The sequence below is a fragment of the Dasypus novemcinctus genome, chromosome 2, assembly GCF_030445035.2.
Source record: "Dasypus novemcinctus isolate mDasNov1 chromosome 2, mDasNov1.1.hap2, whole genome shotgun sequence".
NCBI lineage: Eukaryota > Metazoa > Chordata > Mammalia > Cingulata > Dasypodidae > Dasypus > Dasypus novemcinctus.
The window spans coordinates 167,782,460-167,926,638 of record NC_080674.1 but is presented as its reverse complement, the minus strand read 5'-3'; the positions used below and the strand labels follow the sequence as shown (position 1 = coordinate 167,926,638).

The 144,179-nt window shown below is 38.7% G+C and overlaps 1 protein-coding gene across 6 annotated transcripts; it reads left to right on the top strand.

Annotated features, from left to right (window-relative positions):
* Positions 1–51,717: 51,717 nt before the first annotated feature.
* CLINT1 (clathrin interactor 1) lies at positions 51,718–117,549 on the top strand. Of its 6 annotated transcripts, none has more exons than XM_058281498.2 (13): positions 51,730–51,951; positions 86,165–86,269; positions 86,686–86,782; positions 88,657–88,765; positions 89,709–89,873; positions 92,490–92,667; positions 95,574–95,820; positions 98,154–98,223; positions 109,075–109,149; positions 112,343–112,420; positions 112,523–112,620; positions 114,211–114,361; positions 115,806–117,549. In XM_058281498.2, the coding sequence occupies exons 1-13, from the start codon at positions 51,911–51,913 to the stop codon at positions 116,144–116,146; spliced, it is 1,755 nt and encodes a 584-aa protein (XP_058137481.1). In that variant the 5' UTR covers positions 51,730–51,910; the 3' UTR covers positions 116,147–117,549. The 6 variants fall into 6 exon arrangements, with proteins under 6 accessions (XP_058137470.1, XP_058137466.1, XP_058137481.1 ...); XM_058281491.2 differs by having other exon boundaries at positions 114,157–114,361; XM_058281487.2 differs by having other exon boundaries at positions 51,718–51,951; positions 112,343–112,620.
* The last annotated feature ends 26,630 nt before the right edge of the window (positions 117,550–144,179 follow it).

Below are 144,179 nucleotides of genomic sequence, written 5' to 3'. Positions count from 1 at the left end.
TCATAAAAATAATAATAATATAGCCTAGCCAACAGTACACATGGTGGTGGCCCAGTTCCAACAGAGAGAGCAGGGGCCATTCCAGGCCTCTTGAGGCCTAGGCTTAGAATCGAAACACAATGTGACTCCCACCTAACACATTAAGCCAAAGCAAGTTACAGGTCAGTCCAGATGCAAAGGGTGGGGGAAAAGACTCCATTCTTTGATGGGAGAAGCTGCACAATCTTTTCACAAAGCATATGGATATAAAGTGACAGAAGATTTGGGCCATTAAAAAAAATCTTTCACGGAGGGGGAGCAGTGGCCAGAAGTAAACCTGTAAGCTAGACAGACCCAAACCATAAAATGTCTGGTTTGCCGAGCTTAGGAGTCTGGAGAGGGAATGGAGAGCCACAGAAGAGTCTTAATGAGAAGAGCAGCTTGTTCAGCTGTGAACTCCAGGAAGGTGTTGCTTTAACCAAGGTGATAGTTAGATGAAGTGGTTAGATTCAAGAGATATCTATGGAGATACTACCTGTTGAGGGGATGAAGTAGAGGGAAGCACTTAAGGTTACAGAACTGGTAAACAGCAGGGCTGAGATTAACCTTGAAGACATCATGTTGTGTGAAATAAGCCAGACACAAAAGGACAAATATTGTATGGTCTCACTGATTTGAAACAATTAAAATAAGCAAATTCATAGGGTCAGAATCTAGAATACAGGTTACCAGGGGACAGGGTAGGGATAGGGAATGGGAAATTAAGGCTTAGAATAGACACGGTTCCTAACTGGAACAATGGAAATGTTTAAGTAATAGATAGCAGTGATACTATCCCAGCATTGTGAAAGCAATTAACAGCACTGAAATATATATACCTAAATACAATAAAAATAGGATATGTTAGATTGTATATATGATTACAGGAATAATTTTTTTTAATCCATGTAATGACAGTATGCAAACAGGGTAAACCATGGGTAGGAAAAACTAGCCCCATGCCAGTTTTTTTTGGCATATGAGTTGGTACTTGCCAAGCCTTTTAATATAACAATGAATTAAAGCCTGTATGAAAGCTACTTTGGGTATAAATTATACCTAGGTGCTATCACCAATTGTAACCAATGTTCCACACCAACACCAGGTGTTGGTGGTGAGGTGGTATATGGAAATCCTGTATTTTATGCATGATTGTCTTATAAACCACAACTTCTCTAATTAAAAAAAAATAAGCAAAATAAAAATAAAAAAGCAAGTTCTTCTACATCCCAATCTGACATTATTGCCATTACATCTCAGGGCAAAGTATTTAAGATCAGGGAGTTTTTCTATCCCTCTTGTACCATTGGCAGTGTTTCCTGGGCAGCGTTCTGAATCCTAAGACCATCGTAAGAAGTAAGATGACATCACTGTGATATAAAGAACAGCTTGTCACAGCTAAGTGTCAGAGATCAAAAGTTCTTAATAGATATGAAGAACTAGCCACTATGGAGTGGCTTGGGAGAACCATGAACCATTGTTAGATGAACAAATCGCAGTTGTTACTCATCCAGGAGTATGCTTCTCAGAGTCACTCATGTGAGGAACAGCTTGATTGCAAATCAACCCTGCCATGAGAATTATCTACCCTTTGACTTTCAATTTGGGACTCATACTTGAGACCAGTTTGTTTTCTGTGCCCAAAGCATCTTAATTCTTGGGCACACTTCTCCAAGCCAGCAGTCCATGGGCCTCTGTTCAGTTTCAACTGGTCTAGAGAATGACTTCCCCAGAGCCCTCACAATGAATTATCTCAAATAACCCATTACTATATTTTTTTCTGATCTTTGCAAAGTCACTGTCCAACTCTGATTAAATCTATCTAATTGATTTTGCAAGTTGTGGTGACAAATGCAAACTACTTCTATTTGTTAATACTGGATACATGTACCTTACACGTTGACCGTGTACTTCACTTTTCTGCAACAGGGCGCCAAACACTTTGCAAATGTTATTTCACTTACTATTACACCTTTGGAGAGAGGGACGTGTCACCTCTCATCACTCTTTTTGATTGAGATCCAGTGTAGTAGTCAATCTGCAAAGATGGTTGCAATAACTGCTCCCATATCTTGTATGCTCTCCCCTTTGCAGCCTTTCCCACCAAGAGGTGGAATCTGTTTCCCTTTGAATGTGGTCTGACCTTATCACTTGCTTTAACCAATAGAATGAGGCATAAGTGACCTTGGCCTACTCCCAAGCCGAGCTGCTATGGCTCTTTTGGATGATGCTGCCATGTTAATGAGTGTCTGCCAGACAAAAGTGACAGCCTGCCCAAGCCAGGTTGCTGGGAGAATTAAACAAGTACATGTTCCCAGCACATAGTAGGTGTTAGAGTAGGTATTGGTTTCTTGCCTCACTTTCTACAGCAGTCACTTTCTACCTAGGTAAGGTGTGAATTAAATAGTAATTTTTATGCCTTTTTTTAAGAGCAAGAGAAAAGGAAAATTTCCTCAGAAGAGTTTTTCCCTCTTCCTTGCTCAGAAATGTATTTGGAACACGGCGTGATGATGGCCAGTTGAAATGTATCACATATGATTACTGTCTGAAGGACATCAGCGGGGTTCTTCAAAAAACCCCTGCCCCTTACTGTGAGAAACGGTTCACTTTGGAATACATTTACAAGCAGAGAGCACAAGAGAGTACTTTGAGTTCTGAATACTAAGTATAGTTCAAAACTCATTGAAAAGCAGAAAGAAAAATCATAGGTTTTACAACAAAGTCACTTTTCAGGTTCTCAGAATCACTTAAAAGAGCTATTTTACTGTTAGCCTGCCAAACGGGAGTTTTTGTGCTGTGACTATTAACCACGTAGGTCTCTGTGGGTCACCAGGGCCTCCCGAGCAGGGAACTTGGCTGCTATAGCAGGAAAAACCAGTCCAACTAGGGGAGGGCAGTGTAGCAGGTGGCAACTTGCTCCTTCCTTGGAGTCCTTGGAGGATTACAAGGAGATAGGGGTGTGGAAGGTAGATGTGGACTGTGGAGAGGGCGGTGTGATGGTCTCCTGCCAAAAGTTGTATGAAGGTGCCAGCAGCATGGGTGATAACAGTCTAAAATCCAGTTAGCCATTGATGCATAAAGATCTGGTGCTGGCTAACATGTCCTGACCACCATCTGAAAACACAATAAACCTGGGTTGGCAGCTTTTCAAAAGCACCCATCCGAGACACTGACGCATGCTCTTCCAAGGCATGAGACTGTATCAGTATATAGAGTACTGTGGGTGCCGGGGTATCAGGATCTGAGGGTAGAGAAGAAAGGATGTGAGAAGGGCAATAGCTCTCACAGTTGTTTTAGCAGGGATTTAGGGTAGGGAAGATTAGCCCCATGCCAGTTTTCTTGGGCATATGAATTGGTGCTTACCAGTATGTGCAATACAACCAATGGAGTGAGGATATATTATATGTAGGAGCAATGTCACATGTTTTCATTTTCTAAATCACATAAAACCCACCTTCCAGCTCCATGCACTCTGAGGTCAGGGAGAGGCCTAATAGCTATCATTTCTGTGATTTTCTCCCTCTCCCTTGGTTTGTGTCAGAACACGGGTGCTGATGCAGGAGGAATGGAGGTGAGGGATTTGGTCAGCAGTGCCTCGTGGTCACTCTCACCACCACTGCTCCTTTCAGTATGTGCACCACGGTTGAGAACCACCCCCTCCGTTTGTTGGTCATGGCTACTCAGCGTTCTCCTTCAGCTTCTTCCCCTAAGTCCCTGGACCACGGGGCCGAGCCACCCCTTCCAAGATCACAGCTTCCACTCAACCACCCTCCACAACCACTCTCTAGCCAAAGTCCTGTGATATTTGAAGCACTTAGCACAAGAGGCAGCCTAGGTGTCAGACCCTGTACACAGAAGTCCCCAATTCCTTCCCGGTCCCTACAAAGGAACCTAAAAACAGCCTTCCTCCTCACATCTGGAAAACAAAAATGTTGTCAATGCCCCTCTAGAGCAGGGAAACCCAAAACTCAAGAAGACAAAAGCCAAGCAGGCTGCCTGTCCTTCCTTGAATATGAATGGAAATTCTACCTTATTCATTATTTGGCTCTGAATCTACCACAAGAAATAAAATAATTGTTAATGACAGCCTGCCAGACCTAACCCTGATCATTTCTCCCTCCTCCCCCTTTTGGTAAATAATAATAAATCTTTGTTGATAGGCATAGAGATGCAAAAACACTTATACAGTTGTTCGTGCTTTCTTCATCCAAGCAAATGTTGCCTCTGAGACAGTGAATTCCCAGGCAGTCATCACCACATGTTCATTAATTGTACAATATAATGCTCAGCTAGACAGTAATTTTATGATATCTTCTACTAGTACTATTATTACTATTATTATCATATTACCATTTATTGAGAGCTTATTGTGTGGTTGGCATGATGTCAAGAGCTGTACAGGCTTTACTTTATTTTATTCTTACAAAAACCCATAGAAGTAAGCATTATTAGCCCCATTTTCCAGTTGTGGAAATCAAAGCTCAGAGGGATTAAGTTGCCCAGGATCACCTATACTAATACAGATGACAGAACTGAGCTCAAGCACACATTGTCCAACTCCGAAGTCCAAGTGTGAATCTCTATGATATAGAGTCTTTCTACTATATTCAGGATATATGTCCAAGTGTGGCTTACAAGAGTCCCCATGATCCAGCCCCTGCCCACCTCTGTAGACTTATGGACTGCCACTTTACAGACCTATCAAAGAACTTACGACTTTCTGAACACTCTAGGCTGTTTCATATTTCTGAGCTTTAGTTCATAGAGGTCCCTCTGCCAGGACCACCTGCTTCTCTCCCCTTTTGCTTTCGTAACCCATTCCTCTCACACAAATAAGCTTATACATGAGCCCTGGGAGAACTTTCCCAACCCTTTCCCCAGGTTGGGTTCATGCCCTCACTCTGTGGTCCCCTAACATCCAAGGCATTCTTCTATCATTGTCCTTATGACATGGTATTATATTTCCTGTTGATTTATCTGTCCTACTAGACTTTGGTCCCCTTCAAAAACAGGGATTATATTATATATATTACTAATATATTATTAGTATTGGTATATACCATTAATAATAATACATTATTACTAATATAACATATATAAATCTCTAGCCCTTAGTTCATTTGGTCACATATTAGATATTTAATAAATACTTTCTAATTTTTCTGCCAAAAATGTTAAGTGGCTTTCCAATGCTCGTCTGAAAATATTACCTACAGCTTTGGAATAATGGATAAAAAGTGATCACCATTTAAACAAATATTTATCAGAAAGTCAAGAAAGGACCTCAGAGAAGATTTAGTTCAGGATAGGCATACAGATGAAAGATTCTGGACGGGGAAGCAAAGGAACTGAGCTTAAGTCCCCTTAGCTACTTTCCAGCCAGGCAAACCATCTGACCCCTCCGTGTTTTGATTGACTCATCTGTGGAATGGAGTCGATGACATCTTATCTACCACAAATGGTTGGCCTGAGTGTCAGACACGATAAGGTTTATGGAAACTTTGCATCCTGGAAATATTATTTAATTAAGTGCTTTTGTTTGGTTTTTACTTTTAACAATGCTGTTTAAAAGTAACTGTTCACTTGCCATTAAAATGAATTAATGGTTAAGTGCTCCATTTCTTGATTGAGATATCAGAGGTCAGAATAAATAACTTGCCTAAGGTTCCTCCTAGGCCTTAAGGTCCTTGAGGGCAAAAGCTTTTTTCTTACCCCCATGTCTAACACAGTGCCTGGCCCATGGTAGGTGCTACAAGAATGCTAGTGGAAGAAAGAAAGGGAGGGAGGGAAGGAGAAGTATCATACATCTGGAGTGATCAAGAGACCCAGGCTGCTGATTCCCTGGTTGTGGGTCATTGGTTCTCAAAGTGTGGTCCCAAACCAGCAGCATCTGCATCATTTCAGAACTTGATAGAGGTATAAATTCTCAGGTCCTACCACAGACCTACTGACTCAGAGTCCTTTCGGAGGACTAAACTAAACTTTAAAGACATACCAACTATTGACGTAAATGTTTGAGAATCCTTAGATGCTAAAGCTGGAAGGACTTTCATGTTCAACTTATCTCAGATGCTAAAGCTGGAAGGACTTTCATGTTCAACTTATCTCACTCTGGTATTTCTCAGATAAGAAAATGAAGTACCACGGCATCTGCTGTGCATTTCCCAGCCTACATGGATTCAAAGGCAACCAGAGTTGGGCACCGGGCACAAGGAGAGAGAAAGCTCCAGTAGAAGCCCTCCAGTTCTGATTTCAGGAGAGGGAAGGGGGACTCCTAATGCTAATGGAGAATGGGGGAAAATCCTTCTTTTTCTTTTCTCTGTTCTCTCGTGCTCCAGCCCCAGGCAATGCCATAGTGGCAGCATTCGAAATGACAGTGGCAGTAACAGCAGTGAAGGGCACAGGTGCCTAACATCCTGAGGAGGAAACTTCCTCTCTGGTCAGAAGAGTTGTGCTCCCAAAAAGGTGAGGCAAACAGCCATGCCTTTTTTTTTTTAAGATTTATTTATTTATTTATTTTTATTTCTTTCCCTTCCCCCCCATTTGTCTTTTCTCTGTGTCTATTTGCTGCATGTTCTTCTTTGTCTGCTTCTGTTGTTGTCATCAGCGGCATGGGAATCTGTGTTTCTTTTTGTTGCGTCATCTTGTTGTGTCATTTCTCCATGTGTGCGGTGCCATTCCTGGGCAGGCTGCACTTTCTTTTGCGCTGGGCAGCTCTCCTTACGGGGTGTACTCCTTGCACGTGGGGCTTCCCTATGCAGGGGCACCCCTGTGTGACAGGGCACTCCTTGCGAGCATCAGCACTGCAGATCAGCACTGCGCATGGACCAGCTCCACACGGGTCAAGGAGGCCCCAGGTTTGAACCGCAGACCTCCCATGTGGTAGACGGACGCCCTAACCACTGGGCCAAGTCCCAGCCATGCCTTTTTATTCTCTGCCTGTCCTCTAAGCCTTAGTCCCCAACAAAGGCATAGCAGAGTGAGGTAATTAAATACCTGAGGACTTGATTTGGAAAATACCCAGAGATCACAAAGAGGGGGGAGCTGGAAAAGCCACCCCATAAAGTTGTTTCTGATGGACCATGGTTTGTTTACCATTATTACATAAAAAACTAATATGTAGAGAAAAAGAACAAGAAAAATGGGCAAGAGATACAAACACAGTTCACAAAAAAATAAATCCTACACTCAAATATCTATCCCAAAGACAGCTTGCAAAATTATGAAAAGTTGTGTGCATAAGGGTATAAGTTGAAATAGGAAAAGACTGGAAGCAACCTAATGTTCATCAGTAGGGGACTGGCTGAATATGTAATAAGACATGCACACAGTGGAGTTCTCTAGAAGCATAAAAATGTTATCAAGTGATTCTGCTGGTGTGCAGCCTGCTGGGTGGGGTGGCAGCCGGGAGGCGAGTGGAGTGTGTCCGCAGGTCTCAGGAGCGCTGTGGGGTGGTTCCATGAGTGACGCCGTGGGGCCAGTGGTACCAGACCCTGGAGGAGGTGTTCATTGAAGTTCACATTCCTCCCTGCAGAGCCAATGAGTGGCGCTGGCCGTGGGTGGCCGCAAGATCCTCGAGGGTAAACTCTTGCTTTATACAATGGCTGAGGAGGGAACGTGAACTTTAGAGGACAGAAAAATGGTCCGTGCTGTTCTTAGGAAAACAAAGAGAGATGGAGCTAATTGTTGCACCTCTTCTAGAATCTGAATATACAGCTGACCCTTGCAAGATCAAATGCAGAAATTCCTGGTTTTGACTTCAGTGAAGCAGAAATCTCAGGAAGTTACATTAAAGATGAACCAGATTTCTCAAATCTTGAGAAACAACTAACTGTTTTGTTTTCCTTTTCTCTGTATTCCGTGGATCCTAGAAGATTTTTTTTCTTTTTTTTAATTAAAGTAAATAGATGACAAGAAATGTTACATTAAAAAACATAAAAAAGGCGGCAGACTTGGCCCAGTGGTTAGGGCATTGGTCTACCACATGGGAGGTCTGCGGTTCAAACCCCGGGCCTCTTTGACCCGTGTGGAGCTGGCCCATGCGCAGTGCTGATGCGCACAAGGAGTGCCGTGCCATGCAGGGGTGTCCCCCGCATAGGGGAGCCCCACGCGCAAGGAGTGCACCCCATAAGGAGAGCCACCCAGGGCAAAAGAAAGTGCAGCCTGCCCAGGAATGGTGCTGCACACACGCGGAGAGCTGATACAACAAGATGATGCAACAAAAAGAAACACAGATTCCCGTGCCGCTGACAACAACAGAAGTGGACAAAGAAGACGCAGCAAATAGACATAGAGAACAGACAACCGGGGTGAGGGGGGGGAGGGGAGAGAAATAAATAAATCTTAAAAAAAAAACAGGAAACATAAGAGGTTCCCATATATCCCACTCCCCACCCCCACCACATCATTTTTGTGAATTGTATTTTCTTGAAAATATATACGTCACACAAAAAAATGTTACACTAAAAAATATAAGAGCTTCCTGTATACCCCCCACCTCCCAGTTCCACTCCTCCCACACCAACAACCTCCCTCATCATTCTGGCACACTCTTTGCATGCGGTGAACATATTTTGGGGCACAGCTGCACTACACAGATAATAGTTTACCCTGTAGTTCACACTCTCCCCCAGTACATTCAGTGGGTTATGGCAGAATATATAATGTCCAGCATCTTACCCTGCAGTATCATTAAGGACAATTCAAAATTCCAAAAATGCCCCTACATCACATCTCTCCTACCCTCTCCCTGCCCTCAGCAACTACTGTGGCCACCTTGATGCTAAATTTTTTTTCTATTACTCGTCACAATAGTTTTATAGTAGAATATCAGTAAGTTCACTCTAGTCCATATTTTATTACTCCATCCTGTGGACCCTGGGATGGTGATGTCCACTCCACCTTTAGATCAAGAGGGGGCTTAGATTCCACACGGATGATGGATGCAATTCCTCTGCTTACAGTTGTAGGCACCTAGAAGATATTGGCAACCCAAATCAAAGGAACAGATTATGTGATGGAAGAAAAATGTGGATGTCTACAGTTAATGAATTGCAAAATATAGTTAAATATGATTTTAAAAATTGTATTCATATAAAATTCACATAGGAAGCATTTTAAATTCTGTGGGAACTATTCTGTGGATATGTGATAGCCTATTGTGGACTTATTTTTGCTCAGCATGAAGTTTTATATGTTACATTTTACTAATTTCATATTTAATCTGTATTTTGAACACAAAACACATTTAGAGTGTAGATCTTGTGAGATAATAGGATGCCTTCAGGGAAAATAAGGTTTTTCTTTCCATAGTGTGATGCGGGAATAATGTTGAATAAACGTTTCTAAATAGGGGGAAAATATGTTATTAAGTGATCAACAAAGTATGACAATGAGCAGGAAAACAAGCAAAGCAGAGAAAAGTTATATTAGTAAGCTACTGTTTAAACACATTTATGTTTATATGCACATTATATGTATATTATACATATATGCTGTGATATGGTATGTGTCATATACGTATATACATATTTAAAATAAAATGCTGCCTTTTAGGGAGGTGGGGGAACAGGATAGAGGGGATAAGGCAAGAAATTTGACTTCCAAATATAATTTTTGTAAATTTGACTTTCAACCATATAGTTGTTTAAATAATTATCTAACAAAAATATAAATAAAAGCACTCCTTAAGAACCAAAAACAAAACAAAACAAAAAATCTAACAGTATCTTGAAAGGAATTATTTCAACTTAACTTTAAAACATAGTAATTTGACTGTATAGTCCTAGTGGAATACACTCTAAGTACAACAAAAGAACTGCAAATACAATCTTAAACAATTTTCAGTAATCATATTTTTAGTAATAATATTGGTATATTATCTGAAACTATTATACTCATCACAGGATAAAGCAAACAAGTAATTGTTAATGTTGTTAGGAACCAAGACTTTCAGAATATGAGAAAAGAAATATAAATACAAAAATCAAGATTAAGTAATACCCTCTAATAATAAATTTTGAATCATTATGAACTCTTTCTTTAAAATAAAAGAACAATTGCCAAGCACTTTCCACTGAAAAGTCATATATATATATATCTTATATATATATATCTTCATACATATATACACATATATATAGTAATGAGCATTGCTAATACTTAAATACTGACCTCTAAATACCATTTCCTTGGAGAAATGGTTGACTCTAGATTGGGGCACAAAATGTAGATGACCGTGGATTTCTTGTCACAATAAAAAGCAAGGAAGCAATTAACAAAGACTGAGGTGGTGTCCAAAGGACTGAGGAGCCATGATGAAAAGGTTCCCACCAGCCAAAGTTGGGATAATTTCAACATCAAAAACAATTATAACTGTAATTGATTGAAACAGGTCAAATACATTAAACCCCATGAGCTGATTTTTCAAAAACAAACAAGACAATAAACCTGCTCACTTGAGAAAAATGCTAGGGAACCAACTCATTCTGAACACTGGCAAATAAAGAGGGAGGATCAAGCGTTTATCCTTGTTCACGGAGTACCCAAATAGTTGATGAGGGAAAATTTCTCTTTATATAAGAATTTCAGTTAGAAGAAATGAATAAGGAATAACAGAATTAGAATGTGATAATTTTGCAAACCCCAAATGAAATAATGGATCCAGCAGTAATCACTAATGGCTGCTAACCTTGCCATAGCGAGAGACAACCCGACACAGTGTGAATCCTGATAGACATTCCCAACACCACCCATCAATCATCTTGCCGAAGAATAGAATCTGAATCAGATCAAGCCTCCAGATTAAAAGGCAGATTAGAGGGAATACAGCAAGGAGAGAACCATGTGAAACAATACATCTCAAATGCAGTCAGCAAACTCCAGGATTTGGGAAACTCTTCCAGACAATTGACCAGTTCTGTTCTAAACAAATTAAAAAAGACAAAAGAAAGAGGGAGGGTGAACATGTAGAATCTCTTAAAATACATTTAAGAGATATATGAGCCAAAATGCCGTGGGTGGACCTTGTTTAAATCTCAATTAAAGCACATAAAAAATTTTAAGATACTTTTATGTTGGGGGCGATGGTGGTGAGAGACATAACATTGTGAATATAATTAACATCACTGAATGATATAGTTGAAAGTGGATAAAATGGGAAATTTTAGGTTGTATACATGTTTCCAGAATAATTTTTTTAAAAAAACATAGAACTGTACAACATAGAGTGAACCCCAATGTAAGTTATGAACTATAGTTAATAGCTTAATTATAATAATATTGTTTCATCAATGTAACAAATGTATCACACTAATGCAAAATGTTAATAATAGGAAAACCTGGGGAAGAGGGTATATGGGAACTACTATCTGTGTGGTTTTTCTATAAACCTAGAACTGTTCTAATTTTTTTTTTCAAAAGACATTTAGGGAAGCAGTTGTGGCTCAACTGATAGAGCATCCACCTACCATGTAGGAGTCCAGGATTCGGTACCCAAGGGCTTCCTGACCCATGTGTAATGCTGACGTGTTCAAGGAGGGCCATGCCACGCAGGGGTGTCCCCCATGTAGGGGTGCCCCACCGCAAGGAGTATACCCCGCAAGGGAGAGCCGCCCCACGTGAAAAAAAAGTGCAGCCCGCCCAGGAGTGGCCCTGCACACAAGGAGAGCTGACACAGCAAGATGATGTAACAAAAAAAGAGACAGTTTCCCGGTGCCACATGACAAGAATGCAAGCAGACACAGAAGAACACACAGCGAATGGACACAGAGAGCAGACAACAGTGGAGGGAAGGGGAGAGAAATAATTTTTTTTAAAAAAAGACATTTATGAAATACTTGAGAATTTTGAACATTGATTCTGATTTTTTTGTAATGCTAAAGAACTATTGTTATTTTTAGGTGTGATAATGGCATTACGGTTATGTTTTTAAAAGCAGTCCTTGTCTTTGGGAGATTCATTTGAAATATTTATAGATGAATGAATGATGTCAGGGATTTCCTTCAAAATAATCTAGTGGGGAAGGAGGCAAAGCCAGAATAGATGAAATAAGAGTGGTAATGAGTTAATGATGGCATCTGAGTGATGTGTGTATTGGGGTTTATTATACTATTCCCTCTATGTCGTTTTTGTTTGAAGTTTTCCATAATAAACATATTTTAAATAAATAAAGAATGGTCTTGCCATGCATTGCACTGAGTTAGACAAAAGTACTGAGACAAGAACAGAGACAATTAATGTAGAAGGAACACAACAGGAAATAAAACATGGCTAACAAATAATTGTGGCTATCTTTCATGGAGTACTGCCTAGATTCCAGAACAGGCACTAGGCAACATTATCCATTTATATTTATAGTCACAAACTTCTACTTCATTTCATCTTTACAATATCCCCAGACTAGAGGAGTAATGGGTCATCCACATTTTACAAATAGGGAAACCAAGATTCAAAAATGTCTGTTGGGGATTGAATCATGTCCCCCACTAAAGATATGTTCAAATCAATTTGTAAATAGGACCTTTTGAGAACTTTATTAGTTCACATACAGTCAAACTGAATCAGAGTGACTCTTAATCCACATACCTGGAGGCCTTTCAAAGAGGAAATTTCGACTGTGAATCAGAAAGAGCCAGAAGAAGTCAGATGGCCATGTGACAGAGGGCTGCCTTCTCAGAATGTGACCTCTCTCGGAGAAAACATGGCCTTGCTGACATCTTTTTTTTTTTTTCCCAATTCAAACACAATATTTAATTATTTTATTTTTCACAACCCAAGGAAATGGAATTATTCAGAACTCCTATACTAAAGAAATATTTATTTGTAAAATACTAAAATAAAAATTATAGTAATATCAAAGTTCAATAAGAACATCAGTTAAATGACAGTAGTAAAATTAAAATGAGATCCATCAAAATTACTTTTAAAGAACAAAAATCCAGGCAGAAGTCTTGCTATGTTGAGGATGGGCCTTGATGACATCTTGAGGTTGGAATTCTAGCCTTTAAAACTATGAGATAGTAAATGTTTGCTGGTTAAGCCAATCCAGTGTGCAGTATTAGCCGTAGCAGCTCTGGCAAACTAAGACAAATGGGCAAACTGTTAAGCCCAAGAGACAGATGGGTACCCAGGACTTTAACATACAGTTTTTATGGCCTTTCCATCTGCTACTGGGGTTCAGTAGGAAGTGAAATAAAGGCAGTAACCTTAATATGGTCTGTGCATAAATTTAAACTTATTCTATATCCAAGTATGCCTAGTTCCTGGGAAATATAAGCTTTACAGTCTTTGGATACTCAGGGAGGAGGCAAACTACATGTGTTAATTCAAGCTTACCTGGAATGTGGGGGGTATGTGTTAATTCAAGCTTACCTTGAAGATATGTGTTAATTCAAGCTTACTGGGAAGCAGATGTGGCCCAATGGACAGGGCATCTGCCTACCACACAGGAGGTTCAAGGTTCAAATGCAGGACCTCCTGACCCATGTGATGAGCTGGCCCACGTGCAGTGCTAATGTGCACAAGGAGTGCCGTGCCACTCAGGTGTGTCCCCGCATAGGAGAGCCCCACGTGCAAGGAGTGCGCCCCATGTGAAAAAAGTGCAGCCTGCCCAGGAATGGCACCACACACACAGAGAGCTGATGCAGCAAGATGACGCAACAAAAAGAGACACAGATTCCAGGTGCCGCTGACAAGAATATAAGCAGACACAGAAGAACACACAGTGAATGGACACAGAGAACAGACAACTTGAAGGGGGGTGGGACATGGAAGGGGAGAGTAATAAATAAAAAATAAATCTTAAAAAAAAGTCAAGCTTACCTGGAATGTGGGAGGTATGTGCTAATTCAAGCTTACCTGAAATGTGGGTGATATGTGTTAATGCAAGACCTATCTGGTACTCAGATAAAACACTTGAAACTCTAAGAAACTAACAAAAAAAGATCCTTTTGCATATAAGCACTGTTTCACTCCCCACTCCTATATCCTCTGTATAAAAGAGACCCAAAAATCCTATTCAGGGATCAGTTTTTTATTAGGACAGAAGTCCGCTGAGCCTGGCCAGCTGTTAATAAATCTTTCTTCTCAGCTTTTTGGGTCCTGGTCTTAAATACCACCTACACCCGACTTCTCTCTGCTACAACACCTCTGGGGGCTCATCTGGGATACACTGAGAAGGCCAGAGGGAGAACAGTTGACTGCACCTTCCAGACATCTCCAAGAAGGCCAGGAGAGCCCAGAGAACCCCAGCCCTGGGCACACCTGGACTCCCCTTCATCCAGAAAGAGGTTGTGGACTCTCCCAGAGCCCTTCCAGAGAAACCAGAGGCACCAGAGGGTTCAAAAGAGACCCTGAGAATGAAGCAAGGAGCTCCACATGCCAGACAGGTAAGACCCCTGGGGCATAGCGCAGGAAAAGCCTAATTCTGAAAAACAAGGAGAGGAGCCTGATCAACTCCTGAAGAAGACCCCAGTACTCCTGAGAAGGGAGGAAGCTGTCTTCTCTAGGTCCGAGAAAGGAAAAATGGTGGTTGTGTGCACATGTTGTGGAGACTGAGTGAGACACAGAGACACACTTCTGCAGTGTGAATGTGGAGTCCCAATCCACAGGTCCATGGTGACTTCATCTGGTCAAGGGCAGTCTGGAGGGCCTCCCTGCAAAGGAACTGTCTTCCAAGTCAGGGGCTTGTACCAACCTGCTAAGGCTAAGAGGTGCCATAAGTTCCTGTGAGGGATGTGGCCGGAAACAGATGAAGCAAAAGGCTGAGTAAGTGTTCTGCAGCATTGGCACAGAGTGGAAACATGGGAAACACACAAAGTAGGACCCCATTAGGTCATATGCTGAAAAACTCTCCCTGAGTGTACCATGGAGATGTATACAGCATAAAGTTCCAGCCAGGAAAGCTTGAATGCTTTGTGAATTAGAATGGCCAATTTTCAGTTTGGGCTGCCCCCAGGAGGACACCTTTGACCCCCAGATCATCCATAAAGTCCATGATATAGTAACTGGAAAACCGGGGCATCCTGACCAGTTCCCCTACATTGATGCCTGGCAGGATGCTGTGAGTCAAAGTCAGTCCTGGTTAGGGAAACGTATAACTAGAGAAGCCAGAATTTGTCTAATACAAAAGCCCAGAAGAGCTGTCCCAGGAACCAGGCCAAACAAGCACCATTCAAAGAGGAAGTGAGCCCACCATTCCAGTGCCAACCCACCCATTCTAGAAGGGCCAGATGAAAATGACCTCCCTCTGCCTCATGCAATTGCTCTTACTGCACCAGTGCTGAGGAGTGGGGATGAGCCAATTTCCCTTAGTAATGCATCCCTGCAGCCTCCACAGCTGTCTTTGCCACCATCTCCACTGGGAAGTATGTCCCCACAGCCTTTTGCCCCTGGCAGTGTAGTGCTAACCATCAATCAGGAAGGAGTCCCTGAAAGACAACAACTCAGACCACAGGGAACCCCAGAGACAAGTGGAGCAGGGGGAAGAGCCACCCTACAGTTACCGCTCCGTGAAGTCCAAGCTCCAATTTATTACAATCCTGATGGCCAGATTCAAGGAGATGAAACGTATGTATACCAGCCCTTCACTACCACTGACCTCTTTAACAGGAAAAGCCACACCCCACCATACTCAGAGAAGCCTCAGGCCATGACCGGCCTCTTCCAGTCCATCATACAGACCCACAAACCCACGTGGGCTGATTGTAAACAACTCATGATCTTACCCAACTTTGAGGGGAGAATGTGAGTCACACAAGGGGTTCTAACCTAGCTCAAAGAGCACCCACCTGAGGAAACCCTGGACAGTGACCAATATGCACACACCATTCCCAGACAAGGACCACCAATGGGATCCCAATGACATGACAGACAGGGCTCAACCAACCAGAAACTTTCCATAGGGCCTTAGTTGAAGGGTTCAGAGCTTGGCGCCAAAAGCAGTAAACATGGCAAAAACCACCCAAGTCCTACAGACTCTCGATTAATGTCTGGCTCAATTCTATGAGATTGTGCAAGGCATTTCGTGTATACACGCTCTTTAACCCAGATGCTCCTGAAAACCAAACAATGATCAACGCAGCATTCATTGCCCAATCACAGAATGACATCTGAAGAAAACTACAGAAGTTGGATGGATCGCTGGTACGAATATTTCCCAGTTCATGGAGGTAGCCACCAAGGTTTACCTCAACTGCAATGTAGAAACTAGGAGGGAGGAAAACCAGAAAATGAAAAAGAAAGCAGACCTTCTCGCAGCAGCAATAGTTGAAAGAAGCAATCCTGTGTCAAGAAAAGTAAACTGGGAAACTCCTGCCCCAAGGAGGGGGAGGGACCCACCCCTAGGGCAAGGAGGAGGGGCACTGGAAACAAGAGTGCCCCAACAGCCCACTCGACCCCATCACTCCCCAAAAAAGCAGCCAAAACATTAGCCAGGAGAGCACTCAGAGCATCACAAACTAAACCCTGGGTTCACAAAAATTCAGAAGGAAAACCTACAAATCAGCTCATCAGACTTGCGGGAATAGAGGACTCTGATGGAGATTATTAGAACAGACTATATTCCTGTTCTCTCAGCCCCATAGAGCTTATGGTTGGAGTCCAAATTGGGGGCCACACCATACATATGATGGTCGACACTGGGGCTCAACACTCTGTAATGATCAAGCCAGTTGGGCCATTATCAAAAAGACAAGCCACTATAGTAGGAACAACTGGTAAAAGTACCCAGCGGCCATTCTTGCAAGCCAGGACCTGTAACATTGGGGGTAAAGAAGTCACTCATGAGTTCCTGTACCTCCCAGAATGCCCAGTCCCCCTCCTAGGTCGGGATCTGGTATCTAAACTACAGACTCAAATTACCTTTAATGCCACGGGGCAGTCCACATTTACACTGGGACCACCAAACCCTCCAAAAATACCACTAACCCTTCCTCTGTAGGAGGAATGGAGACTGTTCTACCTCAGCGAAGTCGTCCAATCCATGGCCACACAGCTCCCCTTCAAAGATGTGCCCAAAGTACGGGCAGAGGGTAACCCAACGGGGATGGCACATGACCGTCCTCCAATTATTGTTGAAATAAAGCCCACAGCCAGTCCAGTAAGCATAAAGCAATATCCAGTTCCATGTGAAGTGCAAGAAAAAGTCCAGCTACATATTCAGAGATTGCTGAATGAAGGCATACTAAAGCCGTGCCAGTCTCCATGGAATACCCAACTCTTCCCAGTTAAAAAGGCTGATGGGGATTACCACCCAGTCCAGGACTTGCAAGCAGTAAACTCAGCGATGATGACCCTACACCTGGCAGTCCCCAATCCTTACAGTCTCAGCTTAATAGCCTCATCAGCAATTACTTTTCATGCCTGGATCTTAAAGACACCTTCTTCTGCATTCCGATAGCATCCTGGAAATCAACAAATTTTCACCTTTACATGGGACAATCTGGGCTCTGGTGAAAAGCAACAGCTAACCTGGACACGGCTCCCTCAGAGATTTAAAAATGCACCCACTATTTTTGGACAAGCCCTGGGCAGTGATCTCAAATCCTTTAAACCAGAAAACCATAATTGTGTTTCTCCTCCAATATGTAGATAACCTCACCCTTGGAAGTCCCACCTACCAAGACTGTGCTAGCAGAACCCATGCCCTCCTAAAGCATCTGCAACAAAAGAGGTATCAGGTGTCCAAGAAAAAAGCCTATCTGCCTATCTCAGGTCAAATATTTAGGTTATAAAATAGCACAGGGGCTCCACGGATTGGGACTTGAAAGAAAGGAGGCAATCTGTAGCCTCCCTGAACCCAATACCTGCCAAAAGCTGTGAAAATTCTGCAGAGCAGCTGGATTCTGCCACATTGGATCCCCAATTTTGGGGTCCTCATGTGCCCTTTGTATGAAGCCACAAAGGGGGAAGATCATGATCCCCTGCTCTGAGAAAGCCCACAGAAAAATGTTTTCACCACGCTCAAGCAGGCTCTGATGGAAGCACCGAGCCTCAGGCTTCCAGATCTCAGTATACTGGTCTACCTGCATGTCCATATTTGCCAAGGCATCGCAGTAGGAGTACTCGCTCAATACCTCGGTTCCTGGCAAAGACCTGTAGCTTATCTATCCAAACAAATGGACAATGTAGCCCAGGAATGGCCCTCATGCCTGCAAACTGTAGCAGCTGCAGCAATGCTAACACTAGAAGCCATGAAATTAACTCTTGGGCAGCCTATAATTGTTTGGGTTCTGTATGCAGTAATTGCAATCTTAGAAGCCAAAAGAACACACTGGCTTACTAACAGCTGTGTGGTTAAATATCAAACCCTATTATGTGAAAATCCATCCATCAGACTGGAACTCATAAAAACCCTAAATCCTGCTACCCTGCTACCCATCGAGCTGGGAATTTCAACCCATCACTGCCTGGAAACATTGCAAGAGGTGTATTCCAGCAGGCTGGACTTCCAAGACTAGCCACTACCAAATCCCGACATGGAATTCTTCATGGATGGGAGTAGCTTTATTCAGGGCATGACCAGCGAGCAGGATACACTGTAGTAACCTCCAAAACCACAGTGGAGGCCCAGTGCCTCCTGGATAACACATCAGCACAAAAAGCCAAACTTATGGCCCTCACCCAAGCCCTATACCTTGTGGCTGGGGTCAAGGTTAACACCTACACAGACTCTAAACATGCTTTCCTTACTCTGCACTGCATGAAGCCTTATACAAACAAAAAGGACAAAAAGGAAAGAGCATTAAATACGGCACACAGATTCTGGAACTACTAGAAGCAGTTTGGGAGCCCATCAAAGTAGCCGTGATGCACTGCAAGGGACACCAGACAAACCACAGCTCCGTCCCTCAAGGAAATCAGAGGGCAGACACTGAAGCAAAAAGGGTGGCATGGGAAGGATCCATATCTGAAAACCTGGCTTTTGTCCTCATTCCTCAACCTCTTAATTATCAGAAACTCCAGTATGCACTGCCTGCTCTTGTCCCGCAGCCTCTGAATCACCGGGAACCGAAATATACTCAAGGCAAGAGAGAATGGATGCTCTCTGAGAGTGGGACACAAGGAGCAAACAGGGGGTGGACATTGCCCAATCACAGAACAGTCATGCCTCGAATATTAGCCACAACCATAGTTCAAGACTACCATGAAAACATACACTTGGGGAAAACCCATCTTAAAGAAGTGTTAGAAAGGTACTTCTACATCCCAAGTCTAGCTGCTATCACACATACCATAAGCCACTGGTGCATGACATGTGCAAAGAATAAGACTTGCCAGCGACCCACAGGAGCCCCAGGAGTCCAAAGAATTGGCAGTATGCCTCTCGAAGATCTAGTAGTTGATTTCACCGAAATGCCACGATCAAGAAGCTACAAATACCTCCTAGTCCTCATTTGCACCTCTTCCAGTTGGGTGAAAGCCTTCCCTACTTGACCAAAAAGGCTGAAAAAGTGGCCAAAGTTCCCCTCAGGGAAATCATTCCTCAATATGGGCTACCCTCTCAATTGGCTCCAACAACAGACCCACGTTCATCTCTGAAACCACTCAAAAATTGCCAAAGCACTGCACATCTGATGGAAACTGCACACCGCTTACCATCCTCAAAGCTCAGGAAAAGTAGATTGAATGAGCTGTACAATAAAAATTTATATTGCCAAGATTTGCCAAGAAACTGGCTAAGATGGGTGCAAGTACTCCCGAGTGCTCTCCTCCAAGTTCGGGCTGGCCCAAGCCAAAAGCAAAGCCTAACCCCTTATAAAATCCTCTTTAGGAGCCCCCCACCTTAATCCAAAATATGAAAGGGGATCTTATCAATAGCGCAGCAAATGATCAGCTTAGGGAAAACCCTATAAAACCTGCATCACTGGGTCCAAGAAAGGGTCCCCATTAGCTTAAACAGCTCCATATACCTGTACAAGCTGGAAGATGCAGTCTGGGTCAAAGACTGGAAATCAGCTCCACTAATCCCTTGATGGTGAGGACCCCATCTTGTCATTTTATCCACCCCCATGCAGTTAAAGTAGCTGAAATCACCTCATGGATACACCATAGCTGGGTCAAGCAAGCTACCCCAGAGTCCTGGACCTGTATTCCAGATACCCACGACTCAACCAAACTCATCTTACAAAAGAACAAAATACCAAGCCCTGCTCCAGTTACACCTCAGAAGCTGACTGGTCCACTCATGGCTGAAGGCTGAGGACAGAAGACTGAGCACTGCTCCATTCACATCCCAGAAGCTGATTGGTCTACACTTAGCTGAAGAGTAGGAATCAGGTTTAATCCCAGTTACAATGCCCCTTTGGTTATTTTCCCTACTCCTAGCCCTAACCCTCCCCTGGTCCCAGGTTGGCACCACAGAGTGTAAGTGTTGTATCCAAGAAGTGCAAACGGGGACCATGTCAATACCACATTAATATATCATGGCCATTACACCTGCAAGGGCCATATAACCACCTGCCAGTTTCAGGGAATCTCCTATAGTGTCTGTAACATATCTGGCCAAATAACCTGCTATGACCCCAAGCCCCCAGTAGTCTCACATAAATGGGAAATAAGAGCATTTAATCAAAATAGGGAGCTACTTAACTCCTCCCCAGTCACTAGCTGGAACCAACAAGATGTCTCTCCTATTTGACACTTGTCAAGTTGTGGACTCCAGGGTACCATGGAACACCAAATGTGGAAGGCTCATAACAATAAGTGTATGTGTGCTCCAGAAATAAAAAGTGCAGCCTGGGGGGGAGGGGGGTTCTGGTACAAGTACATAGGTGCATACTACTGCCCCTACTGGTTCTGTGTCACCTGGGCCACCTGGAACACAGACACAACTAAACAAACAGCCGTCCTCACCAAAGGAATGGCCCCGGTTAACTGTCCATGTGCTCATTGTAACCCTTAAACCTCACCATCCTTAACCCTGAATCCTGGCAGACTCAGGGAGTCCAAATAGGCCTCCACATTGATGGTAGAGGAATAGACCCAGGACCTACATCTGGGTTGGGTACTGGGAATACCCACTCACAAGTAAAACCCACTCTGTGTTCAAATCCTTCTTTGAAGAAATGGAAGAGCCCTTTTCCATTCTGCAAGCAGCAAAAAAACTCTTTATAAACCTAGCTGAAGTAGTAGGGGCAGCCTTAAATGTCTCCTTGTGCTATGTATGTGGAGGTACTAATATGGAAGACCAATGGCCCTGGGAAATAGAGAATACAATTACAGCCAACCATATAACAAAACTGGCCTCCCGGCTGTCCCCTGAGATAGTATGTAACCCTTGCAAACTTCTGTCATAGGAAAATATTGTGCTTCAAGGGCCTGCCTAAACTCCTCTATATCTGTTGGAAACCTGACATGTACGGAGGGATAATTCCAAAATTACACCATCAATACAATGGAGGCTTGGGGAACATGGAATGAATCTGACCTCATTCTCAAAAACCATACTTTCCCCAAATTAATCACAGTGTGCAGCTCTACTGCAAAGGGCCCCTTAACTGCCCCAAAAGGTCTGTACTGGATTTGTGGAAAAGTAGCATTCCGAGAACTTCCCCGAAACTGGTATGGTACTTGTATGCTCAGTACAATAAAACCCTCCTTCTTCCTCATTCCATTAGCAGAAGGGAAAGAGCTAAGCAAACCAGTATATTAAGACAGAAGAGGAAAAAGGGCTGTCATTGCCTGGGGAGGTGAAGAATGGCCCCCTGAGCATATAATCCAGTACTATGGGCCTGCAACTTGGGTAGAGGATGGCATGTGGGGCTATCGAACCCCTACCTATATGCTAAACCAATTCATCCGCTTACAAGTCATGGTAGAAATAATAATTAATGAAACCACCCATGCTCTAAACTTACTAGCCCAACAGCAAACTAAATTCAGAAATGCTATATATCAAAACCATCCCACCCTAGACTATCTCCAGGCAGCTGACGGGGGAGTTTGTGAAAAATTCAATCTCTCTAATTTGCTGCCTTGAACTAGACAGCCCTGGAAAGGTTATCAATGAAATTGCAAGCAAAATGGTAAAAATTGCTCATGTTCCAGTGTAGACCTGGAATGGCTGGAATTTAAGTAATCCCTTTGGAAACTGGCAGTCAAAGCAGACAATTTCAAGCTTCTAGTGAGAATAATTGCCTTCCTCATAGGAGGATGCACCGTACTTTCTTGCCTCCTCCCTTTCATTGTAAACAGGATACATGCCCTAATAAATGATATGGTAAAAACGCAGACAACTGCCCATCTCATGGCTCTATATACATACCAGTCAGTCCAGAGAGACTCTGACAATAGTGATGCTGAAGCTTAATAACCTTAAGCAGGCATCGAAGCGGGGGAAGTAGTATGACCTGTGCATAAATTCAAACTTATTCTATATCCAATTATGCCTAGTTCCCGGAAAGCCAATTGAGAGGTACAAGCTCTATAGGCTTTGGATATTCAGGGAGGATGCAAACTATATGTGTTAATTCAAGTTTACCAGGAATGTGGGAAGAACTGTTAATTCAAGCTTACCTGGAATGTGGAGGATATGTGTTAATGCAAGACCTATCTGGTACTCAGATAAAACACTTGAAACTATAAGAACCTAACAAAAAAATTTCCTTTTGCATATAAGCACTATTTGACTCCTCACTCCTACATCTTCTGTATAAAAGGGACACAAAAATCCTATTCAGGGCTTGGTTTTTTAATTAGGACAGGTGTCCGCTGAGCCTGACAGGCTGTTAATAAATCTTCCTTCTCAGCTTCTCGTGTTTTGGCTTTCAATACTGTGTACACCCAACTTCTCCCTGCTACAATCTTAAGTCAAGAGAGGATGGCCTCAATCTGGAAATAACCCTTTTGGGTTTTCTTTTTTTTTTTTTTTTTTTAAGGAAACTTGTTTTAAGCACTTACCATGTTTTATTAGTGCTCTTCTAGTGGTCTTTACTGTTTTTAGAAAAAGTTTAAAATGGTCTATATCCAACAAAACAAAAGTGCTTGTAGTCAAATTTCTTCTACAGATTCATTCTCTTTTTTAAAAATTAATGGATACACATATATTTTTAAAATTTTATTGTGGTAAAATATGTATAACACAAATATGCCATTTAACCATGTTTAAGACATCAACTACATTCACGATGTGCAACCATCACCACTCTCTGTTTCTAAAGCTTTTTCATCACCTCAAACAGACACAGTGTACCCATTAAGCAATAACCCCCAGTTCTCCCTCTCCCAGACCTTGGCAACCTCTAATCTACTTTCTTTCTCTATGAATTTGACTATTTAGTTATTTCATATAAGTGGAATCGTGCAACCCTTGTCCTTTTGTACATAGGTTCTCTTTTGCTGTAATAAATACTGGACCTTCTCTTTAGTCCTGTGATGATATATGTTGAGTTATGACATGGTCATGAAAATGTATAGGAAACAGGACAGTGTGGAAAAATATGTGTGCAATCTTTATCTCCTGCTGTGAGTTTCAGGATATTCCTCCAAGACAAAATGAAACCTTTCAGACATAATTCACATGCAAATAGTATCACGAATAAAATAACATCTATCTTTTTCATTTGGAGAGTATTTAATGGTCCTGGTTTTTTATTTTCACTGTGCTCTTTTTAATACGGTAGAGGAATTGACTCCATTTTAGAAAGATTTCCATCAAAATAGATTAAAATAACAGTTTTAGCCCCTGAAGGCTAGAACTCTACCTGTCTGCAATGTCCCACAACCAGGCCTTACTCAAGCTACTTGTGTCAGATTTTCCCTCCCCTGTGCTCCCTCTCCCCCACCTCGGAGGGTCACTTCCCTCATGAATATTAGGAGAGAGTGGGGGTTGGTGTGGGCATTAACAATTTGGCCCTTCTTTCTCCTTCAAGCTGCTTATTCTCTGGCCATCCCTCCCTCTGCAAAGGAGGTGTGCTGGGGTCTTGGGACTGAGGTCCCTACAGTAAACCTGACTCTTCCCTTTTGATCCATCCTCAGGCCAAAGGGACTGGGGGTAGAGAAGTACAAAAGGGCCTTGGGTCTGACTTCATACTCGAGAAAGAACTAAAATCTGCCTTTAAAGTTATTTCCAAGTGAGGTTATAAATAAAAATAAGAAGATAAGCTGACAGAACTGGAGGATGTTGATGTTCATTTTTCACCTTTAGGCTTGTTTCCTATCCCTGCACTGCAGTGTCTGCAGTACCCAGTTTGTATAGTAATTACCAAGTGGAGAGCACAGTTCTATCACTTATATTTTTGTGTATGTTGTAGACTATTAATTTGCTATATGTAAATATTTCAAGCACACCATAATATTTTGCAATCTTTTTCGGTAATTCCCTTATTTTTTAATATGCCATTAGCCTCAAAAAATGGAAGGGACTGTGGCCTCTTTCAATGTCTGAGAGGCCTCAGACCTGAGCAAGAGGAAGTGTGATAACAACAGAATAACAATGATTAACATATCCTGAGCACTTTTACGTGCCTGGCACTGGCTTGTGTCCAAATTTAACATGCATTAATTAGCACATTTAATATGTACTAACTCCTTTAATTCTTTCCACAACCCTATGAGTAGGTGTTATCTTCATTTTACACAAAAAGAAACTGAGGCACAGCTGGTAAGTAATTGTGTATCACCCTTTACTGAGGGATTGGAAGAAACAAAAGGAAATTACAGAGTATATGAGAAATAATTTAAAACTATATACCAAGTATAACTTTTTGTGATTAAAGGGATAAGTACCCATGAGGTTAAACCTTTCATAAAAGGGGTTCCCTTCCTGGAAACCCCCCAGATCTCATACTCTCCTCTTGTCTATGAGGATACCTCCCTCCTCCCTACATTCTCTGGAAAATTCCAGTTTTTCTCACAAGAGCTGTTCTTGCCCCAGGGCCACCCCTCTACCCCCACCAGCTGGTATGTGTTCCCCAGAGGTAAGACATGTCAAAGTCTGCCTTAGTCTAGAATAACACTGAGAAAATTGGTAAGGAGTGGGGTGGTAATTGGTACTCCAAGGTCCCCTTCTGTGTCTGTCTAACATGGCAAGTGACAATTAGAGATCTTTATTCTATCATGGCCTGTCAATAACTGTTGGATCATAACTTATATTTCCCAAAGATTAACATTAGCTGTCGGAGGCAGTTGAGTCTAAACCAGCCCATAAGGATGTACCCCATTTTGCAAATGTATCCTCCTCAACAATGAAATTAGTATTTTGAAATATTACGGTTAGTTCATTTGGTTCATTAACCCCCTCAAAATGGGTCCCTTTGGGCAATTCATCTTCTTCCGCATAACTTTCTGGGGATGGGAGATTATGTGGGTGAAGGTGAGAAGGCTTAGCTGGTTTAGCACCACCAAAATGTAAACAAGGGCATCTGAGTTTTTTTTAAAAAACACTTCCTCTAACTCAAAGAGATCCATAAAATACTGTGGTTGATATTTTTTGGTATCATTCTGCCCTGGTACTACTGAAAGTGCCCTGATAGCCTGGTTGTTATTAAACACTAAGTAACTACTTTCTTTGAGCCAAGTACCAGGCCCTGGCTCTTACTCAGCTAGGTGGTGAGAAATCTCATGTTAATGTTTTACGTAGTAAACATTACTTGAAGGCACAATAAACAATTAAAAGGCAACTTTTAGAATGAAAGCAAGCAATTCTCTATGAATTGTTCCTAATGCCCAAAATAGCAAGCTAACTTTTCCAAAGCACTTTTACAGACACTAAGTGCTTTCACTCTCACAATAACCCAGAAAGGTTGTTAGACTTGGCATCATTATCCACATTCAATAGACGAGGAAATGGAGACTTGAGAGTTTAAGTGATTGGGCAAGGTCACCCAGCTAATTAATCATAGAACAAAGTTTGCTTTCTGACATGTTAGTCCAACTCCTGCCAAAGCTTTGAAATTTGCCCTCTTTTTATGTGTAAAGCATCTCACAGTTATCCCCACTAATGCATAGTTCTACAGGCATCTCTCTAAACTCCCTTAATCTTCATAAGCACTGTATGTGTAAGCACTCTTATTATCTCCATTTAATAGATAAGGAAGGTTTGCCAAGTAATTCACCCATACGTCCTTAAATAATCAAAGTGGCGTGCCCTTCTAGCACTTTAGTGGGTTCGGTGTTGTGTTCATCAATAATATAAGTTTGTACCATACTAATGAAAGAAGTTGTTGATGTGGGAGGGGTGGGGTGTGGGGGTAGAGGAGTATATGGGAACCTCTTATTTTTTTTAAAGTAACATTTTGTGTGATCTATGTATCTTTTTAAATTAAAAATATACTTAAAAAAAAAAAAAGAATGTAAGTTTGATCTCCTGGAATGATCTCTGAAACCAAAGTAGTCAAGGGGTAAGACACACAGGTTCTAGATGTAAATTAGGAGTCAGCAATAATTTTAGTCATTATTACTCACATTATGGATTAGTTCCAACATTTATGATCAATTCATTTAATAAGATTGTTAAAACAATTCAATGGGGGAAAGAATAATCTTTTAAATAAATGATGCTGGGACAACTGGATAGCCACATGCAAAAAATGAAATTAGACTCCTGCCACACATCATATGTAAAAATGAAGTAAACTCAAATTAAAAGAGCTAAGAGTTAAAACAATAGCACTTTTAAAAGAATATACTGGGGTAAATCATCATGACCTTGGATTAAGAATGGTTTTATAGATAAACCAATAAAAGCACAAAAACCAAGAAAAAAACAGATGAATTGGACTTAATCAACATTAAAAACTTTTGCACTTTAAAAAGACTATCAAGAAAGTGAGAAGACAATGCACAATATGGTAGAAAATATTTGCAGATCACAAATCAACAATAAAAAGAAACATAACCCAATTTTAAAATGGACAAAAAATTTAAATAGCAATTTCTTCAATAAAGAGCTACAAATGGCCAATAAGTTCATTAAAAATGCTCACTAGGGAAACGGACTTTGGCCCAGTGGTTAGGGCATCCGTCTACCATATGGGAGGTCCGCGGTTCAAACCCTGGGCCTCCTTGACCCGTGTGGAGCTGGCCCATGCGCAGCGCTGATGCACGCAAGGAGTGCCGTGCCACGCGAGGGTGTCCCCCGCGTGAGGGAGCCCCACGCACAAGGAGTGCGCCCGTGAGGAAAGCCGCCCAGCGTGAAAAGAAAGTGCAGCCTGCCCAGGAATGGCGCCGCCCACACTTCCCGTGCCGCTGACGACAACAGAAGCGGACAAAGAAACAAGACGCAGCAAATAGACACAGAGAACAGACAACCAGGGGAGGGGGGGAAATTAAATAAATAAATAAATCTTTAAAAAAAAAAAAATGCTCACTATAATTAGCCACTGAAGAAACACAAATCAAAATCACAATGCGTTACCACTTCACAGCCATTAGGATGGCTTTAATAAAAAAGATATCCAATGATAAGTGTTGATGGGTATGTGCTGGTAAGAATGTAAAATGATGCAGCCACTTGAAAATTGTTTGGCAGTTCCTCAAAAAGTTAAACGTAGGGGAGCAGATTTGGCCCAACAGATAGGGCATCTGCCTGTCATATGGGAGGTCCAAGGTTCAAACCCAGGTCCCTCTGACCCGTGTGATGAGCTGGCCCACGCGCAGTGCTGATGCACGCAAGGAGTGCCATGTCATGTGGGGTGTCCCCTGTGTAGGGGAGCCCCACGCTCAAGGAGGGCACCCCATAAGGAGAGCCGCCAAGCACAAAAAAAAAGTGCAGCCTGCCCAGGAGTGGTGCCACACACACAAAGAGCTGACACAGCAAGATGATGCAACAAAAAAGAGACACAGTTTCCCAGATAATATAAGCAGATGCAGAAGAACATACAGTGAATGGACACAGAGAGCAGATATCGGGGGTGGGGCATAGGGGACAGAAATAAATAAAACCTTAAAAAAAAAATGTATAGTTAGGGAAGCAGATGTGGCTCAAGCAGTTGAGTGCCTGCTTCCAACATGGGAGGTCCTGGGTTTGGTCCCTGGTGCCTTCCTAAAAACAAAAACAAACAACAAGCAAACAAATAAAAAAACAAACTCAGGGGAGCTGATGTGGCTCAGTGGTTGAGCACTGGCTTCCTGTATATGAGGTCCTGGGTTCAATCCCCAGTTCCAATAGCTCAAGAAAAATAAAAGAAAACGTACAGTTTAAAAACATGAATTTTATGGCATGTGAATTGTATCTTTTATTTTTAACAAATCAATTTTATTTATACATATCAATAAAGCATACAATTCATCTGAAGTGTATAATCCATGGTATTTGGTATAATTACATAGTTGTACATTTATCACTTCAATTATTATTAAAGCATTTTCATTATTTCAATAATAACAAACAGAAGACAGAAAAACAATCAAGGAAATTCTTTTCTTCTCAGTCTCTCCATATTTCCCCTGCTGTACATAGCTGCTATTTCTGACTATATTCTTGAACAATTATTTCTTTATTTATTAAGCAGTTCTATTGAGCTATATTCATACCATATGACCGCTCTAAAGTGTATAATCAATGGCTTTTAGTATAATCACAATGTTGTGCTCTCATCATCACAAAAAATTTGAGTTATTTCATTACTCCAAAAAGGAAAACTTCACACCCCTTAGCATGCCTTCCCTAACCCTACAAAACTATTAATCAAATTTCATCTTTATAAATTGATTATGTTTACATCTTACATAAATGGAATCATACAATATGTTACACAATATACTCAGTTCATAATAATACAATCATACAATAGTTGTCCTTTTGTGTCTGGCTTGCTTCACGCAACATAATGTCCTCCAGGTTTATCCATGTTGTCATATGCTTTACAACTGCATTTCTTCTTGCAGCTGCATAATATTCCACTGTGTGAATAAACCAGTTTGTTTATCCATTCATCAGCTGATGGACCCCTGGGTTGTTTCCACTTTTTGGCAATCGTGAATAACGTTGCTATTAACACGGGTTTGCTGATGTTTATTCATGTCACTGCTCTCAGTTCTTCTTGGTATATGCCCAGTAGTGGTATTGCAGGGTCACATGGCAAATCTTTATTCAACTTCTTTAGGAACTGCCAAACACTGTAGTTTTGATTTTCATTTCCTTAATCATTAGTGGTATTGAACATTTTTTTCATGTGTTTTTTTTTCCAGCCATATTTCTTCTTTGGACAAATGTCTATTCAAGTCTTTTGTCCATTTTTTAATCAGGTAGTCTGTCTTTTTATTGTTCGGTTGTAACATTTCCTTATATATCATGGATATTAAACCCTTATCAGACATGTGATTTCCAAATATTTTCTCCCATTGAGTAAGCTACCTTTTCACCCTTTTGACAAAGTCTTGTGAGATACAAAAGTGTTTGATTTTGAGGACATCCCATTTATCTTTTTTTTCTTTTGTTGCTCCTGCTTTGGGTGTAAGGTCCAAGAAACCACCACCTACCATAAGGCCTTTAAGATGTTTTCCTACACTTTCTTCCAGTAGTTTTAAGGTCCTGGATTTTCCATTTAGGTCATTTGTCCATTTTAAGTTTTTTTTTTTTTTTAAGATTTATTTATTTCTCTCCCCCTCCCCCTCCCTCCTCCCTCCTCCCCCCTCCCCACCCTGGTTGTCTGTTCTCAGTGTCTGTTTGCTGCGTCTTCTTCTTTGTCCACTTCTGTTGTTGTCAGCGGCACAAGAATCTGTGTTTCTTTTTGCTGCGTCATCTTGTTGTGTCAGCTCTCCATGTGAGGGGCACAATTCCTGGGCAGGCTGCACTTTCTTTCGTGCTGGGTGGCTCTCCTTACGGGGCGCACTCCTTGCACATGGGGGTCCCCTATGCGGGGGACACCCCTGCATGGCAGGGCACTCCTTGTATGCATCAGCACTGTGCATGGCCCAGCTCCACACGGGTCAAGGAGGCCCGGGGTTTGAACCGCAGACCTCCCATGTGGTAGACGGATGCCCTAACCACTGGGCCAAGTTCACCACCTTAAGTTGATTCTTGTACAGGGAGTGAGATAGAGGTCCTCTTTCATTCTTTTGGTTATAGATATCCAGTTTTCCCAGCACCATTTGTTGAAAAGACCGTTTTGTCCCATTACATGGACTTGTTGGGTTTGTCAAAAACCAGTTAACCACAGAGGTGAGGGAGAATTGTATCTTAATAAAAAATAGAATAGCTTCCAGCTTTTCATAGGTGCTTTATTAAGGGGAACAACCCAATAAATAAATCACCCATGTCATCACCTAATTTAGGATACCTAAGTCCATCATCAGAAATCCAAGCTCAGCTAAGAGACCGGGCTGCTCAATCTGAGTCTAAACATGTTCTAGTAGCACTACATGCCAGCCTCTAGGGAGTTTGCATTCAATGACTAGTTCCAGAGTGAAACTGTGGCTGAAATCTAGGCTCAAAACTAAGCAGATCTCATTCCCATTAACTTCCATTCTACCATCTTTCGGGCATTTCATCTGCAGCATCAAAAAGAAGGAAAGTCAAACCTGTGGCTCATTCCCAAAGAATTGAACTCAATTCAATCCAACACATTTTATTGAGCTAGACACCAGGGAGTTGGCTGTGATCAGGATAGACATAATCTTCCTTTCATGAAACTTATATTCTATTACGAGAGACAGAATTTTTAAAAATACACAATTCTTCTCCAACAGCTTGTCCCTCTTTTTCCACTCTACGGCCTTTGCTGACGTGCTCTGTGTCCTAGAGAATTGAGGTCAGCAACTCTAAACTGTGTCACCCAGGCTCTCTTGTACCAGCAGGAGAGCAGACAGCAGGAAGAGAGAAGTCAGGGTATTGTTTTCGTTTCCCCTCCCTACTTTGGCACCACAGTTCTGGCGGTAGCTGTTAAACCCAACAACTCTTACAGAATAGCCCCTCATCCACAGCTCCAGCTCTCTGTGGTAATTCTGTGTCCTCCTTTTGTCTTTTCATACCTAGAAGTGTGTGGCAGATTATCTGCAAAGATGGCCACCCTCAGAGCATTCCACCCTTATATGAACGCGCTGCTTTTCCTCCTTCAAAGGCACCGTCAATTTCTCCTCCTCCAGAATCTGGAATTGTTTTGTGACTTGCTTTGACCAAAAGAATGTGGCAAATATGATGCTGTTTCAATTCTGGGGTTAGTCTTTAAGAGACCCAGAAGCTTCTACGTCGACTCTCTTGGGATCCAGCCATCTATTAAGAACTTAGCCTAAACTGTTAAATAATGAGAGCCTATGTGAAGAGAAAGAGAAGAGCCTAGCCAGTCCCTAGTCATCCCAGCCACCCCAACAGAGACACCAGACATGTGAGTGAACCCATCATGGACCCTCCAACTCCAGTCGAGTTGCGCCCAACCAACTCCATGAAGTGCAGAGTCAAGATCAGCCATTTCTGAGAAGCAGATGTGACTAAAGCGACTGGGCTCCCTTCTACCATAGAGTAGATCAGGGTTTGATTCCTGAAACCTCCTGGTGAAGGCAAGCTGGCCCAAGTGGAGTGCTGGCCTGCATAGGAGTGCTGGAGCATGCAGGAGTGCTGGTGCAGCAAGATGATGCAACACATGCACACAGAGAGCTGGTGCAGCAAGATGATGCAACAAAAAGAGATACAGAGGAGAGACAATAAGAGACTCAGCAGACCAAGGAGCTAAGGTGACACAAGAGACTGAGCGCCTCTCTCCCACTCTGCAAGGTCCCAGGATCCATTCCCAGTGCTTCCTAAAGAGAAGACAAGCAAACACAGAAGAACACATAGTGAATGGACACAGAGAGCAGATAGCAAGCACAAAACAATAGGAGGTGAGGGGAGAAATAAATAAATTAATAAAAAAAAAAGATGAGCCATTTCTATCAAACCCTGCTTACAGTGAAGAATTGTGAGCAAATAGATGGTGGTTGCTTCTGTTAGCCATTGAGTTTGGGGGCAATACGTTATGCAGCATAGATAACCAAGATGGGTGGTGGTGGCTTCTCACTGCTGTGAATCCCAGGTGCCTCAGCATCCCTTGTTAAATACCCTTAAACTTGACCTTGTCTCCCAAAGTGGTCTCTTCACTTCATTTTCTTTAATTAAACCCTTTAGTGTTCTGTTTCTTGCTGTGACCCTGTCTCATGCACCAAGTACATAAACATATAAGCAAAACAATCACATATCCTTATTGGTACCATACCATGAAGAAAATAAAAAGGTTGCTGGGATAGGGAATGATAGAGAGAACCAACCTCAGAGAGGGTGGTCAGGGAAGACCCTTCAGACTAACCCCACCTACTCCAGGTTGTAGCAGCAGCAAAGAGGCCGATGCTAGAAGAAGCAAGGGGATAGCAAACTGAGCTGAAGAATCCATTTCAGAGATAAATCACTCTTTTCAAGTCTCTCTGCTATGGACCACAGATCTAGAGCTTGAAATTGCTTTTGTATCGCTGGGTAAATATCCTCATTTCAATTTATTAGGTTCAATTTTAGAAGTAGAAAGAAAACAAACATTGGAATGGCTCCTTCCCTGCCAGTTCCTACCCTCCATCTCCCCAAATACCTGAAGGTGCAATTTTGAGGGGTCTGAGTCGTAATGACCATGATGAAGCAGAACTGAAAAAATGGGAGAGGCGTTAAAAGGGACTTTCAAGTCAGGTATGACATTTCAAAAGTACTTTGAAATTAAGGCAATATAGTTTCATCAATTCAATTGGCAAAAATTCATAAAAGTAATAATGTCTAGAGCATGTGAGCATATGACAAAATGAACTCTTTAATATATCGTTTGGAATGAAAATGCTATAACATCCTTGGTATAAAAATCTCTAGTATCCTTCCCTGTACTCACTTTTGGGAATCTACATTGTATTGCAACAATGTTTACAGTGGCAGAAACAAAGAGTAGAAATAGCTTGACTCTCCATCAATATGAGAATTAAGGCATATCCACACTAAGGAATTATTTTTTTGAAATGTGTTACATCTAGATGTAGTGAGCTGGAGGGATATCCATGGTATATTACACAGTAGTCATAAAATGCAAGTTGTTGCAGCTAATATGTAAAGCATGATTCCAAGACAAAAACTACATGTGTGCACATTTGTTTGTTATTTGTATGCACATGGAGAGAGTGTAGAAAAATACATCTAGAGCTTTTCTTTGTTTTAGGTACTGAGTCCAGGGACTGAAGTTAAGGCCCTGTATGTGGGAAGCTGGCACTCAGCAGCTTGAGCCACATCCACTCCCCCATAGAGCCCTTTTAACAGGATTACTGTAGAGGGTGACAATTAATGGAGAGGGTCAAATTTTACTTGATGCTTTTATTGTTTCATTTGTTAAAATGAGTGCATACCACTTTTATATTTAATCCTCCTAACTTCAGCCCCTACCTTACCCCAGGCAACCGCTGGTTTAATTTTTTCATCTTCCATTAGCATTGCATGTTCTAGAGCTTCATATAAATGGGGTCATAAAGTATGTATTTTTGTGTGTCCAGCTCCTTTAGTTCAGTATTTTGTCTGTGATATTAACCCATGTTGTTGCATATGCTAGTAGTTCTTTCCTTGTTATTATTGGGTAGTATTCCACTATAATGATATACCACAATTTATTTATCCATTTCCTCTTGATTGACATTTTGATTGTTTCCATTTTTTTACTATTATGAATAAAGTCGTTATGAAAATTCTTTTTTGAGTCTTCTTTTGGACAAGGATTTTCATTTCTCTAAGAATTAAATTGTTAGGTCAAACAGTAGATGCATGAGGATGTGAGTCTATTATACATTCATTTTACAATAAAAATATAAATTAAAAGATTTTAAAGACAATTTTGAGGAAAGAAAATACTACTATATTTTAAAATTATAATAACAACACTGGCTATGTTTTTTCTCCGCCCACTCTTCTCTTGATGGGCTTTTGGGTCTGTCAGATCTTAGGTTTCACAGGCCAGGTCAGTGATCCACCATTTGAGTGATTCATCAAAGATGGGGAATTTCTAATGCTAAACCTGTCTAACCAGAACTAGGTTCAGATACCACCCACAGGAAACCACAAGACCAAAGGCATAAATCAAGAAATCAGCTAGCACAGAGGAATAGCAGCTTCCACCAGCCTAAAACCACTTGCAAACAAAATTAACAAAACTGATGATGCTTGTACTCTATAATAACAGGGTGTCATCAAAATAGAGGCTTAGCATTAAAAGAAGAAGAGTGTGTTCTGAAACTAGTCAAATCAAGAAATTAAGAATGAGAGTAGGGAAGCGGACTTGGCCCAATGGATAGGGCGTCTGCCTACCACATGGGAGGTCCACGGTTCAAACCCCGGCCTCCTTGACCCATGTGCAGCTGGCCCACGCTCAGTGCTGATGCATGCAAGGAGTGCCGTGCCACGCAGGGGTGTCCCCCGCGTAGGGGAGTCCCACGCGCAAAGACTGGGCCCCGTAAGGAGAGCTGCCCAGCGGGAAAGAAAGTGCAGCCTGCCCAGGAATGGTGCCGCACACACGGAGAGCTGGCACAACAAAAAGAAACACAGATCCCCGAGCCGTGGATTTCAACAGAAGCAGACAAAGAAGACGCAGCAAATAGACACAGAGAACAGACAGGAAAACGGATTTGGCCCAGTGGTTAGGGCGTCCGTCTACCACATGGGAGGTCCACGGTTCAAACCCCAGGCCTCCTTGACCCGTGTGGAGCTGGCCCATGTGCAGCCCTGATGCGCGCAAGGAGTGCCCTGCCACGCAGGGGTGTCCCCGCGTAGGGGAGCCCCACGCGCAAGGAATGCACCCGGAAGGAGAGAGCTGCCCAGCGCGAAAGAAAGTGCAGCCTGCCCAGGAATGGCGCCGCACACACTTCCCATGCCGCTGACGACAACAGAAGCGGACAAAGAAACAAGATGTAGCAAAAAGACACAGAGAACAGACAACTGGGGGAGGGGAGGGGAATTAAATAAATAAATAAATCTTTAAAAAAAGAGAGAGAGAACAGACAACCGGGGTGGGGGGGAAGGGGAGAGAAATAAATAAATAAATCTTTTTTTAAAAAATAAAAAAATTTTAAAAATTTCTGGTGCAGCTGATAAGGACAGAAGCAATCACAGAAGAGCACACAGCAAATGGACACAGAGAGCAGACAATGGGGGGGGGCTGAGGGGAGGGAGAGAAATTAAAAAAAAAAAAAATGAGAGTAGCAGAAGTAACCTTACCTCAGGGAGAGTTTATGAGAAAACTGGGAACCAAACCTTGTAACTCCCAAATCTAAACTGAAAGCCCAAGATGCTACAAAAGTCCAAACAATACCATCAGGACCTATTCTTAGGAAAGATTGGCTGGAATATAAATGTGACATAAAAGAAAAATGTACTGCCAGGCTGTCAATGACAGATTTCGGGGGTACCTGCTGAACCCTTGACTCACCACCCCTCCTTTTTCTGAGAATTGGCCTTGAGTCCTAATCCATAGGAGGGTTATAGTATCACTCTTTCCTCCTGGTTACAGCTGATTAAACCAGGGATGACACCTGGTCGATCAAGTTTGGGTTCCAAGTGCCATGGTAAGCCAGTGAAGGATATCACACAGGTAATAACAGGAATGATTTATGAGTCTAAAAAATCTTGGAGCAAGTAATTAGGAGGCATTTGCAATAATTTAGTTGATAAATGATTATGGTTCAGCAATAGAGAGGGAGAGGAGTGGATGCAATTCAATATGTTTAGGAAGTAGAACTGGCTAGGCTGGGTGATGGATTGGATCTGGGGAGTAAGGAGAGGAAACAAGAAACAAACACCTCCAGGTTTCTGGCATGGGTAATTGGTGATACCATTTACTGAGGGGAGGAAGTTGGAAAGAGGGACAGATTGGGGGGAAAAGTAAGAGATGAGTTTTGGCACATTTACGTTTAAGATGCCTATCAGATATTCGAGTGGAGATACTGAGTAAACAACTGGATAACAGACTGAATCTCAGAGGAAAGAGCTGGACAAAATATAAATTTGGGAGTCATCGGCATGTAGGTAGTGTTTAAAATCTTGAATCGAATGAAATGACACAGAGAGGGTAGAGACAGAAAAGAAGGGAGGTCAAGCGTTTCCCTCCTCATCTAGAAGCCAGAGAGAGAAACGAGCCTGAAATATAGAAAGAACCTGATGGCTGTAGAGTCATGAAGGCTAAAAGAGCAGAGAGCATTGAGAAGGAAATGACCAACTGTGGCTTGAGAAGTCAATGAGAAGTTATGAAAAGGAGCTTGTTTGTGAAGAAGACAACTTTCCGTTAAGGGGAGCAGTGAAATGGGGCTGAAATTGGAAGGAGATTAAGTGACAAGAGACTATAGCATGTTTGTAGCTTTTCACTCTCCTTAAGATTAAATCCAAATGCCATGTCCTTAACTTGATATACCTCCAAGTTGTGAACGCCTTCTATCAGTCAGGGTCCCAGCAGAAAACACCGAAGAGAGTGTAATGATGGGAAAATTCACAGCAGTGCAGGCAGGATAAGGGGAATAGTAGCATTTGGGGAGATACCTGATTAAAGATATTGCCACCCCAAGGCCTGAGAGGCAAGAGAAGTAACTCAGAGAGAGCTAGAGCCAAGGAAGGGGGAAAAGGGCGGCTCAGCTACCGCCAGACCACAGTAGAAAGTAGGGAGAAGGGAAGAAGGAATACCACACCTTTCTCTCCTCCACTTCTATCTGCCAGTATTGTACAAAATTGACTGAACCCGAACGGAAACTGGAAGGCACAAGAATGCAGGTAATGAGTTCATAGAGGTCATAGAGCATGGAGCAGGGCAGAGAAGAATGGAGAACAGAGGGGGCAGGCAAACAACTAGCACACCCTTGCTCGCCTCCCAGGCTCATTTCTGAGCATGCTCGTCCTCTCCGTCAGGCCACACTGTGCCTTCTTTCAGGTCCTGGAACAGGCAGAGCTCCATCCTACTTCAGGCCTTGGCACAGGCTGTTCTCTTTCTCTGGAATGCTCCTCCCCTCTCCCTTCCCCTTGTGAATACACAAGCAGCCTTCTGCCCTCACCCTAAATGTCACTTTCCCAGAGGGGCCTTTCCTGACCCTTTCCTCTTTCGTATGTCACTGTTATAGTCTCTCATAGCACTCATTCTTTTCTATCTTAGCATCCACAAACATTTGCAAAAATAAGTTTATCATAGAATTATTTGTTTAAAGTCTATCTCCTCTACCAGTCCGCAAACTTCGTGACAACAGGAATCGTGCCTGCTTTTCACATACTATTCTTGTCAAGGAGTAAGTGCCCAAATACGTATTTCTAGAAAGACTTAATGAACCTGCTGTACCCCTCTCCTTCCACATGCTCCTGTGACCTCTGGATACTAACAGTTTGGCAATGATAATGGATCCTATTTAGCGAGTCCTCATTACATGCCAGGTACCATGCTGGATGTTTAACCTCTGTTAGCACATTTCATCCTCACAGCAACCCTCTGAGACAGGGACTCTTGCTGGCTCCGTTTTTTCAATAAGGGAGCTGAGGCCTGAGAGGCCAAGCCATTTAGCTAAGGTCACACAGCAAGTATGTGGTGGGGCCTGTGTGGGAAACAAGGTCCTGCCATACCATAGTTGGGGCTCTTAAACCTCTCCCATCTCACCATCCCCCCACTGCACTGGCTCCCTAAACATCTCTCGGTGGCTTTTGTTTGTTTTGTTCTTGTGCCTGACTTCCATGTTAGACTATAAGCTTCTTGGAGTACGGACAAGTTTTCAATCATTTACTTAATGCCACTGCACACTGTAGGTGCTCCATAAATGTTGACTCTTTCTCACCAGAAAAGCATGCTTTGCGCTGATTGACCTTCCAAGGCTTTAGCCACAATCATTCTGATTATTAAAGAGCAGGAGCTGTTTATTGGACTCTTTTGAACCTCACTGCAGTGGGTTTTTTCTCTGCAGTCCAGTTCTTTCTCTGGTAGAGTTCAGGGACTGGCAGAGCCTCAGGGTGAGCTCTGGACACACGGGGGCTTTCCCAGGACACATGACCCAATCCAGAAAGATGCTGCCTCAGAAGCCAACCTGCCCCATCCTTTCTGACATCCACCCCATTCACCCCTGAGTCTGACTTGAGTGTGTAGTTTCGGTTCCCACAGTCACAAGCTGTGCAGTTGCTTCGCTAAAGGCAATGGGCTTCCTGGGGATAGAGTTTTCAGAGGCCTAGACACTAGGAGAGCACGTCCACTCTCATCTCACCCGTGGTCAGGAGACAGGAGAGAGAGGGTCAGGGGATGCAGGGAAACGACTCTACAGCACTGCTTCCTCCATCTCTCCCCCTGCCAGTGCCTGCACATTCTCACAGAAGAATTGCCACTTTAGAGCACCTACCAGGCTTACTGAATAGACTCACCTGAGCCCTGCTGCCAGCCCTGAAAGGAGATTGAATTTCAGCCAAGAAGGGACTGACAGTCTGTTGACAGAAGAGTTAGCAGGAGCTGACCCTGTGGGCGATTTACCTGCTGCCCAGGGCGGGCAGCGCACAGCAGCCGGAGATCATGTCACTCCTTTCTCCTTCATGGCTTCGTTTTCTTTTGTATTAATTCCTTCATGGTTTCATCCTTCTCTCTCTCCTTTCCTCCCTCTCTCCCTCCCTTCCTGTCTATACAGTATAAGAGTCAGAAAGGATCTCACGTCATGTAGCTCAAAGTATTGCAAACCCTGGCAAATCATTTCAGAAGTTTTAAAAAATACAGACTCCTGGACTGCACCTTGGACCGACATTCTTAAGCAACCGTTGCTTTCATCTGCCAGTGCACGCTTTCTTTAGAGAACGGACTTCCCCGACTCCATGTGGTTCTACCTGGGCAACCAATTCTACCTCCCTAAAGGTGATTGGCCCAGAGATAGACACATGATCTAAACTAGGCAATCAGAGTCATTCCCTGAAATATTAGACTCAGCCCTTGGAAAACAAAAGTCTCTCTTCCCTCTTGTAAGCAAATTGAAAAGGTGGTAGCCCTATTCCCTTTTCAGCACTAAGGGAAGATGAGAATTGGAGAGATAGTTCTGACAATATTTGCTAATTCTCTGACGCAATTCTCTGAAGTCCCTTGTCTCCTATCACTGAACTCCCCAATCTACTGTGTAAATAAATTCCCTCATTTCCCTTAAGGTAGTTTTAAATGACTTTCTGTCACTTGCAACCAAAAATATAGAGCCTAATACATCTACTGAAGCAGGAACTCAAGGAATCTGACTTTAATGATGTCCAAGAATTTCTGATGCATGGTTAGGTTTAGGATACTCTGATAAACCAACCCCTCAGCTTATAAGAAAGAAAAAAAAAGAGATCAAGAAGTTAAGAGATTTGATAATAATAATGAGGTAGAATTTAGTTAGCATTTACTACACGTAGGATACAATGTAAAGTGATTCACACATACTATTTCATTGGATCCTCAGCACACCTTTGAGTTTACTATGTTTACAATGTTTGCTTGTTTATTATGTCTGTTTTATTGACAACTATATCTAGGACAGCACCTATAACACAGTAGGAGCTTACAAAACATTTGTTGCATAGTGAATAAATGTTACAGAGTAATACAAATACTATTACTACTACTAGTAGTATTGCTAACACTTATTGTTTATTTTGTACTAGGTAATATTCTAAGTTCTTTTAAAGTATTATCTCATTTATTTCTCTGAAAAGGTCTATAAGGTAGGCTTCTATTATCCTCCAATACAGATGTGGAAACATGCACAGAGATGACAAGTACTTTACCCAAGTTGACACAGCCATTAAGTATTAAAACTAGAATTCAAAGCCAGTGGCTCCAGGGTCGCAATTCCTAACCTCTGGTTTAATTAACTTATCTAGAATGACAAAGCTACTAAATAACAGATGCAGAATTTGGGCCTAGGTCATTCTGACTCTGTAGTCTGCCCTCTTTAACCATACTCCATACTTCCTTCTGTGGGTAGTTGACTGTCAGTGCATCGAAAACCACATAATGATGCCCCTGGAGTTATGCAATATATAATCTACATGACTATCCATGGTAGCCCTCACTAATATGACTAAAACCCAAATATCCTGACCTCTAGAAAGAAGCATTTGGGCTGGATCAGGAACAAGACTCATGGGCCCAAATACCGGCATGAAATATTTGTCTTTTGTGTTGGTTTGGGAATTGCAGGAAACAGACACCAAGATGGAACTAGTGTAGGAGCTTTATTGGGAGAAAATCCTATGAAGCATGAAGCATAAAGAGGAGAGGTAGCAAGAGTAGGTGGGGAGAGCCTCTGACCACAGTGAAGTTCTGACACTGACACTGAAGTCAAGGGAGAGGGGGAAGGAAGGATTGGGGAGGAAGAGCCTCATATTGCAGCAAAGCGCTGAGGAAATCTGGGTCAAGATCAACGGAGAGCCCAGGGCAACAATTTCCCAGTAGAAGAGTCCTGCACCGGCCAGAAATGGACTGGACCCAGCACGCCTTGCTCAGTCGTTGACTGGGAGTAGTCCAGGGAGAGCGTGGCCTCGGCAGAAATGCTATGGCAGGTCCCAGAGGAGAGGCCACTGGTGGCTGTTAGTCAACACACTCCTCACAGTTGGTTCTCTAGAAAGGAGGGCTAGGCAGCATCTTCTGAAAGCTGACACACCTGTGTGCCACCAATTAACCCCCACCCCAAGGAAACACCAAGGAGGCGGCTGCATGACATAAGCACTCTGCTCATTTTCTACAACTCCTGACAAATAATAATACAGCTGAGTGCATTTTCTTTCAAAACATGTGTTGGTTTGGACTTACTCAAAGTGTCAGGTCATTTAGCGACAAATCTGTTTTCCTGAAGGGGGGGAGGGGGCGTTTTTCTCACTTATTTTTCTACCACAGACATATTCAAATTGCCACAGAGAAGTTTCTATGGAGACTGCTCTCCAAACTTGCAAGATTAAAGTTTAACGGAACACTTTTTTGATACACAAATGGTTTATCTTTGGAGATGACTTTTTGATAAACTCTCCTTGCCTGGTTCTCGTGTCCATTCAGGACTCTGTTAAACCAAGGGTGACGAGGCAGGATGTATTTGTGTGTGTCACACTCTAGATGGCTCAGGCTGACTCTGAAAATGTACAGACAACAATAAAATAAATCTGTACACAACCAAAGTTTGTGTTGGAACAAGCAAAGTAGGTAATGATATTGGGCTCTCAGGGTAACTGGCGAGGCTGACGGTGAACTGCTGTGAACATGAAAACAGGCCCAGGATGGGGGAGGTGTTTGTTTTTGTGCTAGGCCTCTGCAGGTGTACCCTGGACCCAGTGGTTTGAAAGTTAACTTACTGAGCTCTTATTTATGCAAAGTAGTTTCTTTTCCTTATCTCTTCTGGACACAATCTATCCTTTGACTCTTGGACAAGGCAGTCCTTTCAACATGAAACACAAACCTCTTAGGTGAAAGCCCCATTCCTCTCCCTACCTCGGCTCATCTTTACCTGACCCTTCCTACCCACCTCTCCAACTTGCTTTGTATCTGCCTAAGCACTCCTATCTTGACAAAGCCCTGAGATAGATTTGTCCCCATTTCTACTCTTTGTATTTTTCTGCCTGGCAATTCCTTCAATTTGTTTCTCCTTGGCCTTAATCCCAAAGCCTATTGAAACAACTTTCAAAATTGCCTCCATAATTAAATGAATGCAACATTTAATTTCATCCATTGCTTTGCCTCAGAGACCCAGGGGTCAGAGGTTTTGGGTTCTTGACTTGGTTTTGTTGCTTCCTAGCTCCATGAGTAGGAGCAATTAGTTTCACTTCTCCTTTGTGATTCAGATCCTTCATCTTTTCCCTCCAACTATGACTCTTTTCTTACACATGTTTTTATAGCCAGCTCCTTCTTTTTCATTATTCAAGTTGCAGCTTAAACATCATGTCCTCAAAAATGCCTCAAATATTCCCTAATGATATTCTACTCTAACATCATTTCTATCACTTTCTTATTCTATTTTCTTTGGGCACTTACTATCTGCATTTTTTTAAACAAATCAATTTTATTGGTACACATTAATAAAGCATACAATTCATCTAAAGTGTACAATCAATGGTATTTGGCATAATCACATAGTTGTGCATTCATCATTTTAGTCATTAGAGCATTTTCATTATTTCATTATTAATAATAATAAATAAAAAACAAACAAATAAACAAGAAAATTCTTCACCTCTCAATCTCTCTCTTTCCCCTGCTGTACATAGCTGCTATTTCTGGCTATTCTTGCATAGTTATTCATTTATTATTAAGCAGTTTTATAGAGATACATTCACACACCATACAATCTTATTCTATTTTCTTCAGGCACTCACCATCTGCATTTATGTTAAATGTTTCCTTGATCTTTGTCTGTTTTCTCTAACTACCTTTAAGTTCCAAGAGAGATTGAACCTTCTCTGTCTTGTTTCCAGCTGTTTTCCCCCACTCCAGGTACACAGGTGGACAAAAATATTTTAAGTCCATTTGAGCAGCTGGCTCAAATGCACTTAAGTTTACTTCCAGCTTTAACATGAACAATGACAAAAATGAAAAAGTGATAAATGAAATGATGACAACCATTGCACCAGACTACTGAAAGGAGTATGTGTGCATACTTAGGCTTTAAGAATGGAGACCAGTCAAGTTCTTGTGTATGCCATATATATAGCGTTATCTTTCTATAGATAGCTCCCATGGACTGTTAACTGATTTTCTGAGCTTTATAATAAAGTATGCAACAAACATATCAGGTAGCTACATGTATCAGTCAACATTCTACAAGAGAAACAGATCCAGTAGGGTATTCACACATACACACACACACACATTTCAAGGAATTGGATTGCACAGTTGTGAAAGCTGACAAGTCTGAAATTTGCAGCTCTGTCCAGGCTGGAAAGTCAGCTTAAGTAGAAACTGTGCTGCAGTGGTCAAGTGGAAACTTCAGTTTTGCTCTTAAAGTCTTTCAACTGATTAGATGAGGCCCATCCAAATATCACTGAATTTTGTCTAGGTTCTTGACTATGCTGCAGAAATTAATTTTTTCAAGAGCATGTCAGGTGAGTTAGGCCAGTAATTTATTCAGGTAGGGAAGGAAGAGAAATGGGAGAAAATAACAGATCATGGGTCCCAGGTAGAGAGGAAGGGGCTTAACAGTGATAAAGCAGGCCAATTCACAGGCTACAATTTCCCATTATAGATTACAAATGCCCAGGTTTTACTTGCATGCCATCATGGCAGAGGAAAAACAGCAAAGCAGGGCACAGAAGGCAGGAACAGACACAGAACTGGCACCGGAACAGGCACCAGGGCATGGCGAAGGCAAGGACAGGGGTTCAAAGGCAAGAGAATGAATTCAGGCCTTGCCCCTTCTTTTTGAACTATTAGTTATTCCACCCCTTTGATAATGGCAGGGGACAGTTCCAGCTGTTTGCTGTTTTGATTGATTACCACACCCATCAATACCCTGGGAGAGTCTAATGATAAAAGTTCTTGGGGAATATCCCAGGCTTCTCCTGGCTTCCAGAGGAAATTTTGTTCTGAATGGCAGAATCTTGTGTGTGTGGGGGGGGGGGGTCTTCCAGCAGCCGTCTTGGGGGTATTGACGTCCATGTGGACTCCCTGCCAGGTTCCAGATCATCTATTGATTCCCTATCTTACTAGCTGGCTTCATTCCCCCCTCGGAGAGTTTACACCTTTATTCTTAAAGGGGTGTGGAAGGATGATGATTATTCTTCTGTAGCTATTTCCTGCTGGTTAGGGACAGTAGGCCCTACCTGACAAGGTATAAAACCCTCCTGCTATTCTATCTCAGGTGGAGGAAGATGGGCTAGATGAAGTCCCCATATGGCTAACAAGATATCAGTTCTGGAAGAAATAAAGTTGATTAGAATTTTGAAAATATACGGTCCTATTAAGAGGATAGTGCACCACAAAAGTAGAAAAGCCCAGGTGCTTCCAAAGGCTGCATTTTGCCAAAGTTGGTGGGCAACAGTATTCGTCCTACAATTATTTTACGCTGTTGGCTAACTCTAGAGAGATTGCAATAGACAACAGGGTTAGGTATAAATTGCGAATCCCAGTTCCTATGGTAAGGAAGAGGAATGAGAAGAGGCATTGCCCTTTTTAGTTATGCTAAAAGAGATGAAAACAGACAACGTTTCTTGAAGTGGTGTCTGTTTGCCCTCCCCTTAGCAATAAGCATTTGGGGTAGTGTTAGAGGGAACAGCTGACTTTGACATAGACACTACTTAACTTTTTCTCTTGAAGAGGTATTTCAGGCCATCCAATGACTGGCATTTGTGCATCCTGCCAGGGCTTCTAGTGAGCTGGTACTTCCCTGGGCAGCTGGCTTCACTCGGGCTTAGTACACCAAGCTGGAAATTCCTTTAAATGTAATAGCTGTGGGAGTGATCAGAACTACAAAGTAAAGTTCCTTCCATTTTGGCTCTAATTGAGAATGAGGCTTTTTTCTTGCCAAGTTTTGATCAGAACCTGGTTTCTAGGTCCTGGGTGAGGAAAAGTTGCACATGAACCATCTCAAAGGGGCTAAACTGAAGTGGGTCTTAGTAGCCACTTCATTTGCTATTTTCCTTCTGGTGGGAAAATGCTTAGCCCTGGTAGGATGGCATGTGGATTTGCTAGTCCTCTCCAGGGTGTGAGTGGGACAGGTTCTGGAATAAGGGCTAGGAGGGAAACCTGGGCTAAGCACATTCATTAACTACTTAGAAAATGAAGTTTACCAGGACTTTTAACATGTTCAATGTCTCTCTGCATATGGTTTAAAATAGAAAAGATATCACTATAATCATCAGGCATATATCTAGAATAGGATATAGGTACAGTACTTAATACTAATTAATATACTACCCAATGCATAAGTTTTCTTTGATCTGTAATTAATAGATTCAAGTTCCAAGTCTGCAATACCTTACATGTTATCTCTCCATGGGAGCAGGCCATAATGCCAATTGTGTTTAAGTTTTACTCACAGTACTCTGGTGATCATTGTTGCACTTGGTGTGTCCTTCACACAGTCAGCATGCTGCAACACTGTTGACTCTAAAGAGAAGTTAAAAGGTAGGTTCCAGTATTCCACTGGCCTGGTGCATAGCACCTTTCAGCTTTATAAGACAGTGCCAGTTTGGAGGCACAATCCATTGCACATTTGGCTGTATCAATCCATTGTTGGCTGCTGCAGGAGTTTGAAACTGCAATGTAGTCTCCATGGACTTCAGGAGCACAACCAGAGATGTAGTAGATATGTTTATTGTTATAGGGCTCAGTGACCAACATGGCCAATAACTCATAAGAAGAGGCAAACTGCAGTGTACTGAAGGCCTGGTTTGAATGTATAAGATCTTTTGACTATGTTGAAGTCTATTTTTTGAACAACCTTGTGACGTTTCTCTGCTTTTCTAGCAGTGGAATTAATTCCACTTGTAAGTCATACATTAAATCCACTTGCAAGACAGTATTGACATTTAAAGAGGTTACCTTTCACGATTATCCAATTTGTAACTAATCTGATTTCCTAGGGACAAGCAAACTGAAAAAGTTAAACACAGATTAAAACAGAAGAATTTTATACCATTAGCATTTCTAGGAACTCTGATTTTAATTAATGGCACATGAGGTTTCTTATTTTCCAGGGGAGATTTAGTAACCAGGCTGGATCTTGATTTCTAGTAATGCCTTTTATAAGCACAACTGAGTTTAAACTGAGAAGGCTGTTTCGAAAAGGGAGTTAGTTGAAGTTTGCGGTTTATTTCCTCGTTTCTTTAATGAGACATGACATGAGGTTTCTGGGTCTCAGATCTATCTGTCTTCTTTTCTTATACCGGTTTAACTGGAATTCAGGGTTCCATACTGAGGCTGCTCTCAGCTCTACTGTGGCCACATGGGCCAGGAGTAGGCAAAATTTTCCTGATTCTTGAGAAGACATTCTTATGGGGAGGCTAAAGACCATGCCCATTATTCTAAGAAGAATGAAGAAGCATTTTTTAGATGACTGATCTGGCGTCCCAGAGTCCTAGTCTGACTAAAACATTTACCACTGCACGTAATTTGGAGCTGATGTTCTGGTTACAGTGTTTTGAGAATTTAATCCAGAGCCCTGCCAACGGTTCTTACTATGGCTGACTTAGGTCTTAGGGAATGCCTGAAAACTCTGAAGTTCAGGTCAAAGTGGACAAGACCGAGGGACATTCTGAGTAGTTATCCCAAATCACAGCTCCTAAGGTAGGTCTCATGGGATATTTGGCCACTCTCTGAATAGAAAGGTCCAAAGAATGGGGGCAATTCAGAGTTTACTGCTCTGGTTCTCAGCACCCCTGGTATTTTAGGGCCTGAGACTGACTGCACTGTTACCCAAATAGAAGTGCCTGAAATCTTAGGGGACATTTGGCTGCTCTTTGATTCCCACCACCCTGGGAATCACAGAGCCGCTGCCACCAAGCATTTCTGGGACCATTCTGGACTTGGAAAACAAACCAAATAGATCAGATGCCTTTCAAGCCGAATATTGCTCCCTCCTGAAGAAGGGGCAGAAACCGCTCTGGTTTTCAGCACCCCGACATTCCAGGGTCTGAGACTGACTGCACTGTTATCTAAACAGAAGTTCCCGAGATAAATTGCAGAGAACATCTGGCTGCTCTCTGAATCAAAGTGCCCAAGCCTTCAAGTCTTGGGGGACATTCAGAGTTACTTCTCTGGTTCCCACCTCCCTGGGAATGAATGACAGAGACCCTGCTGCCAGGTGTTTCTGGGGCCATTCTGGACTTGGGAAACAGGTAGAATAGATCTCAGGGTTGAATAGATTTCAACATGAAGCTGCCAAGCCGGAAAGGGTGCAAAAAGTTTCTCTCCCCGTCCTCCTCCCTCCCCCTCTTCTCCTCCTCTTCCCCCTCCCCCTCCCCTCCCCCTCTTCCTCTTCTTCCTCCTCTTCCTCCTACTCCTCTTCCTCTTCCTCTTCTTCTTCTCCTTCTCCTCCTCTCCTCCTTTCCTCCTCCTCCTCCCTCTTCTTCCTCTTCCTCTTCTCCTCCTTCTCCTCCTCTTCTCCTCCCTCTTCTTCCTCTTCATCTTCCTCCTCTTCCTCTCTTCCTCCTCTTCCTCCTCTTCCTCGTCTTCCTCCTCTTCTTCCTCTTCTTCTTCTTCCAGAGGTCTTTAACACAGTCCTAGTTTTATGACTTTACTGTCTAGTAGTTTCCCAGTTAGACCAGCTGTCAAAAGGCCATTAAGTGATGAGAGATCAATTGTTCTAGCTACCAGGCCTTGGGGCCCTGAGGCAATCATTTCCCTGCTAACAAAGTCATTTTCAGTTTTACAGTTTTTAAGACATTCCAAAACATTTTTTTTTGAGTATTTTGAGTATTCTTCCTTGTTTTATTATAAATATGTTTGTATATATACAGAAAGAAAAATTTTTTTCCTTCTCTCTTTTTTTTTGATGCTATAATGTTTGTTTGTTTGTGGGTTTTTTTTGTCTTTATTTTTTTTAATATTATATTCAAAAAATATGCGGTCCCCATATACCCCCCACCCCCTTCACCCCACTCCTCCCCCCATAACAACAACCTCCTCCATCATCATGAGACATTCATTGCACTTGGTGAATACATCTCTGAGCACTGCTGCACCTCATGGTCAATGGTCCACATCACAGCCCACACTCTTCCACAGTCCACCCAGTGGGCCATGGGAGGACATACAATGTCCAGTAACTGTCCCTGCAGCACCACTGAGGACACCTCCAACCCCCAAAAATGCCTCCACATCTCATCTCTTCCTCCCATTCCCTACCCCCAGCATTTTAACGCAAACCTGTAATGAGAGATTCAGTAGCAAAAAGTAGGAAGGTAAAAAAGTGGGCAAAAGTTAATTATGCAGGGAGCTCTGGTCTGTGACCCTGCTGGGAAAGGGAATCCCACGGCATCCATTTTGCTCTGACTGCTGCCTTCCCACCTCATCCCAGACCAGGTGTGGAAAGCAGGCTAGCAAAGGCATGGACCAGCTGGGAGGGCCAAGCCTCTGGCTTTCAATCATTGCCTTGTTGCCACTGAGGGGAGAGGGTAGGAGAAGGCAATGGCAGCCAGGCCCGAGGGCAAAGCCACTGGCTGCGAAAAGGGCTTAAAAAAGGCTCAGACACTCTGCCAGGGAAACTCTGTCTTGGCATGGCTATGATTTGAGCCACTGCCCTATGTCCCAGCCATCCTGGTTAGGGTCAGATCTCATAAGACTGGGCGTGCAGTGTGGACACAGAGAGTTCCCATGCCCTGGCCTCTGACCTCCTGGGATTACATCCTGTGGCAGCTCATTGGTAAACCCATTTAAAATGGAGAACCAAAGGAAGGCAGTAAACAGGCTGTAGGCCATTGTTTCACTCACCAGTCAACTCCTGGCTGGCTCACCAAATATGTTACCAGATTTTGTTTAGGTTCTTGACTATGCTGCAGAAATGAATTTCAAGAGCATGTCAAGTGAGTTAGTCCAGTAATTTATTCAGGAAGGGAGGGAAGAGAAATGGGAGAAAATAACAGATCATGGGTCCCAGGTAGTAAGGAAGGGGCTTAACAGTAATAAAGCAGGCTGACTCACAGGCTATAATGTACCATTAGAGATGATAAATGCCCAGGTTTTACTTGCATGGCCATAATGGCAGGGGGAAAACGGTGAGAGCAGGGCACAGAAGGTAGAAACAGACACACAGACCAGCACCAGGACTGGCATTGGAACATGGTGAAGGCAAGAGTGGGGGTTCAAAAGCAAGAAAACAAATTCAGGCCTAGCACCTGCTTTTTGAACTATTAATTATTCCACCCCTTTGGGAATGGCAGGGGAGGAATTCCAGCTGTTTGCTGTTTTGATTGATTACCCCAACCATCAATCCCCTGGGAGAATCTAATGATAAAGTTCTTGGGGAATATCCAGGGATTCCCCTGTCTTCAGGAGGAAATACTGTGGTGAATGACAGAATCTTGTGTGGGACGGGTGTCTTCCAGCAGTCATCTTGGGGGCATAGACATCTATGTGGACTTCTTGCCAGGTTCCAGATTCATCTATTGATTTCTTATCTTACTAGCCAGCTTCATAAATTATGGAGGATAATCTCCTTTACTTAAAGTTAACTGATTATAGATATTAACCACATTTACAAAATTTTCAAAGCAACACCTAGATTACTGTTTGAATAACTAAGTACTATAGATAGCCTAGCCAAATTGACACATAATAGTAACCATCACACTACCGAACACCGTAGAATTAGAGTGGGAGAGATTTTAGAATACAGCCTCTTCAACTTGCAAGGGAGAAAACTGAAGCCAAGAGAGTTAATATATTTGGACATTTGGAACCAAATACAGTGATGTGTCTGTCAGTGAAGAGTACATCTACCAATCACACTTATTTGCATTGTGTGATTGGTAGATTTATACTGTGAAGAGTATAGTAATACTTTAAATTTGAAAAGCATATTTAAGTGTGGTTAGATTCTACACCAGTTGTTCTGAAAGTTGAGCATCCATCAGAATCACTTGCAAAGCAAAGATTGCTGGGTACCATCCCTAGAATTTCTTATTCTGGAGGTCACAATGTTTTCATTTCTAACAATTTTCCAAGGGATGTTGAAGCTGCTGGTCCAGTCCACACCGTGAGAACCACTGTCCTACACTATCCAATCCATTATCTCACTTGATCATCACTACAATCCACACCCATATGGTGACACACAAGGATTATTATTCTCACTTCACAAATGAAGGCATTCAGTGACTAAGAGACATTAAGTAACTTGCCCAACATCACGTGGCTCGTAAGAAACAACTAGGAGGGAAGCAGATGTGACTCCAGCGACCGAGTTCTTGACTACCACATGGGAGATCCATGTTCGGAACCTGGTGCCTCCTGGAGAAGACGAGCAAGATGGTAAGCTGGTGCATCTGACTGTAGTGGCAGGCTGATGCAACAGGATGAAGCAGTAAGATGATGCATCCAAGAGACACAGCAAGGAAACACAATGAGAGATGCCAAAAATCAGTGAGTGGAGGTGGCTTCCTCCCACGTGGGAGGTCCTGGGTTGAGTTCTGGGTGCCTCCTAGAAAGAGAAGACCAGCATACAAAAAAAAAGACACAGCAAATACAAAAATTAGGGGGTGGGGGAAATAAACAAAATAAATCTTAAAAAAAAAACCAAATAGGACTAGTATCTGGATTTCCTCTCATCTCCTCAGTGCACGCTCTCTCTCTCCTAACCATTCACCTGCTTAGGGAGGTTGTTTGCCTTTCTTAGAAGCCTCAAAGTGTGGACCTTCCTTTTCCTTGGTCAAAAGGCCCTAAGGCAAGAAGCTGCCTTATCAGTGCCACCAAAAAAAAAAAAGACCATAGAGAGGTTGAGAAACATTCTGTTGTCTGTTGTGACCGTGTGAATTTGTTAACAGGAAGTGTTTTGTGGACCATTTTGTCTAAACTGGCATGTCATATACAGTTTTGCAGAGGACTGCTCTCTCTACCTCTCTTGAGGGGTTGCCCAAACTCTGATTCAGGTGAGTAGTAGATCATTGTCTTTCAAGGAATGCTTTCCAACATTGGATGGCATCTTGTGAAAGATACTGATGTTGTCTGCTTATAACACATGATAGCTATGAAGAGTTCAACTCTGACACCAGCTCCTAGCATGTTGGTTGCCATGCAGAGTAGTTAGAAATTGAGTCTTTGGCATTCAGTCACTTGAGTTTGAGTCTCACCTCATCTTTTAACAAATTACGTGTCTTGTGCAAACTTAAATTTTTCCCTTCTTTTTCTTTTCTTTTTGTAGAGTGAGATTAAATAAAACAATCTGGGTAAAGGCCAATGTATGGCACAAAGTAAATTGTACAGATTAAACAAAATCATCTGAGGTAAAGGGCTAGCAAAGTGCCTGACTTTACAAATAAGGACATAGTATAATAAATCCTCCATGTTAGCTATTTTCAGTATTGTTATAGGTGCTCCAAGTTTTTAAGTAAGGTGTTATTTTCTTGTCTTATTTTTCACCATGACACCTAACACTTTCTAAATATATAACTGCAGTTCATTCCTCCACTCCCCAGACGGCTCCCTTACCTGTTTGCTTGCTGTTTTTGCTCATTGTCTACTTCTTTAGAAGGTACCAAGAACCAAACCCAGGACTTCCCATATAGGAGGTGGGCACGCCACTGCTTAAGCCATATCTGCCCCCTGCTTGTTTGTTTATGCTCAATGGCTACTTGTTGTTTTTCTCATTTCCAAATCATTTTTTTGCTCATTGCCTACTCATTGCTTTTGGTCAATGTCTGCTCGTTGTTTGTCTTCTTTAGGAGGCACCAGGACCTGAACCTTGGACTGCCCATGTGGGAAGTGGGTGCCCAACTGCCTGAGCCACATCCACTGCCCAGCAGTTCATCTTTTTGTCTGTTTTTTGCTGTAGTCCTGCCTAGAACTTAAGGTACACGAAGGTTTTTCTGTCTGCTTTATTCACTGCTGTGTTCCTAGTACCCACAACAGTGCAAGGTCAGAAGAGACGCTTGGTAAATATTTGTTGAATGTATAAACAAAAGATGAATTGTAGGTGAGTTGTGACTTTCTTCATTCCAAGCTTTTCGATTATCCCATGGAGAGTAAGCGTTCCACCCATAGTACATCACCTCTCCAAGTGCAACCGGCCAGGGGAGCAACTTAAGTGGCCCCGTTCAGCGCAGAAAAAAACTACAAGTCCCGGCGCGCCCTGCGCGCATAGGGCGGACAGTCGTACACTTCCGCTTCACGCAGCGCCTTTGCCGCCGCGTCCCGACGTGTCACCGGCGGCGCCGCGGCTGTGGCAAGGGAAGGAGCCGACTGGGGGAGTTCGAGGCGGCGGGCGGCGGCGACCCCGGCCTGGACTTGCCCCGGCACGGAAGTGCTCGGGAGTCTGTGGGGCGCAGGAGAGGGAGGCGGCGGCCTGGCTCACGCGGGGCACCATGTTGAACATGTGGAAGGTGCGGGAGCTGGTGGACAAAGCGTGAGTATCGGGGGGCAGTTGTGGCCGAGGCCCACCCCGGGACGGGAGGTAGGAGGGAGGGGAGCTGGCCCTGCGCGCGGGACCATCCGCGTCACGCCCCCCGCTCGGCCAGCCCCGTCATGGCGGCTGCCCGCTCCCTCCGGCCTTGGCCCCACAGGCAAGGCGGAGAAGAGACCCTTCTTCGTTTCAGAACATCGCCTTAGTCCCCTGCTCTCAGATCTCTCTGCCTGTACCGCCACCCACCTCCCAGTCGCAGACGCCTTGGCCAGGGGAGGGAGAGGAGTGGTCCCGAGCTGGGTCAGTGCCCTGGGGCTCTCTTGACCCCGGGCTCTGCCTCCAGGGCAGCACGGGAGCCTCGGCGGTGGGGGTAGCAGCGTGTGGTGGTCCTCTGTGTTCCCCAGGCTGCGGTACCGAGACCTTAGGCCTAGTCGGGATATGTGCTTTACCTTCCTGGATTTCCAAATTCCTCATGAACCTGGAAAAATGTTGGAGTGGTGGTACGTGTAACAAGTGGCCATTGTGGTCAGGCTGAAGTTACTCGAAAGGAAATTCATCCTTTGCTTTTCTAACACTAGTGAAAGTAGATCAACATAAAACTTGTAATTCTTTTCCTCCATTTCCTTTTCCTCTATACTTCACTTTTGGTGGGCCACTTCTTCCATTTACTTTAATTAAGGAGTCATTAAGAAATTTGCCCTGAAAGAGAAAGCAACCCCGTTTATATCCTGTTGCTCTGCTTCTAACTTCCCTGGCAGGTAAAATGACTAATATATAAGTGATTTCCTTAAAGACTTAATTGTAACTTTAGCGTCTTAGTGTCCTAGGAAAACCTTAACGTTTAAAATATATATAACCACAGTTAAGTAAGATCTTCTAGGTCAGCAGGAAATAAAAGTTTAAGAATTTAATCAGTTAGTGATTATGCAATAGAGTGGTGAGAAAACAGTTCATTTGTCCCACCCATCCTAAAATCAGGAAGTATAGGTGGCAAACTATATTTCAAAATAATTAACAGTGGCATGGATAATGCCCAGAATTTAGAGTTTGTGTTTCCAAATTTTGTATGCTACCAAGGAGGCAATATAGTGTCCAAGGAGCACAGGTTTTGGAACCTTCTGAGCTGGGGTGTAAGTTCTGTAATCTTGACCTTGGACCTCAGTCAGCAGAAAATGAAAATAATGATAGAGACATAATTTAGAATAATGTTGTGAGGATTAAGGACTAAGACGTCAGATTGCATATAAAACCCTTAGAACAAAATGTGTAGATCAATATGCTTTTGATAACCATAGCAGATGTTCTGGCATTGAGAGTTGGATAAACTTCCTTAAGAAAGAGGCTCTGTGTTTGAAAAGTGAGTTACTTTAATGATTTTCCTTTTCAACTATTCACTTGATATAGAGACCATTAAGGCCTCTGTTTTAGTTTGCTAAGAGCTGCCAAGGCATTATACTAAAAATGGGTTGGCTTTTACAATGGGGATTTATTAATTTATAAGCTTACAGTTCCCAGGCTGGGAAAAATGTCCCAAATCAAGGCATCAGGCAAAGCTCTCTCCCTGTCACATGGCAGGGCACAATGATGGCATCTGCCTATCTCTGCCTTCCCCTCCATGCTCAGTAGTATTCAGCTTCTGGCTGCTCTGTCTGTGGCGTTCTCCTGAGGTCCCTTAATTTCAACTTCTTCCTCTTCTGGCTTTCTCAGTTTCTGTACATTCTTCTCTGAGCTCCCGGGTCCTTTTAATCTGCTCTCTATCCATCCTATTTATGAAGGACTCCAGTAAGAGAATTAAGATCTACACTGGGTCTCGCCTTACTGAAGTAACCTAAATCAAAGGCCCTTATCTGAAGTAATTTAATCAAAAGGTCCCGCCTACAATAGATTCACACCCATAGGAGTGGATTAGCTATAAGGACATGATCTTCTGGGGTCCACCCAGCTTCAAACTATTACAGCCTCATTTATTTTGGGCTTATTTTGCTATTTATTTAGCCTTTGCTTACCAAAAATCAAGTAAAATAATGGTTCCTTTCCAGTTCAAATTCATTGGTAGTTTTTAAATATATTGTGTAAAGATGAAGACACCGCTTAAATAGTTTTTAAAAGTCCAAAAGTAGTTTATACCAGACTGCCTCTTAATTCCTAAGCCAGTGGGCAGCAGAAGAAAACCACTAATACCTTATTTTGAAGACTTAAATTTATGGTACATAAAAATCTGAAGAAGCTGTACATTTTTCAGGAGTCAGATATTTCTGCTCTTGTCCTTCCATATTTGTTTGTTTTTATCACCTTATGCTACTAATTTTCAAGTGCGTCAGGTAAAAATTTGCCATGTAAGTAGTTACCAAGTTGTTGAATGGAACAGCTATTGTCAAAAAATAACTCTTGCTTTTTTACTAACCAATTTAGAATGGAGACTTGAACAAACTTATTCAAGAACACATAAGAATGTTGCCACCAAGGACTTTTTAAAGCTTTTGTAGTGTCTGACACACGATATTAAGATTAGAAAATGAGGCTGTTTTACTGATAAATACTCAGAATTTAATTTTCATCTTTCACTGGCAGCAAGAGATTATTCCTAAAAAGTGTAAACATTCTACAAAGCCATGTACCTATAGCACTGTGTTCAGTTAGACTGTGCATCTTAAAATGACAAAATGGAGGTGAAGCAGATCCAGACAGAGAATGGCTCCTGTGATTATCAAGGGAATAAGAAGAGGAAGGAACTTCCCAATGAGGAAAGACTGCTCAAAAGGCTTGAATAAATAGAATAAGGGCCTATATGATAAGATAGACAATAGAGAGTTCGGAGACTTGGGTTCAGATTCTACACTGTGTCTGATTTTAGGCAGAAACAGATATGTCTACACACCTTGATTTCCTTAACTGTACAATGAGAGGATTGGGCTAGAATTAAACTCTTCTAACTTCTATGACTATTTAGAGAAGTGAATTTCCATTAAGGAAGGAGAAATGGAACTAGTATTTCACAATTGCAAATAGATTTTAGAAAATTTTTATCTTCCAGAGTCAGTTTAGGCTGAAAACAGAAGCAGAAAAAAATAATAAACCTATTGATGTCTTAACACATGTTATATTTAAATGCTTTATGCAAATAGTAAGTGTAACCATGGCTTTTATTGTATCCTACCCAATGAGGTTTACTTCAGAAAGAAAAATGAATTCCTCCCAAATATGTTCTTTGGAGCGTCTGTTAGATCCAGTATGGTGGCAGTTCTTAAGTATGGTGATATACTTCAAAATGGGCTTATGAGACCTTGAAGAGGTTTCTGGAGGTTAGAGGGATTTTTGTCACAATTATTGCGCCTCCTGGTGGTATTAAATGGATGTGTTTTGCAGAACATTTTGGAACTGAGGAAAAGCAGATAAAGCCTTGGGCCATCTTAAGCGTGGAGTGCCAGTTTCCTTCCCACTCTTTGTCAAGTTGCATAAAAGGCACCTGTGGTGGGAAAGGATAAGCAGCAGCACTCCCACCAACTAGGACTGGCTTGATTCCGGTCATTCTATGACCAGTCTGTATTTGGGCTGTAATAAAATGGGATACTTTCATATTCTGTTGTTCAAAAAATGGTATAAATTTAACGTTTTTAGAGTTCTGTTAAATGTAGTGAACGTGACAGGTAGTGGTAGACCAAAACTGCTGCTGTTCAAATCCTCTTTCATTGGTGGGAGTTATATTAACGGTAAAACTACTGCATCAGTGACTTTTTAAAATGATAATGATTTACACAGCTCTGGCCAAGGTCCTAAGACAACTGCTATAGATAGTCCATATTAAGTTTTTCTCTTAAGCATAATTTGTATTTTTCCCCCATAAGTTGATTTTTGTTGGTGTTTAAGTGCTTATTTTTAGTTCCTCAAATGTTTAGATAATATAATAGCGCGCTAGGTTTTTCTAATCTAGCTGACCCCAGAGGAAGAACATTTTGCTTTTATAGACAGTAGTTCATTCAACTATTTCAACAGATAATACATTTTTTATTCATCAGATTAGTATGTATTCTCTGAACTTGAAAAGCACAATACTTGGCTTTCATGAAATTTGCCACTGCAAATATGTAAATACAGCCACAGCTCGAATTTATCAATGGTTTTTCTTTTCTTTCAGTCCTCAGGTGTTTTCCCCCTTATTTTCCCTATCTTACCAGTAAATCTCTGTTCTGTTTGCTTCTCAGAATTGAAAGCAAAGATGATTAAGTCAGCTTTCTAGTCTTCCTTTATCAACTTTTCTTTGAACCAGTTGTTGGTAATTGTTATTGCTGAAACAATGAATTACTTAGCCTTCCTCTGTTCTAGTAACTGGACATAAGTAGATATTAAGTATTTAATTCCAAAGAAAGATGAGTTTAATTTATCTTTTCCCGGTATATCTTAAGGATAATTTTCTATAGTTTAAGTTGGTCTGTGTATCACTACTGTCAGTGTGCTTATGTTTTTTAGAAAGCACTTAAGTTTTTTAGAAAGTACTCTTAAAAATTGTTTTACCGTGCTCTTCAGTATTAGTTTACAAGCAGCTTTTTCTTCTGTTTACTGATGTGTCCACTAATAGTACTTTGCTTTTTAAATTTAAAGTACCACTTACTAGTACTCCTAGTTTTAAATAGTATGGCTCCTTAGTTGAATCATCTAACACTTTATCTGTATTCTTGTATTATTTTCCTATTTATTTCCAATGTTTATATAATAATTCCTTTAAGAAAAAAGGAAGTATAGGTAGCTTGGTAGCTTAACTTTTTCAGTCTTCTGGAAGTTACTATATACCTGCAACGTATTTATTTTTTAGCTTTTATTGCAGAAAACTTGAAGTATTTTCAAAAATAGAGGGACTATTGTAATGAACTCATGTGCACACATAACCCAGCTTCAACAAATTATCAACATATAGCCAATCTTGCTTCCTCTGTATCTTAGCCACTACCCTTATTCCATATTATTTTGAAGCAAATCCCAGGCACCATATCATTTCATCCATAAATATAGTAATTTCTAAAAGGTAAAGAGTTGCGTTTTTTTTTTCAGTCATAAGCCTGGTAATATTATTGCAAAGAACAAAGCAATCATTCCTTAATATTATCAAATGTCTGGTCAATATTCAAATTTCTTAATTGCCTTATAATTCCTTTTTGATGTTGCAGTCTAACAGATTTATCTCTTAATTCTCCTAATCTATAGGTTCACCCCCTAGCTTCCTTTTTCCTCCCTTGCAGTTTATTTGTTGAAACAACTGTGTTATTTGTCTTGTAGCATTTCCCTCAGTCTAGGTTTTGCTAATTGCATCCCCATGGTGTTATTTGTTTCTCTTCTCTCTATTTTCTGTTATTAGTAATTAGATCTAGTCACTTGAGCAAATTCAGATTCCATTTCTGGGGAGCAAGGGTATTTCATAGATTCAAAGTACATTTTTAGTAATTTAAATTGTTCTTATGTATAAAGGATTCATGCCTTTAGGTCTCAGCTACAGAATTACTTTTAACCTTCTGGGGCAGTATATTTAACTGAATGGCATTTGAAATGTGGCTTGCTTCTCTTGAAGACAAATAATATTTTAATCCTATAATCAGTTCTCAGCACAGCAGCAAGACTGAATCTTCTTAAATATTAAGTCTAATTTCTCAAAACCCACTGGTGGCTTTTTATCTGATTCTTTGCAAGTGTCTACGTGATCTGGCTCTCTGCTGCCCCCTTTAACCTTATCTCCCACCTCTCTCTCTCTCTCTCACTGTGTTCCTGTCACCTGGCCATTAATATAAAATAGCCTGCATTTATACGTGGCAGTACTTTCCCTCTGTGTGCCTGCCTGATTGACTTCATTTATTCACATGTGTTTGACTCCTGTCTTTAAGTTGTGAGCTCTTTAAGAGCAGACCGTTTTATTTAGTATTACTGCCTACCTCTAGAACAGTGCATGACATGGCAGATGCTCAGTAAATATTTTGAATGATTATGTTAAATTTGGTAGGTTATTTTTTATTACAGAGGAAATCCTTTAAGACCATATATTTCTAATAATAACAGGTAACAGTTGAGAATTTACCAAGTGCCAAGAACAATGTTGGCAACACTATTATTATCCTCAGTTTACTGATGGGGAGACTGGGGCACAGAGATCTTGCCCAAAGTAACACATCTAGAAAATAAGAATCTAACTTTTAAATCTAGAAGTAGACTAAATTAATCTGCCTTCAGAGTGTATGTGATATTTATGTACCAGTTTTTGCTAATCTTTAACAATTGTTTAAATTGTGTAATATTTCACTATCATAAAGGTGATTACTAGTGCATACCTTATGCAAGTTAAAACTTGGAAGAAATTTATAGTACTTAAGTTTCTGAACTAAATTTAGTGAGAATTTGTAATTCTTTTTTCCTTGTACAACATCTGTCTTAGGAAGAGAGTATTTCTGGCCTCTTACTGTACTCTGAAAAATTTCTGTAGATTGACTGCTCCTCAATGAAAGGGAAGCAAACAGATGTTCCTGTAGATGAAAAAGAAAATCTTAGGTATTGCAATGAAGGTGCTTACTGTAATTCAACCCTAAAAAATGTTGTGACATTCATCAGCTATATTGTATGCTTCAGAATCAGTGGTCCTCTAATGAAATTCCACTTTACTAAGTTTCACATAATCCTGTGATCTTTATATTGTGGTCAGTGTGATCTGCTTGTAATACTATGTCCTGTTAGTCCAATAGTTTGAAATATTACTGATACTTTTTATTAACCTTAGCTGTACCTTTACTGATCCATCAGTGAGGTGCTTGTTGAACACCTGCCATGAGACAAACCTTGTGGTTCCATTGAGCAGCTCATGGGTTCTGTTGAGCAGATGCTCATGAAAAAGAGTTGTACAAGATGCAATCATATCTGAGTTCCGGGTATAGATTGTAGAAACTCAGAGAATGGAAAGATCAGTTAAGGTGGGGCACGAGCTTCATGAAGGAGGTAGATCCTGGTATTTTTAAAATGTGTGTTTGCTGAGAGGAAGGTGACGCCGAATAATCTATTAACTGTGGAGTGAAAAATCTGAAACACAGTTTAAATGATGTAGTTGCATTGACAAGAACCCTCTCCCAAATGTTCCCACCATAGGACAACTACAGCAGTGAACTCTTTTTTGAGAAGTTGTCCTGATGCAAGAGAAAGGAGGTCTCTCCCTTGTGTCAGATAATCTAAATTCGAAGTATAGGTGTTTCTTTCTTTTTTTGAGAGCTTGAAGGAAAACAAATTATAAAGTTCTTAAAAATTGTTTCTTCAGTGGTAAGGCTTTTTGGGTATTTTCATTTTGTTTTGGGTTTTTTTTGTTGTTGTTGTTTTTTAGGTAGTACCAGGGATTGAATCCAGGACTTTGTACACGCAAAGCATGCACTCAGCCACTGAGCTATACCCGTAGCTCAACAGTGGTGAGGTTTTGAAAGTGGTTTCTTTTGTGTCAAAAAAAAATTGGATGTCTAGTTTTTGGGATTTGTTACTACATCTAAGTTTAATCACAGTTGAAAAATGAATAAAAAACTATAGCCGACTTAAACAAAATTATCAAGTATTGGGTCTCAAAGGTGATTTTGCAAACTTATCATTGTCGAGGTACAGGATTTCTCATTTTATCATTCTCCTGATTGGAATTTCCTTTATTTATTGATTGATTTATGTATGTATGTATGTATGTATGAATGTCAGTTTGTATGTATATATTTAATTACAGAAGTTGTGAACTTAGAAAACAGTCATGCACATGTGTAGAATTCCCAAACAACACCCCTTCACCAACACACCACACGTTTGTGGAACATTCATTACAGATTATGAGATAATATTATCTTGATAGGATTTTTGATATTTTACTTAGAGTTATAACTAATTTCAGTACTGTCTTTCAGATTTTTCTCTGGAAGGAATAAGATATTACATTTAATAAAACTACCTTAGGGAAGCGGACGTGGCTCACCGATAGAGTGTACGCCTACCATATGGAGGGTACAGGGTTCTATATCCAGGGCCTCCTGACCCATGTGGTGAGCTGGCCTACATGCAGTGCTGTTGCGCACGAGAAGTGACGTGCCATGCAGGGGCGCCCCTGCATAGGGGAGCCGCATGAGCAAGGAGTGTGTCCCGCAAGGAGAGCCGCCCTGTGTGAAAAAAGCCCAGCCCACCCAGAAGGGTGCTGCATACATGGAGAGCTTATGCAGCAAGATGATGCAACAAAAAAGAGACGCAGTTTCCCAGTGCCACCTGATAATACAAGCGGACACAGAAGAACACACAGCAAGTGGATACAGAGAGCAGACAATGGGGGTGGGGAGAGAAATAAATTAAATATTTAAAAAAATAAAACTACCTTAATAGGATATCTTGGGTACCATCTATTTAAAAAGTAACTTAACCATGTGTATGCCAGGCTGGGTTTCAATTGAAAGTGGGTTTCTATTTTATTTTTAAATGAGAAGAGGGGGTGGTGGGGTAATTAGAGGGGGAGAAAACATGAATCAGATATGTCATCTACTTTCTCTGTATAAAATGTAGTTAAGGTTTATTTTCCAGGATGGTTAGGATTAAATGAGCTAATATATGTGAAATCATTTACCATCTACTTTCCAGAACAGTTAGATTAAATGAGCTAATATGTGTGAAAATATTTACCATTGTGTTCTCAATAAATTCTTGTTCTTTAATTTTGTTTCTGTGCTCTAGTTTTGTCATTGCGACACATCTTTAAAAGTTGTAATCCAGAGCTTACAGGTGAATAAACACGGTTATTCCTTAGGTTAGTTCTAATTAATAGAAATTTGAAAGTTTAAAAATGTATTTTATGAACTTTTAAACCCTGTTAACAGTAGAATTTTTGCTAATGCAAATAGCCTGTGCAAATGACTTTCACAAACTGTTAGCAATAGTAAAGTCTTTCACAGGCTTTCTCACATAAGCAATGTGCATCTGAAGCTGCTTTACAGAGTAGGAGTGTGTTTAGTTGAATAGTAATAATATTCCTATACTTTAGAACTTAGACTTTAAAAAAATTTTTTTATTTTAATAACATATACAACATAATGTTTCCCATTTTAACGACTTTCAAGAATACAGTTCATTGGTGTTCATTACATTCATAATGTTTTGCTACCTTCACCACCATCTGTTACCAAAATTTCTGCATCACCCCAAACAGAACTCTGTACCCATTAGGGCGTTTAGGCTTTGAAAATTTATTTTCCACTGCGTTTGAGGAACTTATACTTGATTTTATAATGTGTACCTCAGTGTATACAATTATATTTGTAATGACTGGTGTTTGCAAAGCAACTTTCTAATATTTTGTGCCAACTATTTGATTAATATTTCTCCATTGAAAATTCACCCATTTTCCTTCTGTAGTTTATAAGTAATCTATGGAAAGAGTCTTTGAGACAATATGTAATTTTTTTCTTTATAAAACATTCAAGGTTTTTACTACACTGATGGCTTTTGCCTGAATCAGTTATGACTCTGATATTGCAAAATATGTATTTGTTTTTTCACTGTCCTTAAGTTCTGCTGAACTCTAGAGACAGACTAGGTCAGTAGCCCTGTGGAGCTCTCTCTTCCTCCTGAAGTCTTGCTTACCATTTCCAGGGTGCTCAACTTATAGTCTCAGAGGAAAGGGGCATTCCAAGGAATACAAATATTTGGGGCCCAGGGTGATGATATTAGATACACTGAACTTGCTTCTGTGCCTCCTTATTCTGGTTCTAGGGAAATCAAACAGTTGGAAGTGAGGCTGATGATATTTTGGATAGCTTCTAGACCTTGAATTCTCTCATCTCAGAGATTTTGTCCTTGGTCTTGTCTTATTGTTATAAGTCCTCAACAGGTTCTCTCTTTCTCTGGCCATGGAATCTGTTGATCTTTGGTTTTGAAACCAGATTTGGACTCTCAACTCTTGAACCCCAATTTCTTTAGCAAGTCGTTCTCTGGAATCAATCCCAGCGTTAAGGGTTGTTCTCAAATAATTGTGAAGTAATATAGGAGGTACTGCACCATCTGGTTTCTCTGCGTAGAGTAGTTTGAACCGTTGCAGGGTGATCTTGCCAGTGGTCTTGCCTTGATTCTAAGGCTTACTCAGGTTCTGCTCTTCTCTGGAATAAGTGTCTAGCTGTTCAGTTCTGATCCTCAGTGTTAATTTCTAAAGCAGGTTTTTGTTTGGTAGCATAACTTGGGTAAGGATTTTGGTTGAAAGCCTCAGTGAGGATTTTCAGCTGACTTGCTGTGAATTTAGTGCGACTGCGCCTTCAGTATACAGCTGTGATCTTGTTTGATACTTGTCCTGAGCCATGTTGGAAGGGCTCCTGGGTGTTCAAATATGCAATAGGAGTATCTCCTTTTCTTGAAGTTTGACTTTTTTCCAAGTTATGTGTGTTACTTGAGACAGATTATAACATAGAAGTAATCATTTTCCAAGTGTATGATTCAGTGCATTTGCTATATTCACAATGTTGTGCAATGAGGCAGATATTTTCTTAAACTTTTTATTTTGAAAAAAAAAAATTTTTTTTTTAGGAGGTACTAGAGGTTGAACCTAGGACCTTGTGCATGGCAAGCAGAAACTCAACCACTTAGCGACATCTACTCCCTGAAAGAAGTTTTAAGAATAGTAAGGAATTCCTTTTGTATCCCATTACCCAAGTTGAATAATTTTTAAGATTTTGCCGCTTTTACTTGTCATTCTCCCTTACTACCTTTTTTCTGTCTTTGTCTGCACACACATACATACATATGCATACTCTGATCCATTAAAAAGCAGGTTGCACGTGTCATGCCTTTTGCCTCTTAATACTTCTTTGTATATTTTCTAAGAAGGATTACTATTCTCTTACATAACCACAATGTAGTTATCAAATTTAGGAAAGTTAACATTAAAAGACTGTTTTTATCTGTAGTCCATATTCCAATTTTGTCAGAATTATCCCACTTCAGTACAGGATTTGTCCAAGATCTTGTTTGGCATTTAATTGTCGTGATTCTTTAGTCCCCTTTCATAAACAGTTCTTAGCTTTTTTTCGTCTGTAATGACATTGGCATTTTTTGAAGAAGAGAGACCTGTTATTTTATAGACTGTTTCTTAATTTGGGTTTATCTATTGTTTCCTAAGGATATGTATTCTGAGCTAGAATACAGCATTAATTGATAGAGTGTCCTTTTTAGGAGGAACACAATATTATTTCTGTATGCTCCTCATTGGAGATGCTAATTTTGATCATCCAATAAAGGTTTTATATGGTTCCTTCCCTTATAATTACAATTTTTCTCATTGTAATTAATAAGCAATTTGTGGGGAGTTACTCTGAGACCCCTCATCAAACTCCCCCCCCCTAGATTTAGCTTCCACTGATGCTTCTTGCTCAAACTCCCAACTTTTCCCTGCTCCTCCACTTTTTTATTTATTTCTCTCCCCTTTCCCCTGTTTTCTGCTCTCTGTGTCCATTCACTGTGTTTTCTTCTGTGCCCACTTGCATCATTTGGCAGCACCGGGAAACTGCGTCTATTTTTTGTTGCATCATCTTGCTGTGTTACCTCTACATGTGTGCAGCTCCACTCTTGGGCAGGCTGGACTTTTTTCACGTGGAGTGGCTCTCCTTGTGGGACGCACTCCTTGCACATGGGGCACCCCTATGCAGGGGCGCCCCTGCACAGTACAGCACTCTGTGCGCGGCAGCACTGTACGTGGGCCAGCTCACCACACGGGTCAGGAGGCCCTGGGGATTGAACCCTGGACCCCCATATGGTAGACGGACGCTCTCCCAGTTGAGTCACATCCACTTCCCTACTCCACTCTTTCCATATTTATCAGAGTACTGTAAGGAAGGGCTTTCACTCACTCTTCCTCCTCCCCCTCCTACTTCCCTGTGATATAGATTCATGGATTTTTATTTTATTCCATGGGTTGTAGTCCATTACTGTCCTTATTGGAAACCCTTTCAAGCTGGCCTGTGTCCCTTTTGACATTCCCTAGAAATTTTTTTTTTTTTTAGCACTTTCTCATTTCCGGCACAAGATGTTTCAGGCCAATTCCATACTTTCACAACTTTCCTGGAATCAGCCATTTCTCCAAGCATCTCTGATTTTGTTAATAATGGTGAGATAGATTTTTAAAATAGAGATTTCAAAATTTCTGTGGTTTAATACCTTCAGGAAATTCTAGGAACCTTTTTAGATAGTTAAATGAAATACTTCACAAACTATTTTTATGAGAGTGCTGACTTAGTAATTTTTCCAAGTAGATTTTCAAGTACAATAGTTGTTTGCACTCCATTAATAGATAATGTAGTTATTTGAGAACTCGATTGAGATGTTTTTCTCCCCCATAAAAATAATTCTGCTCGAAGTTGTAAGAAGTAGAGTGAAATTATGTATAGTTGCATCAGTTTTACAACATGAGTTTTGGGGATTTTCCTACCACTCTGTCATGCCTTTGAGCCTGAAAGTGGCTTATAGAATGATCTTAGGAAACTGCATAGCTTCCTAAGCCAAACATTCTCTTGAAAACTGAACTAAAATGTCTTTTCTGACCTCATGCAGAATTTTAAATATTCCTTTTCAATTTCTATTTTTAGTTTTAGTTAAAACAACAGAGATAGCCATAGTAATCTATATCATAGGACAAGAGTTTTTCACACTTTGATCTTAGGACTTCTTTACATTGAAAAACCAAGGGCCCCAAAGAGGTTTTATTTATGTGGATTTTTGCTATTGATATTTTACTGTTTTAGAAATTAAAACTTAAAAGTGTTTTCAATATACATTTATTAATTTGTTTTTAAAAGTCTACTACATGTTAACATGTATCACATATTTTTAATTTTTAAAAAGTATGCTATATTTTCCCAAACATTTTAGAAGAGAAGAATGGCATTGTTTTATGTTTTTGCAGCTCTCTTTCATGTGTAGCTACTGGAAGATAGGATTCTCATATCTGATTCTGCATTCATTCTATTGCAACCTGTTGCTTCAGTTTAAGTATGCATGAGATAATTGTGGATATTCTTTCATGAGCACCAAACTCAAGTTATATTTTCTTGAAAGTTAGTTGTGTGAAATAAAAAAACAGATCAGTGAACTTTTTTCATACTCTTAAATTAAAATATATTACTCTATCTTGTACTTTGAATGAATTTTTTAAATCTTTGCATGATTTTCTATCATCATGCATGGTCATTTGGAAAATAATGATTCCTTCAATTATGCCGATGTTCCAAATGTTGACACCTTTCATTATATGATATCAGAAAATCTCTTAATATCAGCAGTCACATTGGAAAAGGACATCTGAATGTTATAATATTAAAAAGACTACTTCTACTCGAGTAGATACTTATTAAAGTTAATTTTTTTCTGCTTCATCAGACATTATTAAATGAAACGATAATTTTAAAACTGTGAGTGCATGATGGCAAAAAAACACAATGACAACTAGTGCGTTTATGTCCTACCATCTTGATTTGTGCAAAGGTGCCACCAGTTTTTACTCACCATTGGTTTTGTACCTTCAGGAAAAAGGGCAAAAATTAATCATGAAAATAGTTTTGACCTTAAATTAACCCCTAAAAGGGTTTCATGTCTGCAGGCCACACTTTGAAAACCAGATCATATGTATAAAACTTTATAGTATAACGTAAAATTTTAAATGACTTGCATATATATTTTATTCGAATGCTTAGTTTACAAATGTCCAAGTAATCCCCTAAAGGTATGTATTTTTAAAAATTAAATATGTATATTAATTAACTTTTAAATTGCCCTTTGTAAATAGGCAATTTAATAGTTCGTGGGAAAACCCTACTTTGAGGGTGGGGAAACCAAGGCTAGTTCTGATTATTTCATTACCTAGACAAGGACCTCAGAAATATTGCCTTCCCTCTCTAGACTTAGTTTCCACAAGGGTTTGGGATTAGATGAACTATAAACTCCTGATTGGCTATAAGAGTATAGGATTTTTAAAAAAATAGCTCTTCTTACGTGCACAAATGCCAGGGACTTAGAGTTCACTAGGTCAGTGTTTTTTGAGTATTTTGAATGCAGTGCACTTAGTTATTCTAAGGAAATTGCCTTTAGGTAAAGATGTCCATGGAAGGATAAAATTAGGACAATCAGCTTTAAATTTCACCTGGTTTTAGAAACTTTTTTTGGTACCCTCCATGGATTATCCAGCTGTGTGAGTGTATTTTAATGTATAGAAGACTATTGTCACAAGATTGTTGCTAAAACTTCTTATGCAGTACAGAGAGTTTCCTCATTTGGGAAAGTTTGGTGGTGGTGTTTTTGTTTTTGGATAATTGAAGTTTAAAATTTTGTTTTTATAATCTTTTATTTTAAAAGAATAGGATTTATGAATAATGCTACATTTCTGTTCTCTCCTTGCATTTCCCACCTCCATCAATTTAATTTGTTTACCGTAAATCAATTAAATATGAACAGACACAAATGAAAGCATTTGCTATATAAGTATATGTATTGTAGACAGTTATACTGATGATGTCAATAAAATGCTCTCATAGAATGTGTTCTTCCTAATGGTATTTCCTGTTATAACCTTCTACCTTTAATTCACATACTTCTGTCTTATTACAATCCAAGTTTGACTTTTGAACTGTTTATACTAGCAACTGATTACTGAGTAATTTAAAAGTCTCATTTATGCTAACACTATTCTAATTAGAATGTTGGCACTTGTCTATTTAGCAAAGAGAAGTGTAAAATACTTGTGTTTGTGAAATTTGTACCAAGAAGCATTGAGATCAATTTATCTCTAGATAATATTAGGATATACGTCTTAAGAACAGACTTGTACCTACTTTAACCCCAAACCAAATGCATAAACCATTTGGAATATGAAATCTTATTTACTTAGACTGGAAAAAATTGGCCATGTTAAGTGTGGCATTTTTCCAGCAATTAAAAAATATGTGTGTGTGTAGTAAGAAACAGCAGAAAACACTATTTTGGATACTTAAAACAAAAACTATTAATTTGAAGATAAAGCATAGCTTGGGAAATTTGCTAGTGATAAAACACTAGTGTTTGAATTTAACATAGATAATATAATATTCCTTTGACCCTCTTGCAATTTGTCAGGAGTAATTTGAAAATAATAATTGACTTTCCTTTTAGACTAATGGATTTCTTAAGTAAGTTTTTAGAATATATGATGATAATCATCTTTTAGTGAACAAATGTAAGTATATATTTTTTTCTTATGGCTCATTGAGCATCTTTTTTTTGTGCTTATTGTGTCCATTTGTTTATTTCCTTTGGAGAAACGTTTAGATCCGTTTCCCATCTTTAAATTGGGTTATTTGTCCCTTTTTTGTTGAGTTGTAAGGTTTCTTTATATAGTCTTGATACAAATTCCTTATCAGATATAATTTACAGATTTTTTTCCATTCTGTGAAGTTGTCTTTTCCCTTTCTTGATTGTATCCTTTGCAGCACAATTTATTTGTTTCTTTTTAACAAATCGATTTTATTGATACGTATTAATAAAGTATACAATCCATCCAAAGTATACAATCAGTAGTATTTGGTATAATCACATTGTTTTGCCTTCAATCATTATTAGAGCATTTTCATTATTTCATTAATAGTAAACAACAAAAAACAAAAAAAGATTCATCACCTCTCAGTCTCTATGCTTCCCCTGCTGTATGTACGTAGCTGCTATTTCTGGCTATTGCTTATTTATTTAAAAACCATTTTATTGGGATTTTGTCACATACCATACACTCCATCCAAAGTGTACAACCAGTGGCTTTTAGTATAGTCACACTGTTATGTATTTATCACCACAAAAAATTTTAAAACAATTTCATTACTCCAAAAAGAAAAACTCCATACCCCTTAGCAGCCACCTCACAATCCCTCTATCCTTCCGCTGCCCTACATAACCACTAATAGTATATTCTTAGTGTTTATATAACCTCTGATAAAGTATACTCAAATTATAGATAGACTTCTCATGTCAGATACCTATATCCCCAGGGGAACACACTGCTGTACCAAGGAGTACAAGCTGTAAGATAACCTGGCTTATTCATTTAACAAGTATTAATCATCTGGAACTATTTTAGATACATGAAATATAGTTACAAATAAGATTTGGGGTAGAGAGAAAAAGAACAAGTAAACACAATAATTATAAATTCTTTTAAGTGTTGTGAAGAAAAGGGGCTGAGGTTGAGATGATGAAGGGGGCTCTTTAAATAGTGGTCAGGGAAGGCCTTTCTGAGATTGTGGCAGTTAAGATGTAGTTAGCTCTGCAAAGAGTAGAGAAGTATTCCCGGAGAGGATATTACCAAATTCTCAAAAGACCTCAAGTGAGCAAAAGATTGTGAAAAAGTGGGGAAGCAGTGTAGCAGAAGCATGGAAGAAGAAGGGTAGTGTCAGGGGTTTGTAGGCCTTTTCATAGAGTTTGGATTTTTCCCAAGTATAAGAAGAAGCTAGTGAGGAATTTTATTAAGCAAGGAATAAATTTATGTAGCTTACCTTTGGTGCTGAGTTCAATAATGGACAGTAGAAGGACAAGAGTAGAAGGGGTTAGGGGTTAAAATAATGATCACAATATAGAAGTTAGGAGCATGATCTCTGGAGCCAGACTGCCTAGTTTTACATCCTGAGTATACCACTTAAGAGTTGTGTGGCCTTAAGTGAGATACTTAACCTCTCTGTACTAAGTTTCTCATGTGTAAAATGGGGATAAAAATAGTATCTACTTCGTGGAGCTGTTAGGATTAAATTGTAAGGGCTTAGGAAAATGCTTGGCCCAAGAAATTATGTAAATATTAAAAACTAATAAATAAAAATGTAGCTGTCTCATGGAATAGAATGTGAAGTGTGGAATGAATTGTGTTCAGTTGCCTCTGTCATTTGCTTTACTTTGGATTGTATTAAGGGAATTAAGACAGTCACGCATAGCTATTGTACGAGGCAGAATATGATGTATAAGAGTTATGAATGTAATATTAAAAGGCAGCTTCATTTTAAAACTAGGCTTGTTTTTTTTTTTTTGGAGGTATGAGGGATTGAACATGGGAAATGGGAAGTAGGCACTCAACCACTTGAGCTACACCCACTCCCCACTGGTTCGATTTTAACCAAAAGGAGGAGTAGGAATTCAAGGAATGAACAGTCACTGAAATAAGAAAGTAAAGGGTGTGTTTAAATTTCAGCCAGTAATACAGTATGATTACTTCATAAGGGAAATGAAACAGAAGTTGTGGGAGAGAAGGCTGGACAGGAAGGTTGAAGCCAAATCATGCAGGTCCTTCACTAATTCATTAAGGACTTTTTTATTCAGGGAAACAAGACTATTTAAAAATGTTCGTTCCTTTGTTCAATTACGCAATAAATATTAGTTGAACATGGGCCACCAAATCTGTCTCAGGCACTGGGAATCTTTAAATGAGCAAGGTATGTTGTATCCTCTAAATGTTTTCTGTCCAGAGGGGAGATGGGCAAACAAACAAAAATTCCTGTTGGTAGTCTGGTTTTAGTTTTAGTTCAAGATCGTGGAAAGCATGGGGTACTGCGAAGAGCATATAGGCACTTCCAACTCAGTTTTTGGCATTAAAGGAAGGTTCCTTGGAGGAAATGTTATTCAAACCAAAACCTGATGATGAGGTGGAGCTAGCAGGCAGGCAGGGATTGGTGGGCAAAGGTGTGGAGGTGGGACTCATACAGAGATGGGGCTGAAAAAGTAAATTTGTATCTCATGTGAAGGACGTTTTATGTCATATTAAGAAATCTGTGCTTTATTGTGAAGGAATTAAGGAGCCTTTGCTCAATTTAAAATGAGGCCTCAATTAGATAGGCTTTTTTTTTCAGCAAGAGCTCATATTGGCTCTAGCCTTGTGGGTAATAGGTAGGAAGAAGAGACACTCTTTACAAAGCTGTTGTTGGCAAAAAACCAGGCAAGAAATGGTGACCTTGGACTAAAATAGTGGCAGTGTAAGTAGGGAGAAGTGGATGGACATTTTCAAGAGATACTTAAATAGAATTGGAAAAGCCTGGCAATGGTTTGGATGTTGTTTGGGAGAAAAGGAGAAGAAATCAACAGGGATGCTCAAGCCATAGCCCAGATTGGCACTGTCCATTGATAAAGGAGGAAGAAAACATTTGGGGGAAGTTGGTAATGAGTTTGTGGTAAACTAACATGGCGAACGATAAATATTAGGAAGATGAATCTCATCATGGTTTGGAATGAAAGGAGAAGGAGGATATACCAGAAATGTAGAGATTGCTAGACTTTTGTAAGAGTTTAGCTAGGAGTGAGTGCCTGTATTCTTAAATCCAGATTGCCAGGTTTTGAAAACTAGTAAGTAGGCACTGAAGGTGAAGGCTTTGCCAAATTACTCCAGGTATCCTAAGGGCTGCATGCAGCCTACCCAGCTTTGTTATGTGCCCTGAGATCATTTTTCAGGATGAAAGATCATGAAGGTATCTAGATTTTGCTACTTCTCAAATAATATATAGAAACATTTTATCGATCGAAAAGCAGCCCTAATTATTTGTGAGAATAATCATTTTTTCACTTTCTGAGTATCTCATATATATATATTTAATTGACTCTTCTGAAAAATGTTAGGTCTGCGTGAGGGAGCCCAGAGAAGCAGCTGGTAACTGAAAGTATAGGGGGCCATGGGGAGAGGCCGTCCATCTGTTTGGTTTGTTTTCTGAGCTCTTTGCCCTGTTTTTGTTTGTTCCGTTATACATTGTAAAAACATAATAAAATAAGTACAGAATGAAGGGAAAAAGTAAGATGTTAAATTAAGGTTATTTAAAATAAGGTTATTAAGTGGAATTTAAGAACATAAAACAATACTAAAAAGTAAAGTGAGGAATTTGAAAGAATTGGAATAAAGTTTAAGTTTTTAAGAACCTATTGTGTGGGAAGCAGATTTGACCCAATGAATAGGCCATCCGCCTACCATGTGGGGGGTCCAAGATTCAAACCCAGGGCCTCCTGACCTGTGTGATGAGCTGGCCCACGCGCAGTGCTGATGCGCTCAAGGAGTGCTGTGCCATGCAGGGGTGTCCCCCACGTATAGCAGCCCCACGCTCAAGAAGTGTGCCCCGTAGGGGGAGCCGCCCAGTGTAAAAAAAGTGCAGCCTGCCCAAGAATGGCGCCACACACGGAGAGCTGACACAGCAAGATGATGCAACAAAGAGACACAGATTCCAGGTGCTGCTGACACAGAAGATCACACAGCGAATGGACTCAGAAAGCAGACAGCAGTGGGGGTGGGGGGTGGGGGGTGGGGGGAGAAACCTATTGTAAAAAAGGGTACAAAAATAGTAAAACAGATAAGATACTAAATATGCAATATTGAAAACTAAGGTCAACACTAAACATCAAACAGGTTTTTTTTTTAATACTATAAGAATAGATGAGATTTAGTATAAGGTTTCAAAAGACTGAGAGCTAGTGAACAAGGTAAAAGTTAAAAAAAACATAAAAATTAAACATAAAAGTCTTTAATTTTACCTATCCATGAGGTAAAAAATAAATGCTAAAAACAAGAATGATAAGATGAAAAGTATAAACTGATATTTTAGAGTTTTTGAAAAAGCTGTTTTTTTAAAGAAAAAATTATTAGCAATTTGTTAAAATAGGTATATACCAAAATGAGTTTCTTGGGACGTTCTTTGAGTATTTTGCAGGAAAAGAGGTATGTTGTCCAAAAGTTATAGAAATATGTATACTGTATACTAATCCCCTCTTGGAGATTCACAAAGTGGGCTAGAATAGTAAAGTCCCTGAGAAGTGTTTTGAGTTATAAAGTTGCCCTTGTTTAACCTAACATTTCCCAAACCTCACCATAGAACCCTTTTCTCACATCATACCTATATATCTCCTAGACATAGTATTTTTTTACAAAACACTCAGAAAGTTTTTAAAGTTAGAGAGATACATGAAAAAAGAGAAAAAGTCAGCTGGAAATAGAAAATAATTTTAATTTAGGACTGACATTCCCAGGGAATAGTCTCCTGTTGAAGCAGCAGTGTTCTGCAGATAGCCATGGGACCGAGAGCAACTTGACACCCTTCTCTTCTGGCTCTCCTTCCAAAGCTGAATTTTCAGCTTTTATCTGTGCAGACTGAGCACTGGTATGTGCAGACTGCTAAACCAAGGAAATGGGGGATGGGCCCCAACAGAATTAAATCAGCCAGCTATGGGATACTTCCCTGGCAAGTGAAAAGAAGTTTATATATGAGAGCTTTTTTTCTCTTTAGGAATAAAAAAGGTCTGTTGTTTCACTGTGTAAGTAAATATTAAAGAAAAAAATACTCTCCCTCCCCCACTGTAGTTATTACCACCATAACACAACTGTTTTCATGTTGGTTTTTTCCCTTTCAGGCTTTGTCCACATGCATATGTGTTTTGTTATTTATTTATTTATTTCTCTCTCTCCCCTTCCGATCCCCCCACCAGTTGTCTGCTCTCTCTGTCCATTCACTGTGTGTTCTTCTGTGCCCGCTTATGTTCTTGTCAGTGGCACTGGGAATCTGTGTCTCTTTGTTGCATCATCTTGCTGTGTCGACAATCCATGTGTGCGGCGCCATTCCTGGACAGGCTGCACTTTTTTTGCACTGGGCGGCTCCCCTTATAGGGTGTACTCCTTGTGCGTGGGGCTCCCCTATGTGGGGGACACCCTGGCGTGGCACGGCACTCCTTGAACGCATCAGCACTGCACATGGGCCAGCTCCACACAGGTCAAAGAGACCTGGGGTTTGAACCCTGGGCCTCCCATGTGGTAGGCGGGCACTCCGTCCATTGAGCCAAATCCGCTTCCCCATGTGTGTTTTTATATAGTCATTACAGTGTTTATACAGTTTTGGGTTGTGCATGTTTTTCTGTGTCCATACAGGTAGAATTTTCTAGTGGTGGCTGCCTCTGCCTATACTTACCACTATATTGTTCCAAGTACAGTTGCTGCCACATTTTGGAAGTTACTTTTCGTCCTGCTTCCCCTAAAGACCCAACTTACTCTTCCTTTTTGCCATCCATAGAACACTGCCACTCCCAGAACTTATTACCTCCAGAATGCCTGTCTGGAAAACAGTTCCTTAGCATCATAGGTCTAGCCCAGAGGTCCTTAACCTTTTTTGTTACACAGACCCCTTTTCCAGTCAGGTGAAAACCATGGACCCTTTACTAAGTCCATACTGTACTGTGTGTTATTTAATAAATATATCACACTGGCACCAGCACATCCCCACAAGGATAATGTTTTTTGAATTTTCATTTCAAGCTCATGGACCCCCTGAATTCTTTCCATGGACTCCTTGGGAGTCTGTGAACCTCTGGTTAAGAACCCTGCCTGTTTGGGGGCAGCTTTCTTGTAGGCTTGTCACCTGCTGCCCAAGGCAGCACCTATGCTAGGGAGGAACTAGAAGAGCTTCCATATAAACCAGCAAAACCCAGTGAACTTTTAGGTATTTCCTAAATTTCCAGAATTTGTGTTTTTGTAGAAGAAACATGATACAGAAACTAGATAGCATGGCCCTTCTAAAAACCTTTGTTCAGCCAGATATAAATGTTAGTGAACGATGTGAGCCTCCATATTTTTGACTTTTGTATTTCAGAATTCTGCAACGTTTGTTGTTTCTAAGTTGAAAATATATATTTCATGTTTATTTTAACATCTAAAAAGTCTTGATTTTTGGTAAAATTAGCTTTGGGATGATGTGTCTCCAGTAGTTGGTATGATTAGTTTAGCAAATCCAAAAAGTTAGGGACTTATTTTTTCTATCAAATAATGTAGATGAAATTGCTACTTAGTGTAAAATAAAAACCTACCTACAATTTGTGATGCACCAGATTATTAAGGAGAGTAAACTTCAAAAATAAAAACTCTATTAAGTGTAAGATAGAAGCTCTTTGTAGTAGGACTTAACCTTAATAGGTACTTGTCTTTAGTGATACTCATTTCCTTCTCTTTGGTCATTTCTTAAGAAGTAGAGTGGATGGATTTCTACTTTGCTGTGGAGAATAGTTCTCCACTTGAAATCTTAATTCCATTGTTACACTGTGGGTCAGAAAACATCTAGTTACAACGACTTTTTGTAAAATTCTGCAACAATGAATGGGATATGGGTAAGCATTAAGTATTATGCCAATCTACTCATAAAGGACCTACCATATAAAGAATATCTTCGATGTAAAAATAATAAATAACTGCAGAAAACTAATAACCCTGGATGCTAAATGCTTTACATACATTACTTAACTTTCCAAGCTAATAATACATAGGAACTGCTTTTCAGATGAGAAAACTGAAGCACAGAACGGTTGCTTTATGCAGAGAAACAGACTTACAATATGCCACAGACAAGAATTGGGCCCACTGTCTCTAATAAATTGTTCAACTAATATACATATACTTTGCTTTTACACAGAATAGGCATGAAAGATGAAGCAGATTATGAAAATACATAAATGTACAATATTTCTTCAATGTATCCTTGTGTGTTGGAGGGATTCCTGAAGTCAAGGCCCAATAATGTCTGAAAATTGACTGCTATCAAATGGGTTACTTTATTTGATATTGCTAACCACTGAATTTGTAAGGAAAGGGAAGTAGTTTTATAATTTCTTCCTCCCACAAGTCATAGTTTAGTTGAGGACATCAGGATGTTTTTCTTGGCTTATCTCATTCATTTAGTTTTCCTTGCATATGTGTTATATAAACTACTAAACTATTTCTTTGAAACTTACCAGTTTTTCACACTTAAATGATGATCAAAAAGTCAGTGCCTTTTGGAAAAGGAATTAAATAACAGACTTTGAGGGGCAGAAATCCCACTACCATCCTGGTTTGAGTTATTTTTTGTTTTGGATCAATTCCTATATTTAATGAAGCATTAAAATAATTATGCAGTTTCTACAGTTTCCCAGAAGACTTTTTGTTGTACTATAAACATTTAATGACCTTTTATATAAAATGAGGTATTTTAGTTTCTACCTCTAAGTTTTTATCTTTTCAAAATAACAGTTTAAACATTCCAATCTAGTGCCTTGTTAGTTTACCACTTGAAACTAAATTTGGAATGTTAACTTCTTTAATGCTTATTCATTTTATGCAATCTTTTCTGACTTTGGATTCTATATAAACCATAAAACAATGGGTTTTTATTTTGTTTTCTGCAGAAAAACATTTGTGATAAGGTATATTACTTCTTCTAGTTACTAACTTTATACTTACATGACAGACATCAGAGCAATTGTTAGGAATCTCAGAAATTTTTTAGATGTGACTCTGGTTAGTTTTGTCCCATCCAGACAACAAACTGGAAATTTTCATGAAATGTTGGATAACACTTTTGTAAGCAAGGGACTAGTATTTGTTTAATGGGCATTTTTAAATTTTATGGATTTAGGATGCGGTTTTTAAGTTTGAATTTTTTCAGTAAAAATTTTTATTTGGAGTACTGATCATCTGTAATGGGTATTTTTAGAGGTTAGAAGAGAAAGTATAGTGTGAATCGGTTAATGTTGGTTACTGATAAAAGTTCTCAGATTAAATTTTTTTCTTTTATATTTCATTTCCTACCATGTAACTGTTTTCTAATTGCAGTAGATTGTTGATAGATTTTTCTGTTCAAAGTTTTGACTTTTTCAAACAGATGCATAAGGTTTGTAACAGGTCAATAATGTATAATTTTGTTATAATTCAAATTTGACTTGCTTGTATGTGTGGGAACAAGTCATTTATCCCTAAGCCAGGTATAACATCTAACTCACACCTCAGCTTTGTTTTTCTTCAGCTATGAAACTGTGGTAACAACTTATTTCTTTGTTTAAAAAAAAAGAAAGCTGTTCAAAGTAAGCCAGCTTCCATTGCTGATAGTAAATGTGGCAGAATCTAAGAAAATGATAATCCACTGACAGAAAGTAGAAGTTTCATGTTTGTTTTAAAAGGTGCACATTGGGTTTGTTGGTGGCTTAGAACAATGACAGTCAAATCTTTCTGGAATCAGCAAAAAATTTTATGAAAAGTGTTATGCTGTGTAAAAATTTCTTACCTAAGAATACTTTTTTTTGGTGAGGAAAACATGCACAGGATACTTTTAACTGATAATACTCTTAACTGTCAGTTCTGGGAGATTATCAGGTGTCTGTGCAGACATTGTCATCTTCATAATTTTGAAGGCACACAAAGGTCTTCAACTGACCTTTCAAGAATGTTAGGACTTTGTTCTTACAGTTTTATTTTCTTCCACCTGCAAAGAGTATTGCTCTGTGTTTCATTTGGTCCCCTTCCCCCCTTCCGCATGCACACACTGAAAAATTCTTTTATAGGGAAAAAAAAAAAGATATTTCTGCATTATCAGTAAAGAGTACAAATGTGGTCTAAAAAATCTGAGTTGGGATCCAAGAACATTGAGCCATATTATCCAGCAATGTTTAGTAACAAGAAAACATCAAGATTAAGCAATACTGTAGGTCAACCTCCAGTGCCCATTTTAATATTGAAAGTGGTAGATAAACTATTATTGAAATTGAAGGCAGCCTCAGTCAGAATGAAACAAAGAATTTGATAGAAGAATTAGAGTTAAGGATAGTTTTTGGCTTAGGAAAAACATTAGTCTTTAGTGTTCTTATAATTTAAGACAATTAGAGTTCAAAAATATTTGTACCAGTTAGGAATACTTTTCTATTGTTTTACATCATGTGAGGAGGGAACAATTGGAAGTGGTATATTTGAACATTAATACAACAGTTTCTGTGGTTTTAATGTCAGGTAGCCTGAGCTTGGACTTAGGCCGTTTTTCTGTCTGTACTGTGTGTAAAGAATATTTTAGGTACCTGGTTATAGTATCTAACCTGATTTTTTTTTTTTTTTTTTTGCGTATCCATAATTATTCTTAAAATTAGAAGCTTAAAAAAAAACAATTGGCCTCCTCCCTCCCCCCATAAAACCTAGCAGAAAGTAGTTCTTTTATTTGATATTCTTAAATTTTTTGGCTGAAATAGCTAAAGATTGAAGTGTAGTATTTCAGTGCAAATTCTTGATGGTTATTTTTTAAAGTTTTGTGTTACAGCATTTAGCATTTCAGTGTTCCTTCTTGAAAAGTAAAAAGGAAAACAAAAAGTGCATAATCCAACTTAGTCCTCTGTGTAATGGTTGAAGTCATAAATAATAGACACATGAGCATCCCATTGGGTTGAAATAGTATATGTATTTTTTTAAGTAACAAGATTATGCTTTCTGAAATCTTGTTCCCTGCATAGGAGTGGAAGAGAACTTCAGATTTTACTTGTCTCCGATTTCAGTTTTCCCCTATTGAAACTGATATTTTCTTGTCTTGTTTTTAAGAGTGTATGTATGGCTGGAAGTGGGAAGAAGTGGTAATGGTAGTGGAAAGTATATTGCCCCCCCTTCATTTGCATAGTTTGTTTTTAATATTTGCTAAAACCAAAGAAATTGTAATTTCCATAATGAGAATATATCTTTTTAGACATTAATTCAGCTTATAGTTCTTTTAGTAGCACAATTTGTGAGGTTGCGTTCTGGTTGTTGGGAAACCTAAAAGAATTTGAACTGTTAGTGCCCATTACTAATTTTGCCATCCTCAGTGTGTTTATTTAACTTCTGTACTAAAAATTTGCTTTTCTAATGGTTTGCCTCTCTCATCAGTCAATTTTTTTTTTAAAGAGTGGTTTGCTGGCTGTATTGGCATACTAGAAAGTGCACAGGGTTAGGGTTGTTGTATTTGTTTGTTCTGTACTATCCAGTATTCATTATATTAGTTTTCTTTTTGTGGTATGGAGGGAGTACCATAGTTTTATTCTTTGGCTTAGCTCTGTAGCTATTAATATTTGAGATACTATAAAATTTAATGGTATTTACTCTAGCAGCTCTTCTATTGAACCACCTTATCTCTTGTATTAAGATATTTTCTCATTCCTTTATGTATTCTTTTCAGATCAAGAAAAAGACTTTTTTTTCTTTTTGGCTGGATGACATTTTGTTTCTTTGTTTTTGTTTTTTAGGGGGGCATATCTTTAATCAAAGAAAACCCTTCCTGGGAAGATAATTGTCAACCTAATTCAAAATTATATCTTCCTTTCCCCCTTTTTAAAAAAATTTAATTTTTTTAAAAGATATACAAATGTCACATAAAAAATATAGGGGATTCTCATATGCCCTGCTCCCCACACCTCCCACATTTTCCCACATTAACAATATCCTTCATTCGTGAGGTACATTCCCTGCAATTGATGAACACATTTTGGAGCATTGCCAGTAAGCATGGATTAAAGTTTACACGATGGTTTACATGCTCTCTCACCCAATTCTGTAGGTTATTGCAAGATTTATAATGGCCTGTGTCTGTCGTTGCAATGTCATTCAGGACAAGTCCCAAAAATGCCCCTATATTACACCTATTTTTCCCCCTCCCTACCCTCAGAACCTCCAGTAGCCACTGCCTCCACATCAATGATATAATTTCTTCCATTGCTAGAATCACAATAAGTCTAGAGAATACCAGTAAGTCTACTTTAGTCCACAATTCATTCCCCAATCCTAAGGATTTTGGGATGGCGATGTCCACTCCACCTCTAATTGAGAGGGGGTCTGCAATCCCATATGGGTGATGAATGGGACTCTCTTACTTGCAGTTGTAGGCTCTCGGTTCCTTGGTATGGTGGTTGTCCATCATCACCTCCATGTTAGTTGTCCTGAGTGAGACCGATGAACTAGTGAGTAGGTATTGCAACTCCATTGAGATTCAGGGCCCAGCTGACACATGGAGGGCCCAAAGATTTAAGTTTCTTGGTCATACATCTAACAACTCTAGTACTAATTATAGGATCAGATAGAGGGACAGAAGAGCCACGTGTAGGGAAACCACAAATGAGTCCAACTCTGTCACTCTGGGGAGCATAAATTCCAAAGTAGGGCCCACTAGCAATGCACCAAATTTCTGAGCTATCTACTGTAACTGTAGTGTCTGGATGCTCCAGAGCTCTCAGGAGCCCGGCTATTTGGGGTAGTATCTACTTTGACAGTCAAAGAGATCCTGCTGACATATGCATAAGCATTACCTCTGAAATGACCTCCTGACTCACTTTGAAGTCTCCTAGCCATATAAACTCGTTTGTTTTGACCTTTTCACCCTGTTGGTCAAGGTCTTTTTCCAGTTGCATTGCTAGTTGGTGCCTGGTAGCTAGATGGTATCCTATTTCTGCTGAGGTCTGTCTGCCTTTCTGCAGCTGTAGGGAGATCTGTCACAGGGCTTCTTATTTACTGACTTCTGTCTTTCTCTCTGGGCCTCAGCTCTCTGGGCCTTTTGGGGGCTTCTCTCTTTGTAGGTCAGCTGTGGGTGAAATCTCTCACATGGCAGGATCGAATGTGGTGACTTCCTTTTCCTGTGTCTCTCTCTTTGTGTCTTCCTTTTTATCAGACCCAGCAAGAAGGCAGAGACTCAACATGAATCCCACCCCACTGGCATAGTCCAATTAGAAGCCCTAAAGTGATCTTGTCAAGTAATCTTATCAAAGGACCCTCAGCGGAATTCAGTGCAATCAAAGGGGATCACACGCACAGAAATAGATTAGAATAAAAAATTACCTTTCTCTTTTTTGGGATTCATAAAATATCTCAAACTGCCACAGGTGGTAAATACTCAACCAAGGGAACTAATCAGTTTTCCCATTTTCCTACAGCATTCCTATAGAGCCTTCAATTTTTTTTAACAATAAAAATTATATATTTATTGAATTTGGGAATAGTAGACTTTTTGGTTTTTGACCATAAATTTGATACCGTTCACAGGACTTTAATAAGAAATAACTTGGTTTTAAAATATGAGTGTGAAATCTTTTAAGTGTTCACTTCCAAATTAGACTTAATGTAAAGGCTTTCCCTGATGAAAAATGTATGTCACATGGTCCATTATCGAACTTTCAGAGCAAGTTTTTTGAGGGGGCAGTACTGGGAATTGAACCTGGAACTTGTATATGAGAAGCAGGCACTCAGCCACTGAGCGACATCCACTCCCCTAGAGCAAGTATTTTAAAAATTATTTCCCTAATGTTTTGGCCACAGACATCAAAAAGAAATACATTTTCCTGTTTTAAGTGACTTGTTACCTAAGAACTTTATTTTCAGTGTTCATTTTATATTTTATAGTTAAAGCATTTCTTTAAAGATTGCTTTTTTTGCAGGGAGCATAATAATTTTACCTTTATTAGAGTCCTTCTCTGAAATCTTGTAATATTGACAAGAGATGACTTTTAAATGTAGATTTTGATGTTGGAAATCATTTTCCCTGATACAGTTTTTAAAAATAATGTTAATCGCAATATTAGGTACTTAAATTGTCCCTTGTAGTTTTGCATACCTAGTAGTTGTTATTCATATTTTGGAATGTACCCACATATTTTAGTTTACTGATTTATTACTTATTAGCCTGATAATACAAGACATTGGAAGTACAAATAATACTTACATAGTCTATCATAATGCTTATTTGCCTATAAATAGTTAAAATGTAGCCAATAATGACAGAGTACTTGATTTATACTTTTAATGACATCTGATGTTTTTCTCTTGGTTACAGTATAATGTTCATGGGAAGGAATCTGGAAAATATTGGAAGGGATAAAGAAAAATATACCAGTTATTTTAAAGCATTACTTTGAATGCTGTTTGTCTCTTGTTGCCTCTGTCTCTTGGTCCCTCTGTCTCTGAGTATGGGTATATGTATGTGTGCCTCTGACAAAAAACAAAACAAAACACTTTTAAGGGTCTAAAAGAAAGTACTAGTAAATATTTTATTGATCTCAGGGTGAGGGAAGTCTTTGTTATAATAAGCTTAAATTATTATAATAATTATTATTATAATAAGAAAGAAGAAACCATATAAAATTTTAGATACATTTCACGCCATTTAAAAAAAAGAGACAGGGAAACGGACTTTGGCCCAGTGGTTAGGACGTCCGTCTACCACATGGGAGGTCCGCGGTTCAAGCCCGGGGCCTCCTTGACCCATGTGGAGCTGGCCCATGCACAGTGCTGATGCGCGCAAGGAGTGCCGTGCCACGCAGGGGTGTCCCCCGCGTAGGGGAGCCCCACGCGCAAGGAGTACACCCATAGGGAGAGCCGCCCAGCGCGAAGGAGGGAGCAGCCTGCCAAGGAATGGCGCCGCCCACACTTCCCGTGTCGCTGACGACAACAGAAGCGAACAGAGAAACAAGACGCAGCAAAAAGACACAGAAAACAGACAACCGGGGGAGGGGAGGGGAATTAAATAAATAAAAATAAATCTTTAAAAAAAAAAAAGAGAGACAGACTCAGAAAAATACTTAATACTACACTGATCTCTGTTTTAATTTCCTTATTCCATTGTTAGTATTTATACTTGATTATACCTTTCCTTGGCTATATACGTATAATTTTGTTTTATTTAGCAAAGCATATTCTTGAGTATTTAGCAGGAAAAAAATACCAGTAAAAAGAGACTTTTCAAGTTTTTCCCTGTCAGTCACTTTATTGATTATTCTTAATGCAGATTAGAAGCAGCATTGACCATCCTGTAGGTAAAAACCCCATTTTAGCTTTTTTTTGAACCGTTTTTGCCTCTAAATGCTGGACCAAAACTTACGAAGTAAAAATAACTTTGATATGCTATCAGTAGTGAGTGATGAAATAAGCAGAAAATGGGGAGAAAGAGGAGGGCCATAATGGACATTGATATTTATAAATCAAATAATCAGCCCTTGACTAGTTGAAGATTGGTTACATTCACAACAAGCGTAAGTTGCAGAATTTGAGAATAGGAACTTTTAGCAATTGACATTAAGATCCAGTGAAAGAGTGGTGCCAGACTGTCCAGAGTAAACTACTCTTAACTGAGCAATCTCTTCATCCTTTCCTGTCAATTGCTGGGGAGCTGAGAAGAGCAAATGTAAAAATTTTAAGAATGCTATGGAAGCAGTGAACAGTTTTACAAATACAGATACTAATGATTTTATTTGTAGAATGTGTCCTTTGGAAAAACAGTGACTCACAATTGCTTTTAAGGTGAAATCTTCAAAACTTAAGCAGTTTATTTTCTTCACTCTTTGATCCCTTCCTTACTTCTTTCCTCTGTTCTTTCTTTTTACTCTTTTTGGCCTAACGGGTATTGTTACCAATGGTATTGCTCACCTGACCAGTAGTAGTTACTATTATATTTAGTGTGATCTGCATTATACATCTTTCTCAGTGCAGAGAAGCCTCTTCTGGTCAGCCATTTTCACTATTGTTAGCATAGAAAAAGTTAGCATATTGAGTAAACATAGGACACACATGAGGAGGACTGTTTCTAGTGACTTGATCTCAAAATTATAGATAATTTTTAATGCTAGTGGAGAAATAGCAAAAAGCTTCAAAAATACAGCAGCATTTCTTAAATTTATTTTTATTCTTCCACCTCTTTCTCCATTATTACATTTTCATGTCTGTACATTTGAAGGAATTAATTAAGAGCAGGTAAAAACTATGTTGAAGGCAATTATTGATGATCAACAGAAGTATTAACAATCATTAGAAATGTTTTTGGGTTCATAGTTCTCTTGATATTTCTGCAAGCTGGTTTAAAATAATATACAAAAATTATTTCCACTTCATTAGAGTATTCTTGGTTACCTTCTATAAATGAAGTGAAATATAAATAGAAAAGCCTATATCCAAGGACTTCCAAGTGTTTAACATAAGATCATGATGGTTGCCCTGTACTTTTCCTTAAAAATTGAGTGCAAAGAAGTCTTTTTTCTGTTTTTTAAACTAAAGTAGGAGTTTCGGTTTAGGACTGGAGAAATTCCAGAAGTTACTTGTTGGATTATGATAGGAAACTATTAGAATTTTCCTGTAAAATTCAGATGCCTTTGTCTGAATTTTATGTCTTAAGCAAAACTGATGAGCGAGCACCCTCTAGTGTCAGAAATACAATATCTTTGACCATTTATGTCAATCGCAGGAAGTTTTAGGAATTAATCTAGTTGTCTGTGCCTTTCATGTCGGACATAAATTTCATATTTTTCTTTTCCTTTTGTTTTTCTTTTTTTTCATAGGTCACTAGAATTATGAATAGGTCATGGAATGAGGGCAGTAGAAAACATGGGAAAGGAAGGCTCAAAATGCCATTTCTACCTTTTTAGAAATAGTTGTTTTTAAATGACCTGGAATAAGGCCAAACTATACAGTGCTTTTTGGTTTTGTTTTGTTTTATTTTACATTTGTTTCTGAATTAAGTGCAGCTTTTAAAAATAATTTGTTGTGGAATTCTTTATGTCGTCAGATCTCATTTTGAGAGCATTTTCTCCAGTCAATAGTTCTGTTGGAAAATGGTTTTAAAATAGATCTTGATGCTCTTCATGGAAGTGTTCTGATTTTGATACTTAACTATTACAGTCTCATATTCTTCTTTTGGTAGATTTTATAACTTTATGTATAATGGAAAATTTTCATTCTACATAGTCTGCATTGTTTTCAACCAAGGAAATAAAATTCAAGAATTATTGGCTCTCTGCCACCTTTCCTTCTAAATGTACAGCACTCAATGCATGGGCCTTCAACTAAGAATCTTGTGAAGGGTTACAGAAACAGGACCTTTCTCATTTGACCCATGGGCCCTTGTAGCTTGAACAAGGAAAGTACTGTTCTGAAAGCAGCGATAGCATTTATGAAAGAAGGACCTAATAAAAATATTTCACATGCATGGACTGGAGATTAACTCCTTTCATCTTGTTCTCCTACAAATTAAATAGTGCAAACAGATATCAAGTGCATTCCTGATAATGAAACAGTTGGGTGAGAATTATAATCCTAATTGCTATTGTTCATTGCCGCAGCTGCATTTTGACACTTTTAACTGCCTAAGCCGCACATTCTTCAGCCACTAGGATAAACAGAAGCATTCTGAAATCCATCATTTTGTGGCATCTTAAATTGCAGATCTGTCATTGGCTGCCTCGGTTTTATTTTGGTTCTGTTGTTGACAGAATTAGGGGAAAATGTTATTTTTCTTCTGTGTTTATATTCAAAGTTACCAATGTAATTTTTACTGGATTTTTATGAAAATTTATTCTTTTCACAGTTAAAATTCGGAGATTTTGTGTTTATTTTAATCCCAGGGAAATAATTTGTGTTTATTTTATCAGTGTGGTTTGATATAATAGAAGGCAGTTCTGTCCATCATTTGAGAGGAATAGGATTTCACTTTTCTTCCTTAATAGGATAGTATTCCGAATATAAATCTAAATGCCAGGTTTATCCAGCAATTTGGCAAGTCATGTTTTATATGCACAATGGTTCTTTCAGAATTTTATTCAAAACTACTAGTCTCTTCCTAGGCGTAAAGAAAGTCAAGTGTTTACACTAAATTTGGAATTTATATTTTATATCTAAGAAAGATATTTGAGTGACAGTTTCAGCCAAACCTTCCTTATTTAAAAATAATAGAACTTTTTGATAACCAGAAAACCATATAACAAAAGTATATATGTGTGTATGTGAGTAATTGTTGCCAAATTGCAATTTTTCACTTTCTAAGACTTAATTTTAAGTCGATGATTTGAATTACCATATTCACAGGCATTTGTGATAACAATTATCAAGCAATAATTGGAGCTTTGATATCAAGTGAATATTACTAGAATATATTGTGTTTTTACAATATTTCTTTATTCTTTCTTAGAATGTCTTTGAATTCTTGAATTCATGTAAGCATGAGAAATTGTTTTGTTTTGTTTTAAGATTTATTTTTTATTTTTTTCTCTCCCCTTCCTCCCCCCTCCCCCCCCCCAGTTATCTGCTTTCTGTGTCCATTCGCTGTGTGTTCTTCTGTGTCCGCTCATGTATTCTTGTCAGTGGCACCCGGAATCTGTGTCTTGTTTTGTTGTGTCATCTTGCTGCTTCAGCTCTCCATGTGTGCAGCGCCGTTCCTGGGCAGGCTGCACTTTTCTCGCCCTGGGCGGCTCTCCTTATGGGGCACACTCCTTGCGCATGAGGCTCCCCTACGTGGGCAGACACCCCTGCATGGCACAGTGCTGCGCATGGGTCGGCTCATCACATGGGGCAGGAGGCCCTGGGTTTGAGCCTTGGACTCCCTTGTGGTAGGCGGACGCCCTATCCGTTGGGCCAAATCTGCTTCCCAAGTAATTCAATTTTAACAACCAAACTTTTTGCCATTTTTTGTCTTAATTTTAAAGGATTTTTTTCAAAACTAATTCTTATGAACATGTCATTTAACCTTTAAAATTCTCATAGTAGATTATCTTTAATAATGATAGTTAACATTTATTGAGCACTTCTTAATATGCCATGCAGTGTGCTAAGCATCATTTAATATGCTGTAAAAAACCCTTTGAGATGTAGGTAATCTTATTTATTCCCATTTTACATTTGAGGAAGCTGAGATACAGATATTTGAAATAATTTTACCAAAGATCACAAAGTAAATGATTGAAGTCAGATCTTTTGAATTCCTTTTCCCATATTTTCGACCATTGTTCAGGTCTTAAGGGAAAAAATACAGTCTCTTGATGGAATATTATCTACCAGGAAGATAAAAAGTGAGGGTTACAGTAACCATATAATTTTATGAAAAAATGTATATAATAAGTGAGAAAAAGATTTAAGAGATAACAATTAAATGTAGTGATTCTAAACATCTTTAAAGAATATTATCTTTGATTTGTCATTGATGGTTTCTCTTTACATGATATAAATAATGTCCAGCTATTATATAATTTTGTTCATTAATTTACAGGAAAAAAACCTACATGTAAACCAGGTCTGGTCAGGAAATTGACAACTTAGTTTTTGTTATTTTTTATTTTGTTTTCTTCTGACAACTTAGTTTTATAATAGACTCTAGCAGTTCAGTTTCCTTTTTAATTTAACCCAAAGCCGTTTGTTACTGGACTCATGCCAGCTCTAATGTCATCTTTCATCTGTATTCTTGAAAGCTAATGGAATAGTAAAATCTTCTTAAAGATAACTTAAATGTGTTATAAATAGTATCCTCAGGGTAGCCTGTACACAAAAGATGTTTTCTTTCCCACCCTGTAGAGGTATCTCATTAGGACACCCAGTACTATCATTATTAAGTTTTCATGTGTTTCTCAGTTTTGATGCTAATCTTTGTGCGTATGTGCATGCATTTTTTTTTCTTTGCAGCACCAATGTGGTTATGAATTATTCAGAGATTGAGTCTAAGGTTCGAGAAGCAACGAATGATGATCCTTGGGGACCTTCTGGACAACTCATGGGAGAGATTGCCAAGTAAGTGATGATTTGACTCAGCAGTACAGAAAGAATCCAAGAATCTTTACACAGAAATGTGAAATTTGTTTGTTTTTAAACTGTTTAGCTGACAAATAAATATTTTGCATAACCATTCAATAATATAGATATTTCAGTCTATTCCCCTTATAGATTATAGATTATCTTTAAAGAGTAAAACAAAACTTTTGTTTCTCAGTGAAGTTTAGACTTAATTATAGCTTACCTTGTAAAATTTTGATGAATGTATATAAATAACTTGAAATAAAGCAATAATTTTTTTTCTTGATGAACATCTGGACTACTTTTTTTTTTTTTTTTTTTTTAGCTCTTTGGGAAAAGTTACTTAGAACAAGCCTGCCATCTACTGTCTAAATTAAAATATTACAAATTCTTAAGAAATACTGTTTTTTCAGGGCTACATTTATGTATGAACAATTTCCAGAACTTATGAACATGCTTTGGTCACGAATGTTAAAAGACAACAAAAAGAATTGGAGAAGAGTTTATAAGGTATGGATATAAGTCTGTTTTTATTTGACATGAATGCTTGAAAACAAATGTTTGATACTTAAGTTCTATGTATATAAATTATTTTAAAGTACATTAAATGTTAGAGCAGAATGTTATAAAACAGGTACAAGAAATAAAGTTCCTGCTTTTGTTCTGTTTTCTAGTCAAACTAAACAACTATTGATTATAAATATAGGATATTTAAAATTAATATTAGTAATACTTCTAAATATTGAGTGCTTTTGTTCATTTAAAGTGTTTCTGAGTAAATATATTTCTGTGCATACCAATAATGAATCTTAATATACATATTTAGTCCCTAAGCAGTTAACATGAAACAATCTAACATGGTTTGTCATCTCTACATAAAATTTGCCTAAATTATAACTTATTATTATCATCAAAGTATTCTGAACCAAAAAATATTTTAACATGTTAGTTTAAAATATAATAATTAAGGACTCTAAGCCATATTAGATTTAAATTCTAACATTTTAAATTTGCAAATAGTTAATTTTCCTCAGATTCCTTTCATTTTATTCTCATATCACATAATGCAGAATCCTAAAACAAGATAGTCATCTATTTTTTCACTCCACCATATTTTTGTACTCAGAATAAATTTTTTTATACTTTCCAAAATGGCATGTAATACTCATTTCTGAAAAACTGAAAGCAGTGTTTCTGGCTTTCAGCATTGAAAAATCTATTCTTTAGTTCCATGTTTGTTTGTTTTTTATTTCTGGAAACATTCACTGTCATCCCCTCAATTTGTACAGTAACTGTGATCCAATAGTTGAAATTTCTGTTAAGTAAATTTTTATATTAATGAAATTTTTTTTTTTTAATAATTCTTTTGTTAACCATGTTTTTTAAAGAATAAATTCCTGTTAGGATGAGATTTTGTGCCCCTTAGTTTTAACATCCATCCTCAAATTTTCATAATACTTAATCATCTTTAAAAGGGGGAGGTTTGTTCCAAGCAAGGTTAATTCTTTTTATTTTTTTTTATTCTCACTATCAGTACATAATTTTTTTATTGAGATGTAATTCATACACTATAAATTTACCCTTTAAAGTGTATAATTTATTGTACAATTATTAACAAGTTGCGTTAAAAATTGTCACTATGTAATTCCAGAATATGTTATTATCCTGGAAAGACACCTTTTATTTAGCAGTTGTACTAAGTTTACATTTAAACAGAATTTTCTTAGATGCCAACTTTTTTTCTTGTTTGTTGGCAGGAATTTTTTGAAATAAGCCATATCATTTACCTCAAAATTAAAATTTTAACTGGGAAAATACCATAGTGTCATATTAAACTACCATGGTGTCATATTAATACCAAATGTTCTCTTTAAGAACTGATATTTCTAGCAATTTATGTTCCCATAATGCCCAAATGGAAATTGAAAACCAAGCCAGTTTTCTATGGCTTAGTGTTCATTCACATCATATTATATATATATATATATATATATTTTTTTTTTTTAAAGGCATTAATAGGGATTGAACCCAGGACCATGTACATGGGAAACAGTCGCTCAACCACTGAGCTATATCCACTCCCCTCAGATATTTCTCAAAATCAGAATTTCTGAGGTGTTTTTTGTTTGTTTGTTTTTGCCACGTGATATCCAATGAGTAGTTTATAATTGTTATGTTTGGTATGAGAAGAACTTTAAGTTGATAATAAGTAAGTTCTATAGTATGTTTGTAAAGTCTAGTGTAAGGTAAAGAAATTGCCCCCCTCTTCCCTCTACATGAAGATTATTTATTTGTTAATGTTGGAATTATTTCTTTTTAACCACTTACCAAAGCTCTTCCAGAATTTCTTTCATGAAATCATTTGGTGCTTTGTATTTTAACAGTCGTTGCTGCTACTAGCTTATCTTATAAGAAATGGATCAGAGCGTGTTGTTACAAGTGCCAGAGAACACATTTATGATTTGCGATCCCTGGAAAATTACCACTTTGTAGGTGAGCAATAGAAAAATCTTATAAGCAAATTAAAACAGTAGTTGGAGTTGTCAGTCACCTGAACCAGCTTAGAAGCATCTCTGCTCTAATTAGAATGTGACTCTTTCTGGTTGTGTGACGAGTGCAGAATCCAAGACATGGGGCCCTAGAGTATTAATTAGTGAAGACAAGAACTTGCAGAAAAGACTGGCTAATAACAACAGAACCAACACAACATGAGTGTTCAGGTTTATATTAAAATATGCACTGGAGACTGGTCCCCTGTGGTGTCCATAAAGAAATAGCTTTAATCATATGGGAAGAAAAGGTTAGAGCTCCAAAACACACACATCTGTTTGAAGCTGGGTTTTTTTTTCCTCCCACCAAATAATATTTACTGTGCAAAGGCAGCAAGGCCAGAGTGTGTTTTGAATGTGAAAGAGTCTAGAGAATGAAGCACATTTCATTTTGTGTCATACCCCAATTGAAAGCACTGTAAAAATTTTGTTTTTCAGCTATACTAAATCCTGGTAATTAGTGTTCCCAAACTCCTATTGGTGAAACCAAGACATATGGGTACTTTCAGTCATTAAAATGTTAAAGTAGTTTTTGTTTTGTTTTGTTGAAATACAATAGAAAAGAAAACATTTGTGGATATTGTCCATTTCGTATGATCATTAGCAGTAGCCCTTTTTAGCGGATCTTTAACTGACCTTTTATATTACCATTATCTGTCATTCTTTTTAGTAGCTCTTTATATCTTATAAGCCAGACTTAGAATTTGCTGAAGAGGAAATGACAAAGTTAAATAGCACAATTTTCACCTCTTTTTATTATATTTTTAAATGTTAAAGTTGGTTTCTTATAATATGGAGACTTTTGTGTGCATTTTTTTTTGTCTTAAAGAGGTTTAATACATGTTAAGTATTCTGATGGTTTCATTTCTCCCTTACCGTCCTCACAGATGAGCATGGCAAGGATCAAGGTATAAACATTCGCCAAAAAGTGAAAGAATTGGTTGAATTTGCCCAAGATGATGACAGGCTTCGTGAAGAGCGAAAGAAAGCAAAAAAGAACAAAGACAAATATGTTGGGGTTTCCTCAGATAGTGTTGGAGGATTTAGATACAGTGAGTATCAAAGACAACCTTGCTACCTGAGCATCAGTTTAGCTACTTGGGAAATGCTAAAAACCAAAATGCCTCTTTTTTTCAGGAATGCATAGAATACTAAAATATACGTAATACTCATTTTGGCTTCTACTATGTGGATCTTGGGAATTTTGCTGTCTACTTTTTATTTTTGTGGATTTCAGAATATGCCTTTAACCACTAATGGTTAATTAAATGACTGCAAACCTTGAGTTGACATACAGAATAAAACAAAAAAAAAGTTTTCATACTAACATCAAGAGATTCATCTTCCTAATTCAAAATCATAGTAACCTTATTTTTGTCCAAAAATAGATATGCTTCCTATAAATCTGTACAGCAATGAGTAAAGTGTTAATTTGACATAGAAAAAGATGACTGATGATACTGTTAGTTTTTCTTCTAGCTTATCACATTTAAAAGTAGATGGAACATTCATTTTTCATGTTTACTTTTAATGTAATATTATAATGCGGTTTCTCTGAAATAGGGCACCTGGTGATTGAAATAGATGCACAAAAATGGAAAAGTCTTTATCACAGTATGTCTCTTTGAAGTTCTGTCCTTCTGTGCACTGACAATCCTCTAATTGTTTTGTGTATGTATATATTTGTGTGTGTGTGTGTGTGTGTATGATGATCCTTGGGCACCTTCTGGGCAACTCGTGTATACACACACACAGTCCAGTCCATGTGTACGTATCTAAGCAGCTGCATATTGGTGCTCTCCACCTCCATTCACCCATATCTAACTTTGTTTATGTATGAATTAAACTGGTATCTCTTAAATCCTTCATTGGAACCATGTAAAAATCTTTGATCTCTTTTTGTGATTACCTGTAATATAATCTAATAACTTCACTCCTCTGTGTTCCTGCCCTCAAAGAAAAAATATTGCACTTTATTTACTATCTAAGGATGTTTCTAACAGCTGACATATTAATTTTTGAATGATTAAGTATCACATGAAAGTCAGTTCTTGAATTGGGCAAGAATTGAAAATGTATTTAAAGTATTTAAATACATTTTGGAGTTTTTTTGTCTGGTGGAGCAAGAAGTTTTTGGACTATTTGATTAGGCAATTATTTTACTCCTTAGCTTTTTCAGAGTAGCTATAGCACTTTAATGTGTTTTGGGTAGAAATTGCTATTTGCACCTCATTTTCTCATTCTACTTGTTTGCCTCCATCTTTTTACCAGCACAGTATATAATTATATCAGATAAATTTTTAGAATATTACATTTGCAGACTCAGTCACAATGAATTAATTGCAGGATCTACATTAGAGGTAGAGTTAAACGTCTTATGTATTTGCCTCACATTCTTTGTTAAATTATTTTTAATGTTTTATATTATTCAGAAACTTTAATCAACTCTAGCTATTTTGTGTGTTTTTTATTTCGACAGGATGTCTTACCAATATCCAGTATCTTTAGCGCTAATTTAGCATGGTGTTAAAATCTTCAAAATCTTGCAGAAAATTTTAGTCTTGCAGGTTTGTTTTTTTTTTAGGCAATTCAGCAAAGTGGTTTTGTTCATTCACCAAAGGGCATGCATACTATCACAACTTGTTAACAAAAATTCAAAACAAAATCTCCAGTAGCCACCTTTTGATTATTTATTGTTTCTCGTTGCTCTTTCTGTTTTCTCTTCAACCTGCTCAGCTTTCAGTGTTTTTTTTTTTTTTTTAAAACATGGTTTCTCTGTACTTCCCACTCTTGCATTTCGTGTTATTTTGGACGTGGAAATGAAGGGTTTCATTTAGTGCCCATAATTCCTATTACTTCTTAGGCCCCCAATGGCAGGGACTAAAACAAATCTTGACATTTTGGTTTGAGATTTGTTTGCTGCCAGGGTCTAATCTCTTTGTTTTAAATTCAAACAAAGGCTTCCTAAGTTTTGCCAGTTCAAGCATATGTTTGGACTTCTTAGAATAGGTTATCAATATTCTTAAATGCCTGAGCATGCTATTCTAGTGTATGTAATTTTTGGTAGTTAAAATATTCTTTCCTTTTTATGGTAATTACCAAATGCTTTTACTTGCTGTGAAAGTCCATCAAGTTAATTTTTAGTTTGATGTTGAAGAATGACGATTCTTAAGTCCTTTCAGCATATTGGGATGTGCAGCATTCAGAGTAGAGTTCCTTTTAGTTTGTATTTTTAAGGGACTGTTGCTGTCCAATACTTAGTTCTCATAATTAAAAAATCACTAAGAGACTGGAATGAAATATAATGCAGTAAGTGATTTGGAAAAACAAAGATTTCCATTTCTCTTTTGCCTTATATAACTTGTGTTGGTTTTTGTGTTTTCCACTACTCCTTTCAACAGAGTTTAAGAACTTCCTGAAATGCTATGCTTTGCATTAAGGTTGTGTAAGTTTTCATAAACAAAAGCTTTTGAATCTGCATTCCTGCCACTTAATGACTGGCATTACATGCTGTGCCTTGCTGTAATTGTGTTGATTCAGCACTATAGGGGCTTTTTGTTTTCCTCAAAATCTATTTTATTATGAGGAAAGCTTCAGAAATAAGAACTAGAGGCCTCTTTTGAATTTAATGACCTTAGAGTTGCTTCTCTTTTTAATGCTTTATATAGGTGAAAGATATGATCCTGAGCCCAAATCAAAATGGGATGAAGAGTGGGATAAAAACAAGAGTGCTTTTCCATTCAGTGATAAATTAGGTGAACTGAGTGATAAAATTGGAAGCACAATTGATGACACCATCAGCAAATTTCGGAGGAAAGATAGAGAAGACTCTCCAGAAAGATGCAGGTATTAACACTTTGTTTCCTAGGTCTCTTGGAATGAGTCATTTTATAGTTAATTTTAAAATGGTAAGTCAAATATGATTTACAATTAGTATTGATGCACTTTCCATGTTTTTTCTGCCCTTTCATTTGTAAGGCTGATCATGTTTCCTCTGTATTTTGACTGAGGCTGCTTATCCATTAGGGGAAAAAATTTTCCCCAGTAAAAACGTTTGCCACTTATTTTGCATTTGGGTATCAGGTGATTGAGAGATTCTTAAGGTATTGCTGAAGGATAATGAAGTCCATTATTATATATAATAGGTATAAACAAATTTAACTCTTCTACCATTTCATTATGATTCTCTGTTGTCATGTTATCAGGGAAAAAAATCCAAGTAGATTTTTGGATCACAAAATTTTGAGTATAGACCTATATTTTCATAAACTACATTTTCTGAGAGTAGAGCATTTTTATTTAGTTTTACATAGAACAGTACCTTGAAATTCACCAGCATTCACTTTTTAAAAAAATCATTATAAGCTTTATTTTTAGAGTAGTTTTAGATTACAGAAAAGTTATATCAAAAGGATAGGGGAGGGAAGTTCAATCAGTTGGGCTCCTGTCTACCATATGGGAAGCCCTGGGTTTGCGTCCCAGGACTTAAGGTGACGCAACAAAAAGGAGACAAGGAAAAAAACACAGAAGAGCGTGCAGCGAATGGACACAGAGCAGACAGTATTGCCTAAAGTAATATAGTTTGATGAATTCAAGTGAGTTCTAAGTACTATTTCTTTTTCCCTACCCAGAAAAATCTTAGTAGTTCAGATTTGAGGGTCATTAAAAAGAAATACGAGTAAAAATATTTACTAATATTGAACCTATTCAGGTTTTGAAATATACATCTAGCATCTTTTTTAGTATGTTTCCAAAATCCTTGGAAATGCCTTTTTCTCTTTTCAAAACTATTTCTAGAGCATGGTCTCTGAAGAGCCAGAATTTATTTTAGTACTTTGAATAAATTGTTTCACAATTACATTTCTAGTTCATTTGTATTGAAGGAGTATGCATATAATAATTATAAATACTTAACTTTGGGAAATGATTCTTACTTCAGATATTCTGTGCTATTTTCCCCTCATTAATATGACCGGTGTCTGTGTATAAGTGTTTAATTTGGTTTGGTTTGGTTCAGTTTGGTTTGGAAAACATAGTAGCCATACATTCTGTTAATATTTCCTAAAGAAGTGTCAGAATCAGGGGTGTTGTCTAAGTAGAGATCTAACTATGGACGTTCTTGTATTGTTTCTCCTTTACCCTTCCCACTCCCACTCCTTACCTTATCTTTCTGTTCTTTTATTCTTTCTTTCTATTTCTTCCTCGATTTTTTCCCCCCAATGTTACCTCAGAGACAGGATCTGCAAGAGTAGAATGTGATTTATCATAGTAGTAAAGGGTACACCAGAGACTTCACATCTTGGAGAATTTGTGAGAGTAAAAGTAGATTTTGAGACAAAGTGCATGTGACGTTTCTGGCATGATACTAGAATTTTGAACCTATTAGTTCTTTATTAGATTCAGGATTTCTTAAACATTGATCACATATGAAGCTTCCATTTTATTGTGTGCTAGGGAGGTTTATATACTCAAGTTGTAAAAGGAATATTCTTTCAATAAAATAAAATTGGATATCAGAAAAATAAGGAATTTCAGTTTTACTTATAGGACTGATAGTGGGAATCTTTAGATCATTCATTGTTGAGAAATTAATAAGTAGCAAGGGGATTTTGAACACTTACCAGAAATTGTAGGTTTTCTAAAATGCTGATGTGTAAAATATATTTAATCCCTTTGCTCTGTGCAGAAACCTATTCTTCTTGATGCTTCATTTATACAAATTCCAAAATAGTTTATATTTAAGTGGAAATTGCTTTAGATTAGCCTGAGATAAATTGCATCAGTAATAATAGTCATAGTTTAAGGAGAATTTTAAGAGTATTATTCCAGGATGTTTATAATTAAAACCACTTACTCTAAAATTAAGTAATATAGGTAATGAGCATATTCCATATAGTTTCTTTCTCTCTGTCCTACTTGGACGAGAAAAAAAATAATGCCTTGTACTGAAAAACAGAGTAGTGCTGACATTTTCATTCCCAGTATATGAAAAGAAATTTTTTGCTTGTTGGTTTTTGCACTATTAAAAAAATGAAAAAAAAATTATTTCACATGCCCAAAAGTGGGTTATTTCAGAAACACTTTAAATATAGTTTTGTTTTCTGTAAAGCAATTTCATAGTTAAATAAGTTTAATCTACTGATACTAGAAAGCACAATTGTTGTAAAGTGTATTACCTCACATTTTTCTGCATTTATAGGTCAGAGTTTAGTCATATAAATTCAGACAGAAAAAATTTTTTAAAGATATCCATTGAAATTATATATGTGCGTTAGTACATAAGAATTGATAACAAAATTACATTATATAAATAGAACTGTAGCCATTTGCATACAATCCAGTTCAAGAAAATGGTCATCAAATACAGATGTTGAACTACCAGGGTCTTCATTGGTTGATTATGCTATGGCAGTAAACCTTATTTTATTTTTTAACTAGCTTTAAATCTATAATAAATAAGCACTGAGTTGTTTCAGACATTTTTTATTTGCACACATGTATATAAATACTTGTTTGTAGCAGTGTTTCAGACTTACCTAGGGAATTCTGTGGGTTTCCACTTCCCCTCCCCAGCACACATACACATCATTATTCAGATAGCTTAGATAACATTCTGTTGATCCTTGTCAAATAGTCAAAGTATGGAATTTTGGAGTTACTGCATTTGAAATTCTTTAGTTCAGATCACTGAGGACTCCATTTAAAAATAATCATAAGTCTTTTTATTTTGCTTCATTTTTAATATCTTTTAGTGACAGCGATGAGGAAAAGAAAGCAAGAAGAGGCAGATCTCCCAAAGGTGAATTCAAAGATGAAGAGGAGACTGTGACGACAAAGCATATCCATATCACACAGGCCACAGAGACCACCACAACCAGACACAAGCGCACAGCAAATCCTTCTAAAACCATTGATCTAGGAGCAGCAGCACATTACACAGGGGACAAAGCCAGTCCAGATCAGAATGCTTCAACCCATACACCTCAGTCTTCTGTTAAGGTGGGAATAGCATGAGTTTACACATTATATACAGCTTTAATCTTATAAACTAATTTTAGAATGCTTGTGTTAGTAGGCTTGGGAAATTCTTGGCATTTATATTAATTACAGATTATCAGGCATGTATTACTCATAGTCATTAGTAATATCTGGGGGAAGAAATCTGCCCAACTGCTAAATGATGTTCTGTTCAGTTTTTTGTGAAAATAAAAATGACACTCTTGCTTCATATGGGACAGTTTGTGAATCAGAATGTAGTGACAGCATATCTTTTCTTCTGGGCACCCCTATTGGTTACCAAGCACAACTTGATTCAATAAGAAAAATAGAGGAGTATTTGTAAGTTCCTAGAAATGACAGAAGAGGGATTGATTGAATATGTGTTCATTTTTTGTGGAGATGTTGCCTATAAAAAGAGACTTATTTGTGTGGCGATCACTGCTGTATAGGCAACACTGTCACTTTTAGACAAGTCTGCCCAAAAGACTGAATTGTTCTTATCTTGTCTCTCACACACACACATACACAGAGTATTTACCAAACTTGAATCTTTGCATCAGAAGTAGCTAAAAGCTGGGGAAAACCTTTTTTTTTTTTTTTAATGTGTCTCGCAAATTGTGGGTGTTTCTAGAAATAGAGCTGAGCCTAGTTGGTGGCAAGGACAAGCACTGTGTTAACTTGCCTGATATCTTCTGAACTGGTGTATAATTTCACCCATATCATGCTCTTTATTTTTTTATGAAAACCTCAGTTATAGATAAAGAGAGGGAAGGGCTATCATTTCTTTGTGTTCTTAGATTTCCCCTACTGTGGATACAGTTATCTTACTGATGGCTGTTGAGGATCTAGTAACAGTCATAGTAATGAACTCAGAGCTCAAATTCATGATAGCTATTGCATAGGTAACTTGTTTAAGGTTTCATAAGGAAAATCATCAAAACTGTATAATGGTTTTTATTTTTACAATAAATTGAATCTTTTATTTTTATCTTAAAGGAATTTTAAATATCAATGTGTAGTATTGCACTCTGCATAGTTTATATTTGTAGTATAAGCTTTTTGTTTTTGTTTTCTATTTTTTTGTCTTTATTCGTTTTATTTAATGTTACATTAAAAAAATATGAGGTCTTCATATACCCCTCTACCCCCTCACCCCACTCCTCCTGTAACAACAACCTCCTCCTCCTCATGGGACATTCATTGCACTTTGTGAATACGTCTCTGAGCACTGCTGCACCACATGATCAGTGGTCCACATTATAGTTACACTCTCCCCCAGTCCACCCAGTGGGCCATGGGAGGACATACAATGTCCAGTATTTTGTTTTCTATTATGAAAAAGTATCTAGAGGAGCAGTAGTAGCTCAGTGGTTGAGCATCAGCTTTGCATGTATGAGTGTCCCAGGTTCAATTCCCAGTACCTCTTTAAAACACACACACACACACACATATATATATCTCCGAGAGCAAAAGTTCTTGAACAGTTAATCAGCTTCTGGTATCTTTTAGTTACAAGGCTGTTTTGAACACCAGTATAGTCTTTTTCTTTTGAAAAGGTCAAATTGTGCCTGGGAACTTTGTGTCTCCCATTGCCTAGCAGTACAGTTCTGATCCAGCATATTTGTGTTGAAAATATAGAACATATGCATCTGTGTGCTTAGCTTTACAACTCCAAACCCCACAATTCATTTTGGGAACTATATGTAAAACAATTGGAAATCAAGGTATATCAGACAACATAGAATTATACTAAAGTGCAATTTAATTCTAATAAAGAATAAGTGTTGCTGAAGTTCATACTACCAGAGTTTTACAGCTGGATAGGATTTGATCTAATGCAATACGAAAACTTTTGTTATGTATTATAATTATCTATGGATCTTGAAAAGTCAATAGGCTAAGACCCCAACTTGGACAATTATTATTCAGTTTTTTTGTGATGGAGCTAAGGCATATGTATTTTTAAGGATGTCACAAATGATTCTGATAGAAAGCATTAACATTTGAGGGGGATTGGGGAAGTATGTTTTCCAGAGTGATATGCAGTATAAAGAAAGAGATTAATTAGAAAAAAGAGGATATGCGTGTTAGGGATATTTGCAACGCCAAAAGTATTGCTTAAACATACTGCCTCTTCATAAGGATTCATGGTCACTATCAATTTTTTAGCAAATCTGTGCTTATTTAAGATAATTACAGATATTTGTGTCTGAGTTGAGACTTTAGAGATGGTTAGAGCTGACTAAAATTTACAGGTCAGTTTTTCCCATTAAAGGCTTTTAGAACAGTAGAAATTTGTTTTCTAAGCTTATTAGTTTTGTGTTTATTTTTAGACTTCAGTGCCTAGCAGCAAGTCATCTGGTGATCTTGTTGATCTGTTTGATGGCACCAGCCAGTCAACAGGTAAGCTTCCACGTTGGCCTTTTCTTTTTAATGATCTTAGTTTCAGAATTGTTGTGGTTTTTTTTAAGATTTATTTATTTATTTAATTCCCCCTCCCTCCCCCGGTTGTCTGTTCTCTGTGTCTATTTGCTGCGTCTTGTTTCTTTGTCCGTTTCTGTTGTGGTCAGCGGCATGGGAAGTGTGGGCAGCGCCATTCCTGGGCAGGCTGCACTTTCTTTCACACTGGGCGGCTCTCTCCTTCCGGGCGCACTCCTTGCGCGTGGGGCTCCCCTACACGGAGGGCACCCCTTTGTAGCAGGGCACTCCTTGCGCGCATCAGCACTGCGCATGGGCCAGCTCCACACGGGTCTAGGAGGCCCAGGGTTTGAACCGCAGACCTCCCATGTGGTAGACGGACGCCCTAACCACTGGGCAAGTCCGTTTCCCCAGAATTGTTTTTAAAAGACCAAATGAAAGCAAGAATGCAAAAGAAAATTGCCATTTATTTGCATTAATATAGTTTTAATGTGAAATTAGTGAGCCTGGAGCATTATTTTAGGGGAATTGCCTAATTGCCTAAAATAAGGGAGAAGAGTGCTTAAAGATTTGACTGATAATTCAGTAATGTCTTCCTCTGTTTTAATTTCTTTAGCATCTATGTCCTTCACCTCTCATTAAAACTTCCATGTTGTTGTTACTGTCTCTCTTTTTATACATGCATCTCATTTAACCCAGTTATCATTTAAAAGAAATATACCCTATTTCATACCTTTTTCTGACCCTCAGACCAGGCAAAACGTTATCTGTGGTAGCCAGTCAGTAAATACTGGCTAGTAATAATAGTATCCTTAAATCACTATAATTACATTTTAATGACTCATTGTATCTGATATAGTGCTTCCTCACCAATTAATAAATGGTATTTCAAAGTACAGAATACTTTCTGAAATTTTCCATGATCAAAGATTTTTAATTTTTAAAAATCTTGCTTGAATAAACCCTCATAAGATTCTATTAATGTAAATTTAAACTGCCTGAGTGTTTGAGATCCTTTGTTTTCTTCATGAGCAAACTGGACTGTTCTGCCTTTTACTGTCTTTCCCTAAATCCTGGTTCTGGCTCTCAGCATTGGGCATGCTTAAAATTCATTTAACTTTCCATCCATTTATTCAACAAATATTTATTGAACCAGAATTTGGTTTAGATGCTCAGGGGTATAATACTTAGGAAGACAGAGTTTTGCCTACATGGGAGGTTCAAGTAAGGGGAAGTAAGCATTACCCAGAGAGTCACCAATAGTTACCTCGTTACAAATATGAAGAGTGCTTTGGAAGAAAAATGCATTTATCAAAGTGTATAAGAATTTACCTGACCTGTTTTAAGAGGGCTGAAAAAGGGGGAAATTTTAGGTTGTTTATATGTTACTGGAATAGAAATTTTAAAATAACGTTAGGCTCTACAACACAGTGAACCCTTTTGTAAACAATGGGCTATAGTTAATAGTACAGTTATAAAAATGTTCTTTCATGAATTGTAACAGTTGTACAACACTAAGGTGGTAATAATAGGGTAATATATAGGAACCTTGTATTTTATGTGTGATACAACTTCTCTAGTAAAAAATTAAAAAGGGGGGGGCTCAGCAGAGTGGCAATCATTTCACCAAGATTTTCTCATAGATGGGATCGATGATTCTTTCGCTTTGATTTCTAATACATGCTAGATTTTGCATGTGTGTGTGCACTAGATTTTGAGTAATTCCTCCTCAATTATTTTCCAGAAAGTTGACGCTTTAGAGGATTGCATTTGATGATTATGGAATTTTAATAAACTGTTAACAAGTTAAAACCGCTCAAGAAATAAAACTACTGTTTAAAGGTCATTTCACATTAAAATGTAGATAGTAAGATTGTTATAATTGTGGGTAATGATTTTTCAAAGCTAAATTGTTTTAAAACTTTTACATTAGTGTTTAAGTGGAAATCTGTGATACATATTACTTTGCTTTAATAATGTTAATTACATGTAGTTAATATAAAGCCCTCCATTATTTTTTCCTCCTTGCCTCCTATCATAAAATTCTTGGATTGAGATTGGACTTTATAGGTTATCTCTTTCTTCAGTTCTTTTTACATTTTTCATGTGACTATCACTTCATAAACTTATGTTTTACACTTTTGGACTGTCATGCCCCAGGTTGCAAACAGCTACATAAGTCGGTTACCTGTTGATGTGCTGTCTTGTTGTATGTTTAAGACTTGAACTGTAGTTTTGTGGGGGTTTTTTGTTTTGTTTTTATCTTTTTTTTTTACACTTTTTAAATTAAAGTTAATAGATCACAAAGAACGTTACATTACAAAACATAAGAGATTCCCATATACCCCCACCCCACCCACCCCACTCCTCCCAAACCAACAACCTCCCACATCATTGTAGCATACTCATTGCACTCAGTGAACACATTTTGGAGCACTGCTGCAGCACATGGATAATAGTTTACCCTGTAGTTCATACTCTCCCCCAGTACATTCAATTGGGTTATGGCAGAATATACAAAATCCAGCATCTGACCCTGCAGTATTACTCAGGACAACCCAAAGTCCCAAAAATGCCACCACATCACATTTCTTCCCTCTCCCTGCCCTCAGCAACTACCATGGCCACTTTCTCCACCTCAGTGCTACAATTTCTTCCATTACTAGTCTCAAATAGTTTTATAGTAGAATATCAGTAAGTCCACTATAATCCATATTCTGTTTCTCCATTCTGTGGACCCTGGGATAGTAATGTTCACTCCACCTCTAGATCAAGAAGGGTCTTAGAGTCCACTAAGGAGCACAAATTTCAAAGCAGGGCCCTCCGAGATAGCACAGAATTCCAAATCCATCTGCCATGACCATATACCCTGTGGATCTCCATAGCCTTCAGGAGAACCAGCACCTAGGGTTGTTTCTACTTTGGCTCTCTCTGGGGGCCTGCTGAGGTGTATGTAAGCACGACCCCTCTGATGACTTTCCAACTGTTTTTGGAAGACTCTTTTGCCATTTCCCCTTTTATTCAAGGTCAAAAAGCAGTTTTGAACACTTGGTCCAACATGTAGGCGGAGATATTCTGCTGGTCTGAGTTGACCTTTTTAGTCAAGGTCTCTTTCTAGTTGCATCACCAGCTAGTGATTGGTAGTAATCCCTCAGTGCCAGGGAGGCTCATCTCCAGGAGTCATGTCCTATCCTGGGGGGAAGGTAATGTATTTACATGCTGAGTTTGGCTTAGAGAGTGGCCACATTGAGCAACATGGGAGGCTCTTAGGAGGTAACTCTTAGGCACCCTGCAGCTCTAGGTCTAGTTCATATTTCAGGCACACAGGCTCCTAAGCATAGTCATCAATATCAAGGGCTTATTATTGAACCATCCTTTCTTATTGGTCTTTGCTGTTGCACTTGGGGGATTATTGTTGTTCATTTGGGGAATGTGACAGAGCTCCCCTGCGTAGGAACTCAGCACTCCCTCAGTTGATTTTTGTAACTGTAACTACTATAAAAATACCCAACATATATCAGAACTTTTTATTTATTTATTTATTTATTTATTTATTTATTTATTTATTTCTCTCCCCCTCCCCTCCATTCCCCCCCCTAGTTGTCTGTTCTCTGTGTCTATTTGCTGTGTGTTCTTTTGTGTCTGCTTGTATTCTTGTCCATGGCACTGGGAATCTATGTCTCTTTCTGTTGTGTCATCTTGCTGCATCAGCCCTCCGTGTGTGTGTGGTGCCACTCCTGGGCAGGCTTCACCTTTTTTATGTGGGGCAGCTTTCTTTACAGTGCGCACTCCTTGTGCGTGGGGTTCCCCTATGCATGGGACACTCCTGCGTGGTGCGGCACTCCTTGTGTGCATCAGCACTGCGCATGGGCCAGCTCACCACATGGGTCAGGAGACCCTGGACCTCCCATGTGGTAGGCAGACGCTCTATCCGCTGAGCCAAATCCGCTTCCCTATCAGAACATTTTTATGTCCCCTGTATACATGCCCTGGAGAACTCCCCCCCACCTATATGCCCCCCATCAATAACACCCCACACCAGTGTTCCTCCCCTGCCATAGTTGAACCTCTCTGTGGTCCAAAACTTCTTTAGCAGTGAAGCCTAATATATTGCCAAATTCAGTGAATAGGAAATTGAAATATAGTGATGGGTTTAAAGTTTAGAAATAGAATACATACATACTAATTTAGAAATACTAAAATAAAGTAAAAATAAATTGATGTATTAATAAGATGAAAAATATTATAAAGTTTCGTTTCAAACATTTTGCCTTTCATCACTGTAATAGGTGTTGCCCTGTGTGTACAGTGGCAAGGCACTTTCTTTCATTTCTTCCTCATTATGGTTTATATTTTAGACTGTACAAATTTCTAAATTTTTAGTTTCCTTATGTTTACATTATGGTTTACATTTTATAGACTTTTATACACTTTTGGTGTAAGTTAACATGTCCTATATCCATCATTGCACTTCCATTGCCGCCCAGTTGCCCCACTTCCATCTATTCTATATCTCTTTCCCCCTCCCTTCAGGGCCCACAGTGACAATCAGTCTTCACTACATGAGGGACCAAATTTACAGATACTGCAACAATGCTGAGGGCTTGACATACTAGACTGCACTAATTGGGAGCCATTGATTCTCTCGAGAGACAAAATTCCTCCCTCCATTTGGGAGCATCAGGTCTCCCCAGGATGTGGATACACCTTCACACTCATTGTGTGGGTCTCCACCGAATGATATAACACACTATGACAAAATGAGCACCCACACACTCCCTAGAAGCTTGCCCTTGTACCATATCCCCCCCTTAAGCACCTTAAATACATAATCCTTCCTTATTGTATTTTCTAAAGAGTTTTCTCAACATTATTGTTTCAACCATATATCTGATGTTCTCCCATATTCAACTGTTCCCCCAGCCCTCCCCCCCAGTTCCTTGGGCCATCTGACCCATCCCAACCCTAGCCCCCTCAAGCCCACAAAGCCCCACCCAAAGGTATCCCTATATCCCCATCTTATCCCTTCCCTGTACAAATACTTACCTCCAGCTTATCATAGACTTCATCCATGTAGGCATCAGCTCACAACCTTCCTCTCCCCCCCCAAATTCCTTTAAGATTTATTTTTTATTTGCCCCCTCCCCCCACTTTCTGTTCTCTGTGTCCATTTGCTGCATGTTCCTCTGTGTCTGCCTGCATTCTCTGTGTGTGCAGCACCCCTCCTGGGCAGGCTGCACTTTTTTCCACAGGGGGCGGCTCTCTTTGAGGGACGTACTCCTACGCATGGGGCTTCCCTATGTGGGGGACACCCATGCATAGCAGGGATTTCCTTGCGCGCATCAGCACTGCACGTGGGCCAGCTCACCACACGGGCCAGGAGGCCCTGGGTTTGAACCCTGGACCTCCTATGTGGTAGGCAGATGCTCTAACAGTTGAGCCAGATCCACTTCCCTGAACTGTAGTTTTAACTATTACTTAGCTTGTAGTAATATAATGCAAAGTCTTGCAGAGTATCATCTGTTTCAGACTTCTGGCATGAAATATTAAATAGTCCTTTTCATGCATCTATGGAAAGTTTTTAGGAAGGTTAAATGAGTGTATATAACTTTTTTCCTTGGTGTTATATGTCAAGATTGCTTTGAACAGAGAACTGTTAAATACCGTCATGCTTAATTACTTTATTTGGTAAGAATCCTTTGAGTGGTTTTCCTTCTCCAGTGCAAACAGTAGGTTGACTAATTAAATGTAAGTAGCAGTTAGTCTTAAAACAATGATTAAGACAAAGTCTGAATGAAATTTGGAAGGTTTTTTGCCTTACTGTTTAATTTATACTAATACTTTTTAAAAACTTGCATGTGGATGGCCATCAGAATTACTTTTTAAGGTTATCTCCTATTTGAAACAATATGTTAAAATCTGTTTACACATTCCCCCCATCAGTACATAAATTTAGTTAACCTGAGTCTCTATTTAAATATTTTAATAATATATTTTAAATTTAATTCAGCAGTGAAAGAAAATTAGATATTAAATCTTTACCACCTACACCTGAGAGAGTGTAAGACACTACCATATTAACATTGCTATTTGAAATGCCATTTGGGTATCATTTACCAGATGTGTCCATATTACATCATGCAAGTAAAATGGGCATGAACTGTAAAGCTAAGCAGGTATGACATCTGTACTGCTTACCAGATAAATATCTCCTCTGAGAAAATGCTTTTTTTTTTTTTACATGTTATTACATCTTCCTTGTTAGCATCTTCAGAAGTATATGTGGTAAAATTACTACAAAATTTTTTGCCAGGTTTAAAAATAAACGTGAAACCTGACCATTCATCAAGATTACATGGATTACACTAAGATCCACTCTTTGTGTTGTACAGTTATATGGTTTTTTTAAAAAAATTGTGGTAACATCCAACATAAAATTTCCTATTTAACTATTTCTGTAGTGTTAATTGCATTCACAATGTGACCGTGAACACCATTCATTAGTTGATATGCTTTTCAAATCAATAGTCAAATGATATTTTGGTGGCTTTTACATACAGCATATTTCTAAGTAAACGTTTTAAGAAAGTAATAATTTAAAATATTAGAAAATAAGCCAATTACAAATAGAGTGCTGAAAATCATTGTTTCATTTTTTAGTGTATCTCACCTTTGTAAAATGAACTCCAAGTTGCCTCCTTTGTCCCTTTGTAATTAAGGAATTTAGGTATTGATTGGGATACTCCATTACGCAAGATAGAGTTAGTACAATAAATAAGGTTGAAGACAAAATACACACCAGTCAGTACACACAGAAATAACCTTACATGGCTTGCAATCTGTTTTGAATGCCTTCTTTTTTTTTTTTTAGTTAAAAAAATTATTTTGAAGATTATGGTATATCAAAACTAAAATTTTCATTAACTTAAGTTAATGGAAGATATTTACATGAATACGAATGAATCATTTCGTTAAATCCTCAATATACCAGTTCATATTAGAATTTGGAGGAGAAGTTGTCTATAGTTTAAAGGCGAGTTTACTGAAAATAATTTTTTTTTTCATATTATTTTCACTGATTGTTAAAAGTAATTCATGTTTTTTTGTGGAATAAAACAGACAAGCCACCATAATTTAACCATATAAATTTAAGTAGTAATAACTTTTGTGAATACTGATTTTTGGTACATTTTTCTATATATTCAGTTAATACCTTTCTGTAATCACTTATTATGTAGGAAGTATTTTTCGGGTTTCTAAATATTGTTGGTTGATTTTTTGTAAACTACTTTTCATACAAGGTATCAAGACCATTTCTTTTGATGGTTGGTATTCAACTTTTCATTACTTAATAATCTTACATTCTGTGGCTGTATTCTTTATAACCAGTCCCATATTTTTGGATATTTTTTGTTTTGTTTCAAATTTTTCTCTTCTTGTTAAGTAGTGAAATAGTATCTTTCAAAGCCTTCCAGTTTGGGAAGGAGAAAATAGTATTTTGTTTCATTTCACATTTGTTTGATGACTGAGTTTAAAAATTTCATATTTTTCTAGGAAACTTGTATCTCATGACTTGTCTATTCATGCGCTTGTCCATTTTTTCTCTTGGTGGGTGTTCATCATTTCTCATTGATTTTTTAAAAACTCCTTATATATTGTAGATATTAACTGCCATGTATTTGCAAATATTTTAACATTTTCATCAATTCTTTTAATTTTGTATAAGGATTTTTCATGCAAAGTTTTGTTTTTCTTCATGTAATCTAGATTAAAATTTTATTGAAGATAATTTCCATTTTGTAGTTTAAGCAGTGTCTAGTTTCGCTGTGTTTTCCTGTTCACAGAATCACTTTGAAAAATACATATTCCCAGCTGATGATTGTAAATAACCTCCTTTGACCTGAAAAGGCAGGTGGAAATGATTCATTTACAATGACAGCTCTTATGTAGGAATCTTGAAGTCTAGCTCTTGTGAAATCTAGCAGTCTTAAACATGCAGCAATTTTTGGTGGACTTTTTAAATTCTTAGATAGATGTTATAAAGGAAAATGCTTAAGTATAGAAAAGTTCTCTTGACTTTAAGGCACAGATATGAATAATATATATCGAAATATAGAAAGTCCCTTATAGGAGAGAGAAACTGCCTAAAAGACTATTTGAGACAGTTTTCAGTTCAGGAGCACATTGTGTCCAGGTAGAAGCATAATCTGTGGCGCTTCAAATGACAAGAAGAAAAGGTTAGAGAAAAATTAAATCCTTTTTAAAGAAAGTTGGCTTTATTTGTAAAATATCTATGTGTGTGTTTCCATTCTTATACTCAGTATTCTTACATTAGTGCTGATGGAATCTAGTATGGATGAACAGGAATATTATTTGCAATAGGTAAATTAGAATACAGTATAATTTCCATTTAGGTAGAAGAAGGTTGGAGTAGCATAATAACCAAATTAGGTAATTATCTGAAATTCTAAATTCAGGGTTTGGTAAAAATAAGATATTTCACCCACTTTAAAGTTGTGGTCTACAGTATTCAGTGCTTTTATCTTTAACATGAATTTTCTTTGTAGCGCAAACTGGGTAAGATTTGAAAAATATATAACTTTTTGGCCATAATAAATTACATAGTGGTGTTTATTTGTAGCTTGGATGAACCAAGTTAAAATGATCCCCAATTTTCAAATCTTTAATCTGATAGTAAACAATTAGGTATTATTCTGTTACCCATCAGTATACTTTGATCAACATTTTTAACATGAAGGACTACAAAAAACAGAAGTAGGAATATTAAGCAGCAAGTGTTTGCAACATTCATTTCCCTGTTTGTCTTATTAATATATGTGCTTGTTGATCATTTGTGTGTCTCATCACATTTTATTTTAATATATGTACCTTTAAGAAAGTGAAAATCAGATCACCGTGATATCCCACAACGAAATAAAAAATGGTCGAATGAGATGTAGTGTTGGTAGAAGTGAGGGCCTGGTATTTGATGGGAGTTAGTATGCTAGTTAGTGAGGGGTCTGTGTGACCGTGTGCATCTGTAATGAGGTAAAGGAATGAGGAATTAGTTAAAGTACCTGATAGTTGACCACAGTAAATGTATATTAAAAAGAAATACCAAACTTGTATCAGAACTGATTTGTCCATTTTATTACTGCTGGCCATTTATTAAGAAGGGGAGATGGTTCTAGTTTAATTAACCCAGTTGAGTGTAGCAGATGGGACAGAATGTCTTGCAGCAATAAGAATTCAGAAATGGCACCAGATGTTGGAAGCATCCCTGGTGGTGTTTGAGTACAGCCCAGATGTTCCAGTCCCACCTGGCTAGTTTCTAAGCACTGCAGGCTAAGCAGCTGTGATGTAACCTATATAATGTTCACATAACACTAAAAGCACCATAATTGAACTGCTGTTATAGACTTTCTAAGATTGTGACTTTTAAGAGGTGAAATCTTTAAGGACAAACAAAAATAAGGACAAATAGTTTTTAGATGTGTAAGTGGTTAACTGATAACTGAATTGGAGAGAAATTGAGTATTAAAACTTGAAATTGTGTTCAAATTGTAGATAGAGTAAATATTTTTTCCAAGCATTAAAAATACAAGTACTTGTCTGTGCAGTAAACAATAGAAAAAATAGTTCACTGAATCATTGCATTGCTTCTTCTCCCTGTATCTGTCAAGAATGATTTTTGTACAAATCAATTTCAAGTTTTGTCCCCACATTTTCTTATTTTTTTAAAAATTTCAAACCTACAGAAAGTGGGGCTCATTTTCTTTGTCACACTTTTTAGTTCTTTTAAACACACACACATCAGTTCATTCTGTACCATTTGAAAGTAAGTTGTAAAAGATAGTGACATTTTGCCCCTAACATACTTCAGATATATAATTGCAATATAATTATTGTATTTGGGAAATTTTCCATTAAAATAACGTTCTTTGTCTAATATACAGTCTTTATTCAGATTTCAGCATTGTCTTAGTTCTATTGTTTCAGCCTAGCATTTTTTAAAATTCTAGGGTCCAGTTAAGTATCATACATTTCATTTGCTTGTCATGTTTCTTTTATGATGACTTTAATGTAGCAGAGTCTAGAGTGTTCCTCAGCAGAATGTCCCTCAATTTGTATTTGTTGATTAATTTCTCTTCATTAGATTTTTTGGCAGGAGTTTCTACCTGGGTGGTGGTATTCTTTGCAGTCTTTGCATTAGTGGTATTAACTTTGATGAGTGGTTTAAGGTAATATGCATCAGATTTCTCCATTGTAAAGTTGAGTTATCTCTTTGTAACTATCAAGTAATTTGTGGGGTGCTATTTTGAGATTATGTAATTATTCAAAAAATTTTTTTAAATTCAGGTTTCACCATCTATGTAGATTTATGGTAGCTTTCTGATTCTATCAGTTCTTATAAATTTATTAGTTGTGATTCTCTTTTCTCCCCAAACCCACAAAGTCGTGAATTTTTAAATTTATTCAATAGTAGGAACCTCAAGTTTAATAACAGAGCACAATTGCCTGTGTAAACTGCATGCGTGCCCACCTTATGTTCATGAATATAAGTGAGGGATAACTTTAACTATAAATATAGGGTCATTTTTCTTACTTGAAATAGGCCTGAGGAGTGTAAAAGAGTTGGTGATGGCTTAAAGGGAGCATGGTGACATGAAAACCTAGATCAACAAACTAGCTTTTATGGTTGATCTGAGTGCTCTAATATTGGTTATTTTTTATGTGGGGTGTGGCAAAATAACTTCGCTATCAATTGTTCTGTAATACTAAAAGTTTGGGTTTTTTGCTTTTTGTTTTTTGTCTTTTCTCTTACCTAATTTCTAGGAGGATCAACTGATTTATTCGGAGGATTTGCTGACTTTGGTTCAGCTGCTGCATCAGGCAATTTCCCTTCCCAAGGTATGATATGATTTGATTGGCCAGAAATCTAGAGACAAGTGTGAGAAGCTTATCAAAATAAAACAACTCCCACCTCTCCCTAAACCAGCTTCTTTTTTAGCGTTTTTCTCCTTGTGTTTGTAATTCCTAATTTCTAAAGAATTTATTCACAAAGCCTTTTTTAGGCCACCGAGTTAAATTTTCCAAATGAATTAATTGGGTTGCAAACTACTCAGGTATACCTAAAGAAAATTGCACTTATTCATAAGTGACTTGCATGATTTGGGGAGTTTTGGGTGGGAGGGGGTGGGTAAGTGTAAATAAGAATGAATAATCTTATTTTAGCAACAAGAATATTATGGTTTATGTTTATTTTAGCTTATGATTTTCATAGCTGGAACTCAGGCCATTGTGATTGCATAGAATATCTTATTAAAATTCACTTACATGTAATTTAGATGTCTTAAGAGCGTTTTTTTTTTTCTGTGAGAAAACTGAAATTCCTTTAGACAAATTCTAAAATAATGAGTGGTTGGACCTCAGGCAAAGTTATCTCACTGTACATTAGATTAGAAATAAAGACCAACATCCATGCAGAACACAGGCGTAAAGGATGAGGTGTAGGGGCTTTCTACCTTACAGTGTTAATAATTTTGTCTTATTATTATCTCTGCCATATACTATGGTAGTGGTTCAACTTTGGGAAAATCTTTGAACCTCCAACTTTCTAAAATTAGTAATAATGCTACTTGTCCTGGTTCTTTATGATAAGGATAAAATAATTTCTCTAGCAGTAATGTGTGCATTGTGTCTTTTCTCCTCCTTTTCAAGTTGTGATGGGAATATAGTGTTTGTTTTGTAAAATCTTGGTCACCTGTAATTTGAAGCATAATATAAAAAATTAGCTATAAAAAATCCTAAAAATGAGACAGGGAGGAAAGATGCAATTTAACTCAGTTAGTTTTATTCCTTTCAAGTGGAGTTAAATAATGATGTTTTATTAAACTGGATTAAAGTATACACTTAGTAATGCCTGGTTTAGGTTTGTGAGGAGTAAGGAAGAAAGATGGCATAACTTTTAATTTGGCTTGGAGTTATTTTGGCAGTTTACTTGTGTAAATTCAATATATTTCCTGGAAACCAGAAATGCTGAGTACTTAATTGCTTCATTTTAGAAGTGCAGTTGTACCTCTTAAGGGTAATACCTTACTTTAGGTAAATCAAAGTGGAAGATAAAGACCGCCCTAATTTTTTAATCTTCCTATGTAATACTCAAAAGTTTTTATGTATATAAAGTTACCTACTGTGCAGATAATTCAAATATGTTAATGTTGCCTAAGTGATACTTCTCATTATCTATATACATGTGATTAATAAAACTTGATCACCATTATGCAAAGGGCTGAAACTGTTGCAACAATGATTAATCATTTCTGAGCAGTATGTGCCCATTAGAAATCTTTTCCTCCCATGATTAATCATCTCGGATTAAGTTCTCGGGGGGTAGTCAACCCATTTTGTCCAAGTTGCCATCCATATTCTACTTTATATAGATCAAGTAAATAGAAAATCATAAAGTTTACCTTAAATCAGCAGCATTACTGAAATTGAGTTTAAATTTTTTAATATAGAGAGCTAATTGAAAAGTTCTTAATGCAGTCTATTTTGTAAAGACAGTCAAAGACATGTTTTAGTAAAACCCTGAGGTGATGAATATTAGCCCACTTCTTGTATTAAATTGTTAGTAGAGCTTGGTGTTTGTAAATGAATTATTTTCTCTTTTGAGGGTGCTTACATTTTAATATGGTAATAGAAGAATATAATTTTCAAAACTTACGTTATTGTTCTCTTTTGATATTTAGCATAATGAGACACAGTATTTTAATGGTTGGTTACCTTTTAGGTTAGACAAAATGTATTTCCAAGTTGTAAGTGAACATGGAGTGCAAAGCGATGGTGTTAATTAACTTGGAAGTACATAGTATTTGCTTTCTAATGACAGTTTATGTGTAGCTCTTTCCTCACCTTTGCATTCTCAGTTTCATTAATTCGTATTCATATATTTATGCTTTTTTTTTTAAGGAAAGCGTTATTTCCTTAGATTCGTGTATGCCCTAGAATGAAAAAGAATCACTTGCTTTTATATTCATTGTGTTGCAGATAGTTAATATGCTTATGCACAATTTACAGAAGCTTGACTTATATTTTTATATGGCATACCTAAAGGAAGAGTACAGTGCTTTGGCTCTCACCTGTGCTTCTACAGTTAATTCACAGTAGCAATAGCAAACCTTAAATGACACAATTAAAAAACAGTGAGGCATAGAGAGGTTAAGTAACTAACTTACCCAGGGTCACACAGCTAGTAAGGTATAAAATCCATGTTCTTAACTGCTGCATTGTTATCAATTTTATATTGTTGAATGGGTTCAACCTTAAGCTTGTTACAATTACACTTTGAAGTGTAGTAATGAGATTTGTGTGTGTATGTGTGCATTTATTAGTGTGAGTTCCCCTCTAAAAACAGTATCAGTCCCTACCCCTCTTTATTTATAAATAGACCGAACAGTCCCAGTTGAAGCAAATAATGTTCTAAGTGAATATAGCACTTCTGTTGTCAGTGGAAGGATGGCCAAATGAGTAAAAAGTTCTTATAGAAATTCACTAGCTTTCCGCCTAATTTTATTACTTTTTTCTCCATGCTTTTCTGAATGTGAGTGTGTTTAATAAGTTTAATCTCATAAATTTGGAGTTTTATTATGTAAGACAATATAGATCATGGTTCAGTTGTTCTTTGAACCTTTCCAAATAATGAACTAAATGTGAGTTCAGAGCATTCTCCGATTTTTGGGTTCCAGAGTCCCCAGCAAAAAGTATAACCAGTTTAGTTTCCTTCTTGCTTTTCAGAGTCCTAGGCTAGATCATAATTGTTTAGCTGGAAGTATATTTAATATGTAAAGTTTGTTGAAGGGAAGTTTTTTATTGTAATTTCTTTGTGCCACCTGCAGACTTGCCAAGACATGGGAGTTTTATTTTTTTCTTTGCCACCTTGTTAACACTCATGTGATACTCATGAGAAAGAATAATGTCCACATAGAGATGGTACCTGCATGTGTTAATCTGGGTGGACACAAATTAATTTGCTTTAGTTCATAGATTGCTATATTCTGTGCATTTCAGAAATCTGCTACCCTTTTAGTTCTTTCTTTCTCAGCAACGACAAGTGGGAATGGAGACTTTGGTGACTGGAGTGCCTTCAACCAAGCGCCATCAGGCCCTGTGGCTTCCAGTGGTGAGCTCTTTGGTAGTGCCTCACAGCCAGCTGTAGAACTCTTCAGTGGCTCACAACCACCTCCAGCTGCCTCAAATGCTTCAGACCTATTTGATCTTATAGGCTCATCCCAGGCAACCATGACATCCTCCCAGAGTATGAATTTCTCTATGATGAGCAGTAGTGCTGTAGGACTTGGTTTGCCCATGTCAAGATCACAGGTAAGTTGTTCACTTCCCTTGGAAATTGCGGTTCATGACCTTTGAGATGTTCTAATTTAATGGTAGATGAGCATAATTCAGGGAAAAAAGGCAAACCATGCCTACATATGTTGTTTTTTTCCAAATTACATTTACCTTGCTCTTTCCCTGTTACAGTAATTTGAGTTCTGTAGAGCAAGACCTTCCTGTCGATCTTGTAGTTCCTACAGAGCCAAACATGGTATCTTGCTCAGAGAAGGCACATGTAGAAAATTTCTTGAATTGTAACAAATTAGCATATACTGGGTTTTTTTGTTGTTTTTTTTCGGGGGGGGGGGGTTGTTTTGTTTTTTTGTTTTTAAGTTCTTCAAGAGGAGTAGAGATACTGCTTCACCCATAGCAAGCATTCACTCAATAAAATCTCTGATTGTATCTTTAATGAAGTGTCCTTATTTGTAATGTAGAAAACTGTTCTCTGTTTTTCCCTATTCTGGGCATCTTCTACATTTTATAAGCATGATATGACTCTTCTTTCAATTCTTTCATTTTCATAATGGAAAACAACCAGAATGGGAGGTGTTTAATCAACTTTTTAAATAGTTAAATCTAAATTATGTAATACTAGATTTGAATTCAAATAAGGGCAGGGATTGAATATATGTGTATAAGTTTTAGCAGGAACTTACTACTTTTTGACTCAAGCTATTGAGAGTATTTGCTAATGTTGCTGATTACTAACTGTAATGTATAGATTCTCTTTTGAGTGTTAGGATGAAAGAAGAGAAGAAAGAAGCAGAAGGGTGACTGTTCTATATAATGGATATTAGACTTTGCATTAAGAAAAAGGACATGAAACCCACACCATTAAATTGGACTGTGCAACACTTGAACAAACCAGTTTATTCTTTGAGTTTCTTTTATGTGACAATAAGCATAATGTATTCTACTATATTTGCAGTCTTAATTGCAACTGTGTTGGGATTCTTTGCAATGGTACATTTTAAATTATTCTTCCTACTCGTATTCTTCCTACTCCTTTTTCTGTCCCTTTCACTGTTAACCCCAGTAACCACCAGGCACTTCTGCTTCTTTCTCCTGAATTTCTCCTTTGTCCTGAATTGGTCCAAATAAAAAAGTCCTATCTTGAATTCTGTTTTGTAAGAATAAATTTCCACTTACATATTTCCTTAAACCTGGGCTGATCTGGAGTTGGTGGTTACCTTTGGCATTCTTTGTACCTTTCAATTATTTTAGACAAAGCATAACGTTTCCCAGGGATGGTGACTTCTAGACTATGGGTAATAGCAAAATAATTGGCAATGTAGGTATGTTGGGGTGTTTTTTCCACCCAAGCATGATTTTAAATTCAGGAGAACCTCTTTGGGAAGCTAGTGATGAAAATTATTAACAACATTTGTGGTTCTTTTTGATTTCAGGGGTTCGTTGCAAAGTCTAGTTTATATTTGGAGTTATTTGTGATTAAATTGCTGTCTGGACTCTTATAGACTGATAACATGAATAGATGCTTAATTTTTAGAACATTTTTATATTTTCCAGCCTTTACACAATGTTAGCACAGTGCTGCAGAAGCCTAATCTTCTCTATAATCAGAATACAGATATGGTCCAGAAATCAGTGAGCAAAACCCTGCCCTCTACTTGGTCTGACCCCAGTGTAAACATCAGCCTAGACAACTTGCTTCCTGGCATGCAGCCTTCCAAACCCCAGCAACCATCGCTTAATACAATGATTCAACAGCAGAGTAAGTTACTGCAAGACTCCTGTTTCTTTTATACATGTAATCTTTTGCCCTGATGGCAGTATTACTATAAGCCATTAAAAAATATGTAACATAAATGGTAGTGAAGTTGACTGTGTGTTCCCCTAAGATCTTTTGACATAAGACTCCATCGGTATCTCTTCTGGCACATTAAATTATTCTGTATTCTACACTTGGCACAATAATATTTATTGTTTTGGGCTGTGTTATTCAAGTTTTTTCCAGTTTTTTCCTATTATGAATAACTCCATGGTTTTACTAAAGTAAAATATATTTGTTGCAAAAAAAATTGTTAAATATGGGAAATATAATGAAGGAAGAGGGAAGCAGATGTGGCTCAAGTGATAGGGCTTCCACCTACCATATGGGAGGACCTGGGTTTGATCTCTGGGGCCTTCTGGTGAAAAAGAATAAGAGAAAACATACCTGCATGGCAAGCCAATGCCTGTACCACCAGGGCCTACACAGTGAGCCAAGTGCCCGCGCGATGAGCCAGTGCCCGCGCAAGTGAGTCATACAGCAAGATGATGACACAGTAAAAGAGAGATGAAGGTGAAGTGCAGCAGAAACCAGGAACTACAGTATCACAGCTGACAGGGAACCTCTCTCCACATCAGAGTTCCTCAGGATCAAATCCTAGTGAATCCTAGAGGAGAAAAAATGAGAAGACAAAAAGAGAAATAGTTAAAGAAGATCACACAGTGAATGGACAGAGACAGCAAAACAGCAGAGGGAAGGGAGGAAAATAAATCTTTTTTTAAAAAAAAAGAAGGAATAAATCATCTGAATTCCACAATCCAGGAATAATAATCATTAATACATATTTATTTCTCTCTTTTCTAAGCATATTTTTAATATTTGGGATCATTCTGTTTTTTGTTTCTTACTGTTGTCATTGAGCATTAAATTATGAGCATTTTTCCTGTCTTGAATATCTTTAGGAGAAGATTGATTTTCAGATCTTGATGCTATCTTGATGCTATTCCATCATATCAGTGTACAATTCCTCTATTGTTACTGAAATTGTTTCCAGTTTTTTTGCTATTATAAATAATTCCATGATTTTGTATACATTTTTGTACTTATATTTCTCATAATGTTTTTTAAGGCTTTTGATACACAATAGCTCTTAACAAAATGTTAGGTGGGGTTCAACAATAGATTTTGTAGGAATGATTTAAAAGTGGCTCATGTTTTATCTGGCCCACTCCTCTTACTATTTCTACATCTCACTTGGGAAACTTGGAATAACAGCCACTCAGTGTTTCTCAAGAGTAATCAGTACAATTAATTGACTTCTATAAAATCACATTAAAGGAATTTTTATTGGGGCTAGAAGTAATTGATGGTCAGGACGATTGTGCTATTTTTCTGCCTATGAATGTAAGGACTAAGTGTCGTAAAGTTCTTTTATCTCTTCTGGTAGATATGCAACAGCCTATGAATGTGATGACCCAAAGTTTTGGAGCCGTAAACCTCAGTTCTCCATCGAACGTGCTTCCTGCCCGGCCCCAAACTAACCCTCTGATAGGGGGAGCCATGCCTCTGAGCATGCCCAACGTGATGACTGGCACCATGGGAATGCCCCCTCTTGGAAATGCTCCAATGATGAATCAGAGCATGATGGGTGTGAACATCGGGATGTCAGCTGCTGGGATGGGCCTGACTGGCACAATGGGAATGGGCATGCCCAACATAGCCATGACTTCTGGAACTGTGCAATCCAAGCAAGATGCCTTTGCAAATTTTGCCAACTTTAGCAAATAAGAGAGTGTAAAGAAGCAGATTGAATGAAGGATTTTTAGCTGTGCAGATAGGTATATTGGGATGGAAAATCCTAATCAACTCCCCTTTCTTTTATCAATTAATTAAAATAAACCTACACAAAGAACTGAAAAGGCTGTTTTATAAAAGTGAAATATCTAGTATTCCAGATGGACCGTCAAGGGCACTTTAGATGAGGCAGTCCAAAACATTTTTCCCAGTGAGAATAGATCACAAATGGTGTGGTGAGACCATTGAAAGCCTTTATAAATTTAAGAGCCCGTTTTCCCATCATAATTTGTAGGAAGACTAGAAAGGGCCTGAATAAATGTGTTTGAATCTCTAATTTTGTACTTTTTTTTTTCCTGAGGAACTTGATTTTCCTGTCCCTGAACCGCCTTGTCACAATCGGGTCTCTTCCTTTTACTACCACTCTTGAATCCATATATGAAATCATTAAAGTTGGATGGTCAGTTTTTTATAAAAAATATATATATTTTTGTCCAAAAAGGCACACATATGTGATTATGGCTAAATCAAAGGTAACTGGAATGTATATACTTTTGCTAATGTTCCAGCAACATTGCTATTATATTATCCAAATTTTTATTGTAACAAAACCTCTTCACGTAATTGGTGATAGCTATGGGGCTTTTCCCATGTCTTCTGCTATAATTATCTTGTGCAGAACGAGGAAAAATATTTTTTCAGGACTGCTGTATGGTTTCCTTTAAAAAAAAAAAAAAAGAAAAAGAAGCCCTCCAGTATTTTTGTTTTTAGCAGTCATTATTTACAATTTGCTGTGATTAACTTGGCAAGGCTTCCTTCTGTGTTTATCCCTGTAGCCATCATTTTAATAGTCAATACCAGTCAAAAAAGAAAAATATTTATTTTTATTTTTTTGTGTCTTCAAAAAATTGAAAAGGTAGGAGTCCATTAAAACCTTAAGTTAAATAATATAAATATTAGAAGTCAACAATGTTGGTTTTAAAACTTTATGCAGTATTTGTTTTGTTTTAGTTTTGAGTGAATATAACATGGCGTTAGCAAGCTATGATTCCATTAGAGAGGAGTTAAATATATATTATTAAAGGAGACCTGTAGCAGTCAAAGATTTTATTGATTTAATGAAAAATAAAGGAAATTAATTAAAATGTTTTTGTTTTCCTGCTGTAATTCTGCATTAAGCTCACATGAAAATCATGATTCTAGACTTTGGAATGCAAAATTAATTGTTTCACCCTTAAGCTGGGATTATTTTTTAAAACAAATACTATAATAGAGGTATCAAATTATTACCTCCCCACTTTATGTTGAAAATTTTTTTATTAAATTGATAAAACTTTGTTTCCATTGTATTCATAATGTTCTGTTATACATAACATTAAAATGTTCATTAAAATCAATGTTGAACTACTCTTTCATTTTGTTAGACATTTCAGACCGTTTGGGGGAAAAAAATAATTATAATTTGGGCAAAGTAATTTTTATAAATAATTTAAAGTTATTTAATCACTTCTCTATTCTTTTCTATCAGACTCTACTGTTAGGAATTAAAAATGAAGCAGCAAAGATATCCTGACCTGCTCCATTCTTGCTAATGTTCCATCTACAACATTTCTAATTAGGCAGAAATTCATGTACTTCAGCTAAGTGGTAATGAAAAGTGATTCATTTGCTGAATAAGAGATGAGAGAGTGTAATTAGCTGACTGCGGTTTTTAATCTTTCAACAATTCAATGTGTTTAAATTAGTTTCAAAGAATAGGGGCTTTCAAATGTTGTTACTTCAGAACAATCAAGCCAAGCTCTGGTGGCAGCATAGTAGAATATCTTCACTGATAAGTTTTTTCTGAACCTTTGTGCTTGAGGAAATTTTTAAAATAAAACCAGAATGTTTCTGTGAAGCATTTTCCATACGATGACTTCCTATGCAGTATCTCTGAGAACACAAGGGAGCGCCCATCTCAGTTTTAATTGAACCCCAACATACAGTTAGCTGTCTTTCCTGCATTTTTTGTTTCAGAGCCCATGAAAGAGAAAAAATAAGAATTGCCTCACTGGGGCTCTGTTCGATTTAATTTAATTTGTCTCTGAAGGGGTTACCAAGTGATACTTTGAAAAAAGGCACAAATACCCTGAAAACATTTGGAGTTGGCAAGAAAATACTCCTTGTTTCTTTTATAATCTATTCGTGTCCCTTCTGCTCATCCAATACACCTGTTCCTTTTTAACCAAAGCTTCTCTGCTTGAATCTGTTTTTCACACTCCCTAATGTTAGGGGGTTAGGAGTGAGGGGCTGGAATAGTCACTGGTTTAGCAGTTTACATATGGTGAGTGAGTCCACACAACCAATTCAGAATCATTTTTGTTTGCTTTCTCTGAACTTTTACTTTCCTGATAAGATCTTCAGTGACCCTAAATAGACAGAGTATTGTACAGTACTTTGGTTGGATGTTCCCTGTTTTGGTGAAAATAAGTTGTTTGAATGTTATCCTTAATGCTCTTGCTTTTGGGGTAGTCACTAATAGGATGAAGCATGTAATTATTTCTGGAAGGAAGTGTTTTTTCCCTTCAAATATTTATGAAACAATAGTTTCCTTCCTTAGCAGATGAGCTAAACTTAAATCCTTTGATTCAGGACTTTGTCTCATAATGAAGGTCAGTCATCATGGTGCATGTTACCTTACTAGGAAAGAAGACTAAATCTGTAATAAGCATAGAGCACTCCATATGTTAAGTGGATTTCTGAAATAATCTGTGTGATTCACCTTTCTTGGGAGACCTTACCATGCTGTAGAAAGAGCATGGGGGAACTGGACTTGGCCCAGTGGTTAGGGCGTCCGTCCACCACATGGGAGGTCCACGTTCAAACCCCGGGCATCCTTGACCCGTGTGGAGCTGGCCCATGCACAGTGCTGTTGCGCACGAGGAATGCCCTGCCGCACAGGGGTGTCTCCTATGTAGGGGAGCCCCACGCGCAAGGAGTGCGCCCCATAAGGAGAGCCGCCCAGCACGAAAGAAAGTGCAGCCTGCCCAGGAATGGCACTGTACGCAAGGAGAGCTGACAACAAGATGACACAACAGAAAGAAACACAGATTTCGGGTGCCGCTGATAAGAATAGAAGCGGTCACAGAAGAACACACAGAGAATGGACACAGAGCAGACAACTGGGGAAGGGGGAAGAGAGAGATTTTTTTTAAATCTTAAAAAAAAAAAAAAGCGTGGGCTTGGAAGCAGACATACCTAATGCCATTTCAACTGTGTGGCCTTGGTCAATTTACCTAACTTCTCTGGGCCCTGATACATTTTTTCAGAAATGAACTTAATAAAATCTTAAAGTGATGGGATAATTAAGTAAAATGAGTGAGATTGGCCTGCCCTGACATGCTACAAATGTCTATCTGACTCATTTTTATTTTTATTCATGTAAATGTGCTGACTTATTGAGAACTTTATTTGTGCCAGTCCCTGTGCTAAATACTTCATGTTGAATATCTTTTAATCTAGACGGGAAACCCAAAAGTTAGTATTGTTTTATTCCCAAAAGCAGAATGTAGCTAAGAAAATTTGACAGATGGTTTCACTTAACTGGTTTCTAGTTGAGAATTTTAGTATCTGCCAGAATTTAACTCCCCACTTTTTTTTAACAGACAAGGAAATTGTAAATGAGCTGTTTTGTAAATGTATTGATTCACTTCTATTTTTACCACATTAGTGCAGATGTAACAGAGAGAGTGCTCCTGTTGGTATAGGGTTTGCCACACAAATTATCCTCATTAGAATGTTGTTAGCTTTTAGAAGCAATAGAAATCTCTCTTTTTTTAATTGATTGAATTCCTGCAATTTAGTTCACTAAGATCTTGCTATTCTTATAATATCTAGATAAGCAGATACTAAGCCTAACAAAAATAATCTAGCTATGAAAGAAAAGGATTTTTTGTTGACTTTTAACTGTGAACTTAATTCTTGTTTGTCTTCTTTACTAATGGCAGAGTTGCTAACTCGTTGTTCTCTCATGGAGCTACTAAATAGCTCCAGCACCCCTTTATTTTGGGCATGTTTGCCCCAGTGAGTGGAGAATCAGGTGGTCAGTTCAGATGCTCAGCTTCTTAGGGATTTTGGAGAGATTTGCAAGTCCTGGTGGGCAAAAATTCATTTGTTAAAACTCTTCAAAATAAATATTATTTTTAAATAATTGAGTTCTGGACTGTGCAAAACTACATTTATTCTCCTTTTGATACTTCTTTTTAACAAAAATCTTTATTGAGATAGAATTCATATACCATAAAATTCACGTAAAATATACAATTCAATGTCTTTTCATATATACACAGTTCTTCATCACCACAATTTAAGCTCAGAACATTTCTTCATGCCCTAAAAGAAACCACATATCCATTTAGTAGTCTCTCCCAGTCTCCCCACTCCTAACCCCTGGCAACCACTACTGCGTTTTGTCTATGGGATTTGCTTATTCTGGATATTCCATATAAACAGGATCATATGGTATATGTTTTTTTGGTGACTTATTTTACTCAACATAATGTTCAGGGTTTATCCATGTTGTAGCATGTATCAGTACTTTGCTGTTTCTTAACTGTATGTCTTGAAGTGTGTTCTTTAAATACTCTAAATGCACTTTTTTTCCATTTTATTATGAGGTAAGAATGCTTAGAGGTGATGTATGGAGAAGTTTGGTCGCAGGACCCCTTTACATCCTTAAAAATTATGAGGATCCCAAAGAGCTTTTGCTCCCATGGATTATATCTATCAGTGTTTACTGTACTAGAAATTAAAACTGAGGAACTTAAAAAATACTAGTTTTCATTTTAAAATCACAAACCCATTACATGGGTTTTTATAAATTATGATTTTACTTAAAAATACTATATGTGACAAAAAATTCACGAGAATGGCAATGTTTTGAATTTTTAATTTTTACAATACCTGAATTAATATAATACAGCTGAATTTTCTTACCTGCTTCTGTATCTGAAGTCAATCTGCTGTAATACATTGTTTTGGTGAAATTATATGAAAAATTTCCAGCACCAGGGTTCGGTGGCTGGAAAGGGGGAGGGACCTTCCAGGTCTCATGAAAGGGTCTCAGGACTCCCTAGTGGTCCTCAGACCATACTTTGCAAACCTCACCTATAGAGAATTGTCAGATAAGATGGAGTATTTCCTAGATTATTGTGTGTCCATTTATTTGATTTGTTTTGGTTATAAGGTAATCTACTTGACGTATAAAGAATTTAGTTAGTTTTTCCCTTCACTTCAGGCACAAGCAAAATGTCATATGAAATTGCTTTGCAAATAATGGCATATCAAATTAAGAATTGGTAACACCATAGCTTTTGCTCAGTTTTCAAGGTATTTCTTGTGATGTACAGTGTGTATTTTTTAGCTTTTATAGTTACGAAGAAATAAGTTTCTTACCCACTTTGGGTTTTTAGAAAAACAAAGACTAATGGACAGGATCTTCAACACTTTGGTGAGTTGTGAACTTCAAACCTCCCTTTTGATCCTTTGATCGAAGAGATTAAAATGAAGGCCTCTGAATTGTTTGCAAGGAGTCTAAACACTGTACTTTGTATTCTTCCGGCAAACATTTTATGGAAGGATATTACTATAGAAATAATGCATCCGCATTCATATATTTATATATAATCTTAGATAAATTTGATCCCTGAAATTGGAGGGATACTCTGCCAAGGCTTCTTATCCATTTCATGGAAATGATGGTACCAAACTCTGTCCTGGGCACCCTATATACATCAACGTAATTCTTATAACCTAGGGAACAGTGACCTCCTCCTGATAGATGCAGAGCAGGAGAGTCAGAAGCAAAATAGGCGAAGGGTAGCTTTGAGAAAAATCTACAGTAAATCCATTGGGCAGGGTTTTTTTTTTTTTTTTTTTTTTAGTTTTATGGGTTTTTTTGTTGTTTTGTGGGGGGGTTTTTTTGTTTGTTTTGTTTTGTTTTGTTTTTTTTGAGGAGGTACCAGAGATTGAACCCTGGACCTCATACATGGGAAGCAGATGCTCAAACACTGAGCTACACCCACTCCCCTGGACAGGGTTTTAACCATGGAAAGAGGAAGGAAATCCATAGCAGAAGTCTTCATCTCAGAAGAGCATCACTTAAGAAACAAGATCACATCGTAGACTTAGAGTAAGTTTTTGTTCACGAAGGAAAAGTTGAAGGTGTGGTCTCAGGTCCCTCATGATGTATAATCCAGTTTTACTAAACAGTATTTTCTTTTTAAAGTGCATTTAAGTGTAAGTACTAGACTGAGTTCCAGTGTTCATAGGTTTTTCTTCATTGTATTTTCAATTTTTAATCATCAAAAAGTAAATCAAGGACAATACCAAAACAGTCATCATTTTGATGATGTAGAATGCCCAAATCTTCCCAGCTAAGAAATGAGACTACGGTATTGTGATGTGCCACAAAGCAGAGAGGACCACTGCCCAAGTTTGCTTTAATGTGTTTGTATTTCTTAAGTATCTACTGCCTCCATAGCCTCATGTTACATGCCATTGTGACTGCAACAGAAGTTTACCCATAAGATCACCACAAGGAAGTGTGTGCATGTGTGTTATGAAGGAGACAGGAAGCTGTGATAAAGAAGATGCAGAGAAAACCTGATGTAGATAGGGTGACCTGGAAGCCTCTCTGAGAAGATGGCTTTTTTTTTTTTTTTTTAATTTATTTACTGTGTCCTGTGTCTTTAAGAGGCACCAAGAACTGAACCCAGAATCTCCAGTGTGGGAGGGAGGCACCTAATCACTTGAGCCACCTCTTCTCTGCTTTGTTATATCTCATGTTTTTCCTTCTTATCTCTCTTGTGTCAGCTTGCTGCGCCTGCCTGTTGTGTCAGCTCGCTGTCTTGCTTGTTTCCTTTTGGAAACACTGGGAACCTCTGCTCCCTGCTTTGTTGTGTGTCTCATTATGTTTTTCTTCTTGTGTCTCTTATTGCATCATCTTGTGTCAACTTGCCACACCTGCCCATCATGCCAGCTCACTGTCTTCTTTAGGAGGCACCAGGAACTGAACCATGGTCCTCCCATGTGGTAGACAGGAGCTCAGTTGCCTCAGCCACATCTGCTTCCTGAGGTGTATTTTAAGAACAGAACCTGAAGAATGGTGGGAAGGAGCCAGTCCTGCTGAGCCAGAAAAGTTTTTCAAGTATGGAAGAGGCATGGAGCATACACAGAGCATGTGTGCAGAGTCCAAGTGGAGAAGAACTGAGGATGGTTTGGGAACTGTCAGAAGTTGAGTCATTGTAGCTGGAGCTTAATGTAAAAAGGAAAAGTGGAAAGATCATTGGAGCGGATATGTAATAACTGGTGTTTAGGGCACTGAGAGGAGTCATGACTTCACTCTTCTCCAAAGTTGTCCAGATTGGACCACCACCACCAGAGGCAGTCCAGTCCGAAGGCCTTACTTGCTTTTCCATCATTGTCAGGACTCACTTCACTTGGCCTTTAAGAATCTTAAGTGGAAAACTGGCTATAATTTCATATTTACTGCCATCCCAAATACATTAATGGTTAGTTTATATGTGAAAGATGTGGGGTTTTTTAATATCCAAGGGGCCATTTATAAATGCAAGTGGAATTCTTCAAATAGTAATAATTTGCATTTACAGATTTTATTTTACAGAGTGAATTCACTCATTTCCTCCCTGGGCCTCACAATAGCTCTAAGCTAAAAAGGTAAGACAGTTAATTCCTTGTTATAGATGAGGAAACTGAGGCTCAGAGCAAGGTAGGTAGTGAAGCCAGGTCTCTTAGGTCTTTGGAATCCAAATCGGTTTCATTCTACTATCCTGCATTGCTTCTCTATTAATATCAGAGACCTTTTAATTTAAAGATTGTACATATCCTACAGATAAGTGGTCGGCTTTTTCTCGCATATCCCCAGTTTCTGACCAGTTGCCATATAATGCTCCACACATAATAGACAGCTAGTAAATGGTCATTAAGTCTTTTAAGTAAGCACTGAAATGTTTATGTAATCTATTTGCATTTTTTAAAGGTCACCAGCAGGAGATGAGCCACAGAGTAAATAAAAACCTCTTCTAAAGGGTAAACCTTTTGTTTATTTTGTAGTAATGGTGGCATAATTTAGCATAAGACATTAGCCAGATCCTGAAAGCAGAAAATCCAACCAGTTTTGAGAAGCATAACACAAAGGCATCTCCTGGGACCAAAAGATATGGGCTAAAGGAGGGTGGTGGTGGAATGCTGATTAGGAATCATTTCAAAAAGCGCAGCACAGTGTTTTCTGAAGTTGTGTGAGCTTAAGTATTTTTTCTTTAAATATTTTTTCACTTTTTAATATCCCAATTTTTTAAAAAATTACTTTTTTTTTTTTCTGTATTACACTTCTTATGTATAAAACTCACTTCATTTACTTATTAATTGTATGTGGCTGTTTCATTGACTTCATTTTTGAAGAGGTTTTAGATCAAAGAAGGGTTAAAACTCTGGCAAGGGAGGATCAATGGTGTGGGGTATCAGTGATGGGGGATACATGGGAGGAAGTTCACTTGGGCACACATATAAGGCATGTAAATAGGTTCAAATGTTCATGGGACATTGTCACGGTGGGTAGAGAATCACACAATAACCAAAAGAATACCAAATTCCCATCCAGGGGAGCTCTGCCACATACTCTAATGGAACAACAAGAATGCCCCAAGTAGGGGGACAATGACTTGTGAAGGAGAATGGTCCATCGAAGGACCCTTGATATTGATAACTATACCTATAAACCTTTGCCTTTGAAATTGACACTTAGCCTAGTGATGTAGGGTGCCTAAGAGTTACCTACTGATAGCCTCCTTTTTGCTCAAATGTGGCCTGTCTCTAAGTCAAACTCAGCATATAAAAGCAATAATTTGGGAAGCGGATGTGGCTCAAGCAGTTGGGCTCCTGTCTACCATATAGGATATCATGGGTTCAATTGCTGGAGCCTCCTGGTGAAGGCAAGCAGGCTCATGCGGAGAGCTGGTGCAACAAAAAGAGACAGGAGAGAAAACAAACCAGGGAGCTGAGGTGGCTCAAGCAATTGAGTGCTTCTGTCCTCCTTCAGAGTCCCAGGATCAGTTCTGGTTCCTCCTAAAGAGAAGCAGACACAGAACACACAGTGAATAAAACACAGCAGACAGCAAGAGCAAGCATCGGGGCGGGGGGGGAGGGGTGCGATATTAAAAAAACAATAACTTTTCCCCCCAGTGTGAGACATGACTCCTGGAGATGAGCCTCCCTGGCACCAAGGGATTCCTACCAAGTACCAACAAGCAGTGTATGGGGGGGAGGGGGGGAAGAGTGGGAGGGCAGAAAACCTTGACCAAAAGGGAAAAACTAAAGACAAATGAGTTTGTATGGCTAAGAGAATTCAAAGTGAATCATGAGACCATCCCAGAGGTAGCGCTTATGCACATCTCAACAGGATCTCTCGACAGCCAAAGTAGATACTACCCCAAATAGTGAATCTCCTCAGGGATATGGAGACGTCCAGACACAAGAGTCAGGACAGATAGTTCAGGAATTTGGCCCCTTGCCAGTGGTCCCTAATCTGATGTTTATACTTCGCAGTGTGACACAGACTCAGCAGTGATTTCCTTATGCATGACTCTTCTTCTCTTTAAGCCCAAGAGACTTAAATCTTTGGGCTGTCCATGTGCCAGCTGAGCCCTGAATCTCAACAGAGTTACAACACCTACTCTCCAGTTCAGTGGACTCGCCCAGAACAACAAACGAGGAGGAGATGATGAACAAACAACATATCAAAGAACTGAGAATGCCTACATCTGCAAGCAAGAGAGTCTCATCCATCAAATGTATAGGATTGAAACCCCCCTCAATTTATGGTTGAGTGGGCATCACCATCCCAGAATCCTCAGGATTGGGAAACAAACTATGGACTAAAATAAACTTACTAGTATTCTATAGATTTGTGATTCTAGCAATGAAAGAAATACCATTGTTGTGGAGGCGGTGACCCATGACTGTTCTGGGGTTAGAGAAAGGAGAAAACAGGTGTAATGGGGTGTTTTCGAGACTTGGGAATCACCCTGTATGACACTACAATGACAGATATAGGCTGTTTTATATCCAACCATGACCTACAGAGTTGAACAGGAGAGAGTGTAAACTACAATCCCTGCTTAGTGGCAGTGCTCCAAAATGTGTATCAGTTGCAATGAATGTACCATGCTGAGGAAAGATGTTGCTAATGTGGGAAAATGTGAGAGGTGTGGGGAGCAAAACATACTGGAATCCCCAATATAGTCTGTAATATCTATGTAATTGAAATCTTAAATAAAAATCCAGGGGCTAAAGGTGGGTGGTGTTGAAATGCTGATTAGGAATCACTTCAGAAAATGCACCACAGTGTTTTGAAGTTGTGTGTGCTTAAATTTTTTTTTTTTTTGCCGTTGTGATTTATGCATTTAAGAAACAGAATTGAGATACAAGGCCACCAATTAAATGTGGAATTAGAATTTTTAGATTTAAGGTATCCTTAAGTGAATATTTGAATTGACATTTAGAATAGGGTTTCCAGAGGATATTTAGAAATATCTGGCATTTCAGAAACCTTACTTCCATTGCCAATAGTTGCACTTCCTTATTTTCAATGGGAAAAAGTCCTATCTTGAATAGAAAATAGAAAATGAGGTTTGAGACACAAGTTACACAAAACCATTTTTCAAGTCATCTTTTACAGAAAAGTGATAAGATTAGATAAAGAATATTGAAATGGGCGGTGGACTTGGCCCAGTGGTTAGGGCATCTGTCTACAACAGGGGAGGTCCGCGGTTCAAACCCCGGGCCTCCTTGACCCGTGTGGAGCTGGCCCATGTGCAGTGCTGATGCGCGCAAGGAGTGCCGTGCCATACAGGGCTGTCCCTCGCGTAGGGGAGTCCCACACGCAAGGAGTGCACCCCGTAAGGAGAGCCGCCCAGCGTGAAAGAAAGTGCAGCCTGCCCAGGAATGGTGCCGCACACACGGAGAGCTGACACAACAAGATGACACGACAAAAAAAGAAACACAAATTCCTGTGCCGCTGACAACAGAAGCAGACAAAGAAGACGCAGCAAAATAGACACAGAACAGACAACTGGGGTGGGGCGGGGGGAAGGGGAGAGAAATAAATCTTTTAAAAAATATATTGAAATGCCTTTAATTTTAATTAGGCCTATCAGTTTGTCCTTTGGGCCTAATTCCTGTAATGAACCAAGGAAAGGATATTGTAAGCTGGGAAATCTGTCAATTGTTAAGAACTTTCTACATGCCTTTAATTCTTCTGACATGTATAACCACACATATACTATCTATATAAATATATAATAAAGGCTCTTAAATACTGTCTCTTCACCAAAAATTTAGATACCCCAAGAGTTCTCCAATCTGAATGATAGAAAGGTTGCCATAAGGTACCGCTTTAGTAATTAACGAGTTCTTTAATAAGGCCTCACTTTGTTTCAGGGTAAGGAAAAAAAATGTTCCAAGACAGAGTTTCGTTCGACATCTGGGAACCTCCTAACAGCTGGCTACCTAATGAATATGCATCTGCTTAAGAGGCTGTAGACCATTAATAAGCCAATAGATGTAAAGCAGAAACAATCTCTGTCAGCTTCAAATGAGATTGGGTGCAATGTGCTGTGAAGACACTGTCACATTGAATCGAGTTTTGGGAGTTATCAGTCTACTGTTACCTATTCAAGTCTTTGTATCTCTACCCTTCTGCTAATATTCTTCCTAACCTGTGGCCACCTTTCTCATGTACAGTTTCTTTCTCCTGAGCGCCTGATTTGAGGCTTACAATTTCTCTGTTTCAAAAATTGCTTCCATTTTGTTAAACTAAATCACGTTTGCCAAGGCTCTTTGAAACAACACAGTCATCTACAGATGGAAAAGGCTGGCAATAGGGTGAAATTGGTGCAAGATGGACATGCAGTGAGTGAGAAAATTCATAGAATGAATTTTGTGTCTGCAGGTAACTTGAAAACATCATTTGTTGGGTCCTTCTGGGGCACCTCTTTCCACCAGGCAGCCAGTGATTCCTATGTTAATAACCATTCTAAACGGGACCCTCCAGTAAGTGGTGCACTTGTAGAGCAGTTGTGGGGTGGACCACACTTTCCCAGTTTATTGGTTGAGACGTCTTGCAAGACATAATCACAGGAGACTTGTTTGAGATTATATCCTAGGTCAGCAGACATTGGACCTACAGGAGCTTGCACTCTCACAACCAGACATGTACCCGTCATCACTCTGCTTTCATCACAGTGCTTGAAAATAGGTTGGGGGGAATATTAAGGGCAAGGACGAAGACCAGGAAACCCAATTCATAGGGAGTTCTTTCAACTACCTTCTGTGTTTCATTCGGCTCATTTTGGATTTCTGTTCTTGACCTGACCCAGGGCCCTTGATCACATTCCATTTTCCCCTGTGGCCTTTTCAAGGAGAAAGTCCAATGAGACCTTAAACTTTGTTCTTTTTATTTTGATTTTTTCCATCATTGTATAGCTGGAAAATAAAACACACACCAGGGAATATGTGAAAAATGGGAATCAAGGCCCACCCATTCCCCCCAAAAGGTGAGTGCTTGCTTACAAATGTGGTATCACAAGCTGAGAATTATGGTTTGGTTTTGTTTTTTAAAGATTTATTTATTCCCCCCGTTTTTATTTTAAATTCACAATATCGAATGCATACATGAAAGTATGCAAGCTCTAAGTTTTATGAGCAACTACTTTGTTAAAAGAAAACATCACCTTGAATTCCTACAAAGAGATTATTACATTGTTTGTGGGAATATAAGATGCATTTTCCCCCAAAATTTATACAAAAATTACCAACATGATGACTACTCCATCTAACATGTTCATATTACTGATGGAAAGTCTAAAACGAGAAGCTTGAAATGATGGATTGACTCAGTGACAGAGGGAAGTGGCTTTGTAGGAAATACATGTTATATTGTTCATGTAAAATATGGTAATGTGTACCATAATTCAGAAGGAAATCATATATTTGTCAATGCAAGAACCCCGCGTGGGTTGGGAGACATTTATTTAAAGGAATTCCAATGCCATACTCAGGCAGACATTAGAACTTGTATCACTTTCAATGTAAGTATGATGCAAAGCTAAATGATCATTTTATGAAAAGAAATTCCTTATAAAGTTGACATGCATCTTGTACACCTACACAGCAAATACATGGCTTAAACTCAAGCAAGAAACAAAAAGGAAAAGTGTACTCTCCTTTCTAAACTTTAAATTATATTACCTAGCTGTAGTGCTAAAAACAGCATGGTACTGGCATAAAGACAGACACATAGACGTGGAACCAAATTGATGGTTCAGAAACAGACCCTCAAATGTATGATCAAGTGATTTTTGACTAACCTGTCAAACCCACATAGCTCAGGCAGAACAGTCCATTCAACAAATGGTGCTGAAAGAACTGGATATCCATAGCTGAAAGAAGGAAAGAGGACCCCTATCTCACACCTTGTCCAAAAATTAACTAAAAATCAAAACTCTAAAAGCAATAACCATAAAACTTCTAGAAGAAGTTGTAGGAAAATAGCTTCAAGACCTGGTAGGTGGTCGATTCTTAAAGGAGATAGGAGTACTGAGATGGACTACTGATGTTTAATGTATGTAGCAAGTTTTAATTAACCTTACTGTAAAAGTGTGGAAATGGATAGAGTGGATGGTAACACATAGTAACAGCTAGTTTATAAATGGGGATATGACTGAAAATGGTAGTCTAGGTATGTAAATACCAATTAACAGAATGCTAGAGAATATTCTAGGAACAGAATAGCACAGTAAATCAAGAGGTGGATGAGAATTGTGGTTGATGGTACAGATGGCAAGAGTGTCCTTTGTTAGAGCAAATGTACATCACTATTGCAGGGTGGTGGGAATGTGGAGAAGCATGGGAAAGATACAACTGGAGTGACCTATGGACTGTGGTTAGCAGCGATAATATAATATTCTTTCATCTATGCCAAAGATGTACTGTGTTGATAATGGGGCAATATGGAAAATGTGCCAAATGTACACTACAGATGTGGCAACATCAGATGATGATATATTATTTGTAACAATTGTTCCACCACAGTGTGGTGTGTTGATGGAGGAGTGTTTGAGAATTCTGCACATGTGCATGATTGTTTAATAAATTTACAACTTCTGTCATAAAAAATATATTAAAAAATAATGGGTGGGTTGAGGGGAAATAGACCAAATGTAAGATAAGGACTATAATTAGTAGTAAAATTTTGACAATATTCTTTTATTATCTGTAACAGATGTCTCATGACAATGCAAGTGTTGGTGGAGGGTTGATGTATGGGACCCCTGTATGATGTTATGCATGTTTGCTTTGTAAGTTCACAACTTTTACTATACACTTATTGTTTATGTATATTCATATATAAATGATATAAAGATAATAATGGGGTTGGGGGAAAATACTTTGTTTAGTAGTAATATTTTGGCAATGCTCCTTAATCATTAGTTTAAAAGGTTTAACAACAATGCAAGGTATTAGTGGTAGGGTGAGGTGCTAGAGTTCTGTATGATGTTATATATGTTTGTTTTTGTAAGTTCACAGCTATTATTGTACAGTTATTATATATGTTTATGTATGAGTGATATACTTCAATAATTTTTTTTTAAAGTTATACCTAATTACCAAGAGAGAGACTACAAGAAAGATGTAGTCCATTTCATCTACATCCTGTGAACAGAGAAGGTTGGGAATGAAGCTGGTGAAGCTGGGACAAATCTTTTGTGGACTGGTAACCCATATGGCAAATGAAGGGTGGCTGTTGTAAGAACTGCCAAAATTAGGGGTGTTTCCTCCTCTAGAACAACACGGTTTTTTATTTCATTTATTAAAATGAGGTGAAAATTAAAGATGAAGCTGGCTCAAAGGATCTCGCTCTCCCTTTGTTTTCTATTAGAAGCAGTGACAAACAAAACCCAGGTGTTATCCACACTGCTTCTGCCTTCTGCCAGAACAAGGAACTCACAAATTGTGTGAACCGTCCTGAGCCCTAAAGCCAGTCTACCTCCATCCGGCTTTGAGAATCCCAAACCTTGTAGCTAAGTCTCAGTGAGCCTGACCCTGCAAGGGGACCCCTGTTATTGCTTCCTTGAGAAAGAACTTGTGAGCCTGTAATGATGGCCAGTCGTGAGTCTCTTACTTCATGTAGGTCCCTGAGGAGCTGGTTACCTGAATCCTTCATAAAATCTAAATAGCAAGCATGATTCTTAAGCCAAGTTGTTGTTTTTTCAGTATAGGTAGACTACATGTTTTCTCTGGTGGGCCAAAAACAGAAGTGATCTCTTGGAAAGGCATTTAACAATTTGACCTTCCTTACTTAGGAACTACTGAATTTCATTGAATCTAAAATGTTATCAGTTTTGAGATGCACCATTATGTTTTGTACCACTAAGGAAAAATGGTCAGACATTTAGGAATAGATGTTTTATTATTTATCATCCTCAGATACTACATAAAAAGGGAAATATAAATGAAATCATTTGGTTAAGGAATTTCTAAAACCTCTTCACATTCACAGTCCAGTTATTCTGAAAAATGTTTCAACTCAATGCCATCAATGTCTGTGTTTTTCCATACAGTTCCATCCTCTGTGTCATCAAGAGGGCTGGAGATATAGCACTACTTTAAAATGTGCTCCATTATTGCCTCCTGGATTTCTTCCAAGTTGCCAGAACCCACTTGACAAGTTTCAATGCTAGCACTTTCTTACTTTGTGTGCAACTGGTAACTCTTTTGCAAGTATCTCAGTAAATTATAGTACAGCTTCAGCCGCAATATCCTTTCTTAGGACCTGTAAAGCACTGGATTATTGCTTTGCAGGAAAATATGGAATTATGGTCATGTTTTCATGTCTTCACAGACATAATTGCTTCATCAAATTCATGTACTGCTTTTCTGTTTTGGGGCTTTTCTCATAAACAGTAGCTTTTCATTTTAATTCCTAATTCATTGTGAACTTTTGGAGGACAGCTTAAATAACAATTCAACTAAATGGTTGAATTGTCGATTCAGTTGCACCTAATTCAATTGAAGTGATAACAATAGGGACAGCCATGGCCAGGTTTGTGTAAGGACAGCTGATGACAAACTGCATCCCATTTGCTGTCAGCAATTGTAAAATGCCATTTACTAGATTAGAACTGAGGAAATACCTCAGAATGAATACTCAAATGGTCATTCCTTCTGCTTCCTAGGAGAAAGAAAAAAATGTTATATGGCAGGTTGGTAGGTCTGAGGCCCCAGGTTGGCAATTTTTCCATGGGTTACCCATAACAGTTGCTTTTTCAAGATTCAGCCATCAGTGCTGTCTGTGGTTTGTGAAATTCTGCAGTAATGTTGAGCCATTATTTAAATTTCTACTACTTGTATCATCAGAATTCCACACCTTATATTTGAAAAAGGATTTTTAAAGTTCTTTGCCAAGTGGTAAGAAACATGAAAACTTTTCTGAAAGGAGGGGAACATTTAACACTCTGTAACAGAAAAGAATAATAAAAATATGTATATTCAAGATCTGCTCAGAAAATATACAGATTATCATTGCCCTGAATCAACAAATATCTTTTCCATTCCTTCTCCCACCACTCTCATTTGAGCTCAGAATGACTCCTTACAAAATGTCTTATAATAGCCTCCTAACTGCTTTCTGTGTTTCTAGCCTCTCCCCTGCTCAAAAACCATCAATGGCTCCCCATTTCCAACTGATGAACTCCAGGTGTTCAATACCCTCTAACCACCAGTTACCTTTCCAAGTTTTTAGTCCCCTGTGTCTCCCACACGTGCCAACCAAACCAAACTGCTTCCAATTCCTGCTTCGCTCAGCACCTGTTTCCCCTCCCCAAACACTACTGTGGGGCAGCCCTTCTGCCAGCACCGGGGGACCATCACCTGGACCCAGAATGGGCCCTTATCCCTGACGACTGAGCAACCCAAGAGGAAGTGACAGTTCTCTTCCTCTCTCTCTCTCTGCTTTGTTAATTATGCTAATAATAATTGTAGATTAGCCACTAATAGCTGGAAGTTCCCTCTCTGGGTGGAAAACAATAGCAAAAATAAGAATAAAGAATAAGGTTATAGTAACCTTTATTGTCAGCTATGTGCCAGGCATCATGCTAAGAAATGTATATACATAATCGCATTGAATTTTCTTGATAACCTGTGAGCTGCCATGATAGTGAAGTTATAGCTTCTATGGAGGTTTGATTCTGGATGTAGCTTTAAGGCTGGGTAGGGACAGAATTGCCCTTGAACCTCCCTTAATTGCAAGTGCTTGTGTATACATTGCCCTACACGAAAGCATGTATAAGCATAGAAGGTTATGTACAGAATATGATAAGGTATATCTAAGTGAATATAATTTATGGTCCTGAATCTTTAAACACTAGGACACACTCAAAGTTCCCTTTTATGAGAGGTAGATGGCAGCTGAACCCAACTGAAGAAACAGCAGGCTCAGGTCTCCCATCATCTCGTTCGGGCCTAAGGAGCATGAGGGGCCGCAGAAGAGCCAGCAGTATTCCAGCTGAGACTTAAATACCACATAACTCCGTGGCGCAGGTCCCATTTTACAGCTTAGGAGACTTTGGGGCTCAGGTGTTAAGGAACGCAGCCCTAGATCCTGGCAGTACCTGCACTTGCACTGGGCTTGTCTCACTCCGTGCTGCTACCCATCTGCTGAAGATATGGGCCTTCTGGTTGCCCGCGAATGCCACTTAACCACATGCTACCTTGCATTGTCGTTTATCTGCATGTCTTGCATCCAAGACGGTCAACTTGTGGCACATAGTGACCCTGTTGTCACAGCAGTTGAGTCTGCTCTGCCCACCTTCAACTTAATGCAAATCTGCTGGGGCAATGGGGGAGTGGCTGTTTGGGGGTTATACAGATCATTTCTTCTGTCATCATGAAGCATACTTTTTTTTCCTTCTTAAAAAAAAATAGTTAACTCTCCTGCCCCACCAGGTTTCAGTTATACTAGACTAAGTAGTAAGTATGTTAGCCTCATCTTCCAGGAGGAGACATTGAGGTCCTATAACATGACCAATAAAGCTAGGAGAAAATCTTGGACTATTTCTAGAGAATACAAAGGTAAATTCTCAAATATTTATTACCACCAACACCAAATAAGATCATTTTTCTTAGGACAAAAGTAGAATCTATGGTATGGGAAAAGCCCCATCTGCATTTTTTTTAACAAATCAATTTTATGGATACATATTAATTAAGCATAAATCCATCTAAAGTGTACAATCAATGGTATTTGGTATAATCACATAGTTGTGCATTCATCACTTCATTTTTAGAGTGTTTTCATTATTCCAATGAGAATAAAACAAACAAAACTCATCACCTCTCAGTTTCTCCATGATTCCCCTGCTGTACATGGCTGCTATTCTGTTTCCTTCTCTCTAGTGTATTTGTATTTATATTTTGTAGAAGAGTCATATATGCAATAACACCCATATTCATGTTTTACATGAGGTTTTATTGTTATACAGTCCCATCTTACATTTTTTAGCCAACTTACTCTTTCAACCACTGTCATACCCATATAATAGCTTTGCTGGTTACACATACCATTCATCAGTTGATGATGGGTTGTTTCCAGCTTTTGGCAGTGGCGAGTAATGCCACTGTGAACATCGGTGGACAGATACCTGTTCGTGTCACTACTCTCAGTTCTGGATATGCAGGTCCCATGGCAAGTCTATATACAACTTCCTTAGGAACTGCCAGACAGTCCTCCACAGTGGCTATACATTCCCACCAACAATGAATGTGTTCCTAACTCTCCATATCTTCTCCAACACTTAAGAGTTTTCTGACTTTTTAACAGTGGCCAGTCTAATAGGTGTGAAATGATATCTCATTGTAGTTTTTAATTTGCATTTCCCTGATGGTAAAAATGTTCAGTATTTTTTCCTGTGTTTTTTCACCGTTTGTATTTCTTCTTTGGACACTTTTCAAGTGTTTTCCCCATTTTTTAATAGGGTAGTTTGTCCTTTTATTCTTGAGTTGAATGATGTCTTTATATATCATGAATATTAAACTCTTATCAGATACATGATTGCAAAATAGTTTCCCCCATTGAATCAGCTGCCTTTTCATCCTTTTGACAAAGCCCTGTGAGGTACAAAAGTGTTGAATTTTGAGGAGGTCCCATTTATCTAGTTTTTATTTTGTTGTTTGTGATTTGGGTGTAAGGTTTAAGTAACTACCGCCTACCACAAGATCTTGAAGATGTTTTCTTATATTTTCTTCTAAGAGTTTTATGGTTGTCACTTTTGTATTTAGGCCCTTGATCCATTTTGAATTAATTTTTGGTATTAGGTAGGGTGATGTTGGCTTCATAGAATAAATTTGGTAATGTTCTTTCCTGTTCAGTTTTTTGGAAGAGCTTGAGCAAGATTGGTATTAGATCCTCTTTGAATGATTGGTAGAATTCACCTGCGAAGCCATCTGGTCCCGGCTTTTCATCTTTGGGAGGTTTTTGATCACTGTTTCAATCTCTTTGCTTGTGATTGGTTTGTTGAGGTCTTCTATTTCTTCTAGGATCAGTATATTATTGTTATTTCTTCATAGTGAATTGCCCATTTTATTAATATATAATGACCTTCATCCTTATAACAGTTTTGCATTTAAAATCTATTTTGTCCAATATTTAGTATTGCTACTCCAGCTCTTTTTTGGTTACTATTTGTGTGGAATATCTTTTCCAACCTCTCACTTTTTTTTTCTTTATAAATTGGCATTTTTATTCCTTTCTCAAATTGAACATGAATCAAAATCTACTCTTCTTGTAGTGTGGAATTGACCAATGAATGAGTCTATTAACTGAGAGTAGGGAAATACTCATAATGATTCGTTTGATATAGAGGACTAATTAAAAATTGCAGCATATTACTCATAGTCCTGAAAAGCATATTACCATAAGATGAATACTTAACTAGAATCAGCTTGAGAAATATAACCCAAATATGTGTGTATTTAGATTGATTTAGTCATCATAAGAACATATTTTAAGAGGTTTAAAATTATGTAAACTATCTTCCCAAAGCCAAAATCTCCAACCCTGCATAATGATAATTCCATGTAATAAAATGATTTGATGAGAAACTTTGGAATATATCTAATCCCAAACTAAGGGACAGTCCTCCCCAAACTCCTTCCCCGCCCCTCCATAAATTAGACAGTTTTCACTTTAATTTACATGAGTAACAACTTGCTCTGCATATGGTGTTTGCGAGATGCCTGATTCATTTTTATTTAAAAATTTATTTTATATAAATGTTACAATTTACTCAATTAACACAAGGTAATAACCATGATAAGAATAAATCTGCTTTGGTCAGTATAGCAGTTTAATATTATTGATGAATTCCAAAAAGAAATATTAGATTATGCTTGTAATCTGATCTGTACCTGGGCATGATTGAGTTATGATCAGCGCATTGAGTCCTCACTCCTTGGTGGGTGGGGACACATAGATAAAAGGCATGGCAAAGAACAGAATTGAGGGCTTCTGATATTGGAGTTCGATGCTGAAGACTTAAGCTGGAGCTCCAGGAAGTAAGTTCACAGAGGAGAGAGAAGCCAGCCCCAGGAATAGAGAAACCTCAGACCCAGAGAAAAGCAAGCCCGAGGAATGTAGGAACCCAGGAAGCCTGAGCCCCTGCAGATGTCGCAGCCATCTTGCTCCAAATTAGACTTTGGTGAGGGAAGTAACTTATTCATTATGGCCTGGTATCTGTAAGCCCGTACCCCAAATAAATACCCTTTATAAAAACCAACCAATTTCTGGTATTTTGCATCAGTGCCCCTTTGGCTGACTAGTACAGTCAGTGATAACCCTCCCCCTATTTTTGTCCATTCCTCCATCTTAAGGGGTTTGGATGATGTCTGCTCTGACTGCTTCAGTCTGAGAAGGGACATATATTTCATGGGGCAGAGGAATGGAATTGTTTTGCTTGCAGTTGAAGATACTCCTTGTTTTTAAGGTGGGACTGGCTAACCTTCATCATTTTGTTTTTGTCCAGTCCAGTCCCAAAAAACTGGAGAGTAGGAAATGACCACATATCTGCTAGGTTTCACAGTTCCATACACATATGAACAATCAGAAAACTTTAAGTCTCTGAAGATTATGCTTAAATGGTAAATTGAAAATTATAGCTTCAGATAAAAGAAGTAGAAGCATCATGATTAGGGAATGTTAAATGAGTACAACTATGTCATTTTGGGGAAATAGACTTACACATATTCCCAGATAGGGCCCACTCAGGGGTTATTGATTACGTGAGGCCATCTGGCTTGTGTGAGGTAAATGAATGTCCACAGGGTCCTCAGGAGCACTTTTATTTGAGGCTTTCTTTACTGTGAGGTTTGGCTGAGATCTGCATAAACATGACCTCTGGAATTACCTCCCAATTCACTTTAAAATCGCTTATTTAATATTTACCCCTTATGCTCAAGATCTTTCTCCAAATGTATCCCTGATTAATGCATGGTAGTAATCATTCTGTGCCAGGAAGGCTCATCCCTGGGAGTCATGTCACACTTTGGAGGGAGTAGATAATTCATTTGCAGTGTTTGGCTAAGAGAGTGGCCATGTTTGATGCAGAAGGAGGTTTTCAGGCAGCAAGTCTTAGGCATTAATTATACTGAGGCTTAATTTCATTATTAAAGGAATAAGATTCATTAAGGTCAAGATTTAACATCAAGGGCTTGTTTTATTGGCCTGTTTTCTTTTATTAGGCAAGACTTATATAATCCAGGGCTTTTTGCCATCTTATTTGAGAAAGTAGCAGGACTTTCCCAGGAGGAAGTTTTATTAATTTGCTAGATATGTGTGGGCCCCCATCCAGAAAACATTCCTATGGCAACCAGGATAGAAGTATCTTGTTATGTAACTTACAAGTTGTTCAAACCATGTCTGTTGGGATACCTGACCATATCCCATCTTCATCTTCTTATCAGGTTTATGTTAAATGACAGAACATAAATAATATAATGGCCTTTTTTCTTTTTTAAAAAAATTTTTTATTCAAGTATATCATTCATATATAAACACTCATGAACAATAAGTGTATAATAAAGATTGTGAACTTACGAAATAAACATACATCACAGGGGGTCTCATACATCACTTCTCCACCAACTCTGCATTTGTTACAAACTATACAAGATCATCCTCAAAATATTACTACCAACTATAGTCCTTATCTTACATTTGGTGTATTTTTCCACCAACTATAATGGACTTTATTCTAATGTGAAGTTCTTCACATAAACTTTCATAGAGGCTTCAGAGTAAAACAGTATAACTACCAATGAAATTTGGTTGTTTCTGTGGCACATATCATTTTTCTCAGAATAAATGATGCAAGGTTCCCATACCTTCCCTCCAATTTTTGACACTCAACATTGGTGTGGTAACTTTGTTACAATTGATGCAAGAATGTTTAACTATTACTGTTAATTATAGTCCATATGTTGCTTTTAGTGCATTTTTTCCCCATGCCACCTCACATCAACACCTTGTACTAGTGATGTATCTTTGTTATGGATCCAGAAAAACATTGTTATATTTGTATTATTAACCACAATACTTGGCCACCAACTGGTTCACTGTGTTTTACAATCCAATGTTTGAACCCCTGGTTTCCCTTCCAGCAATTTATACAACACAAAGCTTACCTTTTCAACCATGTTCAGACATAATTCAGCATTGTTAATTAAATTACACTCACACTGTAGTTCTACCATCACTACTGTCCATTTCCAAACCTTCACAATCAACCTAATTAAATACTCTGCTCATAGGGAATGGATGTGGCTAAAGTGGTTGACCTCCTGCCTCCCACATGGAAGGTTCCATGTTCATTTCCTGGTGCCTCCTGAGGGATATTCTTTGGGGATCTGCAGAACAGGAAAATGTTTTTTTTTTTTAAAGATTTATTTATTTAATTCCCCACCCTCCCCCGGTTGTCTGTTCTCTGTGTCTATTTGCTGCGTCTTGTTTCTTTGTCTGCTTCTGTTGTCATCAGCGGCACGGGAATTGTGGGCGGCACCATTCCTGGGCAGGCTGCACCTTCTTTTACTCTGGGCGGCTCTCCTTACAGGGTGCGCTCTTTGCGTGTGGGGATCCCCTACGCGGGGGACACCCCTGCATGGCAGGGCACTCCTTGCGCGCATCAGCACTGCGCATGGGCCAGCTCCACACAGGTCGAGGAGGCCCGGGGTTTGAACCGCGGACCTCCCATGTGGTAGACGGACGCCCTAACCACTGGGCCAAGTCCGTTTCCCAGGAAAATGTTTTTGAGGAAAAATCTGTATAAGAAAAGCAGAGCATTCTGGAGAGTCATTCTGGTTCCATCTCCCAGATGAGCTAACAGGAAGGTGAGGATGGTCATCCACCACATCAGGGAAGTGAGAGAGTCTACAACTGCAAGCAGGAGAATCTCATCCATCAGCCATGTGGAATCTAAGCCTCTTGATTTAGAGATGGAATGGACATCACCATCCCAGGGTCCATAATTCTTGATAAGTCTACTCCAAGACAAAGGAAATCATGTCCATCCAATGATTCCTAGGGCAAGTGCATGGCAGCCAAAGTTAGAATCTGCTGAGCAACAGTGCATTAGGAGAACGGGATGGTCATCTGCATGGAAGAGACGGCACCCAGTTAGTCCTGCCTGGCTCCCCTTTCCGGGTGGCAATCCTCCACCACTACCACGGGCTGGGGACACAGGTGGGGGTCCCGAGGTCCAGGGTTGCAAGTGCTCTCTGCAGCCCACACACACTGTGGGTCAGATAACACATCCCTCTTGCCCTCCTGGGTCCCAGGGGTGGCACAGCCAGAACACGCACAGCAGGTCCTCATGGCCATGCTGCCCAAACACCCCAACCTTTCACTTTTAACCTGGTCGTGTCCTTATGTCTGTGGTGAGTCTCTTGTGGACAGCATATATGTGGCTCATATTTTTTTTATCCATTCTATCTATGTATGTTGATTGGGGAATTCAAGCCATTAACATTCAGTGTTATTACTATAAAGGCATTACTTTATCCATTTTGTCCTTAGGCTTTCTCTTGTCATATCTTACTTTTGTCTGTTTTTTTACCCTTTAATTTACCCTTCCTAATAATTTTCCTTACTACACTCTTCTCCAAGTCTCTTGCCCTTGTTTTTTCCTTTCACGCTGCAGCACTCCTTTTATTATCTCTTGTAATTCTGGTCTTTTGGTAACATATTCTATCAGTTTTTGTTTGTCTGTAAAGACTTTGAATTCCACCCTCATTTCTGAAGGACATTTTTGCCAGATACAGAGTTCTTGGCAGGCTGTTTTTCTCTTTCAGTACCTTAAATACATCATACCACTTTCTTTCACCTCCATGGTTTCTGATGAAATTTCAGCACTTTGATCTTATTGAGGTTGTCCTGTATGTGATGCTTTGTTTTTCTCTTGCTGCTTTCAGAATCCTTTTTATCCCTGATACTTGTCATTCTGCATAGTACATGTCTCAGGGTAGGTCTATCCAGATCTATTCTGTTTAGGGTATGTTGTCCTTCTTGGATATTGATATTTTTGTCTTTCATAAAGGTTGGGAAATCTTTGGGCATTGTTTCCTCAGGTATTCTTTCTGCCCCTTTTCCATTCCCTTTTCCTACTTGGAAACTGATAATGTACATGTTTGTATGTTTCACATTGTCATTTAATTCCCTGAGACTCTGTTCCATTTTTTTCAATTTCTTCTCTTTCTGTTCTCCTCTCTTTTCCAGTTCAGATATTCTGTCTTTGAAATCAATAATTCTGTCTTTGAGCAAGTCAAATCTGCTCTTATGTGCCTCTAAATATATTTTTAATCTCATCTACCATGTCTTTCATTCCAATAAGCTCTGCTACATTCCTTTGCAGGCTTTCAAATTGTGATGCCCTCCCAGTGTCTTCTTAATATCCTTTATCGCTTTAGTCATATTTTCTTTCAATTCTTTGAATTGATTTAGGAGAGTTGTGTGCTTATCATTGATTAATTGCCTTAAATCCTGTATCTCTTCTGTATATTTAGTTTGTTCTTTTGGCTTGGCCATCTCTTCCTGTTTTCTAGTATGGCTTGTAATTTTTTGCTGAGGTCTAGGCATCAGAATATGTTGGTGAATTTATTCTGATGGCTAATTTCTTCTCTTGCCTATTTTTTTTTCAAAGCTCTTCTTTGATATTTGTTGAAGTTGTTTTAAGTCTTTAAAATTACCCAGCTTAAGTTATCAAAATTGGGCCAGGGGAAAGCAGCTGTGGCTCAATTGATTGGGCTCCTGTCTACCATATGGGAGGCCCCAGGTTTGCATCACAGGGACTTCTTGTGACACAAGCTGGCCAGCACCCATGGAGAGCTGACAGCCCATACCTGTGGAGAGCTGATGCAGAAAGATGATGCAACTAAGGGAGACAGGCAGACACAGAAGAATGCGCAGTGAATGGACATAGAGAGCATACAACAAGCAAGCCGCAAGGGCAGGGGTTGTAAATAAATAAATAAATACATACATACATACATACATAAATAAATAAAATCTTTTTAAAAATCAGACCAGGGACTCACTAATGGGGTGCAGATTTTCTACCAGGAGTTTGGGTTAAGAGAGACCTCTATTTTGTGTGATCTATGTATCTTTTTTTTTTTTGTCTTTATTTTTTTTTTAATGTTACATTCAAAAAATATGAGCACACCACCCCCCTCACCCCACTTCTCCCACAACAACCTCCTCCAACATCATGGGACACTCACTGCACTCGGTGAACACATCTCTGAGCACTGCTGCACCACATGGTCAATGGTCCACATTTAAGTTTATGCTCCCCCCCAGTCCCCCAGTGGGCCATGGGAAGACACACAATGTTTAAAAAAAAAAGATGATAGAAAAAAGGGGGGAAAAAGAGACCTCTAAAAGCAGGGTTTTTTCTTCAATTTCCATGCTGAACAGCAGATGGCGCTTGTCAGTGCATCTTTGCAAGTAGGTCTTCTTTCAGACTCTGCTTTCCTGTGTTTTGGTCTGGCCACAGCTAGGAGTCGTAGTGGTTTCTGCAGACCAAATTCACTGAAGAGAACCTCCCAACTTCCCCTTCCTTTTCACTTGTAACAGCTGACTAGGTGGAAGAAATCTCTTCCTCTCTCAGTCACCTGTAGTGAGCCAGGGGTTTTACCCCTGCTTAAAATCTTGAGTGGGGGAGGGGCGTCCTTCCTGGAGCCACAGGGGTTGGGTAACTCGTGTTTGTTTGTTTTTTTTGGCTTCTTTGTCTCTCTGTCCCTCACCCTTCTGGGATTTTATAGCACTGTTCTGGTTGGCTGACCCCCAAAGCAGGTCCTTCGGACAACTTTTGGCCCTTTCCCCATTGTTTTTGTGAGAGAGTTGAACCCTGCCTGCCTACTCCAATGCCATCTTCCCAGAACTTCCCCCACCTGCTTTTGACAGGCCTTGACTCCTCCCATAATTCCAACTGATAAGTGGATGGATGGGGGAACTGAGGCTGCCCCAAAGAGCAGGTCAGTCAAGGCAGAGCTGGGCGGGAACCTGGGAATCCTGGGAGAGTATGCTATGCCCTGTAAATATTATGGCCTCCAGAATGGAGACGGAAAGCATGCAGGGGAGCCAAGGCTATAATTTGCTGTTTGATTATGACAGCTAGCAAAACCCATTAAAGCAAGATCTGGCAAATATCCTGTTAGTTTGTAAATAGCTTATGGCAATATATGCCAAAGTTTGATATTTTGGATTTTGTTTGATTTTTGGTTTGGTTTTGGTAGTATACAGATAAATGATTTTTGCATTTAGTAATTACAATTTTATTGCTTTCTATATATGACAAGTGATGTTGGCATTTCATTTATTTATTTTTTAAAGATTTATTTATTTCTCCTCCTCCCTCCATTGTCTGCTGTCTGTGTCCATTCACTGTGTGTTCTTCTGTGTCTGCTTGTATTCTCATTAGGTAGCTCCAGGAACCGATCCTGGGACCTTCCAGAGTGGGAGAAAGGTGATCATTCTCTTGTGCCACCTCAGCTTCCTAATCTGCTGCATCTCTCATTATCTCTCCTCTGTGTCTTTTTTTGTTGCATCATCTTGCTGTGCCAGTGCTCCACGTGGGCCCGCACTCCTGGGCAGGGCAGCACTCCACACAGGCCGGCACTCCATGTGGGCCAGCTCGCCATGTGGGCCATCATGCCTTCACCAGGAGGCCCTGTATATTGAATCCTGGACCTCCTATATGGTAGACAGGAGCCCAGTTGCTTGAGGCACATCCTCTTCCCCTGGCATTCCATTTATGGCAGTATATAAAGCTTCCTTTTGAAATACATTAAGTAAAAGTGAGAAAATATAAAGAAAACTATTTCCAAAATAACACTACTTAGTGGTACTCTGACATGGCAAAAACTGTGATGATGCCATGAAAAGGGTAGACTTTGGGATGTGTGAATAGCCCCACACAGTGGACTTTGGGATATGTGAAAAGACTGCACAGTTATTAGACCAGCATTCACAAGAGTAGCACTGGGAAGGACCAAAGATAGAAGCAGGCCTGTCCTTTCTGTCCAATGCATTTTCCGTCCAAATTCTACTGCATGTAACACCCAAAGTGATCTTTTTTCCCCCAAAGATTTATTTATTTATTTGTTTGTTTGTTTGTTTATTCCCAACCCCGTGTTGCCTGCACTTGCTGTGTCAGTTTGTCTTCCTTGTTTTTTGTTTGTTTTTAAGGAGGCACCAGGGACGGAACCTGGGACCTCTGATGTGGGAGGTCGGCAACTAATCAGTAGGGCCCCCTCCATTCCCTGCTTTGTTGTGTCTTTCATCATGTTTTTCTTCTTGTGCCTCTTGTTGCATCATCATGCTGTGTCAGCTTGCTGCACCTGCCTGTTGCATCAGCTTGCTGTC

Coding starts and splice junctions, on each gene's coding strand:
- CLINT1 (XM_058281483.2), top strand. CDS start 51,911: ATGTTGAACATGTGGAAGGTGCGGGAGCTGGTGGACAAAGC. Junction 86,270..86,685: donor CTCATGGGAGAGATTGCCAA/GTAAGTGATGAT, acceptor CTGTTTTTTCAG/GGCTACATTTATGTATGAAC. Junction 112,621..114,156: donor TGCCCATGTCAAGATCACAG/GTAAGTTGTTCA, acceptor TATATTTTCCAG/CCTTTACACAATGTTAGCAC.